This window comes from Gymnoscopelus braueri, assembly GCF_963280865.1.
Source record: "Gymnoscopelus braueri genome assembly, chromosome: 8".
Lineage (NCBI taxonomy): Eukaryota > Metazoa > Chordata > Actinopteri > Myctophiformes > Myctophidae > Gymnoscopelus > Gymnoscopelus braueri.
Window position 1 is genome coordinate 33,345,749 of NC_137609.1, and position 144,179 is coordinate 33,489,927.

At 40.4% G+C, this 144,179-nt stretch overlaps 7 protein-coding genes across 12 annotated transcripts in view; 4 read left to right on the forward strand and 3 right to left on the reverse strand.

Moving 5' to 3' along the window:
- Window positions 1-827, forward strand: part of LOC308090989 (teneurin-2-like) — a 133,741-nt gene extending 132,914 nt beyond the window's left edge. Inside the window, exon 43 of the mRNA XM_080436264.1 lies at window positions 1-827. This exon is cut by the window's left edge and continues 2,209 nt beyond it. The gene's annotated coding sequence lies outside the window, so the exon portion shown is untranslated.
- A 16,218-nt stretch (window positions 828-17,045) lies between these two features.
- On the forward strand, window positions 17,046-47,039 carry mat2b (methionine adenosyltransferase 2 non-catalytic beta subunit methionine). Of its 2 annotated transcripts, none has more exons than XM_080435757.1 (7): window positions 17,046-17,138; window positions 39,195-39,389; window positions 40,881-40,995; window positions 41,138-41,293; window positions 42,346-42,542; window positions 44,364-44,477; window positions 44,815-47,039. In XM_080435757.1, exons 1-7 carry the CDS (start codon window positions 17,109-17,111, stop codon window positions 44,989-44,991), a joined length of 984 nt encoding a protein of 327 aa, XP_080291883.1. In that variant the 5' UTR covers window positions 17,046-17,108; the 3' UTR covers window positions 44,992-47,039. The 2 variants fall into 2 exon arrangements, with proteins under 2 accessions (XP_080291883.1, XP_080291882.1); XM_080435756.1 differs by lacking the exon at window positions 17,046-17,138 and adding an exon at window positions 18,418-18,557.
- A 6,689-nt stretch (window positions 47,040-53,728) lies between these two features.
- Window positions 53,729-56,610, forward strand: medag (mesenteric estrogen dependent adipogenesis). The gene is made up of 5 exons (XM_080435553.1): window positions 53,729-53,984; window positions 54,155-54,288; window positions 54,640-54,755; window positions 55,210-55,377; window positions 55,498-56,610. Exons 1-5 carry the CDS (start codon window positions 53,788-53,790, stop codon window positions 55,510-55,512), a joined length of 630 nt encoding a protein of 209 aa, XP_080291679.1. The 5' UTR covers window positions 53,729-53,787; the 3' UTR covers window positions 55,513-56,610.
- A 1,393-nt stretch (window positions 56,611-58,003) lies between these two features.
- Window positions 58,004-61,339, reverse strand: alox5ap (arachidonate 5-lipoxygenase-activating protein). Its single transcript, XM_080435509.1, has 5 exons — window positions 61,198-61,339; window positions 60,954-61,035; window positions 59,453-59,523; window positions 58,759-58,840; window positions 58,004-58,403 (listed from the first exon to the last, which is right to left on the reverse strand). The coding sequence occupies exons 1-5, from the start codon at window positions 61,265-61,267 to the stop codon at window positions 58,241-58,243; spliced, it is 468 nt and encodes a 155-aa protein (XP_080291635.1). The 5' UTR covers window positions 61,268-61,339; the 3' UTR covers window positions 58,004-58,240.
- A 4,497-nt stretch (window positions 61,340-65,836) lies between these two features.
- On the reverse strand, window positions 65,837-83,963 carry uspl1 (ubiquitin specific peptidase like 1). Of its 4 annotated transcripts, XM_080435175.1 has the most exons (10): window positions 83,842-83,963; window positions 81,979-82,143; window positions 80,222-80,344; window positions 79,078-80,032; window positions 73,917-74,024; window positions 73,061-73,111; window positions 72,578-72,707; window positions 70,999-71,124; window positions 69,064-69,224; window positions 65,837-68,394 (listed from the first exon to the last, which is right to left on the reverse strand). In XM_080435175.1, exons 2-10 carry the CDS (start codon window positions 82,105-82,107, stop codon window positions 66,593-66,595), a joined length of 3,585 nt encoding a protein of 1,194 aa, XP_080291301.1. In that variant the 5' UTR covers window positions 82,108-82,143; window positions 83,842-83,963; the 3' UTR covers window positions 65,837-66,592. The 4 variants fall into 4 exon arrangements, with proteins under 4 accessions (XP_080291301.1, XP_080291304.1, XP_080291302.1 ...); XM_080435178.1 differs by lacking the exon at window positions 73,061-73,111; XM_080435176.1 differs by lacking the exon at window positions 83,842-83,963 and having other exon boundaries at window positions 81,979-82,272.
- A 4,398-nt stretch (window positions 83,964-88,361) lies between these two features.
- hmgb1a (high mobility group box 1a) lies at window positions 88,362-92,840 on the forward strand. 2 transcript variants are annotated; one of them, XM_080435623.1, is made up of 5 exons: window positions 88,362-88,456; window positions 90,758-90,925; window positions 91,348-91,493; window positions 91,809-91,983; window positions 92,159-92,840. In XM_080435623.1, the coding sequence occupies exons 2-5, from the start codon at window positions 90,773-90,775 to the stop codon at window positions 92,306-92,308; spliced, it is 624 nt and encodes a 207-aa protein (XP_080291749.1). In that variant the 5' UTR covers window positions 88,362-88,456; window positions 90,758-90,772; the 3' UTR covers window positions 92,309-92,840. The 2 variants fall into 2 exon arrangements, with proteins under 2 accessions (XP_080291749.1, XP_080291748.1); XM_080435622.1 differs by lacking the exon at window positions 88,362-88,456 and adding an exon at window positions 89,456-89,473.
- An 11,606-nt stretch (window positions 92,841-104,446) lies between these two features.
- Window positions 104,447-144,179, reverse strand: part of ubl3a (ubiquitin-like 3a) — a 45,017-nt gene continuing 5,284 nt past the window's right edge. The window contains exons 2-5 of the mRNA XM_080436294.1: window positions 115,297-115,405; window positions 111,677-111,763; window positions 108,884-108,961; window positions 104,447-107,191 (exon numbers count right to left, since the gene is read on the reverse strand). Of these exons, the coding sequence (XP_080292420.1) occupies window positions 107,139-107,191; window positions 108,884-108,961; window positions 111,677-111,763; window positions 115,297-115,405 (327 nt within the window). The 3' untranslated portion in view covers window positions 104,447-107,138. The remainder of the gene's footprint in view (window positions 107,192-108,883; window positions 108,962-111,676; window positions 111,764-115,296; window positions 115,406-144,179) is intronic.

Sequence of the window (144,179 nt, forward strand, 5' to 3'; positions counted from 1 at the left end):
GCAATCTCACACAAACAGACACACAGACAGACACACAGACAGACAGGGGTGAAAACAAAATCGTCCGGCCCTGATTTGTGAATGGCCTGCATTGATTAAAATAAAATAAAGATAAAATCAATTATAAATAATCAATTATAATGCTGTTTTCTTATTATTATGCATCCTTAGTGCAGGATAAGAAAGAAGTGGATGGAACCTTTAGTTTTACTTTCAACACAGCTTGGCAGTCAGAGGCCTACTGGATCCCTAGAAAAGACGATAGCTGGGAAATGTAATATTTCTGAAACAAAGAAACCTCAGTCTCTGTCTCTTTACCTCTATTGCTGTCTGTCTTTCTGTCTGTCTTGCTGTCTCTATATACACAGTAGCTCGCTGTTGCAGATAAAGTGTTCAGAACGTTCTGATACTATGTAAATTAATTTCATTTTTCCTCTTGAGTTCTTTATATTGCACTAAAACGACAATCATGAGGAACGTGTGCTTAGAACAATTTGTATAGAATTTTGACTTAGACAAAACATTATCATTTCTTCTCTGTTTTTGTAAAGATTCAAATATGTTCTTAATGTTTGTTGATATTTCACTTTGGCAGAAGAAAATGTTTCAGTCAATGTGTCTAAAGGAACCATTTAATGACCATAGGCAGAAGGCAGTCATTGTACTGGTTAGCTCACAAGTGTGAATGTGTACTGTATGACTGTGACTTTTTTCAAACTGAAAACCAGTATTGGTGCTCAACCATTCATGAATTTCTATGGAGGTGTGTGTACTAATATAATCGCTGTCGGGCGGAAACCTTATGTGTCGTTACTTTTCAGAAAATGAAAAAAAAAAAAAGAATCTGTGTTCCAATGGAATCCAATGTAGTAACTATTTAGTCACAAGCTCTTGTAACTACATACATTTAATATTTATAGAGTAACTTGGTAAAAGAGAATGTGAGCACTCATCAGTTAATAGTTCCCTTATCAGGTGCGTGGCTCTGAAAAAATCAAGTAGCTTGAAAAGATCAGCAGCACTCTCTTTTAGGATCTCTTATTTATTCATGATGCTGAGTGCAGGTGATCTGTTTAAGCTAAATATTTATAAAACACCACAGACAGACTTTTTTTAATACAGTTTTTATTTAGAGTAGCCAATTAGTTGTTTACCCCTTTTTCTTCCCAATGTAGTCGTTATGCCAATTCATTCCTCCCCACACACATTTCTGTATGTTGTCACTGCTGTCGTATCCTACTGACTCCACCTGCCAGTGAGGAGCCCCCACCGGGAGGACGTAGAGCCTTCGTGCTACTCCTCCCGCTTGACACTCCCCGCTGACAGGTGCCGACCCAGCCCGTAGGAGTACATGCAATGACCGATATCACCCTCCCCGCCCGGCTTCCCTCCCCCAAACACGGGGCCAATTGTGTTCGTTTAGACGCTCAACAAAAAGATTAATTTGAAAAGATGAAATATGGACATACAATGTTTCTGCCCAACAGCGATGATATGTAAAATTGTATGTTAAGAAGGCACGATCTGCAGTTAGCCAGATGACTGGGAAAGGGGGGAAAAAGAAGAAGAAGTAGGCCTACTACTGTATTTATTGCTGGGTGTTGCTTTTTTTTCTTTGCTTTTTTTTGTATACTGATGTCTGGTTGCCATGCAAATGTGAGCTTCCATTATGAACAGCACTTGAAAAGTACAAAAGTTTCACTGTTTATTTCGAAAATGAGATATTTGCCATTTGGAAAAAAAGAAAGAAAATAGAAAAAAATACTTCAAATTGCACATGTTCTTCTTTTGACAAAATAATCCAACAATTTTTAAGAATAATGAATAACATTCAATCCTTCCTCAATATGTAGATATTGAATGTTGTAGTTAAAAGGTATTTTCTCTTTCCAAAATGCTTATAGGCCTATGGCGGTATGGTTTTAAATAACCCATCACTTTAATTTTTCATGTATTTTCACAATGTTCTCTGCCTAAATGAGTAATTATGTTTATTTTGTTGTGTATAGTAATGGCAAAGATTGTGTAAATGGTAACATTATTTACAATCAGTGTTGGTTAGTAAATGTAATAGTAATCCTTGGATTACATAGTCACATTACAAAAAAAGAAACTACCTGTGCAGTCTGATTCCAGTGCTTCTGAGGGATCACATTATCAAATTAGGTGTATTGGGAAATTACAATTTGAAAGATGAAGACATTGTAAATGTCTCAGCTTCCTTAAGATTCATAATTGTTATATAGCACTTTAAATAGTTACAAGATTTTGTAAAAAAAAAAAAATCAAGCATATTACTATTATAGTCCTGTAACTGTAAGTCTTGAGAAAGTTATGTTGCTTAATTAGATTACATGCAGTCAGAAGTAATCTATTGGGTAATTCATTATTAATTGTTGTACCATATGATGCAATCAGAAATGATCTGTAACTGATTACATTTTCACAGCCAGGTAATCATGCACATCATACTTCTGCAATTAACTCCAAAGGGGTGTTCAATAAAAACTCTTTTTAATAAGTATTTCTAGTGACATAAATGATTGTCCAATCATTCTTTTGAGTGAGCAAAGTGTCAATAAATTGTTGACTTTTTGAGTACTGACCAGGATTTTCACATTCAGCTCCATTTGTTCACTTAGCGATTTAGGTTTTCAAACCATTATTCTCAATCAGAACATAAAGTGAGTGAGCAAAGGGACACTCAGGAGCCTAAAGTTCCTGCTCATCACCGTGGAGACTAGGGATTCAGATCCTCCGCAGTGCCACCGGCTTGGCCGGGCGTTCCAAGCAAGCACAATGGCCATGTTTGCACAGAGGGGGGTGGGGGTATTTCCTGTCACTACACTAGTGACTCTGGGTTGGATGTTTTAGTGGGGTGTGGAACTAGGAGGAATAGCATGTACCTCTGTATGTCCATGGAGAATTGGGAATTGGCGTAACGACTCAGTTGGGCAAAAAAAGAAAGAATGGAAAAAGGAATTGTCTTGAGTGAGCAGAAAGAATAATCTGGGACTTTATGGTTCAGTATATGGCTCTGAAGCTCGTAGAAGTTTGTTTCTCTAGGTTATGTTTTTTTTTGTCTTTGCTCACCTCACATATCTAATCGACCCTTGTTTCTAAAGCAGGTTGCTGTACTGAGACAGCTGCTATTGGAAATTGGAGATAACCGAAAACATCTTTCAAATTCTGTTGACTTAAATTTGATGTAATGTTATTCTGAATTCTGCTCTCTAGGTTTTGATATCCTTTCAGTTGGGGAAGATAATGTAATGGCCGGTGGGTTTCTGATCTGAAAGAATAGTCATGACAACAACTTTTCAGAGGAGCACTTTTATGTATAACCACCGTTATAACACTGGCACACAAAGCACCAAACCAACTCACAAAGCACAAAAGGGAGGGGAATGATAACACATAATCCCGCAACAACAATACACAACAATATACAAACGCGTGTGCGTCCGAGGCATGCTGGGAAGTTTACTAGGCCACCAACTGTCTGGGTCGACATAGACCTTACCTGAGGGGTTCTACTGACCCCAGTAACCCGCTCACCCAACACAAAGTGTTGGGATGCTGAGTTGTGCACTTCCCTCCTCAGTATGATAGTTGTGTGGTGTGGAGGATCTATCTGTCTCCACCCAGTTCTCTTTTTCTCAGACTGCCCCAAGGCAAAGGCCCTCAAAGCAAAGTCCTCACACAGGCCTGTTTCTGCCGCGATTGTCGGGGGCCGTGTACACGCCAGGTCGGACCCTTCTGGTTAGAGCAGTGCATGTCCCTTAGGAAGTTCAGCCAGTAAACCCGGCACAATGTTATTATGTAGTCAGGGGCTGGTTGGGGCTGGTCAGTTAGACGCCACAAGTCATGGTTCTCTGCATCGACAATCTGGGAACTCATTCGGTAAAATGGGTAAATGTTTTTGCCTAGGAACTCGGTTTGGCCTCTCCCCTTTCTTAGTCCACTTCCTGCGTGCTTCTGCGTTTATTCCTACTAACAACAACACTACATGTTTAGGGCAGTGTTGCTGACACATTCTGTTGTTAGCAGAATCTGAGAGATTGCTGCATCAATAACAGCCATACTGACCCCTCTGCTTCATTGGCTTCATCCTATCCTATATTACAGTGGTTCTCAACCAGTGGTCCTTGAGGGGGTTCTAGGTGGTCCCCAGCTAAATGATGGAGAGTTGGTAACCAAATTTTACGCTCTCAATAGTTAAATTATTGTTAAACATCTGCATTACTTAATTAAAGAATTGTTATTTTGATCAACGTTTGCCTGTTATCTCTCCTATGGTACCAACATCAATACAGCATGGAATTGTGGACAAAACCATATGCAACGATAACAAAATATTCTAAGTCTTGGGTCTGAGAGGCTAAATCTCATCAAATGGTGGTCCGTGGCTCAAATGCCAAATAATTAATGGCCTTGATGTGAAAAGGATTGAAAACCACTGCTATATTACAATTGCCTAGACAGGGTGGGTGGTCGGGCAGGTGGACTGACGGTGGACGTCACAAACGTAACATGCAGGACCGATCCGCACCAAACTTGGCACAAACACTGGTCAGGGGTCTGCCATCAGAATAGCCACACCATGGGGCAGGGAACCTGGGTGCCACAGGGCGCACGGTTGCTCCAATCCTCACCAAACTTGGCACAAACACTGTTCAGGGGTCTGCCATGACAATAGCCACACCATGGGGCAGGGAACCTGGGTGCCACAGGGCGCACGGTTGCTCCAATCCTCACCAAACTTGGCACAAACACTGTTCAGGGGTCTGCCATGACAATAGTCACACCAGGGGCCACGGGTGCTTCCGTGAGTCTTATTCCATCCCTGAACATAACACATGAAATCCCCCAGTGCATTCCAATTGCAAACAACACAATAACATAAAGTCTTTGTGCCCAGAGGCATGGATCGAAGGAAAGTCAGAGCCACAAACCACCCACTGGACACTACAATAAAATATATGTAGGCCCGTATACAAATTCAGTGGGTTGAACTTGCAAAGGTTAAGAGCTGGATGTCTTTTTCTACCTGTTTAAAAACAGCTCTATTTTTTACTATGAAATTAGTCAAAAAATGGGACAATATTGCCATCAAGCGGCCAAATAGGTAAACTGAAGGCATCAATAAAAAAAGCTAATCTTTTTTATTCTTCTTTACATATTTATTGACTGTGTACATGTACTCAAAGTACTGTAATTAAGCAAAACATTTGAGTACTTTTTCCACCACTGCAAAAATGGAATAAAGACAAAAATAAGAATATAACAGGTATTTAGTTGAAGCAGAACATATTTTAAAGCAAAAGAAAATAATAATAATATGGTCCAAACTCCCTTGTGGTATTTGTCACTGTATATTTGCATATACAGTGACATATATATATAAATATATATATAAATATACATATATATATAAATATATATATATTATAACAGTTATATGTTCTCTGCATTTAACCCATCCTAAGTAACGGGAGCAGTGGACGCTACAGAGCCTCAGGGAGCAGTGGGCTCAGGGTCAAGGGGTCAAGCAGTGGACTCAGGGTCAAGTGTCTTGCTCAAGGACACTTTGACACATGGCTGAGGCCTGGACTCAAACCTGGGACCTCTGACTTCCCAGGCAGGCTCTATAACCAGGGAACATGGAATAGATTTATGTATATACGAGTACTGCACATGCTGTTTTTCTACAACTGTTGTCCTGTACCTCCATCAAATAAAATGAAATGTAATAAAATAAACTGGTGTTAAATAGCTGGTGGAAAAGAGAAGTAAACGGGCACTGATAAACACATCACAGTTGAGGTGAAGAAATCGTGAACTTATGAGGAAGAGAATCAAACTGATGGTGGAGGTTGAATGAACAAAAGTCAAATAGCCAGTTTGTCAAGAGAGAGAACTCTGTGTAAATCATGCTGTACAGAATGTCCATGTTGCAAGTGTGAAGCGTGTGAGGTTGCGTGACAAGGAAACAAATACATTTTCCAAAGGTTTCCCCTCTCTCTCTCTGTATCTTGTTCCATCTGTGAACATCAAGTTGAATATCTAGTTTTGGATAGACAATGGTCTAATTGTACAGTACAGTACTCAAGTTCTGTACTTAAGTACACTTTTTAGGTATTTTTACTTTAATGGAGTATTTCATTTTGACCAAGAAGTCTGTGCCCAATATATTACGGTCCCTTGCCTGCTTTTGGGTGCCGACCCACTGGTTGAGAAACAGTGCGGTAGAGCAAGGGTCTTCAATGTTTTTTTGTTTTGTTTTTGTTTGTTTTTTGGTGACCTTTTTCATCCCGCCGGGGAACTTGTTTTCAGCTTCACCCAGCTGAGTGCTGCCCACAGAGGAGCGCAGAGGATGAAGCAGTTCAAATCAAATCAAACTTTATTTATAGACTAGAAAAGTGCTCCTTGGAGCCAGGTCAGGTAGGTTATTGTTACCTCCTGGTGGCGCTATAATAGGCCAATGTGAAAAGGGTTGCTTCTTAGGCCATTCACGGCAATCGGACACTGCATTCATGATTTGAGGCATTTTGTTCCAAAAATGTGTTTTGCTAAATTAGACCTGCTGGTGGAGCTATAACAGGCCAATGTGAAAAGGGTGGCATTTCTTCCTTGGCCTGGTGGGAATATGCGTGCAAAATGTCACTGAAATTGCATGCTGCGTTCATGATTTGAGGCATTTTGTTCAAAACGAACCAATCCTGCAAACTTTGGAAGCCAATCTTAGGCAATCAGGTTGGAATATGGAAAATCGGACAGATCCGTGTTGATAACATGACTATAGAGATACTGTGTACCGATTTGTGTGATGTTTGGATAAATTCTGTAGGAGTACTATCAACATTTTTTGTTGTTGCACAAATCGGCCTCTGGTGGCGCTATAACAGGCCAATCTGAGGCCAGAGGTTCTGAATTGGCATCCAGAGAGTGTGTGTGCACAGTTTCGCAGTGACCGGGCCAACGGTGCTGGAGATCAGCTGCTTACAGGACACTTACGGGTCCATTTGTCAGCTACAATCAGCTTACATTTTGTCAGCTACAGTCAACACCACAGATTCATATGTTTTTATTTCGCTACATCAGCCTGTGTTTGTCCTTGGACTGTGTTCAAACTGTCAAGCTTTTGTTCAAGAGACTGGGGAGTGTGTGGGGGAGTATCTGTCTGCTCTCTCCCAATCATCTGCATGCGAGTAGGAGGCTGGAGCAGAGCTGGACGCTGGCTGCGTCCTGCTTACAGTCTGTAGGTCCTGCTCTGTGGGTCTAGGTCGGTTTGCGGAGTCGTGTACGAATAATTCTTATTATTAACTCATTAAGTCGTTCATTACCATACTGAACTTGATAAAATGTTAAGTACATTCAGATCCCAGCTGAAACCCTGCCTGAAATATCAACTATCCAAATGGACTGAAGATTAACTATTTAGGGTTTTCAGAAGAAAGATGGCCTCCAAAAGCTTTTCAACAGTGTCAGAAGAGGAACAGCAACAGATCTACCATGGACGCAGGCTGCTCGAAGCAATGCTGATGCCCAAAATGATGTTACACAGAACAGTGTTGCTTTTATGTCACTTTCAAGTCTCCCATCATCTTCAATAGGCTACAACCAACAGATACAGAACTGTTATATTAACACTGGACAGAGTAGCGGAGTATGCTTCCTTCCAGCAGCAAATCAACTGTAGATAAGAGCTGCAGACCACAGAATTAAAGTTAAGGTTTGTTTATTCATGCTCAAATAGCAGTTTACAAAAGGGAATATTTGCAGTGTCTATGATTAAAATGAAAAGATGATAAAAACACGCTGAATCACTACACTGTGTGAGAAAACTTAAAGCAGAAGCTAAATGTCCTCCCATCTCACCAGAGAATTTATATACAGGAGAGAAGGAATGTGAAGGGAGTATTATTGTGTGTGTGTGTGTGTGTGTGTGTGTGTGTGTGTGTGTGTGTGTGTGTGTGTGTGTGTGTGTGTGTGTGTGTGTGTGTGTGTGTGTGTGTGTGTGTGTGTGTGTGTGTGTGTATGTGTGTGTGTGTGTGTGTGTGTGTGTGTGTGTGTGTGTGTGTGTGTGTGTGTGTGTGTGCAGGGATGAGCTGTAGGGGGTGCTATGGGGGGTCCCTTAGTTCTGGCGCTGGCTGGGGGGCTGGGTGCTCCACATGCACGCGCGAGCACGCACAGACAAGACAAAGACAAGTTGTCTGATTATTTTAAGTACTTATGTGTGGGTGAGTCTATGTAAAGGGCTTTTATATAAAACTAAAAGGAAAATAAAATAATTAATTAATTGAAACAAAAATAAAAACAACAAATTAACAATGCAACTAAATAATAAGATATCATTACATTAAAAATCACATGTTGAATACAGTATTTCAACTAGCACTGAGCTGATTGGCTATGTGCACATGCGTGCACGTGCACGTGAAGTCAGAAAATATAGCCCCCCTAGTTCAAAAATCCACAGCTCATCACTGTGTGTGTGTGTGTGTGTGTGTGTTGTGTGTGTGTGTGTGTGTGTGTGTGTGTGTGTGTGTGTGTGTGTGTGTGTGTGTGTGTGTGTGTGTGTGTGTGTGTGTGTGTGTGTGTGTGTGTGTGTGTGTGTGTGTGTGTGTGTGTGTGTGAGTGAGAGAGGAGTTTAGTCTGTGTGTGTTTGATTAGCATAGTACCGGTACTATATAAGAGCATCATTTCATGGCAGTGGTGGAAAGTAACTAAGTACATTTACTTGGGACGGCAGTGGCTCAGGAGGTAGAGCGGCCGCTGGGAACCGGAAGGTAACTCCCCCAGAGATACTGTCGAAGTGTCCTTGACCTTGAGCAAGACACTCCCCAACCGTCAGTGAATGTGTGTGTGTGAATGGGTGAATGTAATGCACATTGTAAAGCGCTATATAAATGAACCATTCACAATTTCCTTGAGTACTAAGTGCAATCTTGAGGTACTTTTACTTTACTACTGTATGTTTTACTCCACTACAATTATTTGAAAACTTTAGTTCAAGTTACTTTGTAGATTTTTTTTATTTTGATAAAACATACATTAACCGATTACACCCAATTTTATACTTTGGCTATTCAAAAATAGCCCATCTAATAGCTCAAAACGTGAGTTGTGAGCTTGTAGATCGGCTGTTTTCGAAAAAGTTGGACACATTTAGAAAAATCTGAATACTTTGACGTTGGTACTCTAAAGCATCGTTTGTTGACAACATTTTTGTACTTTTACTCAAGTCAGATTTTAAATGCAGGCCTTATACTTGTATCAGAGTATTTTTTTTTCATGTGGTATTGCTACTTTTACTCCTTTTACTAGGGGTGCGTTTGGAAATACAGCACTGAGCGCACTGGCCAATACAAACTAATAGGCGAGTGCGCTCCGGTGCGCAATTTCCAAACGCACCCTATGTAAAACATGTGTGCACTTCTTCCACCACTGTTTCCTTGCATTTTAATGGGCTGCAGGACAGATCAGTCACCAGGCTAATCTGGGCCTGGCAGTTCCTATATAACAAATATTGTTGCCATCAGGCAGAAATCTCAAAACTCCATATTTCAACTTTTATTTCTTTTTGGAAATGAATGCCCTACTTTGGCATACAAGTTTTGGCAACAGTGAGTTACACACAAAAGGATCTGCTAGGGTATGCTCAAATAACTACATTGGATCTATTGGAACACAGGTTCTTTTTTCCATTTTCTGAAAAGTAACAGTTTTGGACATACAAGGTTCCCACCCGACAGTGATGGTATATGTATTAACTGGTTAAATGGTGCATATGAAACAGCCTACTGTATCACCTACTGTATCAGTTTGAAGAAGGAAGTAGTGCCAGATGCTTTTACAATTAGAACACTATCAGTTGGTAATACAACAGCTTCCATGTTATTTCTATTCATTTTATGGTTTATTTATCTCCCCTCATTCTCCATTCCAGAGGTCTTTCCTGCCCAACTACCAGTGAAGAAACAATTCTGCTGTGACCAGTGTGGGAATAACTTCTTCAGCAACAGTCATCTCAAACGTCACCAGAAAATTCATACAGGAGAGAAGCCCTACCGCTGTGACCAGTGTGGGGAAAAGTTCAGCCTAAGTAGTAATCTCAAACGTCACCAGAGAATTCATACAGGAGAGAAGCCCTACCACTGTGACCAGTGTGGTGGAAAGTTCAGCCAAAGTAGAAGTCTCAAACGTCACCAGAGAATTCATACAGGAGAGAAGCCCTACCCCTGGGCCCTGTGACCACTGTGGGGAAAAGTTCAGCAAAAGTAGTAGTCTCAAAATTCACCTGAGAATTCATACAGGAGAGAAGCCCTACCACTGTGACCACTGTGGGGAAAAGTTCAGCCAAAGTAGTATTCTCAAACAACACCAGAGAATTCATACAGGAGAGAAGCCCTACCACTGTGACCACTGTGGGGAAAAGTTCAGCCTAAGTAATAGTCTCAAACAACACGTGACCAGTGTGATAAATGGTTCAGCACTGACCATGGCCTCAGATCTCACCAGATAATTCATTCAGAAAACTACTACTTCTGTGACCAGTGTAAGAAATGGTTCAAACGCCACCGCTCCTTAAAGAAACACATTCAAGCAAGTCACACTTGAATGAACCGTGTAAGAAGGGTTTTAACCAACCAATATGATGCTTTAAAGCAGTGGTTCTCAAACCTTTTCACGTCAAGGACCCCCAAAATGATATGTATTTGGCGGACCCCCATCTCAAAATATTTTGTTCCAGGGACCCTCAGAAGCAAAGATTTGAGTTACAAATGTTTGCTTTAAAAAATAAATATTCAAAGATTTGCACACATTTTCAAAATTTTTCAAAAATGGCAGATCTACAAGCTCATAGCACGGCACTCTGTGCTGAGCTTGAATATCTGCTATTTTTGAATAGCCAAAGCATAAAATATGGATAAAGGGGCTCAAATGATTGTGACACTTTATTAACTAATTTTGCTGGGGACCCCCTGGTACCCCCTCACGGACCCCTTGGGGTCCCAGGACCCCACTTAGAGAACCAACGCTTTAAAGAACCATCAGAGAATTCACCCTGGAGAGAAGCCCTTCTGGGCTATTGTGAATAATGTGGGAACAGTTTTCAATGGAGGAAAAAATGTAAGTCTCTCCATGTGCATTGAGCTACACCGATTGGCTGATATATCATACAGTATATCTGCCGGTGAATTAAAAAAATTGTTTTATTTTGTATCTATCAAAAAGTTACTATTATTAACTATTATTTTGCTCACAGGTTAAATGTTCTCAAATAGCAACTTCAATTCAATTCAATCAGCTTTTTTATGATTAGAAAATGTTGCACATTTTGACCAAAGTATTGATTAAAACATCAGTAATTGGTGGTCTGGGACTCTACAAAATCGGGATCGGCATCAGACCCAAACATCTGGCATCGGTCGGGCTCTAGAGTGCATCTATACAGAAGGAACTGTGAGCCACGTTGAGGGAAAAGCTTCTCTGTAAATTCTCACCTCAAACAACGCCACACTGTAAACTACTTTGAGCAACGGACACACTCACTGATGCATCCTAACACCAGTGGTGTGTAAAGTAACATTTACTCAAGTACTGTACTTAAGAACACTTTTGAGGTGTTTTTACTTTACTGGAGTATTTCCCATTTTCAATCATTTTACTTCTACTCCACTACATCTCTGCTATTTTGCTCTCACCGCGTCGTCGTCTGTGTTGTTGATGGGACTGGGCAGCATGGCTCCCTCCATGGTGGTGCTCTTGAACACCCCTTTGATTTTACCCCCAATCCTGCTGATCCCGAACGTCTCGCCTCGTTTGGACGGGTTCCTGTGTGAGTCAACAATGGAGTCATGCTACTGTACGAGTCCAGCTTCAAACATCTACTATGAGTCCATTGCATTTGCATTGGAGACCATTCTTTCTTCAGCGGTATTTATAAGCAGTGGTTCTCAAACTTTCTCATTTCAAGGACCCCCAGTTTGGTGTGTATAAGGCCACGGACCCCCATAACTCTGACAGTGTGCAAATGGAACCAAATGGACCCGTAACAGGTTCATTTGGTTCCATTTGCACACTGTCAAGAGTTACAGACTCATAAGGGTCCATTTGGTTCCTAATTATCAGTCATTTTGATTGGGAACCCGTGGAACCCCCCCCCCCAAAGGACCCCTGGGGGTCCCCGACTCCCCGGACCCCATTTTGAGAACCACTGATTTAGTACAACCAAATGAGTATATTTCAAAGAAAGAAGCAAATCATTCCTTAGTTACATCTTCTGAAAGTTAACCCATTTTCAACCGTATCTTCATATATTTGGTCCCGATCACTCACTAATGCTCGTTATAACTTAAGGTGGCACCATTCCCGTCTACTCGCCAAGTCTCAGAATTGGGCTCTGGACAGGGCTCTGGACCAATGACATCGTCAACGGAGATTCCAAGCTAATAGAAACTGCAGCCTTACTGGTATAAGCACGCGGCAATAGAAGTCCTTAAATAAAACATTGTTTGAAATGACCAAACCTGCCTACCGGTGATGTCACTGGTAGGCAGCTTTCTGAACTGTCCACAGCCCTCCTCTGAGACACAGAGTGAGTAGACAGAAACGGTGCCATCTCATAACGAGCATTAGTAATGAGGTAAAACATCCAAACTGCTCCAATGTATACCTTGCTAGGTCATGCTGCAAAACCCATCCAACCATGTGTGTTCCTACCCGTTCCTCACCATGGTGCAGCAACAATGCATCAGTTGTGCAGCATGCATAAAGTAAAACAGTGCTATGATAGATAAAGATGGCCTTGTGATTTCAACTGTTATCGACTGTTCTTGCATGCAGAGTAAGACCGAATAATTATAAAGTACTTGTTACACCAAACAGACAAACTTGTGTGTGATCATTATGGGGTTCACTTTTTATTTTATTTTGACAACAACGGTGACATCGGTCTTCCTATTAAAAGGAAGCGTAAGTGATATTATTTATTATTTTGTTAAAAAGTAAAAGCTCCATATTCTGATGGTAATCATACTGTAGCTACAGAGTGTTTGTTCAGTAACAGGGGTCTCGCCCTCTCTCCAGCAGAAAATGCATTTTCAGGTCAGGATACCAATTGTATTCAATCAGTAGAGGAAACTCACACAGGATACAGGATAAACAAGTGAAATTGGGAGTGATGACAAAGAAATGAGCAGACAAAATTGGGACTGGAACACCATACAATTTAAGCTGATGATGAATGGGTACTCTCTCCTGACTGGCAGAAAATGGCAACCCACCTGAAAATGTATGTTCTGTTTACTAAAGAGTTGGAGAGACAAACTGAACAAACACTCCATACTGTCTGTAGCAAATAATTACTATCAGAATATATCACTTACAGCACTCAGTATTCAGTATTGTGTATGTCCAACTAGTTGACTGGAAATAACTCAAAGTTTAAACAGAGTTTATAGTTTATAGTTATAGTTTAGCGATGATGAGTCTTTTTTAGCATAACTGTGCTTTCTTCTAGCGTAACAGCCAACATCTTATGAAAGCTTTCTCAAGACATCTCAGGTTTCACTCTGCTTCATTTCTCAAGCAAACACTTGGTGTTCCAATACAGATATATGCATATTTTGCATGCAGCAAACCAAAGTCCAGTCAGGCAGGTGACGTGGTGTCACATCATGCTGTAACCTACTCACCTCACGTCATCCATACTGAAGCTATTCCTGGAACAACACGCACAAGGACATGAATGCGGAGCTCACCGCAAAAATGCTGCACATTAGGGCTTGGGCGATATGACTTAAAGTCAATATCACCGTTATTTCAAACTTTTGCCTCGATATTGATTAATTAAAGATGATTTTATACACTTTTTTTAACACTTTTTACTTTGGGCTATCAGGAGTTTGTATGTTTAGTGGATATTTGGTTTTAATAATGAAATGACAGCTTGTTGGGTAATAGGTTCCACGATCGGTCAAGTACGTGAAGAGTGATGTGTGCATAAAAGGTTATGGGTATGACAGCAGGGAACACCCACCGGTTAATTCTGGAGTTCCTTATTGGAGATTCAACTCCTCTTAGCAGGTGTCTGAAATACTGCACAAACACAGACAAAGTAATACAGAAGTAAGACAGAGGTAGCTAACTTGTAGTTCAGCTATTTTGGCCGAATGTTCGCCCGAGAATAGGGTCATAGAATAGGGATTTTAAGAGCATGCCTGATACCAGTCTCACCTCGTCACTTCGACAGAACATGGGTGTGAACACTCTCTCCAGCAGGGACAGGACGTAGGCCTGGAACAGACAGGGCACGGTCTGCAGCTTGACCACCTCGCTGTATGGACCCTCAGCAACTGACAACACAGAGATGCTCCGCTTATATCTGACAAACATAAGCTCAGAACTTTACGTCATGGTTCATTATAAATGATTATAATACACATACATTTTAAATTGGAACTCAAATTAAAAAGAATATCATACAAAAACATTTGTGTAAGTGAGTGGCTGACATTATTAGTTTGTTCTACATTTCTGTCTGCTAATGTTTGACAAATGGTTAGTTAATGGAAAGTGTGGAGCTACCAAAACAGCATTGTTTTTCAATTTCTCCTCACAACTTCACACATTCCCTGCCATTGACGTAAAATTTTTAGGTACTTTTACTTCACTGGAATATTTTCTATACTTTTACTTCTACTCCACTACAGCTCAGAGGCAAATATTATACTTTTACTCCACTACAGTTATTTGAAAACTTTAGTTACTAGTTACGTATATTTTGATTATTATTACGAAACATACATTACCCACTTCAGCCCGTATACATTTCGGCCATTTGAAAATAGACAATTTACAAGCTCACTGCGTCGCATCATGACGTATATTGTGAGCTTGTAGATCTGCTATTTTCAAAAGACTTTTATACAATTTATACATTTGAAAACTTGTGAAATGGGACATTCTGCATTATGAGTAGTTAATACTTTTGGTACTTTAAGTCCATTTTTATACCAATACTTTTGTACTTTTACTCAAGTTAATTTTGAATTCCGGACTTTTACGTAACAGAGTATTTCTACATTGATACTTTTATTTAAGTAAAAAATGTGAGTACTTTTTCCACCACTGTTTATTGACAATACAAAACAGAGATAGCCTACGAACAAATAAGAGAAGTCATTATTACACAGACAGTAGTCTACCAGTAGTCCATGAGCCAGAGCCCCAAAATTGAGCAATTATTATCGAAAGAGTGGGCAAAACCAAACCTATATTAAATTGTTCGGAGGGTCAATACGAGTAAATAAATGTATGATAACCTCACCACAGGAGCAGCTTTTTCATGGTTATCACACATTTTGTAATTTTCCCCATACGTACACGACAGGTCAAAAAATGACAAAATTTTAAAAAGAGTTATCATAATGAAACTTTCTGAGTTGATTACTTACATGAAGACGATGATTTATCGTATTACAAGTTTTGTCAAATTGTATATTTAAATATGCAAATTAGGCATTTAGTCCATGAGCCAGAGCCCCAAAATTGAGCCAGATATTGAATATTCCCTCGTTAAAAACCATTGACTCCAACATCTTAACAAAATGAAATAAGTATGTTGACTCTGGCTTTGTCCAATGTTGATTCTGGAAAGTTATGCAAATTTGGGCATATTTTCCTTGCCTAATTTGCATATTTAAATATACAATTTGAGAAAACTTGTAATACGATAAATCATCGTCTTCATGTAAGTAATCAACTCAGAAAGTTTCATTATGATAACTCTTTTTAAAATGTTGTCATTTTTTGACCTGTCGTGTACGTATGGGGAAAATTACAAAATGTGTGATAACCATGAAAAAGCTGCTCCTGTGGTGAGGTTATCATACATTTATTTACTCGTATTGACCCTCCGAACAATTTAATATAGGTTTGGTTTTGCCCACTCTTTCGATAATAATTGCTCAATTTTGGGGCTCTGGCTCATGGACTACAGGGGGAATCTTCTAAGAGAAAACATTAAACGAGCACAAATGGACAGTTTGTTGCAACTTATTTTTTTGAGTTACAAATGCTTTTAATGTGCTGTTTTATTTCATCAAAAACTATAATTAATTAATAACTGGCTGCATTTGGGTTGTATGTGACATTTTGTTAAAATAATTATCCTTTCAGGTTCAGCAAATCAACATCCACGTCAACTTTCCAGTATGGCATTCAAACTAAAGGCATAGAAATTGACGCGTATGTATCTGCTAAATATAAAATGACTAGTCTAGCAGCAAAGATTAACTGATATTTTAGGTTTCTTTTTTTTTCTTTGGAAAATGGGACACCAAGTTATTGAAAGTGTGATATATTTCATGGATAGGTAGCGTAGTAGGATATTAATCATAGACTGATATTAATACATTTTATTTTGAAAAACCAAGCCCGTCAGTGTATCGTTGCTGCTGGCTGCCTGTGTTGCCATGTCCGTTTATTATAAGGGACCTTTGGCTTGATTTTGTTTTTTGCTTGTAAATTTGGTTAGTTCCAGTTTTTTTTTGGCTTGTTTCTAAAGTGTAGTTGCTTATTTGGGCTTGTGTCCTAATGTTGTTAAAACCTATTTTCTCAGACATTTTCAAGTTAAAGTATTTTTCCGCGGACCCCCATCTGAAAAGATGTTATGCCAGGGACTCCCCATACAAGATTTGTGTTGTTAAAATGTGTAAAAAAAATATTATAATTTTTTTCACATTTTCTTCAAGAACAAACAAAAGAATAGCAGATGCAAAGCATTGTGAGCTTGTAGATCTGCTATTTTCAAATAGTCAATGTATATGTTTAATAATAATAATGATAAACTTTATTTGTATAGCACCTTTCATGACATCAAATGCAGCCCAAAGTGCTTTACATAAAAAAGATGGGAAAAAAATAGATCGATAAAAGAAAAATAACACAATATTAAACAATTAAAGGACGAAGGTCTCGCTTCTTTTGGGCTTGATTTCATAGCTTGTTTCTCTCGCAACATCTGGCAACACTGCCTGTGCTCTGCTAGCATCTTGGTCTGTTCTGTCCTGTCATCATCTCATCGGACAACTACCAGAATGCCTGGATTTGAATATGGCGATTGTGAGGTGAATTCAGTTCACGTTATTTTTTCATAAACTAAAGCAAAAAATAAAAACAGGATCAACGAGGTTGCATTCTGTGGAAATAATTAACACGATTTAGTATTAGCTAACCCTGAAACATGACTGGAGTCATCAGTCATGACGAAACTTCAACCTGGTGTTTGCACTTTCTCCATTTACAGCCCGTACATCTACTAAACGTTCAGATGTCAAATATAAAGTGCTTAACCCATGGCCACGGATGTTACAATTAACTTACGGTGGGTATAAATACCCGTATCTTCCGTATTGTTCAATAAGAAGCATTTTAATCCGATCGGTGGACATTTCCTCATAGTTGTAATGGATCAGTGTACAATACACATCCCAACCGATAGGGTTGCGTGCTTGAAAGTATATCGAGAAAATTCGGAGAAAATGGCCACCGACCGGATTAAAATGCTTGTTATAGAACAATATGGAGGATACGGATACTTCGGAGGGCCCGTGCATAATTGTAACATCCGTGGCCATGGGTTATGCACTTTTATATTTGAAATATGAACGTTAATGTAAATGTGCGGGCTGTAAATGGAGGAAGTGCAAACACCAGGTTGAAGTTCAGCCGTGACGGACGAGCGTCGTGTGATCCATGGCTAAGCGTTATCCAATGTTGTGCAACCTAAGCTATATAACTCTTAACTATTTGTAGAGTGGTTAAAGCAAGCCTTTGTTTGGTGCTTTTATGTCTTTAATAATGTCACTCTGTGCCTGTGGGATTTGATTTATGTTGCTAATCAGCTAGCCGGGGGGTGGCTATAGAGGCTTCTCTTCGCGACACTTGTGCACGCTTAGCGGCAAACAGCTGATACCGCAGGGTTGCCATGTCCGCTTATTATAAGTGACTTTTCTGTGAAGTTGTTTGTACATTATTGGTGGTTGCGTTTTTTTGGGCTTGTTTCACAATTTTGTAATTATTTGAACCAGTGGTTCTTAAATATTTTCATGTAATTGAGCCCCAAATTAACATGTAGTTGTCCCTATAACCCACATCTGAAAATGTTTTGTGCCAGGGAGCCCCGCATACCAGATTTGTGTTGTGTTGTCCAAATATTCCATATTTTATTTCAAGATTTCTTTTGAAAATAGCAGATCTACAATTAAACTCACAACGCGTTGGCTATTTTCAATAAAGGCCTAAGGCCTTAGTCGCTTCTTTTGGGCTTGTTTTCCTAGACCTGGTTGCTTATTTCTCTCGCAGAATCTGGCAAAACTGGCTGATCCGCTGTGGGCGGAAGCAGAGAGATAAGCAACAACCACTAGCGCATCGTCCTAGAATTAAATGAGAATACTTATTTGATGGTTAATAATCGTTAAGAAATGAGCCGTAAAGACAAAAGACTGAGGATCGATTTCAGCCCCGGACACGTGGAGGTGGTGGAGGTAATGTAGACATGATGATGAAGATGATGATGATGAGGAAGAGAAACCATGTCCTTAAAACACCGATTCGCAAGATAGATAACAAGCAGTGGTGGTGGTGGTAAAAGTACTCACATTTCTTACTTAAATAAAAGCATCAATACTGCAATGCAGAAATACTCTGTTACAAGTAAAAGTCCAGTATTTAAAATTGACTTGAGTAAAAGTACAAAAGTATTGGTATCAAAATATACTCCAAAAGTAGAAAGCACTCATTCATTATGCAGAATATGTCCCGTTTTACAAGTTTTCAAATGGAAAATACCAGATCTTCAAGCTCAGCTCATCGCAAGACACGGAACCAGTATATTATCAACACAGTGTTATGGTTCTGGGAGAGTGTGTTATATTATTACTGTTGTTTTATGGTTGTTTAATTCATTAATTAAAACATTTGCCCGCACAGCATCGGCCAGGCCCAGTCAAAATTAGTTAAGTAAAGATAGAACGAGATTCACGGATTCGCCGGATTCGCAACAGATTCACTCTTACGGCCTCAATAGCTATTGAACAAACCCATCCTAAATCACAAAAAACGTATTGTTCTTATCCTGATTTGATAAAAAACTAACTACAACATGCTATGAACCCCAGAAGGCTAACCTCCGAGTGTATGAGATTATAATAGCTTTGCGGGCAGCAGACGGCAAGCGGAGCGGTTAGGGACCGTCTCCAAAGTGCAACACCCAAAGTGAAAATATTCAATAACTTTACTTATATGCAAAGTATCATCACCAAATTTACACCACATATCAATGGTGCACACATGATTGCACTACAACATTTATTTACTAAAATAAATAATTTAATTAATTTTGGTGAATTTTAAAGAGGAACTTTGCTCAATAGCGTACCACTTATGAAGTGTAGGACCATGAAAATCCCTATTAATACTAAGGGGCTCCCCCATGTCATACTACAGCAATTAGTTTGTTACATTTTCAATTTGTTTAATTTTGGTGAATTTCTATGTGCAAATTTGGTCGATAGCTTAACACTTATGAGGTGTAGGACCATGAAATTCTATTTTCACCTCTAGGGGGGTCCACCAGGTCAAACTACAGCAATTAGTTTGGTAGAATTTCATTACGTTTACCGAGATGCACAGAAATACACAGTAGTATGCTGAAAAACAGACATACAGTCAGCCCCGAAGGCCCCCTCCCCTCTTTACCCCCCCACTACCCCCCCCACCCCCCCATGCCCAGAAATATAAGGAAACATGTACAAACACAGACACCTCCTTCCCTCCTCCTATCTCTCCTATCCACCCTTCTCCCCCTCTCATCCTCAACCCCCCCATCCACATACACACAGGCACGCGCACGCACACACACGTAGGCACACACACACGTGCACGCACGCACGCAGGCACGCACACACACACACACACACACACACACACACACACACACACACACACACACACACACACACACACACACACACACACACACACACACACACACACACACACACACACACACACACACACAGACTGTGGCCCCAAATGACCCCTCATACAGAAATTATACATTGTATCACCTGTGCCCACCCAATGCTCCAGCTATCCAATCACAATAGATCTGGTACACTTTCTCGCATACTCCATATCCAATCAGAATAGCTAGGGTACACTTTCTCGCACTCTCTCTCCCACCTACTCATCACATGGGCATAGAATAAGTCAAAGTAAAGAAATCCACCAGAATTTATATCATTTCAGCCTTCAACATGCAGAAGAGATTTAGTGTTGTAGTGGCTCTCCAGCTAGAACAATATGAAGAGCGTCAAAAATGAAATAAAGATCATAAAAACCTTGTCTGATTATCATTTGAATCAAATATACCCAAAATTAAATAAACTGGTTTATTTATGAATTTAAACTAAATCAGTAAAAACGCCTAGCTCTCTCAGTGTTTAATGTGATATAGTAACGCATAAATGCAAGTATTTGCCATATATATGATATGAATTGTTTGGGATTGAGATAAAGTCAATGTATGATGATCATTTGTTAAGTTAAAATTCATATTAGTATTGTTTTTTAAAACAAATATCCCCCGGGTCAAAATGACCCGCGAACAGAACCAGTGTTCGAACCAGAGTTGAATCCGAACAGAACTTGAGGGTTAACACTTATGGGATGTAGGACCATGAAACTCCTTATCACCACTAGGGGACTCCCCAGAGTAATACTACAGCAATTAGTTTGATAAAATTTCATTTAGTTTAATTTGGGTGAATTTGTACGTGGAATTTTGCTCAATAGTTTACCACTTATGGGATGTAGGACCATGAAACTCCTTATCACCACTAGGGGACTCCCCAGAGTCATACTACAGCGATTAGTTTGGTAAAATGTACTTTCGTTTAATTTTGGTGAATTTCTATGTGGAACTTTACTCAATAGCTCAACACTCATGAGATGTAGGACCATGAAACTCCTTATAACAACTAGAGGACTCCCCAGAGTCATACTACAGCAATTAGTTTGGTAAAATTTACTTTCGTTTAATTTTGACTAATTTTTACATGGTATTTTGCTCAATAGCTCACCACTTATGGGATGTAGGACCATGAAACTCCTTATCACCATTAGGGGACTCCCCAGAGTCATACTACAGCAATTAGTTTGGTAACATTTCAATTCGTTTAATTTTGGTGAATTCTTATGTAATCTAGTGATTTTTATGTGGAACTTTGCTCAATAGCTTAACAATAATGAGATGTAGGACCATGAAACTCCTTATCACCACTAGGGGACTCCCCAGAGTCATACTACAGCAATTAGTTCGGTCAAATTTCATTTCGTTTAATTTTGGTGAATTTTTATGTAATCTAGTGATTTTTATGTGGAACTTTGCTCAATAGCTTAACACTTATGAGATGTAGGACCATGAAACTCCTTATCACCACTAGGGGACTCCCCAGAGTCATACTACAGCAATTAGTTTGGTAAAATTTCATTTCGTTTAATTTTGGTGAATTTTCAAGTGCAATTTTGCTCAATAGCTTAAAACCTATAGGATGTAGGACCATGAAACTCCTTATCACCACTAGGGGACTCCCCAGAGTCATACTACAGCAATTAGTTCGGTCAAATTTCATTTCGTTTAATTTTGGTGAATTTTCAAGTGCAATTTTGCTCAATAGCTTAAAACCTATAGGATGTAGGACCATGAAACTCCATATCACCTTCTAGGGGGCTCCCCAGAGTCATACTACAGCAATTAGTTCGGTCAAATTTCATTTCGTTTAATTTTGGTGAATTTTTATGTAATCTAGTGATTTTTATGTGGAACTTTGCTCAATAGCTTAACACTTATGAGATGTAGGACCATGAAACTCCTTATCACCACTAGGGGACTCCCCAGAGTCATACTACAGCAATTAGTTTGGTCAAATTTCATTTCGTTTAATTTTGGTGAATTTTTATGTACTCTAGTGATTTTTATGTGGAACTTTGCTCAATAGCTTAACACTTATGAGATGTAGGACCATGAAACTCCTTATCACCACTAGGGGACTCCCCAGAGTCATACTACAGCAATTAGTTTGGTAAAATTTCATTTCGTTTAATTTTGGTGAATTTTCAAGTGCAATTTTGCTCAATAGCTTAAAACCTATAGGATGTAGGACCATGAAACTCCTTATCACCACTAGGGGACTCCCCAGAGTCATACTACAGCAATTAGTTCGGTCAAATTTCATTTCGTTTAATTTTGGTGAATTTTCAAGTGCAATTTTGCTCAATAGCTCACCACTTATGGGATGTAGGACCATGAAACTCCATATCACCTCTAGGGGACTCCCCAGAGTCATACTACAGCAATTAGTTCGGTCAAATTTCATTTCGTTTAATTTTGGTGAATTCTTATGTAATCTAGTGATTTTTATGTGGAACTTTGCTCAATAGCTTAACAATAATGAGATGTAGGACCATGAAACTCCTTATCACCACTAGGGGACTCCCCAGAGTCATACTACAGCAATTAGTTTGGTCAAATTTCATTTCGTTTAATTTTGGTGAATTTTTATGTAATCTAGTGATTTTTATGTGGAACTTTGCTCAATAGCTTAACACTTATGAGATGTAGGACCATGAAACTCCTTATCACCACTAGGGGACTCCCCAGAGTCATACTACAGCAATTAGTTTGGTAAATTTTCATTTCGTTTAATTTTGGTGAATTTTCAAGTGCAATTTTGCTCAATAGCTTAAAACCTATAGGATGTAGGACCATGAAACTCCATATCACCTTCTAGGGGGCTCCCCAGAGTCATACTACAGCAATTAGTTCGGTCAAATTTCATTTCGTTTAATTTTGGTGAATTTTTATGTAATCTAGTGATTTTTATGTGGAACTTTGCTCAATAGCTTAACACTTATGAGATGTAGGACCATGAAACTCCTTATCACCACTAGGGGACTCCCCAGAGTCATACTACAGCAATTAGTTTGGTAAAATTTCATTTCGTTTAATTTTGGTGAATTTTCAAGTGCAATTTTGCTCAATAGCTTAAAACCTATAGGATGTAGGACCATGAAACTCCTTATCACCACTAAGGGACTCCCCAGAGTCATACTACAGCAATTAGTTCGGTCAAATTTCATTTCGTTTAATTTTGGTGAATTTTCAAGTGCAATTTTGCTCAATAGCTTAAAACCTATAGGATGTAGGACCATGAAACTCCATATCATCTCTAGGGGGTTCCCCAGAGTCATACTACAGCAATTAGTTCGGTCAAATTTCATTTTGTTTAATTTTGGTGAATTTTTATGTAATCTAGTGATTTTTATGTGGAACTTTGCTCAATAGCTTAACACTTATGAGATGTAGGACCATGAAACTCCTTATCACCACTAGGGGACTCCCCAGAGTCATACTACAGCAATCAGTTTGGTAAAATTTCATTTCGTTTAATTTTGGTGAATTTTCAAGTGCAATTTTGCTCAATAGCTTAAAACCTATAGGATGTAGGACCATGAAACTCCTTATCACCACTAGGGGACTCCCCAGAGTCATACTACAGCAATTAGTTTGGTCAAATTTCATTTCGTTTAATTTTGGTGAATTTTTATGTAATCTAGTGATTTTTATGTGGAACTTTGCTCAATAGCTTAACACTTATGAGATGTAGGACCATGAAACTCCTTATCACCACTAGGGGACTCCCCAGAGTCATACTACAGCAATTAGTTCGGTCAAATTTCATTTTGTTTAATTTTGGTGAATTTTTATGTAATCTAGTGATTTTTATGTGGAACTTTGCTCAATAATACTTATGAGATGTAGGACCATGAAACTCCTTATCACCACTAGGGGACTCCCCAGAGTCATACTACAGCAATTAGTTTGGTAAAATTTCATTTCGTTTAATTTTGGTGAATTTTCAAGTGCAATTTTGCTCAATAGCTTAAAACCTATAGGATGTAGGACCATGAAACTCCTTATCACCACTAGGGGACTCCCCAGAGTCATACTACAGCAATTAGTTCGGTCAAATTTCATTTCGTTTAATTTTGGTGAATTTTCAAGTGCAATTTTGCTCAATAGCTTAAAACCTATAGGATGTAGGACCATGAAACTCCATATCACCTCTAGGGGGCTCCCCAGAGTCATACTACAGCAATTAGTTCGGTCAAATTTCATTTCGTTTAATTTTGGTGAATTTTTATGTAATCTAGTGATTTTTATGTGGAACTTTGCTCAATAGCTTAACACTTATGAGATGTAGGACCATGAAACTCCTTATCACCACTAGGGGACTCCCCAGAGTCATACTACAGCAATTAGTTCGGTCAAATTTCATTTCGTTTAATTTTGGTGAATTTTTATGTAATCTAGTGATTTTTATGTGGAACTTTGCTCAATAGCTTAACACTTATGAGATGTAGGATCATGACACTCCTTATCACCACTAGGGGACTCCCCAGAGTCATACTACAGCAATTAGTTCGGTCAAATTTCATTTTGTTTAATTTTGGTGAATTTTTATGTAATCTAGTGATTTTTATGTGGAACTTTGCTCAATAGCTTAACACTTATGAGATGTAGGACCATGAAACTCCTTATCACCACTAGGGGACTCCCCAGAGTCATACTACAGCAATTAGTTCGGTCAAATTTCATTTCGTTTAATTTTGGTGAATTTTCAAGTGCAATTTTGCTCAATAGCTTAAAACCTATAGGATGTAGGACCATGAAACTCCTTATCACCACTAGGGGACTCCCCAGAGTCATACTACAGCAATTAGTTCGGTCAAATTTCATTTCGTTTAATTTTGGTGAATTTTCAAGTGCAATTTTGCTCAATAGCTTAAAACCTATAGGATGTAGGACCATGAAACTCCATATCACCTCTAGGGGGCTCCCCAGAGTCATACTACAGCAATTAGTTCGGTCAAATTTCATTTCGTTTAATTTTGGTGAATTTTTATGTAATCTAGTGATTTTTATGTGGAACTTTGCTCAATAGCTTAACACTTATGAGATGTAGGACCATGAAACTCCTTATCACCACTAGGGGACTCCCCAGAGTCATACTACAGCAATTAGTTCGGTCAAATTTCATTTCGTTTAATTTTGGTGAATTTTCAAGTGCAATTTTGCTCAATAGCTTAAAACCTATAGGATGTAGGACCATGAAACTCCTTATCACCACTAGGGGACTCCCCAGAGTCATACTACAGCAATTAGTTCGGTCAAATTTCATTTCGTTTAATTTTGGTGAATTTTCAAGTGCAATTTTGCTCAATAGCTTAAAACCTATAGGATGTAGGACCATGAAACTCCATATCACCTCTAGGGGGCTCCCCAGAGTCATACTACAGCAATTAGTTCGGTCAAATTTCATTTCGTTTAAATTTGGTGAATTTTTATGTAATCTAGTGATTTTTATGTGGAACTTTGCTCAATAGCTTAACACTTATGAGATGTAGGACCATGAAACTCCTTATCACCACTAGGGGACTCCCCAGAGTCATACTACAGCAATTAGTTCGGTCAAATTTCATTTCGTTTAATTTTGGTGAATTTTTATGTAATCTAGTGATTTTTATGTGGAACTTTGCTCAATAGCTTAACACTTATGAGATGTAGGACCATGAAACTCCTTATCACCACTAGGGGACTCCCCAGAGTCATACTACAGCAATTAGTTCGGTCAAATTTCATTTTGTTTAATTTTGGTGAATTTTTATGTAATCTAGTGATTTTTATGTGGAACTTTGCTCAATAGCTTAACACTTATGAGATGTAGGACCATGAAACTCCTTATCACCACTAGGGGACTCCCCAGAGTCATACTACAGCAATTAGTTTGGTAAATTTTCATTTCGTTTAATTTTGGTGAATTTTCAAGTGCAATTTTGCTCAATAGCTTAAAACCTATAGGATGTAGGACCATGAAACTCCTTATCACCACTAGGGGACTCCCCAGAGTCATACTACAGCAATTAGTTCGGTAAAATTTCATTTCGTTTAATTTTGGTGAATTTTCAAGTGCAATTTTGCTCAATAGCTTAAAACCTACCGCCCTAATCTGAGTTCCCAGAAGCTCCGCTCAACCCCTTCTGACCTGCTACCTGAGGTGATCAGAAGGATTATGAGATCAGACTTCAGCAGCATCTCTTGCAGAAGGTATATTAATATAACAGGTTTAACACGCATGCATGTACGCACTCCTATACTGTTTTTACGATGCTGGAGGTTCTTTCCATGACAATGTTTAAGGCCGTTTATGGAGCAATCTATGCTTGCTGAACCAAAGAGTTGTACTTTGACCCTGGATTTGAGTAATAAAGTTGGTAGGCATGAAAGAAATGTTGTCATGTTGATTGTTGTTGATTATGAAATTGCTTGACAGAGCAGGTTAACACATTTTGGTTTGACGTTATAAAAAGTCTTTGCTTACTGCTTACATAGCAGTCTTGTAAATGTATGTAAATAGTTGATCTACAGGATACTATATAAAAGCTCACAGTGCATACCTGGAAATTATGTGTTTTTCCTTGTTTAAGCCTTGTGGGCTGTTTACATTCATTCACTTTAATACGTTAGGGAACCGTGCTTTAGATTACTGGGTCCTAATAGGATCCCATCTAATGCATTTAGATTAATAACGCTAATCTAGTCAATGTTATACTAATTTCATAATAAAATTGTAAACATAGTGTAATGTTGCATAGTCATATTAAGAAAATTGCTAACCCGCTCATAAGGTAAGTTCATATTGGAAAGAAAATGTCATCAGTATCTAAGTCAGGGTTATGTTGGTATCATATATCATGGTGAGTAGCATGTCATGATACTGACCCATATTAAGTACTGTCGCCATTGGGCATCCATACCATATTCATAAATAACATGTAGTACCATACACAGACATAAAAGGTTAGCAGGGCCAGCCAGGCAGTACCTTATATGTATGGCATTACACCAGGAGCCTGATCAGAGGTGGGGGTCACCCAAAGTAACAAAATCTGTATGGTAACGGAGGGTCAATATACGTACTTTGAAACATGAAAGCCTTTTCAGATGAGAAAGATGATCTAAGAGACTAAGTCCATGTTTATGATGTCTACAAATGCATCTGTTACCATGGCACAATCATGTCACCTGTTTTAATTTACACAAAGTATCAAAGACATTTGTTCTAAATAAAGGTCATGTTTAGTCAATATTGGCCTTGGGTCTATTACTCTCTGAATCTGTCCTGAAGTTCTTATCTTGCCATAATTCAATTATTCAACCTAAATGAATGTGCACCACACTATATAAACCAAATCAGATGTATTAGAGTTGTGCTGTAATATTAGTAATGAAAAGGTATAGGGTGAGTAATGATAAAAAATAAGTTACAGTAAGGTGTAATAATCATGTAACAACAGGTTTCGTGTAATAAGACAATACCGACATCACTCTGACTCATATGGCAACGGGTTTTGTTGCCTTGACAGATGGAGGGACGGACGGACAGACAGACAGACAAGATCTAGAGGTTTTCATAATAAACAAGGACCCTTCCCCTTAATCTCTCTTCTCCTCCTCATCCCTTGGTGTTGGTCTGTGTCACATCAGTGCAATTGTAACTAACACTGGGCTGACTCAGGTGCACGTCCCCAGTAAGGCCTGCAACTAACTCCACTTCCAGGGACCCGTTCCCCAGAGTTTCTGTGTGTATGTTCAGAAGATGTTGACCATTATCAAGAGGTGGAAAAAGAATAGCAGGCCATGTTAGCACAAGACAGTCAGTAATCCTCATGTCCCTATATGACATGGGGAACTTCGCCTGTCTTCTCTCAATGTGCTATGCAAGCACTCTTTTACTCATGACAAGCAGATGTATGGATGGATGTATAAATGAAGGCACTGCAGGCCAAAAATACATATACAAGTAATTCTACATTGGACATTTAAGTTTAAATAAGACTTAGATGCCATTCGATGCCATTGGGTAGATAATGCACTTGGGGATAACCATACATCACTGAGGCCTTGTGGACATTAGCTACTCAGAGAGAGCAAGGTCTTGATACCACAAAAGATGTTCGACAAGAAGAGGACTAGGGATATAGAGGACTTGGGATATAGAACAGAATGACCCTGTTAGTGAATAACAATAATGCTTAGAAACAAATCATAACATAACATAGTCATTTATGTTGCCATGGTAATATTTATAAGCTCTTATATGACATTAATGGTTAGTGCAGACCGCAAATGCGCACATGAAATTTTACCAAACTAATTGCTGTAGTATGACTCTGGGGAGTCCCCTAGTGGTGATAAGGAGTTTCATGGTCCTACATCTCATAAGTGTTAAGCTATTGAGCAAAGTTCCACATAAAAATCACTAGATTACATAAAAATTCACCAAAATTAAACGAAATGAAATTTGACCGAACTAATTGCTGTAGTATGACTCTGGGGAGCCCCCTAGTGGTGATAAGGAGTTTCATGGTCCTACATCTCATAAGTGTTAAGCTATTGAGCAAAGTTCCACATAAAAATCACTAGATTACATAACAATTCACCAAAATTAAACTAAATGAAATTTGACCGAACTAATTGCTGTAGTATGACTCTGGGGAGTCCCCTAGTGGTGATAAGGAGTTTCATGGTCCTACATCTCATAAGTGTTAAGCTATTGAGCAAAGTTCCACATAAAAATCACTAGATTACATAAAAATTCACCAAAATTAAACGAAATGAAATTTGACCGAACTAATTGCTGTAGTATGACTCTGGGGAGCCCCCTAGAGGTGATATGGAGTTTCATGGTCCTACATCCTATAGGTTTTAAGCTATTGAGCAAAATTGCACTTGAAAATTCACCAAAATTAAACGAAATGAAATTTGGCCGAACTAATTGCTGTAGTATGACTCTGGGGAGTCCCCTAGTGGTGATAAGGAGTTTCATGGTCCTACATCCTATAGGTTTTAAGCTATTGAGCAAAATTGCACTTGAAAATTCACCAAAATTAAACAAAATGAAATTTTACCAAACTAATTGCTATAGTATGACTCTGGGGAGTCCCCTAGTGGTGATAAGGAGTTTCATGGTCCTACATCTCATAAGTGTTAAGCTATTGAGCAAAGTTCCACATAAAAATCACTAGATTACATAAAAATTCACCAAAATTAAACGAAATGAAATTTGACCGAACTAATTGCTGTAGTATGACTCTGGGGAGTCCCCTAGTGGTGATAAGGAGTTTCATGGTCCTACATCTCATAAGTGTTAAGCTATTGAGCAAAGTTCCACATAAAAATCACTAGATTACATAAAAATTCACCAAAATTAAACGAAATGAAATTTGACCGAACTAATTGCTGTAGTATGACTCTGGGGAGTCCCCTAGTGGTGATAAGGAGTTTCATGGTCCTACATCTCATAAGTGTTAAGCTATTGAGCAAAGTTCCACATAAAAATCACTAGATTACATAAAAATTCACCAAAATTAAACAAAATGAAATTTGACCGAACTAATTGCTGTAGTATGACTCTGGGGAGCCCCCTAGAAGGTGATATGGAGTTTCATGGTCCTACATCCTATAGGTTTTAAGCTATTGAGCAAAATTGCACTTGAAAATTCACCAAAATTAAACTAAATGAAATTTGACCGAACTAATTGCTGTAGTATGACTCTGGGGAGTCCCCTAGTGGTGATAAGGAGTTTCATGGTCCTACATCCTATAGGTTTTAAGCTATTGAGCAAAATTGCACTTGAAAATTCACCAAAATTAAACGAAATGAAATTTTACCAAACTAATTGCTGTAGTATGACTCTGGGGAGTCCCCTAGTGGTGATAAGGAGTTTCATGGTCCTACATCTCATAAGTGTTAAGCTATTGAGCAAAGTTCCACATAAAAATCACTAGATTACATAAAAATTCACCAAAATTAAACGAAATGAAATTTGACCGAACTAATTGCTGTAGTATGACTCTGGGGAGTCCCCTAGTGGTGATAAGGAGTTTCATGGTCCTACATCTCATAAGTGTTAAGCTATTGAGCAAAGTTCCACATAAAAATCACTAGATTACATAAAAATTCACCAAAATTAAACGAAATGAAATTTGACCGAACTAATTGCTGTAGTATGACTCTGGGGAGCCCCCTAGTGGTGATAAGGAGTTTCATGGTCCTACATCTCATAAGTGTTTAGCTATTGAGCAAAGTTCCACATAAAAATCAATAGATTACATAAAAATTCACCAAAATTAAACAAATTGAAATTTTACCAAACTAATTGCTGTAGTATGACTCTGGGGAGCCCCCTAGTGGTGATAAGGAGTTTCATGGTCCTACATCTCATAAGTGTTAAGCTATTGAGCAAAGTTCCACATAAAAATCACTAGATTACATAAAAATTCACCAAAATTAAACGAAATGAAATTTGACCGAACTAATTGCTGTAGTATGACTCTGGGGAGCCCCCTAGTGGTGATAAGGAGTTTCATGGTCCTACATCTCATAAGTGTTTAGCTATTGAGCAAAGTTCCACATAAAAATCACTAGATTACATAAAAATTCACCAAAATTAAACGAAATGAAATTTGACCGAACTAATTGCTGTAGTATGACTCTGGGGAGTCCCCTAGTGGTGATAAGGAGTTTCATGGTCCTACATCCTATAGGTTTTAAGCTATTGAGCAAAATTGCACTTGAAAATTCACCAAAATTAAACGAAATGAAATTTTACCAAACTAATTGCTGTAGTATGACTCTGGGGAGTCCCCTAGTGGTGATAAGGAGTTTCATGGTCCTACATCTCATAAGTGTTAAGCTATTGAGCAAAGTTCCACATAAAAATCACTAGATTACATAACAATTCACCAAAATTAAACGAAATGAAATTTGACCGAACTAATTGCTGTAGTATGACTCTGGGGAGTCCCCTAGTGGTGATAAGGAGTTTCATGGTCCTACATCTCATAAGTGTTAAGCTATTGAGCAAAGTTCCACATAAAAATCACTAGATTACATAAAAATTCACCAAAATTAAACGAAATGAAATTTGACCGAACTAATTGCTGTAGTATGACTCTGGGGAGCCCCCTAGAGGTGATATGGAGTTTCATGGTCCTACATCCTATAGGTTTTAAGCTATTGAGCAAAATTGCACTTGAAAATTCACCAAAATTAAACGAAATGAAATTTGACCGAACTAATTGCTGTAGTATGACTCTGGGGAGTCCCCTAGTGGTGATAAGGAGTTTCATGGTCCTACATCCTATAGGTTTTAAGCTATTGAGCAAAATTGCACTTGAAAATTCACCAAAATTAAACGAAATGAAATTTTACCAAACTAATTGCTGTAGTATGACTCTGGGGAGTCCCCTAGTGGTGATAAGGAGTTTCATGGTCCTACATCTCATAAGTGTTAAGCTATTGAGCAAAGTTCCACATAAAAATCACTAGATTACATAAAAATTCACCAAAATTAAACGAAATGAAATTTGACCGAACTAATTACTGTAGTATGACTCTGGGGAGTCCCCTAGTGGTGATAAGGAGTTTCATGGTCCTACATCTCATAAGTGTTAAGCTATTGAGCAAAGTTCCACATAAAAATCACTAGATTACATAAAAATTCACCAAAATTAAACGAAATGAAATTTGACCGAACTAATTGCTGTAGTATGACTCTGGGGAGCCCCCTAGTGGTGATAAGGAGTTTCATGGTCCTACATCTCATAAGTGTTTAGCTATTGAGCAAAGTTCCACATAAAAATCAATAGATTACATAAAAATTCACCAAAATTAAACAAATTGAAATTTTACCAAACTAATTGCTGTAGTATGACTCTGGGGAGCCCCCTAGTGGTGATAAGGAGTTTCATGGTCCTACACCTCATAAGAGTTGAGCCATTGAGCAAAATTCCACATAAAAATTCACCAAAATTAAACGAAATGAAATTTGACCGAACTAATTGCTGTAGTATGACTCTGGGGAGTCCCCTAGTGGTGATAAGGAGTTTCATGGTCCTACATCCTATAGGTTTTAAGCTATTGAGCAAAATTGCACTTGAAAATTCACCAAAATTAAACGAAATGAAATTTGACCGAACTAATTGCTGTAGTATGACTCTGGGGAGTCCCCTAGTGGTGATAAGGAGTTTCATGGTCCTACATCCTATAGGTTTTAAGCTATTGAGCAAAATTGCACTTGAAAATTCACCAAAATTAAACGAAATGAAATTTTACCAAACTAATTGCTGTAGTATGACTCTGGGGAGTCCCCTAGTGGTGATAAGGAGTTTCATGGTCCTACATCTCATAAGTGTTAAGCTATTGAGCAAAGTTCCACATAAAAATCACTAGATTACATAAAAATTCACCAAAATTAAACGAAATGAAATTTGACCGAACTAATTGCTGTAGTATGACTCTGGGGAGTCCCCTAGTGGTGATAAGGAGTTTCATGGTCCTACATCTCATAAGTGTTAAGCTATTGAGCAAAGTTCCACATAAAAATCACTAGATTACATAAAAATTCACCAAAATTAAACGAAATGAAATTTGACCGAACTAATTGCTGTAGTATGACTCTGGGGAGCCCCCTAGTGGTGATAAGGAGTTTCATGGTCCTACATCTCATAAGTGTTTAGCTATTGAGCAAAGTTCCACATAAAAATCACTAGATTACATAAAAATTCACCAAAATTAAACGAAATGAAATTTGACCGAACTAATTGCTGTAGTATGACTCTGGGGAGTCCCCTAGTGGTGATAAGGAGTTTCATGGTCCTACATCCTATAGGTTTTAAGCTATTGAGCAAAATTGCACTTGAAAATTCACCAAAATTAAACGAAATGAAATTTTACCAAACTAATTGCTGTAGTATGACTCTGGGGAGTCCCCTAGTGGTGATAAGGAGTTTCATGGTCCTACATCTCATAAGTGTTAAGCTATTGAGCAAAGTTCCACATAAAAATCACTAGATTACATAACAATTCACCAAAATTAAACGAAATGAAATTTGACCGAACTAATTGCTGTAGTATGACTCTGGGGAGTCCCCTAGTGGTGATAAGGAGTTTCATGGTCCTACATCTCATAAGTGTTAAGCTATTGAGCAAAGTTCCACATAAAAATCACTAGATTACATAAAAATTCACCAAAATTAAACGAAATGAAATTTGACCGAACTAATTGCTGTAGTATGACTCTGGGGAGCCCCCTAGAGGTGATATGGAGTTTCATGGTCCTACATCCTATAGGTTTTAAGCTATTGAGCAAAATTGCACTTGAAAATTCACCAAAATTAAACGAAATGAAATTTGACCGAACTAATTGCTGTAGTATGACTCTGGGGAGTCCCCTAGTGGTGATAAGGAGTTTCATGGTCCTACATCCTATAGGTTTTAAGCTATTGAGCAAAATTGCACTTGAAAATTCACCAAAATTAAACGAAATGAAATTTTACCAAACTAATTGCTGTAGTATGACTCTGGGGAGTCCCCTAGTGGTGATAAGGAGTTTCATGGTCCTACATCTCATAAGTGTTAAGCTATTGAGCAAAGTTCCACATAAAAATCACTAGATTACATAAAAATTCACCAAAATTAAACGAAATGAAATTTGACCGAACTAATTACTGTAGTATGACTCTGGGGAGTCCCCTAGTGGTGATAAGGAGTTTCATGGTCCTACATCTCATAAGTGTTAAGCTATTGAGCAAAGTTCCACATAAAAATCACTAGATTACATAAAAATTCACCAAAATTAAACGAAATGAAATTTGACCGAACTAATTGCTGTAGTATGACTCTGGGGAGTCCCCTAGTGGTGATAAGGAGTTTCATGGTCCTACATCTCATAAGTGTTAAGCTATTGAGCAAAGTTCCACATAAAAATCACTAGATTACATAAAAATTCACCAAAATTAAACGAAATGAAATTTGACCGAACTAATTGCTGTAGTATGACTCTGGGGAGCCCCCTAGTGGTGATAAGGAGTTTCATGGTCCTACATCTCATAAGTGTTTAGCTATTGAGCAAAGTTCCACATAAAAATCAATAGATTACATAAAAATTCACCAAAATTAAACAAATTGAAATTTTACCAAACTAATTGCTGTAGTATGACTCTGGGGAGCCCCCTAGTGGTGATAAGGAGTTTCATGGTCCTACATCTCATAAGTGTTAAGCTATTGAGCAAAGTTCCACATAAAAATCACTAGATTACATAAAAATTCACCAAAATTAAACGAAATGAAATTTGACCGAACTAATTGCTGTAGTATGACTCTGGGGAGCCCCCTAGTGGTGATAAGGAGTTTCATGGTCCTACATCTCATAAGTGTTTAGCTATTGAGCAAAGTTCCACATAAAAATCACTAGATTACATAAAAATTCACCAAAATTAAACGAAATGAAATTTGACCGAACTAATTGCTGTAGTATGACTCTGGGGAGTCCCCTAGTGGTGATAAGGAGTTTCATGGTCCTACATCCTATAGGTTTTAAGCTATTGAGCAAAATTGCACTTGAAAATTCACCAAAATTAAACGAAATGAAATTTTACCAAACTAATTGCTGTAGTATGACTCTGGGGAGTCCCCTAGTGGTGATAAGGAGTTTCATGGTCCTACATCTCATAAGTGTTAAGCTATTGAGCAAAGTTCCATATAAAAATCACTAGATTACATAACAATTCACCAAAATTAAACGAAATGAAATTTGACCGAACTAATTGCTGTAGTATGACTCTGGGGAGTCCCCTAGTGGTGATAAGGAGTTTCATGGTCCTACATCTCATAAGTGTTAAGCTATTGAGCAAAGTTCCACATAAAAATCACTAGATTACATAAAAATTCACCAAAATTAAACGAAATGAAATTTGACCGAACTGATTGCTGTAGTATGACTCTGGGGAGCCCCCTAGAGGTGATATGGAGTTTCATGGTCCTACATCCTATAGGTTTTAAGCTATTGAGCAAAATTGCACTTGAAAATTCACCAAAATTAAACGAAATGAAATTTGACCGAACTAATTGCTGTAGTATGACTCTGGGGAGTCCCCTAGTGGTGATAAGGAGTTTCATGGTCCTACATCCTATAGGTTTTAAGCTATTGAGCAAAATTGCACTTGAAAATTCACCAAAATTAAACGAAATGAAATTTGACCGAACTAATTACTGTAGTATGACTCTGGGGAGTCCCCTAGTGGTGATAAGGAGTTTCATGGTCCTACATCTCATAAGTGTTAAGCTATTGAGCAAAGTTCCACATAAAAATCACTAGATTACATAAAAATTCACCAAAATTAAACGAAATGAAATTTGACCGAACTAATTGCTGTAGTATGACTCTGGGGAGTCCCCTAGTGGTGATAAGGAGTTTCATGGTCCTACATCTCATAAGTGTTAAGCTATTGAGCAAAGTTCCACATAAAAATCACTAGATTACATAAAAATTCACCAAAATTAAACGAAATGAAATTTGACCGAACTAATTGCTGTAGTATGACTCTGGGGAGCCCCCTAGTGGTGATAAGGAGTTTCATGGTCCTACATCTCATAAGTGTTTAGCTATTGAGCAAAGTTCCACATAAAAATCAATAGATTACATAAAAATTCACCAAAATTAAACAAATTGAAATTTTACCAAACTAATTGCTGTAGTATGACTCTGGGGAGCCCCCTAGTGGTGATAAGGAGTTTCATGGTCCTACACCTCATAAGAGTTGAGCCATTGAGCAAAATTCCACATAAAAATTCACCAAAATTAAACGAAATGAAATTTGACCGAACTAATTGCTGTAGTATGACTCTGGGGAGTCCCCTAGTGGTGATAAGGAGTTTCATGGTCCTACATCCTATAGGTTTTAAGCTATTGAGCAAAATTGCACTTGAAAATTCACCAAAATTAAACAAAATGAAATTTTACCAAACTAATTGCTGTAGTATGACTCTGGGGAGTCCCCTAGTGGTGATAAGGAGTTTCATGGTCCTACATCTCATAAGTGTTAAGCTATTGAGCAAAGTTCCACATAAAAATCACTAGAGTACATAAAAATTCACCAAAATTAAACGAAATGAAATTTGACCGAACTAATTGCTGTAGTATGACTCTGGGGAGCCCCCTAGTGGTGATAAGGAGTTTCATGGTCCTACATCTCATAAGTGTTTAGCTATTGAGCAAAGTTCCACATAAAAATCACTAGATTACATAAAAAATCACCAAAATTAAACGAAATGAAATTTGACCGAACTAATTGCTGTAGTATGACTCTGGGGAGCCCCCTAGTGGTGATAAGGAGTTTCATGGTCCTACATCTCATAAGTGTTTAGCTATTGAGCAAAGTTCCACATAAAAATCAATAGATTACATAAAGATTCACCAAAATTAAACAAATTGAAATTTTACCAAACTAATTGCTGTAGTATGACTCTGGGGAGCCCCCTAGTGGTGATAAGGAGTTTCATGGTCCTACATCTCATAAGTGTTTAGCTATTGAGCAAAGTTCCACATAAAAATCAATAGATTACATAAAGATTCACCAAAATTAAACAAATTGAAATTTTACCAAACTAATTGCTGTAGTATGACTCTGGGGAGCCCCCTAGTGGTGATAAGGAGTTTCATGGTCCTACATCTCATAAGTGTTTAGCTATTGAGCAAAGTTCCACATAAAAATCAATAGATTACATAAAGATTCACCAAAATTAAACAAATTGAAATTTTACCAAACTAATTGCTGTAGTATGACCTGGGAGAGCCCCCTAGTGGTGATATGGATTTTCATGGTCCTACATCTCATAAGTGTTTAGCTATTGAGCAAAGTTCCACATAAAAATCAATAGATTACATAAAGATTCACCAAAATTAAACAAATTGAAATTTTACCAAACTAATTGCTGTAGTATGACTCTGAGGAGCCCCCTAGAGGTGATATGGAGTTATATGGTCCTACATCCTATAGGTTTTAAGCTATTGAGCAAAATTGCACTATAAAATTCACCAAAATTAAACGAAATGAAATTTGACCGAACTAATTGCTGTAGTATGACTCTGGGGAGCCCCCTAGTGGTGATATGGAGTTTCAGGGTTCTACATCCCATAAGTGTTAAGCTATTGAGCAAAATTCCTCATAAAAATCACTAAATTACATAAGAATTCACCAAAATTAAAAAATAAAAAAAAACGTACCAAACTAATTGCTGTAGTATGACTCTGTGGAGCCCCCTAGTGGTGGAATAGAATTTCATGGTCCTACTTCTCATAAGTGTTAAGCTATTGACCAAAATTGCACATAAAAATTCACCAAAATTGAACAAATTGAAAATGTAACAAACTAATTGCTGTAGTATGACATCGGGGAGCCCCTTAGTATTCATAGGGATTTTCATGATCCTACACTTCATAAATGGTAAGCTATTGAGCAAAATTCCTCTTAAAAATTCACCAAAAGTAATTAAATCATTTATTTTATTAAATAAATGTTGTAGTACAACCATAAGTGTGCCATCGATGTGTGGTGTAAATTTGGTGATGATACTTTGCCTATAAATAAAGTTATTGATTTTTTTCACTTTGGGTGTTGCACTTTGTAGACGGTCCCTAGCGAATCTGTTGCGAATCCGTGAATCTCGTTCTATCTTTACTCAACCGTCAAAATTGTATTCCAGCCGTACGCTGCTGGCTAAAGACCTGCCACAATTAAAATGGACAAAAAGCCAATAAAAAAAGAGAATACAATTATAAGCGTTCTGGCTAGGGCTGGTAGCACGTTATCTTTTGTGAGATCATCAATAAATGTCTTCTTGCATAACGTCGATGCAATGCCAGTAATTAATTACTTTGTTGATTTGGTGCTGAAATGTTGAAACATGCTGAAAAGTCATGAGTGAGTCATGTGTGTCAACAGTGTCACTAAAAGCCGAACCGAAGGACATTTATTGTAAAATAGTACCACTATTGGAAAACTGTTAATAAAGTAGGCCTACTCAATGAAAAAAAAATAATACATATATATATATATGCTTTAAACCACTGGTTATTATGAGCTACTTTCTGTTAATAAAATCCGTGCAGGTGATTATTTTTCTATGCAAGTGGGCCTGAGCTTATTAGCTTAATGTTTCTCATTGCTTAATTTGTTATTGTTTTTAAATGTGCAAATGAACATAAAAATAAAATAAAATCTTAACTTATATCTGACCGATTTGTCAAGTAAAATAAACTGGTCAAACCCATTTGTGTTTTACACCTCAGGGGCTGTAGTGTTTCAACCTTTTCTGTACAATCTTCAATTAAATGCAGTTCAAAATAGATAATCATATGAAAAAGGTGTGTACTTGGGCTACTTAAAACAATAAAAAAAGAAATGAGCCAGAGTACCAGCCCTGTGGAAGCAAGAGGTTTTGTTGGATCAGACAGGTGTTATCCTTTCTGCACGTCTGTTATATTAGTAACGTCAGCCACAGTGTTGGACAAAGAGGTATTTTGAGTCCAGTCTTAACCAATCATGTTCAAATACAGCTTGGGACTTTGGCTAGATAGTGTTATTGTTATGCTATGTTGAGGAATTGAATACAGGACTTTGTGTGTTATCCTTTTAGCCCAAATGTCTTGACTCTACCTCGTGCTGTTTACATTTCTGTCTAATAAAGTATTCAATCAGTCAACAGTGGTAAAAGTACACAGAAAAATCCTCACTGATAGTTTAACTCTGAGAGTGTACACAACCAAAAGACCCGTAGACTGGAGTTACAACAGGTCTCCGTTTTTATGAATGTTACACAGACGGACATCTTATCATGTCTATTGTCTACCCATATGGCCGTTCAGGATGCATTATCCCCCAGTCTATACATTCTGTCTGTCTGCCTTAGAGCCTAGAGGCAATGAATGGCTCACACAGAGTCACAAGACTGATTGGGCAAATGTGATTGAGTTAGACCGTGAGTGTGTGCTGCATCATTCTCTGTCCTGTTTTTCAATTGTTTGCTTGTAATGTTGATCACTTACAGAATTCAACGCTCACGATTCTACCAGTTGCCTTAGATTAGAATGTCATTGTAATGTCCGCAATTTAATTGTAAATCCACGTGTTTGTGTGGCGTGTCTCTCTCCAGGAGGATGTATCCATCCCGTGTCAAAGGGTTCTGGTGACTGGTGCCACGGGCCTGCTAGGCCGGGCCGTCTACAAGGAGTTCCACAACAACAACTGGCATACTCTCGGGACGGGCTACCAGCGTGCCCGACCCAGGTTTCTCCGCTGTAACTTGTTGGACGAGGATGCAGTCAAAGCTGTCATACAGGACTTCCAGGTAGGGTGTCTGTCTATGCCGTAACGTACTGGATAAAGATATCGTTAGGGGTGTCAAACAGGACACGTACGTGTGTGTGTGTGTTATTGCTGAACGATATTGCATTGTAAAAGATCGACATTGCGGTAGTTAATTTTTTTGCAATATGTTTTGCAAAAAAGCAGAAGTTACGTAATTTCACCAAACATATGCAGATCTGCATATCTAAACTTTATCATCTCCATTTGGATATAATTCATCACTAGCAATCATTATGGTGAGAGGGGAAATGCGTAAAGCGGTTATTTAATACTCTAGACACCTCTGACATACATGTTTGTTGACATACAGGACACCTCTATGAACAAAGAAGGTGCATGCAAGACCAATTACCAAAAGTCATTAAGTGTTATTTATCAGATATAATGTAATGTTTTTCTTTCAGATTAGTCATGAAAAATTTGAACCTTGCTCTTTTTCTTTCCCGTCAAGAGGTAAAAGTGTTTCAGTACAATGTGACTGATTGGACCAATCTGTGTTAGCTACATTGCATCCTTATTGCCCCTGTTGCATATGAGCATGTTGCAATGTCGATGTTGAAACAATATATTGTGCAGCCTGTGTATGTGTGTGTGCATGCGCACTTGCAAATGCCCATCTCTGAAACAAACTGGCCATTGCTACACCGATGCTGTAATGCCCGATTTATATTTGGTTGCACACCGGGTCACGCACCAAAAAAAAGGAATAATATAATAATATTTTCTGTCTCCATTTGTTTATCTCATTACCAGCAATTTACTTTATGACAGATGACCAGAATTCATCCTATGAATTCTATGCCAAATATGTAATGGGATTAGAAATGTTATTGCCTCCACCAAGGACATACAGTTTTTGCTACAGTGTCTGTCTGTTAGTAGGATATCTCAAACAATGAGCACATTTTCACAAAACATGGTCCTGGGCCCACGCTGGGCAAGGCCTAGCCGGTTGAGTGTCTAAACGGAAGTACCGGAATTTTTGCGGAAGTACCTCCCAAGGAAATGACGTTGACGCTTTACAAATCTGTTTACATTCTCTGTGAATGAAACGAGTGTTTTGATTGGTCGAAAAAGATAGTTTCCGGGGGAAATGCGTACGAAGGAAGTTCCGCCCCTATAGACACTCTCTGCTTTAGGTCGTGACCAGGCTTTTCTCTTCGCAGATGAGTAAGGCTGGGAACGAGGCTATCCTGGGCCAAGGAAGACGTGATGAACTTTTCATGCCGATTGGCCGAAAGGGACATGACCTTTTCACAAAAATGCATATAAGTTCTGAATAAATTAACCTAACAGCTTTGCTTTGAAAAAAGGTTTATTGTGGACCCAGGAAGAATTAATTAACTGGTCACACAGTTTCGTTGTCAACCTCCAGAGGCTAACCCCCTCTGCCATCTGTGCTCTTCTGGTTTTGATAAGTCATTTACAAAAAGGTATCTCTCGCTTTCTATTTCCATTGTAAATCTATCAGCCAGATGTGATTGTCCACTGTGCTGCAGAGAGGAGACCAGACGTGGTTGAACGACACACTGAGGCAGCTGTCAACCTTAACGTCCACGCCACGGGCACGCTTGCCAAGGAGGCAGGTGGGTAAAGCTCTTTCATGATCCCTCTCTCCCTTTTATTGCGTCTGTCTTGTTTTTGTAATTATCCTCTCTGAACATGGAATTAACCACTTCATACTTTGATAACTGGACTAAAATATATATTTTGTGTGTACGCACATAGCATCAAACCCTGGAATATTCCTGATCTACATCAGTACTGACTATGTGTTTGATGGCCGTAACCCCCCTTATGGAGAGGATGATGCACCAAACCCACTCAATATCTATGGCAAAAGCAAACTGGAGGGTGAGAGGGAGACACTCCGACACTGCCCAGGTAAATGTCTGCATATCTCTGCATTCCAAACAATGCTCTGTATCTAAACCATGTTGGTTCACCTGACTGTCAGTTTGTGTTCTACCGTGTATAGTACTACAGAATCAACATGGTATGGGGAAAAGCTAGTTAACCTGCTTACATCGACCAAGTAAAAATGTTGCCCCTTGTTTTGGAAATAACCAGGGTGTAAGTTCTAGAATTAGTTATTTAAATTTGTGGTTAATCAGTCCTAAGTGACTTATTTCCAAACATATAAACATCTACCCGCTAAGAGGAAACGTGCAAAAACACGCACATCCCAGACCTACTAGGCAGGGTGCTGGATCAAAAAAGGATTCACCTTGTAAGAACAATACAATCTGCACACCAAGTTAGCTCCATTTTGCAAAGATTTATTTGTAGAGTGAGTGAAGTTTCGAGCACCAAGCTCTTCCTCAGACTTCTGAGTTGAGTACAGAGTCGTCAGCTTACTTACATGCACTGTGACCCAGCACACCTGTTATCATTTATCATCAATTCAAAATTATATCTTACATTGACATACATATACACACATTTTTGCATTTACCAAAAAAAGATCACAAATGGAGTGTATACATAAAACACACTATTGCCTGACATTTCTTTTACAAATATCAATCACAGGGCCCTGAGCGCAGACGCTGATTGGCTTTTCCACTTTTTGATTTCTGCAAAACGCCCTCCCAGCGCTTGGGGCCAGACCTGTCTGCAGAAGACACATGATAATGTGAATTTACGCGACGGGGATGGTTTACCAGGCTAACATTCACATCCTGCTGCTATTATTCATTCTGTTTAAGGGTGCATTCTAGGGTTGAGATGATCACCAGTTACGACATCTCTGCCAATGTCAAGGTGATTGAGTGTACATGGCAGTCTCAGAGAAGTCTCTCTTTCTGATAGACAGCTTGTAGAGCTTGTAGCCAATTGTAGAAACACCTGCCAATAGGAAATAACATGGCATGTTAAAACGACTGGCGATTGATTTCGATGTCTTCATTTGTATGTGTGTGTGCGTGCGTGTGTAGGTGCAGCCATCCTTCGTGTACCTATCCTCTATGGAGAGGTGGAGCGTGTGTCAGAGAGTGCTGTGACGGTGTTGTGGGAGCGAGTCCAGGAGGGGGCAGCAGAGAGCTGCACACTGGACCACTGCCAGCAGAGGTTTCCAACTGATGTCAGAGATGTGGCTGCAGTCTGTAGGAAGCTAGCGGAGAGGCGGCTACAGGTGGCTGTTTGTCATTCGTCTGTGTCTCTGCCTGTTTCCCTGTCTTTAGCAAACTAGCCGAGGGAAGATTGCATGAACCTGTATTATCTGTCAGCATGTTCCTGCCTGTCTTAACACATTGGCTGCCAATTATTTCAGATTTTTAGCTGTTGCCTGCCAGAGATTTTTCATTGAAAAAAAAAAGTACTCAGGAGCCGAGATACAGAATTTTTTAGTTTTAAGTTAACAAGGAAGTGGATAGGAGTTTAAATCTTCGATAAATCATATCTCCTTGGTCTTTGGGTAAAAAAACAAGAAAAGAACAAAAAAAAAAGAACGCAGATCTGCGTCTTTGGCAGCCAGGCGAGAAATTAATTGGAACGCAGATATGCGTCTTTGGCAGCCAATGTGTTAAGTATATGATGCAACCAGCTGCAAATAAGTAAATAAAGATAAACAAGTGCCACCAACACAAATGCTCACAAATAGAAATAGCGACTGTCCATCACCGAGAAGCATAATAAGCATGCAGAAAATAAGTAAATAAAGATTTGCCTTCCTTTGATGCGAACTGTGAAGAACAATGTTTCAAACATTGCATCCTCCAAAAGTAAATATGTATTTAACTATGTAAGCCATACATGTATTGTATGGGCCTCATTAGCCTCGGACTTTGCCCCTCACGTTTTTTATGCGAGAGCTTCTGGGAACTCAGATTAGCCTCGGACAAGACTGACAGATTTTCTTCATCGATTTTGACATTTATATAATCTCTGTCGTTCTCGATCGACCACCTCCAATATACACAGAGCTCTGTGTTTAATGGCCTTACCTCTCCATTATGTACAAATATAAAGTGCTTACCCTCAAGCCACAGATGTTGCCCATCAAATTGGATCTTCATTTCAATTGTATTTATTTAAAGCCAAATCATAACAAAAGCCATCTCATGACACTTTACATATCTAGCTGGTCAAGAAGACCATACTCCTACCCAACAATTCCCCCATGAGCAAGCACTTGACGATGGCAGCAAGGAAAAACTCCTGGCTGCCGTCGAGGGACCGAGAGAGAACAATAATAAGCAGTTAAAGGTGTGTGTGAAGTCATCAGGAGATGGGCTCATGGTCCCAGGATAACCTGTGAAGAGCTAGTCAGATATTTTCTTGAGCTAGGTAGGAAATATTCAAGAATCAGCTGGAGCCAATGCACCCTGCTGCACATAAATATAGCGTGTATACTTAACATTAGTTGGCCACCAGTCTGTAAAACCCTGGTATCTAGCGAGTATCAAACCCTTTGTCATCAGTATGATGAAGCAACCGGATCTCACACAACTTAGTATACATTGCACGGACTGTCATTCTGTGCATAGCCGCCTCGCATCTCCTCCATTGACTAAACCATTTCGGAGGCGCGCAGTCTCAAGCGAACTGGAGCCATGTGAGGGACCACCGAGTGAGCTAAAGCGAACGAGTTGTCGTCCCGAATGTTGCAACGTTCGCTTGAGCCTGCTCAATTTGAGTTGTATACCGATAGGCACAGAATCGTAAATCATGTTGTGGGGACTGCTCTGCTTCCGGGTTGCAACCGGTTACGCCCACCGTGGGACTCGCTGTACATATGCATGGATTTTCTGGTTTTCTAGGCAGCTATGCACAGAATGACGTGCACTGTGTCCGTGCAATGTATACAAAGTTGTGTGAGATCAGGCTGGATAAAGAGACAGATTTTAAGACGAAGCTATCTGGGGAATGATACCACTGGTCCTTTGTTTCCTGGGTGACTTCCTGAAAGGGACATGGGTCTTTGTCGTATTCTTATCTCTCTCTCTCTCTCTAGGATCCATCTATCCGTGGAATTTTCCACTACTCGGCTAAAGAACAGATGACCAAATATGAGATGACCGTTGCCATTGCCCAGGCTTTCAACTTACCCAGTAATCATCTTATACCGGTAAGTGCACACCCCCTTACAGACTGCACACTATACTAATATACTGCACTGTATAAACAGTACACACTAGACAAACACCATTGCACACGCATTATTCATCATGCTACACACCGCTCTCCTCTGTTCAGTGCATGGTGTCTTATACAGTACCAGTGGTTCTAATCCATGAAGAGAACCTTATTAAACATATTATTTGTCTTGGCTTTTAAATAAAAAATGGTATGATAAACTGTTTTGATGATTCCTTGTATTTCTACCCCCTTGTGTCTTGCCTTGATCCCTGCCTCTTCAACGTTTCTCGTCTCTCCTCTCCATCCCCCACCTCTCCCCTCTCTAGCTGACGGAGCAGCCAGCAGGTGCAGGGGCCCAGCGGCCGCAAAACGCCCAGTTGGAGTGCTCCCGACTTGAGCTGCTAGGACTTAGTGTGCAGCCTCGACCCTTCCGGGCCGCCATCACTGACTGCCTCTGGCCTTTCCTCTCCGACAAACGCTGGAGACAGACGGTCTTTCATTGAGGGGGCGATAGCGAGAGGTGTGGGGAGAAGGAGAAGGGAACGTGGTAGGAGTGGATATTGCCATGGGAGGGTGTGATACCTGGTTTATACTTAGTCGCGTGCCAGTGTCGTGCAACGGAAATAGACGATCTGCTATTTCTGGTGCGCGACGCCTGCACACAACTATGTATAACTTACATTAGCCTTTATGTTGAGAGAGAGAGAGAGAGAGATATCGTTGTTACATTTTTCAAGAAAGAGATGTAGCCTGCAGAAAGTAGATGACCCACCATCTTCCATCTTCCACGGACCTAAGCCAATTGGTTTTGACCAATTGACTTCCCTTCACTTTCCTGGTCCTGTATCCACTGTGGACCTGGACCTGCTTTGTATCTGTTGTTAAGGTGCCCACACACTGTACGATATCGGCCGTCTCGGTGTCATAGCAGATGAAGTTTCCACATGGTAGCATAAACTTGGTCAAATCGTTCGTTGTAAGCATCTTGGGTCATTCAATGTGACCGGGTCGAAGGCGGCTGTCTACGAGCCATTGTAGGCTACAACGGACAGCCACCAACATTAAAGTAATAAAAGTAAAAGAAAGTTTGTATGTGTTGGAAACTGCTACCGTGTCTAACTGCTGGTAATAATAATATCAACAACAATAATAATAAAACTCCTTTGGGAGTATTTTTGTCACTATACATTTGCATTTACCTATAATTAATACAGCATCATGTGTCATGCTCAGGGACACATAGACTGGGCAGACCAGAGGGCGAACCGGTGGAACCCATGGCTGCCTCGTCTATGCAGATTCATGAAAAATGGCTGTAGATATTATCAGCTCCCTTTGGAGAATTGCCAACCCCATGTTGTCCTCTCCTGCCAAGTCGAGACCAAATATTCATCCTTTCTTTTTTTTTTCTCGAAATAAAACATTGCCCATGGTCAATTGGTCACATAATGTGACGGGTAGACTCAGTTCAACTCATGCATTCCGACAAGGTGGATAATCACAATGTTACCTTTTTCCCATGTGTGGAATGACCGTATAAGATGGCCAAAATCATGCAGTGTGAAAGCACCAGTTATTTTTTTGTGTTTGTACTTTGTTGGAGGTGAGCCTTTGCCTTGCAAAAGTATTCAGACAGCTTGAGTGTGATCATTTACTTGCACTTATTAGCATGAAACTTGCTGAGCATGTTCATGCTCCCTGGAGGTTGTACCCTACTGATTACACTGACTCCATGGCTTTAAACCAAAAGGCATTTTGTAGCCTTTTTTGTGGTACTTTACTTGAAAGCTTGATTCCGTTTTTTTCAATATGTGCTAATCCTTGAGAGAATATGAACATATGGTACCCCCCCATCCTGATGCAATGTTATGAGAGCTCCTGTTTCAAGGGGAGATAAGGAGACCAAGGGCTCTACATTGCGTTTATTTTAGAACCCTAGTCTCCTAAGTGATGGACAGGAAGTTTACACCTGTGCCACCTGAGCGATGCAGGATGGTGTTATTTGAGGTACAGAAGTGAAGATTTGGGGAATTGGTCAAGGTCTGAATACTATCGCAAGGCACTGCATTGCTTTTGATCGTATTCCCTTCTGTCGTTCTACTGTAGCACAGACACTGGATCATTGTATTGTCTAGCTGTCAGTATGTCTGCACTTGGCTCAAGTCGGCGCCTCCGGCGAAAACAAGCGCTCCCTTAACGCCTCGCCTCCTACGAAAACAATAATAGCCATCTGTACATAGAGACCGATGTTATTTTTACCCGCTTAGCGAAAGCTGCGGGTCTATGAAGAGGCAGACCTACGACTCATCATTCGACAAATTTGCATTCGACAGATTTGTTCAACAGATTTGCGTCATTGGCTGTCGTTTAAGCCAATGGGATACTTTCCCATACTCTGAACGGGCGGCCTCGTCCTCCCAAGCTATGGGACTATGCAGTCCTCCGAGCGCTAGCCGAATTTGGCTAATAGTTAGCTTGTATGATGTTACTAACTAACTGTTTTTAGCCAAGCGCGCTAATGTCCGCTCCCCATTAGTTATCGACGCAATTCGCGTTATTACTCTCGTAATTTTCATGTATTGTACATCCCAAAATAAAATGTATTAACCATGTTATGGTGCTGTAATGACTTTATATTTTCTCAACATAATACTGTCTTTCACACGGGCCTTGGAAAAGAGGATCACTTCCGCCATTTTCTTCTTCGTTGGTCTAAACAATGACACGGTTGCCAGATTTTGAGAGAAAAATAAGCAACCAGGTCAATGAAAACAAGCCCAAAGACTTAAGTGACTACATGAGCACTTTAAACCTATATGCATCGGCTATTTGATAATAGACGACTTGGCAATAGCCGATCTACAAGCTCACAACAAAATAATAACAAATAACAAGCAACTACCTACATTTACAAGCAACTTCACAGAAAACAAGGTCGCTTGTAATTAGTATACATGGCAACACTAGTACGAGTACTTTTCCCACCACTGTTGCTGTTTTTAACATGACTGCCCTGTTTACAAATGAATGAATACACACTACAACCAAGGTTACTGTAGCAACATTTTTCATGTAAGGTATGACGCTAAAATCAGCTGCATTTTATCAGAAAAAAGCAGATCTACAAGCTCACAACGCATCGCCGCCTTGTGAGCTTGTAGATCTGCTATTTTTTATTATGACGTTTTATTGAATACTTCATTTACAAAAGACATTAATGAAACCAAATGGACCCATTTGGGTTTTTCTTTCATGTAAGCCAGTAGTGAAAAGGGCAAACTTGCAGTTATGCATTACAACTCAAGCCTAGCTGTTTCAAACAGTGAAATCAAGTTGTGAGCTTCACTTTTATAAAGGGTTAGGGTTACATTGCAGTATTGATACTTTTACTTAAGTAAAACATTACAGTACTTTTTCCACCACTGTTGATGTTTTTAACATGACTGCCCTTACGCTACCTGTATTCTATGGACTCACTTCGTTTATTGTGAAAATAGTTTCTTTCTTTCATACATAAATGAATACTAACTGGTCACCACCGGTCTTTTGTCCAGGAACAATGCATACAACACTATCAACCAGTCCTCCTGGGTGTGTGTGTGTGTGTGTGTCTTCATTTTTGTTGTTCATACATTTCTAAGTGAAACACTGTAGTTTTGACTTGGGTAAGGGTAGGCTACATTATGAAGTAACTATATCAGCTGGTGAAAATAGCAGATCTGTGAGATTGTAGATCAATTATTTTCACTATCATTGATATTGTACACACACACACACACACACACACACACACACACACACACACTTTATATTGGTAGCCAACCAATGAACCTCTGTGGAGTTATTTTTGTTGCATTCGAATGGCTGAGATTTTATTTTAATGACAACTTTTACATTTTGTGCTGCACATTGGGGCAAAAATAGCCTGCCGCAAGCGGGTATATTATGACTTTGTCATTTCTTGTTCCAATATGGCAGTGAGACACCAATGGTCTTCTCAGCTGATCTCATCCCTCTTCAGTAGTGACAGTGATGTTACCAAACCAGGATGTGAATAAGTGAGAATGCTCTCAATGGTGCCCCCTGTAGAACGTGATCATAGCCGGGATGGGGAGCTGCACCTTCTTTAATCGGCGTAGGAAGTGAAGGTGCTGTTGGGCCTTCTTCATAACAGCCGTGGTGGTGTCTCTGGTGGGGTCAGCTCATCTGTCAGATCAATCCCCAGGAACTGGGTGCTGTGGACTGGACTCTCTCCACCTCAGAGCCATTGATGGTCAGTGGGAGATGGTGCTGGTAGTCTCGTGTAGCCAGACAACTATTCCACCATCTCTGAATGCTATATATATAAACCCATTAAGACCTGGAACGCATCTGTGTCTTTTTAGATTTCCTTGGCTATTCAAAAATAGCAGATATACAAGCTCATAGCGCGGCACTTGTGCCGCGCTATGAGCTTGTAGATCTGCTATTTTTGAAAAATCTTTAAACATTCTTTTTTAGAGAATTTTCAAAAAACTGTTAAGATTTAGAAAACCTTTTTAAGAATCGCCTCAGGTATTAATGGGTTAACAGCCCTGTTAAAACTGGTAACGCCCACCTATAGAACAAACATGGGTACAGTCTCCTTCTACAGCACTGCCCCCAACTGTGGAATGCCCCGACGCCATCCCTGACCCATTGACTGTACACGTGCGGTTTTACATTTCTGTCTAATCAAATATTCAATCAATCAATGTAGTATGACAGAAGCATTTGAAAATTGTGGGAGGCAATAGTCTGGCTCGTGAGACTACGGTGCCAGTGACCAGACCTCCTAAAGTCTATTACCATCTCCTTAGTCTTGTCGGTGTTGAAGGCAAGATTGTGTGTTGCGCACCATGATGCCAATTGCTCCACCTCTTTCCTGTACGCCGACTCATTGTTGCTGGTATTAAGGCCAACAAAGGTGGTATCATCCGCGAACTTGACATGGTTGGTGTTAAAACTGGCAGAGCAGTCATGTGTCAGTTGTATGAACAGGCTCAGTGCGCGCACGCTTGTGGTGATCCTGTGCTCGTTATGATCGTGTCAGATGTTATTTTGCCTACTCTTGACAGCGTGCCGACACTCTGTCGGAAAGTCCCAAGATCCACCTGCACATCCCTGCATCCACCCAGCAGCAACAGCTTTTCAATTAGCTGTTTTGGCAAGATTGTGTTAAATGCCGAGCTTAAGTCAATCAACAAGATCCTGGCGTAGGTGTTCTTTTTCTCCAGGTGTGAGAGTGTGAGGTAGCGCAGAGTGGAGATGGCATCCTCCGTGGACCACTTCTCCCTATAAGTGAACTGCAACGGGTCCAGATCAATCAAGAGGCATGATTTGATGTGTGTCAACACCATCTGCTCAAAACACACACATAGCTATGGGTGTCAGGGCTACTGGGCGCTAATGATTCATGGTGGATGGATTTGGCTTCTTGGGCAAAGGTATAATGGTGCATGCACTTTTTAGACAGGTGGGCACTCTGGCTTGACAGAGCGAGATGTTTGTTTGTGTGAAGACCTCTTTCAATTGCTCAGCACAGCCCTTCAGCACACAACCTGGGATAAGATCTGGACCAGCAGCCTTCTGTGGGTTACTCACTGATTATTTGTTATGTTTTGGTTATTTGAACCAACAACCCTGTGTTTATGAAACAGCAATTCATCTCCTGCATCACAGATACATGGACGATGTTTGTGACAATTAATTACATAGCTCCATAGGATACATCTTTGGATACATCTTTAAATAAAGTGGAACGTAAGTGTAACGATACATTTTTTAAGTGGAACACAAAATAATGACATTTTTGAAGTGGAACGACACATCTTTGAAGTGGAACGTGACATGTCTGAAGTGGAACTCAGCATGTTTGAACTGTAACGATACTGACATGACATTATAGGCAACTCTCCTATCAGGAGAAGGCACGCTCAACTCAAGGGGAAGTCTTGAGGTGTGGTCTCTTGCAGTTTAAGTGAGTGCAGGTATTCATAGTCACTATATATAGTCACTTGACTGATATGATACTGACATGCTGAGAGAAAGTGGGGCGGGTGTGCGTGCACACTTTCTGCATGGTGAAAAATCATTGTTTAATCAAAACATGCATTAATGTTCCTAACTGTTTATACTTTAATACGTAGTATATACTTTAATACTCCTTTATATGGACTTCCTGACAGAGAGGTGGCAGGCAGTCAGAGTAGGCAAAAAAACATCTGACACGATCATAATGAGTACAGGATCGCCACAGGGGTGCGTACTGAGCCTGAGTGAGAAAGTAAGTTCCAAAAGCTGGATTTGAACCAACAACCTGTGCTCAAATTGAAAGGTGCAATGAAATAGCAAACGTTTTGGTCAACAACCTTCGTCAGTGCTACATGAGTGGATCACAGACAGAAACGTTGCTATCAGCTCAGCTCAGGTGCTGAGGATCAGGGTCATCAAGGCCACTACTCATGACATCACCATGGCAATGGTGGGGCGTGGACATAACATTACAAATCAAAAAGGACCTTTTCAGAAAACTTGGGTCAGGATTTAGAAGGCGTTTTTAGAATCGGCCTCAGGTCTAAATCGGTTAAGGTGTGCCCTGGTTGTAAGTTGTTTGCATTGAAATTAATCATGTGTAAACTTTGGAATGTGTTAAGTCACGTGTGCAAGACTAATTGATTACATTGTGCACGTGTATGCAGTGGAACGTATAGCCCCTGACCCAGTGATAGCTGGGAAGTAAACTAAAATTGACGTTAAGCTTTTTCTTTCTCCTTTTTTTTTACTATGTTTTTTATGTGCAATATATTAAACTAATATAAATTGTAAGCAGAACTTCTGTAATAAACTCTTCACTCCTTGATTGTCATTCCATATGTTAGTAACCTGTAGTGGAGATATATTCAGTATACTGTGTGGTGTGGTGTGCACGCAGGCACGCACACACTGACACACACACACACAGTATCATACCCTCTCAGTATCATGGTGAGTATCAGGTCATTATCATGGATAGTATATGGTCAGTATCATGGATAGTATCAGGTCAGTATCATGGTGAGTATCAGGTCAGTATCATGGTCTGTATCATGGTGAGTATCAGGTCAGTATCATGGTGAGTATCAGTTCAGTATCATGGTGAGTATCAGGTCGGTATCATGTCAGTATCATGGTCAGTATTATGTCAGTATCCTTATTATAAAATGAAGAAACCTCTGTCTGTCTGGAACCGAGTTTTCTCCTCAGCCTGTCCTCTCTGGGAAGCCAGGTTTGCAGGCCTTGCTATGTCCAGGATGTGCATGCTGTGTCTGTACAATACATTGTTAAGATTTGTCGGTCAAATACTCTGCCAAGGTGTACTGTCTATTTAGAGCCAGAGAGCATTCAAGTTTACTATGTGCTTTTATTGTTTTGATCAAATGGGTTTCATAATTTTGTTTTTGTTGGGTTGGATTTATCAAGAAATTATGTCAATGTCCTGATTATTAGTAGGAGGGTCTAATGCTACTGTAGTCTTTGTGGTGTTCTCCTGATTGGGTAAAATTGGTGTCCCGGACTGAAAATGTATTTTCTGTTTACTAAAAAGCTGGAGAGATGGGGACTCCTTACTCAACCTTTTCTCAACATTTTCTGAGCACTGAACCCTATCTTATAAATCGAGGGAACAAAAGGAATACATGTTTTAATTGCAGTTAAAAGGGTACATATTTCTTGTTTTTCATACCAGTAACCTGTAAGCTGATTGTATGACGTTCTGCATAGTAGTGTATATTTGTATGTCCTCTTAAATGTCATCATGATTTGAGTGCACAGGGATCTCATATTAAACTAGAAAAAGTGCTCCTCGGAGCACAGGTCTCCGCCAGGTCAGGTACGTTATTGTGGCCTCCTGGTGGCGCTATAATAGGCCAATGTGAAAAGGGTGCCATTTATTCTTAGGCCTTTCACGGCAATCGAACACTGCATTCATGATTTGATGCATTTTGTTCCAAAAATGTGTTTTGCTAAATTAGACCTGCTGGTGGCGCTATAACAGGCCAATGTGAAAAGGGTGGCATTTCTTCCTCGGCCTAGTGGGAATGTGCGTGTGAAATTTCACGGAAATCGCAAGCTGCGAGTGTGTGCATAGTTTGAGGCATTTTGTTCAAAACGGACCAATCCTGCAAACTTTGGAAGCCAACCTTAGCCAATCAGGATGGAATATGGGAAATCTGACAGATCCGTGTTGATCACATGACTATAGAGATACTGTGTACCGATTTGCATGACGCTTGGATAAAATCTGTAGGAGTAATATAAAAAAATCACACCCAGTGTGAAGTGGGTGGTGTGGTCATCACAGTGGTCATCATAGTGATGGAAGCTCACTTCCAAAAAGCTGATTTTTGGAAGTGCATAATCCTATTTATAGGTTATTAATGTCATCATGTGTCTCGCTAGCCAATCACAGTGCTGAATAGAGTCAGCCAATCACAGTACAGGAAAGTGGGCCAATCACAGTGCAGGAAACTAATACTAATGAAGTGTCCCAACCCCACTTATAGGGGCGGCTACACCGCCCAAAAATGGGTTTTGCACAAATTGGCCTCCTGGTGGCGCTATAACAGGCCCATGTGAAAATTGAATTGGCATCCAGAGAGTGTGTGTGTGCTCAGTTTCGCAGCGACCGGGCAGAGGGTGCCTGAGATTAGCTGGTCGCACACGGACAGGACACACGGACAGGACACACGGACGGACGGACAGGGGGTAAAACATACTCTCTCGACATGCCTTTTGGGAGGCAGGACCTTGTATTGTGAATTGTACTTCCATGTACTTTTACCATGTCTTTCTAAATAAAGTATTCAATCAATCAATCAAAGGCTGCACATGGTCTATAGCATTTAAATATCTGAATATAGAGCTTAACTTTTTAACAAAATGTTATTTTGTATTTATTATTATTTTGTACAAAAACTTCACACACCATTTAACGGCATATGCTGTGTTATGAAGCACAACTTCTTGCTCTTAACAATATGCTCGTGTTGGCACACACAAAGCAAACAGTCTAGCTATTATTCCCATGTCAAGTTGAGCCACAATAAGTCATACAGTGACTCTTTGTTCCTTCGCAGTGTTGTTTACTTGCTCTTATTTCCAGTAAGTAGGCCAACTTCCTTGTCACGTGGTGGTTTCAACATCTGGATGTATAAAAGATCTGGAGTCAGTCCGCTGAGCTGACACACACACTGAGCTACAACCCCCCGAACACAGAGACAAGTTCTATCAGGCTAGAAATCATGACCATAGACGTAGTTCCCAACGGGAGGATAAACATAGTAGAACTGGAGCATTTCCTTAGAAACCCCCCATCTGACTTTGTGGTGGAGACGCACACGGACTGCTCTTATGTCGGAAGCAGTGAGAACTGCTTGGTGCTCATCGATGACTTCCAGTGCTGCAGAGGAAAAGTGGTTTTCCACAACTCCCTGGGACGGTAAGGACACAGTAAAATACTCAGTGTTCATTTAAATCAGAGTAAAATAGACCTAAATGGACCAATGCTTACAAACTAAGGATTTTGCATGCTGAGTAAGGTTTATTACAATATAGACTAGGCTGTTACTAACTTTCTGAGTCCGTCTGTCTTTTTGTTTTCCAACATAGAACAATTAAAATGCACAATTTGTGGGACTACACACGTGTCAGAAAGAGCCTGCTATCAAAGAGGATCTACATGCTGGTGTCTGCGTGTGAACAAACCCCTTTGACAAACAAAAAGGCGCCCAAAGCACCAAAAGGTAGGCAAATGTCTCCATTTCTTAACCTACAGCAATGGTTCCAAATGAGCACTCCGTGTGCAAATGTGCTGTTGCTCATTGTGTGCATCATAAAGTTTCTGTGGGTTGCTGACATTGTTAGATTGCTAGGTTCAAATGAAATATAACGGCACCCAATTATTATTACATTTTGTGTGTGTGTGTATTCCTCTGCATAGTGAGCACTTGCACTATTTTTGGGCCGGTTACAGGCAGTAGAAGCCAGTGAAGGCTGACTCACTGTCGTCGGTTTCCAAACATTTTTGCACTGGGTGGAGGAGGAAAAAACACGAAGGGCAGCACACAGACTCATCTTCTCTTCCATTCTGTCAGTACTGAAGCAGTTTGTGTTGTCCGTGGACGGGAGCGACCCCTTCATCAAGTGGGAGCTGGAGAGAGGACTCAACTGGACCATCTCTTCTGTTGCTGGGGAGAGCTACAGGGTCCATGTAAGCAGATGCAGACACTGTAAAATCGTAACTGTTCAAATGAAAGTGTTCGAATGAAACCAAATGGACCCTTACGGGTGTAAACACTGTCAGAGTTAAAGGTCTCTGTGGCCGCTCCATCAAATTCCATCATTCCATCATTCCGGTCAAGTCCATCACACAACATTTACAGTGGGTGACATCAGTGAGTGACTCACTCACTGATGTCATGCTCATTAAGTTGTACACCCAAACAATTACTTATTTTCTATCAAATACACACCCCATGAAGCCTTGAATTCATGGAGACTTTTTAGTTTTTGTCGCATTCCTAAGCCAATAATTTGATGACCGGCGGAGGTAGACTTGCATAAAAGCATCAAATTATTGGCTTAGGAATGTGACAAAAACAAAAACAAATCTCTTTGGTTGATCTACTCGTTTATAGTGTCCAACCCACTTATTTTTTTACCAGATGGATTTCGGGGAGGCATTGCAGACCTGGGCAAGAAGTCTCCATGTGCTAACAGACCGAGGGATTGTCAAACCAGTATTGAGAGACACAAGTTTCACCCTCAAATACTATTCCGATGCTCTTTTTGACTTCCCACACTGGTTCGGCTTTAGTAAACGGCAATTCAAGGTAAACATAGTCTAGCCTATATCCCAATTATTATAGCCTACTATTTCAAAGTAATTGTCTTATTATTAACTGTGGTGTACTGTGCGCCTAACCATATGTTTCTATACCCCACCCTGAAAGATGAGGCTGTCCTGAACTCTCATCAATGACTTCAGAGCAAGATGAAGCTATTTTGGAGTGGACTGTGTCTGCTTCCATAAGATTCCACCATTGAGGGGATCTTCTTGATAAACAGGACCTGGGGGCTGGTACCCTAGGCCTACAGAACAATGTCTCATCTGACCTCATTCCACTGTGAGGTCCATTTTATACTTGGCTTGGGATCCTACATTTCTTCAGTTTGGTGCATGGAGGCATTACTGAAGAATGGACAGTAGAATTAGATTCATATTCTGAATTTGAACATCGTCACTCTTTTATAACTGTTGTATGATGATTTGTATGGGATGTATTCATTTGTATTAATGTGTGGGACAGGACAGTTTAACACAATTTAACACAATTAATTAGAATTAGATTAATTATGGTCTTTATTGTGTCAAACTAAACTAAATGTTTTTATACAAAAATGAATGCCTTTTTTGCTTAATATTCAGAGATAACGGAGATATTCACAGATTCACATCCACCTAGTATCTTAGATGCAGGTTGGAAAGTTGCACTCCTGTCTTGAGAAAGGAAGATCCCGCACTACTCTTTGATTTGTTACAGTAGCACCACAATTTATTGACATTAATATTTCAATCCCTCTGGAATTTTCTCAAAAGTATTTTAAGCGATTCTTACTAACACGATCTTCAATAAATACTACTCTGTGCACAGGTGTGGGACAGTTATTATTCTGTAGGAGTGTCTATCAATAATTGACAATTGTGTAATACGATGTATTAATTCATTAGATATGACATTTCTGTTTACAAGTATTATTGTAAAGAGACATACTGATAAGTATGTGTCGTGGAGTCTCACATAGTCCTGTTTTTTCTTTTTCTTATGTGTGGACTAATGTGACAGACTGTACATATCCTGGTAGATTATTGAGAACCACTCCCACAGTAGAATAACTGTGACCCACACTTGTAAGAATTGTTTAACCACTTGGTGCTGTAAGTGATTAAAATAAAGTTTTTTGTTAAAAGGTTAAAGCTCAACATTCTGAAAGTAATCATTGCTTTAGTGTGTTCAGTAACAGGGGTCTCACTGTATCTTTTTTGTAAACAGAACACTGACTTTCAGCTCAGGAGACCAATTTAATCCAATCAGGAGAGAGAACCCCACAAAGGTGATTTATCAGCTGAAATTGGAAGTGATGAAACCAAAAGAAGTGCACACAAAATTGGAACTGAAACACTATAAAATTGAAGCTTGTGAATTGTTTCTCTGTCCTGATGGGATAACATTGGTGTACCACCTGAAATTGTATGTTCTGTTTACTTAAAGAGTATGATCAATAAAATGTGATGCTTTAGCTCAATAATAAATCATATAGCGGTCAATGGCAATTTAGTGGTTAAAAGACGTGGGAAATATAGTTGCTTATATTAAGCACAATTTATGTACTTTGTCTTACGCTTGCCAAAAAGTCACAGCGCAACACAGTCATACGGCAAAATATAAATAGCCATTCTATGCATGCACAGGACTAAGGCAGTGGTTTTCAACTTTTTTCATATCAAGGACCATTATTTATTCGGCATTTGAGCCACGGACCACCATTTGATGAGATTTAGCCTCTCTAAACTTAAATTGTGGAGGATTGATCGTCTAGTCAGTAAGAATACTCTGAAGATTCAAGGCCTTAAAAACAAGGCTCCAAACATCCCAAAACAAACTTGTAAGGCTACTTCTTGGCCTCAATCACAAAACCCATCTAACCCCTGCTCATTTTGCTAGGATTGGATGGCTTAGGGTTGAGGACAGAGTACAGCAACTTGCTATGGGCCTGGTCTTCAAGATACACCACAACATTGGGATCCCCCTGTATTTGTCAAAATACTTCCAAAATGTTAATGAAGTCCATGATCATAACGCCAGAGGCAGCTCCACAAATCATGTTCAACCCAGATTTGGCTCAACTAAGGGAATGAACTCATTCTCATGCTATTCATCAAAAATGTGGAATGCCCTACCAAAAGGAGTAAAGGAGTGTAAAACCCTACTCACTTTCAAAACTGCCCTAAAGATACACCTTCAGGAGGCTGCAATTTGAAAATGGCCCCTGTCTAAGTCTTAACCTACCCCCCCTACCCCCCCCCCTTCATTTTCTTCTTTTGTATATATTTTTGTCACTCTTCATACCAGTAACCTGAAAGCTGATTGTATGACATTCTGTATAGTAGTGTGTATATCTGTCTGCCTCTTATATGTCATCATGATTTGTGTGCATGGGGTTCTCATCTTAAACAAGCTCAATGCTTAATGAGTCTCCCAGTTTAGTAGACCTTGTATTGTGAATTTGTACTTCCATGTACTGTGATTCTCATGTCTTACTAAATAAAAGTACATCAATCAATCAATCAATCATATATTTTAAAAGATATTTTTGCTATTGTTGGATACGATTTTGTCCACAATTCCATGCTGTATTGATGTTGGTACCTTAGGACAGATAACAGGCAAACGTTGATCAAAATAACAATTCTTTAATTAAGTAATGTAGATGCTTAACAATAATTGAAGTCTTGACAGAGTAAAATTAAACCAAATGGACCCGTAAAGGGTCTATTTGGTTCCATTTTACACTCTCAAGAGTTAAAGATTTATAAGGTTCCAACTCTCCATCATTTAGCTGGGGACCCCCTGGAAGCCCCTCAAGGACCACTGCACTGGTGGTCCCCGGGACCACTGGTTGAGAACCACAGGACTAAGGGATGAGAAGGAGAGCAGATGATGCACTGGTGATGGTCTCCACAATCTCCTTGTAGTTGTCTCCATAGAAGCGTGCCAGCAGGTAGTTGAAGATACCCACCAAGCACATGACGATCAGGAAGATGATGACACGTTTCCCGAACATAAAGCCTGGAGTGCTGTGATAGAAATGAGTGATAGGAATAAGTGAGACAACACCCGCGTGCACGCTCACACGCTCACACACACGCTCTCTCACACACACACACACACACACACACACACACACACACACACACACACGCGTGCACGTCACTTGAGCATTATATACTTTGTCGTATGACGAATAGAGAAAATAGCCGATCTACGAGCTCATATAGCTTGTCACGATGTGAGCTTGTAGATTGGCTATGTTTGCTAATTTGTCCACTGTTTTGGATAATTATGGACAATTTTGGCCTGTAACATGCCTAAAACATGGTTGCCAGGTTAAACAATTTGAACTAAATTAGGTTGCCAGGTTAAATAATTTACCTTTGACATGTTTGCCCCAAGTAACCAATAAAGTACTTCTGCCTGACCATGAGGTACAGGAGCCCGGCGAACGCAGCAGGAGCTGTGAGAAGAAGCCAGAGACAAAGTTCCCTTAGTGAAACAAGTCCAATAAAGATGCCTATTGTCTTCAGTGCAGTGATTCTCAGCCCACCCATCTGACCACTTAACACAGATGGGTGGGCCGTTAAGACTTCGGCGGGTCTCCCACGCTCTCAAAATGTCTACAGCTGAGACAGTTTAGAGCAGGTGAGATATTAGTATGCCCTGAGCTGCATGCATTACCTCTTGTCAACCAGTAGGTGTCCTACCTGACCACAAGATCTAAATATTTCGATAGACGAGAAGGGAGACCACCTCCAACCACTGTAGTGTTGTTATATATTGTAGGCCTACAAAAAACGTTTTAAAAAAATAAAGCTTTATTCACTAAAACAAAGTTTTGGATTGCAGCTCTAACTCTGAGAGTGTATAATGTAACATTTTACACGCTCAGAGTTAAATTAACAGAGGATATTACTGTGTTACTCATTTTACTGGGTGCAGTTTTTATCTGTGGTATTACTGAAAAACGGTTATAAGCTTCCATAACCAGGTGACCTATTGAATGAATGTATTTACTTGTAGTTAAGTCATTAACATGTAACTAGCGGTTAAACTGGATCAAGTTCATTACCTTGGTTGAGACACAAACCAGCACACCACATCACTGCCAAGAAGGTGGGATAGGCATCCATACAGTTACGACTGCAGAGAAGAAGAACAACCAATCACTGTGATTACTGTTGAAACCATATTTCCAGAGGAAGCGGTCTTGTATTGCGATCAGCAACGATAACCAGATATTAAGAAATCACAAATATGTTCTACCTCTTTTAAACAACTTAGTAAAGACTTGTAATGTTGGGCCCATCTAATGTTTTAATCTTTTTGTAGATCCAAACAAAACTGAGGCCAGCCAGCCTGTGACAGCATTTGTCTATGACACATTTATGACGTATGTTTAAATGTAATTTCCTAAAAGATGGAGATAAAGGATAAAGATGGAGATTTAAAAAAGAAAAAGTGACTCACTGCCTGCCTGAGAGGGGACATGTAGTGTGATTTATATTGACTGACATTTTAAATATATCATCATTACAAACTGAATGTGCATTACAAACTGAATGTGCCAGAAGCACTTCCTTTTTTACAAACCAGGAAGGACCTTGCAATACATGGGCAGAGATGAAGTGCGCCAAGAAAAAACAGTCAAAATTTGCTCAACGTGGTCAGCCAATGTATCATCACTGGTACAGTGTTAAACCAGTGGACAAAGCACATCTAATAAAAGATGCGTTGTTATACAACAATTGGCAATTTTAACTACACAACCCCTATATACTTTGTTGACTAGGGTCCCCCAGGGGTATACACTTGGTCCTTTAGTCTCTACACCAAATCTCTTTGCCGAAAATAGCCAATCTACAAGTTCACAACGTTTCCCGTTGTGAGCTTGTAGATCTGCTATTTTTTACAGAATGTGTGCCTATTATATGACATGCCCAGAATGGAGATGCTACCTACGGTCCTATTTCACCTTGAGTTGTTGAACATTTAAGATTTAAGTTAAATATTTATATAAAACATATGGTGAACCTATACAAGCCAAGGATAGTTGGGTGTTATAGGCTACTCTAAGGGACACTTAAGACTCTTCTGTTTCCATGCATGGCAATAGATAAATAAATACATGATTTAATTAACAATTAATTAACTTGACCTTTGAAATTCACAAATTACTTTCATTATCTTAGCAGCAAATATTATGAATAAAACAGAAGACCTAAAAATGTACACCGGCCACCTTCATAAGCTTTAGTGAGCTCTGAACACAATCTCATTACAGTAACTATCTGTGTTGTAATCAGGAAGCTGAACTATCTTCTACATCGAGAGAACTGATATGCATGCGAATGCAAAACCAAATGTAAAGTTTACACGAGTCACATGCAAATCTAATCTAGGTAGCAAAGACACACACTATCAACTAAAACAAAGGCCATGACAGCAGAAGAATATTGTGTTATTGAATATATTGGGTCCTCACATAATGGTCTGCAATAACATATTTATTGTTAAAAAGTGTGAAACCAGTTAAGAATACATGTGTTAGACAATGTGGTAACATTACTTACTTGGCACTTAATACTCGTTCAAAGGCAGCCGGATGGGTAGTGGACGCCTTGCCCTCCCTCTCTACCTTCCTGGCGAAGAATGCTATAAATCCAGAAGCAAATGTAAAATTAATTCAACTTCTGCGTCACACTTTTACAGAGTTTTACACAGTTGCTTGATGTAGCAGGAAAAAACATAAGAAAGAATACATTGATTTGACATGAATAATCATAATCATCCAAAAAAAGAAATTCTCTCTCTCACCATTCTGAAGGACACTGATGATGGTAACAATGACAAGCAGGTAGATGTGTTCCACTACAATTGAGTCCATGTTAGTTAGGTCTGAAGGAGATGCTTTCAGAGACGAGACGGACAGAGTACGTTTCAGTCAGGCCTTAACGAGTGTGCAGCTTTATAAATTACACTTGTCCTTCCTATATGCGTATCCGTGAACAGTTCACGCCCCCCACACAACATCTTGTGGTTTCCTCTGTGAACTCAACTGTGGTGTACCATAAATCTATGGAGGGTAAGACCCATCGTTTGCTCAATTTGTGCCTTTAATTATTAACGAATATACAGAGTGAGTAGGCCTACTACTGACTTTTAAGACCTTTTTAATACCTAAAAAAAGGAGAAATCAAATGAAAAAATACCATCATCAAAAGTAATCAACAAACTATTCCATTAAAAAAATGTCAAATAATCTAAGAAAGATGCAAACATTACATTCGACCGCATGGCTCATTTGTAGCCATGGTTCACATGACGCTTATGACAGTCATGTTTCAGAGCTAGGCTCATTTGCATAAGACGTTACCATATTGATTTTATCCCACTGTTGAGGGTTAGGGTTATGTTTTATATATTTTGTGTAAGACTTACAGTAGGCTGCCTTGCCCCACTGGGATACAGTGACTGATATGAATTAATAATATACTGGACCATACGTAAAATGAAGAATACCTTGTGATGTCAGTGACATTTTATTACAAATGAAAATAAAAATAAGTAACAGTGCAGTAACAATACATTTTCGTATAGCAGCAATTCTGCATGTATAATATAAATATAAATTGTCTGTCGGCGGAAACCTCATTGTGGCCAAAACTGTTACTTTTCAGCATAAACATTCTAAAATAGCAAAAACAGCAGATCGACAAAAAAAAACAAGACTCGCGCAAAGTTTGTACTTTTTTCCCTTTAAATGCCCATTGCCATTGACAATGCATTGGGCGCTTAAAGTTAAATATTTCAAAAAATACAAATTATTGAAACCCCATTCAAACTTTAAAATGTTCATCTTACTGTGGACATGTTTGCCTGAACATGAATATTTTAAATGTTTTATAGTTTTAGAAATATACTCCTTTAAAAGTTCAGAAATGTATAATGGAGGTCAATGGAAGATTTTGGCACCTCAAAAAAACACTTTCACCTAGAAACTCCATTCACACTTTTTATAATTCATCTTACTGTGGACACAAATGCTTGAACTTTTTACTTTGAAATGTTTTGTAGTTTTTGAGATATTTAACTTTTAAAACGTACATCTGAAAACCTTGGCACCTCGCTATTCCTTCATACTTTAACCTATAAACTTGATTCACAATTGAAAAATTCCACCTTACTGTGGACATGTATGCTTGAGATTTTGACTTTGAAATAATTTGTAGTTCTTGAAATATTTAACTTTAAGTGCCCAATGCATTGTCAATGGCAATGGCCATTTAAAGGCGGAAAAAGTTAATACACCCATGGGAGCCAGATTGACTTCAGACCACAAGGTCATGGGATCAAATCCCAGCACAGGAACCTCGGCATTTGAGCAATCTGGAAAAAAATCTCCTGTTATCTGACGGTCTGAGGTTGGCAGGTATGTCCTACACACGCCACGCTGCCCACGCAGTAAATAATAATTGTCTGAGGTGTTGCTCAGACCTGACAGTTGGCAATCTTGGAACCCATTCGATAAAACAAAACAAAATGAACAGTCTGTCTTGAGAAATTAGACGACTAGTGACGTCATGTTTGGCGAGCTACCAACTTAAAAGATATATACCATATTTTCACATCGTCCGGTATGGCTCCCATATGGTCTAGCGGTTAGGATTCCTGGTTTTCACCCAGGCGGCCCGGGTTCGACTCCCGGTATGGGAACACACACTTTTGCTTACATCGTATAACTTCCGTGTTTAATCCGCACACCACACACACTTTCTGTCGTTTACCAGTTTAGAAGTAGCCTAAAATAACAATAATTATAACAATATTTTTTGTTGCAGAGCGGTACTTTGGAGGCATTAGGTTAAAGCTAAACATTGCATAGTTCCAGAAAATTAACACTAGGTGGCGTATTAACATTACATAGCAATCTACGGAAACGGGTCACTTCCAGTTCACTTTTGAGCAAGGTTAAGGTTTGTTCATTTTGATGCGCGTATCGTTGGTACCACAAACATCATGCATAGTATGGGTTAACATTTTGTTAACAATAACTACATGGAGTAGGCTAGCCTAAGCCTAATACACACCAACCTGGCAGATTTTATTTTACTGTTCTGGGCATAAAACCCATTGCCACGTTCGTATATTAAACACAATATTAAGTAATGTAGATACTCATTCCATAACTGCACAGATGAATTAAGGGAGGGGGGTTCTCTTCAGCTAGATGGCGCAAAATCAAAAAATTGAATGGCCACCATCGCGTCGAAAGTTGTTTAAAAGCAGTGGTGGAAAAAGTACTCCATTCTTTTACTTATGTTAAAGTATCAATACTGCAATAGAGAAATACTCTGTTGCAATAAAAGTCCGGAATTCAAAATGTACTTGAATAAAAGCACAAAAGTATTGGTATCAAAATGATCTAGTACTTGAGTACATGTACTTTGTTACTTTACACCACTGTTTAAAAGCACATCAGTCCGTTTCTGTTGTAGAAATGTGATCATGTCATGTTTTCCCAAGCTGTTCTTATATTATGCAAGTTGTCCTGTTACTTGATCTATGATTGTGTAGTCATTACTCATTAGTCAAGCACATCAGTGAACTGAAATCCTGTATGTAATGTATGCACCGGTATTTGCACTATAGGCTACTCTGCAGCACCATATGTAGCCTGCCCTATAGTCTCAATTATGTTGCTTTTTGGTTCGTATACATACATGGCATACTATTTTAGAGCTAATCCGTTTACCGTTTCATTGCGTAGGACTACTAGTTAGGCTACTTACCACAGCTACTTACCCTCTATTAGTTTAAGCCTATATCCTTTTAACAGGCAGATTGAAGTGGCAATCTTCTGTACTTCGACGAACTTACATCACTAGTGCAGCAGTCCTTAAGCATTAGGCCTACGTCTGACACAAACAAGTCCTCTGACGCAGATGTTTACTTAAAACAATCAAATCAGACTCGTTTCTTATACATGTTAAACATAAACAAAAAAAAACGTGCATTTCTGATCTCTCTCTGCTCACGCTGAACTGCTATTATTGGACATAGGCGACATAGGAGCAGTGGTGGAAAGTAACTAAGTACATACTCAAGTACAATTTGTAGGTCTTTTGTTTTACTTTACTGGAGTATTTCCCATTTTCAATACTTTTACTTCTACTCTACTACATCTCAGAGGAAAATATAGTACTTTTAACTCCACTACAATTATCTGAAAAGCTTAGTTATAGATTTCGAGTATTATATTTAAAACATTCATGTTCATACATGAACCACTTGTGAGCTTGTACATCTGCTATTTTCAAAGGATTTTATACATAGAACTTGTGTGAAATGGGACATTGTGCATAATGAGTACTTTTAGTCCTTTAGTATATTTTGATGCCAATACTTTTGTATTTTTACTCAAGTGCATTTTGAATACTGGTCTACATTGTGGTATTGCTACTTTTACTTAAGTACAAAATGTGAGTACTTCTTCCACCACTACATAGGAGCACTATTGGCTGTGGTGTTAACTGCCAAATAACTGTCCATCAACAAAAGAACGACTGTTGTAAGTAACTCAACATTTTTCTTGCATCCAATCAATTTGGTAATTATAAAACTAATCTCTCCAAAAAGTAACAAAGTAATTTGCATATGTGCCTGGTTATTACATTACACAGCAGACCTGTACCGTGTCTTATTTGACTTATGATCAGTGCATGGGTTGGGTGAGTTGTTCAAGGCCACTTGGAAAATGTTCAAGCTTTGATCAAGCAATTGTTTCAAATCTCAGAATTATAAATTATTTGAGATAAATTATACCAACACTTGGTAATAAGACTATTGCATAATAGTTATTGCCACTGCACTAGTAATCTATCGCATCTGGGGACAAAGCACATGGTTAGAGCTCATCTTCTTATTTGTATTGTTTAATACAATGCTGCCAGTAAGTACTCAAATCTGGCTGCCATCAGGAAGCAGACTTCATGATGTATGCTCAACACCCACCAATGCAAATGAGCTGGTGGTAAACATATTTTCATTTGAACTGGTAAAAAAATATGCAGAATCCTGGTATAATCACATTAAGGTAGTCTGGTGGTTAGACTGTTTTGAAACTTGGAAATCAAAGGTTTGATCACTGCAGTAGCCAAAGTTCCCTGTCAAAGTGTTCTATGCAAGAAATGTATCTCTACCAGCTGTTTGATAGTACTGTAGTGCTTTCATGTACAACACATTTCTTTAACTTAGTTTAAAGACATAAGCTCCTCTGCTTTGTCAGTCCATGGCTATGTCAATGTTCAATGCCCATGTGCAATTTCCGATTGGTTGTGAAATACATTGAGATAACACTGTCCATTCTTCTCCAATTTCATAGGATTGGTAAGGGAAGAAAAGTAGGTAGTGTAGGAATTTGCACAAAATATACAATATGACATTCATCAGAATCTTTGCAAAAGTTTATGTTCTATTGTGGCAACTACAGTATTATTTACATCCATTTAAACACATGAAAATATGCGTTTTAACATATTTACAATAACAAATTTATTCTTCAGAATTTCAGACAAAAATAGTCCAATTTCTATAAACAGAGGAAACAAACACAATTCAACAAACATAAAATGCCTTTTCATAAAATAAATCCATGATTGGCATATGCAAAGTGCATACGTACATTAGTCCTCAGATTGTCCAAACAAATAAATACAGTAATTCACCTAGGGAAACTGTGCTCCCCTCCAGTAGTCTACTGTTCAGTGCTCAGTAATACGTAATATGCCATATCTAACAATGATGATGGCTACCTTCTATTCTGCTGGATTTAATCAGTCCAACTAAACACTAGCACCAACATGATGAAGACCATTCCTCCAAAATGATTTTGAGGCTGTAGGGACAAGTAAAGAATTCCACTTGAAGAGCATTTCTAAGAGGTAGCGCAAGGTCAGACTTTACCCACATGAACCGTAGGGGTGAATATTCAGCAAAAATATCCAATCTACAAGCTCAACGTGTCGTGATATGTTGTGGGCTTATAGATCGCCTATTTTCGGCGGAGAAATTTGGTGGGGGGGGGGGGACTCTAGTCAATTAAGTAAATATGGTTTAAGTGGTTACGTGAGTGTGACTGAGTAGTGTAATGTTTGTTACATAGTACTGTAGGCGTAGGTTTGACAAAGAAAGAAACAGCTTCCCTCTGGGCCTAAAAGTTAAAAAGGTCCAGCTCGCTAAGCACTTCTGTCTCAAGTTCAGCCTGCTGCTGAGTGGCCGCCCCGGAAATAAACTCTTCAAGTTCAAGTTCTTCGTTTGTTGGCATGTAGCCATCCAGAGCAGGCAGCTCCGTTAGGCCAATGTTTCGTTTTTGAGTCGCCATGTTTACCTGGGATACTGCACCACCAGTGCTCCTCCCAGGTTCCAAGTAATCACCTCCTTCCTGTGCACCGGTTAGTAGGAAGTCGGTGCTGTCTGGCGACAGGTTGCTAGCTGTTGTGGCTGGTGATAAGAGGTCTGCGAAGAATTCATCATAAGTGGAGCCTTCGTAGGTACTTGACGTGACGGTCTGTGGGGAGCTTAGGTCTGTACTGTCTGGTCTAGGAACTGCCCCTTGGTTGCCCAACATCTGGTTCAACTTCGCCAGCTTCTTCTTCTTTGCTTTTAACTTCTTTAGGAGCTTGTACCGGAGGTTGTCCGCGTCTCCGATGCTAGAAGGGGAATTTACTGAGCGGCTATTGAGTTTCTCAGGGGATATTTTAGGGACTTCCATTGCTACTGGGGGAGGTGATGCCTTAGACACCATCAGTGTGTTCAAGACAGGGGAGGAAGGGGGTTGAAGGGCAGACGTGCCATTCTTAGGAGGCGTGAAAGAGTGTGTCTGGGGGAAATGTGGGGTGTGAGGGGTACGGACAGCGGAATCAGTACCCTTCGTGCGGAACGAACCGTACATTGCAGCAGCCTTCAATGGTAGGTCCTCCATGTCCTCTCTCCTGAGTTGGCATCTAGGGGGTCCCACCGGGGCCTGTTGCTTTCTCACTGTGTTGGGCGTGGAGTGTTTGGGGACAGGTACAGGGGATCGTTTTGGCTTAGCTGCAGGTTTCGGAGATGGGGCTGGTTTATTAAAGGGAGGGTGCACAGTGGCGAGTGGGTGCCTGCTAAGCAGGTATGACCAGCGGGCATTATGGTCAAGTGGGGGAGGCAGCTCAGGATTTTTTTGTGGGGAGGACTGTGGTGATAACACAGGAGAGGCTTGGTCATTTGTTTCAACAGGTGGTGTGGCTTCTGCGAGAGCAGCTGGGGTTACTTTTTTCGACACAACCTTTTTGGCTGTACGTCTAGGCTGGATTCTGCCTTTACCTCTGCCCCGACCGCTCCTGCTCTTGGATGCAGTCGTTAATGTAGGATCAATGGATAAGTTATCATCCGGCTTGGGTTCAGTTTCCTCTGGGTCGGGCAGGAGCTCACTGGCAGAGACCGGAGGCATCGCAGAGTAGGAGGTGTCTGGCGATGGGGAAACTTCTTCATCCTTATTCCCAGCAGCACGACTGGCATCGGGTAGCAGGTCATCATCCAGAGGTTTCCCATTCACGTCTACTTTGACCTCCGACAGCGTGAGCGTGATAATGTCGTTGTGGGTGAGGCCTTCGAAAGCGTCGAGCAGAGTCGTGGAACCTATAGTTGCATCTGCTGCAACTGTAGTGTCCATAGCGTCGTCAGCAGGTATCGTTAGAGCGTTGACGATTTCAGTGTCATTGTGTGATGCAAAGATGGACTGGTCTGGTGACTGGGTCAGTTCTTCATCTGCCCCCAAGTCGTCGTCACTCAGACTGAGGCCGATCTCCTTTCTCGACAGAGGGGGTTCCGCAGTGGTTGATGGAGAGCAAATGGGGAGAGTATCTGTGTCGGTTTCACTCTCCCAGAAGAGTATGTGGATGTCCTGAGGGGGGACAGGCAGCATTGCATGGGCAGCACAGTGCGGATGCTTCAAGTCATCAAATTCAAGCCATGATCCTGTGTAGAGCAGATATACAACATTAAATTGTTACACAAATTGCACAGTAAGTGAAACATTTTCAACATGCACCAGATCCAGAGGGAGATCAACAGATCAGAAGACACAAATAATTACACCCTGGTTGTCAAGGCTAAAGTTGCGGTTTGTGTTCAGAACATAGATTAACAATGAACTAGATCTAATGCACCAGAAGTTGTACAAAGTGTTACAGTGCATACATTGTCTGTGTAAAACCAGGAAATGTCAACTTGTGACAGTAATGGCATTGTGGTTGATAATATATGCATCATGTTTTTTCATGTTTATCAAGATGACTATATATCAATTTAGAGACAAGCCTAACATTAATGTCAACGTCTGTGTAAATACCTACACAGTAAGCTGCTTCACAAGAACAATATAGTCTCCCAATTTGTCTGCACCCTTCATTGGCTTCCGCTTGCTGAAAGTTCAAGCTTTAACAGATTTTTAAAGCCTAATTTAAGTTAATTGTGATTACATTTTTTTTTAAACACAACCAGCACTTTCCTTCCCCACAGTCAAAGATGATTCTAATGGTGTCTTATTCTCAGCCTTACAAAAAAAAAGACAACAAAAAACTAGAGGGTAGTGGGATAAAAACAATTTAAAAAGTATAAAAGAAAAAAAGATTGTTTTATACCAACCATCAGATTGACGGATCCAGGTGACAAAATGCTTGAGCTCCTGATCATACTGTATGACAGTGGTGACTGCATAACGTTTCTCCTGGTAGTTGAAGGAGTAGATTCCAACGTTGTTGTCAGGCAGCCCCTCCACAAAGTGCAGTGCAAATACTGGAGGCACACTGGAGAGAGACCACACACACACAGGCACACAAGTATGATTCATCTATTTGTAGAGATGTGCGATACATTTATAAATTGCCGTTCTGAAAAATCCCTGGCCTGCAAACTAACTTGCATGTAAAGAGAAATAGGCATGGTCGGTATCAAGGCATTATGGTATACCAGGGTATTTATATACATCCCGAAGGTATGATTTTCAATACTGTCAAAAATACAGACGGTCCTGTTTCTATTAAACTGATACGGAGATGCTGTATTGAGGTGACGCATGTAATTATGAACTTAGCAAACAGAAGAAAATTTGGAGGTAGAAAATAGATCATTGGCTGCTCATTTCTACTCTAGATGTATGCCTCGCTAATCAATTTAATATGACTTGATGCCACCATTGCCACGCACATCATCCCCACCCAACCTACTGATGTGTTGGCCGCCATGGCAACAACAAGCGTCATTGGGACCTCCAGTAAGGTATGCTGAATCTATGGAAGAATGGAGCTCATTTCCTATCTATTCATTATTCTATTCCATTATTCAAAAGTATTTAGCAAGCCCATCAAGACTTGTCTAAATAGGCTAACTAAATAATAGACACAGCATTGCAGGCCAGACAATTTCATACATGCTGCAATTACTTCTATCTCCACCAGCTCAGCATTTACGCTTTATTTCACACAAATACTGTCATACACCATATACCCCGGTGAAATGTCAGGAAGCACAAGCCTAACGGTGATGTTCACAAACGAGCTGTGAGAACAGCGCAAGGGCTTCAGGCACCAGCCCTGTTGATGCTCAGCTGGCATACTGTATGTCTTCTGCTTTTGATGCTCAATTTACCAAATATTTAACAGTATAAAAGTTATTGCCAAGAGAAATTGTTGCAACAGAGAACTAATCTACCAAACACGAATGTCTTTACTTTTAGTGCCATGTCATATTATATGTAGGTTCCTAGGGCGTTGTGGGCATCACTTCCTGTTGATTTGATATGCTGATACCTGATCAAATTGACAGGAAGTGATGCCCACAACGCCCTAGGAAAATAAAATGTTGTGATTGGCTCTATGCAAATAAGTTCCCAATCCACATAGATAGATAACCAATGGCATGCCTGAGAACAATAGTATTGTCCTTCCTTTTGGGTACCTTACTTTGTGTACCATAGGCTTTTAACCCTAAAGCATTAAGCCAAATATGTCTTAAATTTGTCCTACAGAGACAACGAAACCATCTGTCCTAAAGAAGTAATCTTAATTTGAAGTTGTTAAGGTCCTTCCTTACACATCAGGAGCGTTCATTTCGTGCGATTAATTAGCATCAATTTAAACTGCTGTTTGCATTATGAGTACATCCACACAGAATGCAAAAATAACAAGGCAAATTATTTTTCAAAACGAGGTTGATTATTCTATGAATAAAATCATCAACTTGTATGAATGAGGCATCAACAAATGAATAGTATGTGAAATATTCTGTATGCATTTTCACACCGGGGTTTACACTTGGTCCCCTTCTTTTTCCCCCATTCTACACCAAACCGTCGCAGAAAATAGCCAATCTACATGCACACAACGCATTGCAATGAGACAGGTTGTGAGCTTGTAGTTGGGATCATTTCGGTGAACGTTCACCTATTGTGGCTGAATAGTCGCCCATTATGACATGGCCAGAACAGAGATGCTGTGGTTAAAGGCCAGTGTAAAATAACAGCTTCATCTTTGTATGCCTCCCCCACCTCCACACACATAAAGGAAATATTGTGCAACTCACCCCTCCAGCATCATAACCCTCTTTTGACTACTTTTTGAGCACGTGTTGCATGGGGCCAGATGAGCAGCGTTCAGTGGGTGCCAATCAGGGACAACATTTGTGAAGGTTGGAAGAGACATTGTAACCCTGAAAGGAGAGCAGGAAATATATGAAAGTTGGAAGAGGCATTGTAAACCTGAAAGGAGAGCAGGAAATATATTGTTGCTGTCGGGCAGAAACCTCTCATCTCCATATTTTAACTTTGCGGAAAATGAAAAAAAAAGAAATACAATAAAAAATTAAATAAAAAAGTAATCGAAAAAAACGTATTAGGAGGGCAGGAGGAGTCACCAGAACCAAGGACGGGTGTTTATGATGAATCCAATATGTTAAAAATGGAGTTTGAAGTTATAATGGGTTTGTATAGGAAGGGGGCGTGATACAATGGATATCAAATATCTAAATACTGAATCAAGCAACTTAAAAACTGTCTGGGGGGCTCACAAAAGCCTGAGTAGACAATAAAATAAACCAATTTTTGTGAAATATCCCTTTAATTATAACAAGAGGATTAACTATGATCTTGTTTTCTTGTGGCATATTAAAGTAAAGTAAAAACGGCAACAAGCTGGTTCTAGCTGTCCTGGCAACTGATTAACGAGTAAAAATTGTTCCAGGTGACCTGGAACAACACAACAGAGCTGACAGGCACTTACTATGTCGATAATATATATTACATTTGAAAAGAGTGCTGTAAAACTCCTCAACAATTTGTCTCAACCGTCTGCCAGACACAGTCAGCGCTTGTAAAGGCAACAACACTTGGAGGAAGTGTTTCTTTTTTTTCCTCTCCAAAACAAGTGGGTGGTGGGTTGCAGACTACTCTACGATCCATGTACACAATCTGGCCTCAGCTAAGAGGACCAAAACAAACCATTTCCGAGTTCCTAATAGTATGGGATAGCGGAGCAACTAATTGAACACCATATGTTCTTTATTTGAGATTTGTGTGATTAATGGAGTGAGCTTGTGCTGTGCGCTTTTGTGTCAAGAGGTATTTAGTGTATTGTTATTCTGACAGTATATTTCAAAATTAAAAGAGTCACTCAAGTAAGTAAGAGATTACAAATATGACCAGATCTTATATCTATAAATTCCACAAATATCTGGATGTCTATAAGTTTGTCCTTTGGATATCTCACAAACTGCTCATCCGATCGACTTCACACTTGATCTATTGGATGAGCTATTCTCCAGAGCTGATAATAGAATTCAATGTTGTATAAATGTGGACATCAAGCAGGCGTGTGCATGAAAATGTGGGTTTTGTGTGCAGCAGGCCTTGCATGCAACTTCGCAAAACAACTATGACCCACTGCACAATTAGTTTGTTTCTGGTTGTTACGGTTCTTTAACATTAGCCACTTAAAGGCCTATAAACTTTGTCATAGGATGAATAGTCAATCTACAAAATCACATGCCTATAATGACATTCCCAGAATAGTGACACCAGGTTGAAAGTGACAGCGAAGCTTGTGAAACCTCTAAACAAAATGGAGCATGCAAATTAGAGGAGTGGTTCAACTTTGGTGTTACTTACTTTTGCGATGTGGACATTTTACAATCACTGCATTCAAACTCCCAGCGAAAGGCCACCTGGAAAAGAGGCTCTGCCCAAGAGTCGGCTGTGAGAAGGAGGGGAAGGGCAAACAGTGGCATTTCCAGGTCACCTGAAAAATACATTGTTATGGAGTTAAGAGGCATGATTGGATAAAGCAATAACATTCAATGCTCAGTATAACCTTTACGACTTAGTATATGGTTTAAGTCGTAAACCCTATATACTTTGTTGTCGAAGTACATTTGTCCATACTTGGTACTTCCCTTTTTTCTCTACACACAAAATCTCTTAAACTACAAGCTCATGGCATTTACATTCACCGATTTTCAATGACTGTTCGTTCGTTGTTCACCTATTATGAATGAGCCCAGAATAGGGACGCTATGGTTCATGCAATTAGACATCTCAATCACATCTCTGATGAACACATCTTGAATATGGTTTAAGCCAGTGTTTCCTAACCTTTTCTCTGCCAGGGCACACCTTTCATAGCCAAAAGATCCCAGGGCACACCTAGATATACGGTGTATATATATATGTATATATTTTTAACACCGTGAGTGAGTGAGTGAGTGAGTGAGTGTGTGTGTGTGTGAGAGTGAGAGAGAGTGAGTGTGTGAGAGAGAGTGAGTGTGTGAGAGAGACAGACAGAGACAGAGAGAGGGAGATATAAATAAAAACTTCTTTGGTACTTAACCCAATATACTTCTATACCCATTTATTTTTAGAAACGTACAACTTAACCTCAACAGTTACTTTTCTTTGAAAATACGAATTAAACTACACAGAAACTGTATATTTAAACATATTTTAACCAGGTCATTTGTAAGAGTTAGGATTGTCTTATTCAAGAATAAGGCCGTTTTACTGAAGATATTACATATTAGATGCGTGTCGCAAATATGTGTTGATTTGAGATACTCAGTGTATCTTTTTTATAATGATACTGTCCAAATGGAGGAGTATTTACCTGCCGCTTCCCCCGTCTCTCCATTCTTACTGCTTTTTTCTATCTATTTCTTGGCTGTCTTCTCAGAATATCTGCATCTACATCACTTGACTCCAGTTCTGCTTCTGAATCCAATTATCTTTCCCTCTTATTTCTGTAAATCTTCAATCAGCTGCCCTTCATGAACCTTCTCCATCTCTCTCACAAGTCTCCTTCCTTCCTTCTCTCATCTCTTCCTCCGCTCTCTGTAATTAGTTTATTATATTTCAGAGCTTCTAATATTTTTTAAGGCCTTAATGGGGGTCAAACTGAAATAATATTTTTCAAGGCTTCTTAACCCCGGTTTGCAGTTTAATTGAATTAGCTTACCCAGTTGACAATGTAGCTTGGGCTGCAGCAGTTTGAACATGGACATCCTGAGACTTTGCAAGTCTGAGTTAGCCTTTTGAAGTACCCTATTTGGCACCCTCACAACATCTAAAACACAGAAATTGGTTAATATGAGAATCTCACAACGTTTCACACATGACCTAGCCTAAAATATATATAGTTGTTTTTCATAAAATGTTTGCACAATATGTATACATAGTACAATGGTGAAGTAAAACAATTAATAAATACTTCTGCACACAGGCTTAGAAGCAGGCGTCGTAAACAAACTCTAAGGGAACAGAGAAGAGGATCCAGCACAGACAACATTCTGATCTGCCAGGAACCTTCCTCAGAAATCGAAATGACTGGAAAAGTGTGTAGCCTTATTAAATTGTAATGATCGTAAACTTGACAGTGTGCAGGATCTTCTTCTCCGTTACAAAACTTAAATTAAAGTTTTTCTCCGATATACAAATGGTCTTAGAATCTACAAAACATTAACATTAATTTGGGGCAGAGGTTCTGCTCTGGCCTCCAGGGGGTGTGTGTGTGCACAGTTTCACGCCGATCGGTTCAACAATTAGCTGCTTGCACACAAGCATACACACACACAAAAAAAACTGTCACGGCCACGCCTTCGGCCTGGCGGAGACAATTACCTAAATGTAATCAAACATACAGTATATTCTCCTAGCAAGTATCAAACCAAGAACGCTTTTAGGGCTTTTCCATGGCACCATAGAATGGTTCTGAGAATAGTTTGCCCAATATCCATCTCAGTTGCACAGTTAGGAACAATTTGCGTTGCATGATTTTAAGCATTGAAAAAAACAATAAAAAGTGTTATAGATAAGATGGACAGCAGAGCAGGACTTTCATGAATGTTTTACCACACTGTGAGGTTATGATAATCTCCACAAACACCTTTTAATAGACTGACAACATTTTAATGATTTTAACATGCCCATTACTGGATTTTCTGCACGGTTTCCAAACCATGTTCAATCATGGCCAAAGCGTGCCTGTGGGAGGATACCTACATCATGTAGGTTTTCATTGATTGGTTTTAGGTCTTGCAGTAGGAAAGCAGCATCTGTGAGTCAACACAAAAGGCTGCTCCAAACGCATGTCTGAATATTTACCTAACCCTGTCACAGACAGTTGAGGAGAGACGACAATAGAATTATAAATCCAAAACTCTACAGTTGGCACCTATAGACACTCGGTTGCATTTTGTCATTCAATCACACAGCTGAATATAAGCTATTCAGGTAAAAGGCTCACGTTCTCACCAGACAAATGGTTTTGTGTTAAATACAGACGGCGGATCAGTCCTCAGCAAGGAATCTCAATTCCAAAGTTAAACTACATTAGGGAGCTGGTCAGGGCATATTTAAATTTTAAATCGTTAATGCTAGATCAAGCCAGAGTTAGGCCAATTCCTGACCCCACTGTGCTCCGTCTTTTGACACTTGTTTACCGTTTAGCAGTGGCTAAAATGTTGGACATGGACTTCATTCTCTATCTTTCTACCAAACTCTAATCAAGTGTTTCAATGTATAGTGCCAAATGACACAATGACACTCGTGCCAAACTAGGGCTATCACGATTATGACATTTTACTCGACGATTGTCATACAAATGCTTTTGGCATTGAACCTCGGAACATATGAATTAGAATTACATATATTAAATTTACATATTTAATAACTTCATATTAAAAAACTTGTAAATAAAAAAATAAAAAATAGTGTAAATAGCTGATCTACAAGCTCACAGTGCACGTTGGTAGCTTGTAGATCTGCAATATCGGCTACTTAAAGAAAACGTTTTTCAACATGAAAATTACGCAAATTAATTGTGATCATCTCAAATAATGCGCACCATCTTGAAATGACAGACGTGTAGAGCTGCCAAATAAATAAGCATGCTAGATTTGAAAATAACATAACACGCCTGACCATGTCGGCGTCGCTTGACACAAATGAAGAAAAAAAAAAACTTGAAAGTGTTAGAGGAATGGACACTTCAGACTGGACACTTTTTGCCAAGGTATGAACTGAGACAAATCTCGCTCTCCATTTCTTGGGGATTTTCACACGCAGGTCTCTTTTCCCGGGGCTACTTTTGCCATTCCAAAAGCCCAAGTTTAACCCATTAAGACCTGCTATATCAGTGGTTCTCAAACTTTTTCATGTCAAGGACCCCCAAAAAGATGATATGTATTTGGCCACAGAACTCCCCCCCCCCCCCCTCAAAATATTTTGTTCCAGGTAACCCCAGAAGCAAAGATTTGAGTTACAAATGTTCGCTTTAAAAACATATATATAAATTCAAAGATCTGCACCCATTTTCACGATTTTTCCAAAAATAGCAGATCTACAAGCGCCGCGCTATGAACTTGTAGATCTGCTATTTTTGAACATCCAAAGAAATCAAAAAATGACACAGATGAGTTCCCTTCCCGGTCTTAATGGGTTAAAAAAAGAAGTCAGCATGATGATCTACCTCCAGTCCACTCCTTTCAGATATAAAAAGGAATAAATAATATCCTACAGGATGGCGCTCGGGTGGTGCAGTGGTAGAGTCCACTCCACCACGGAGGCTGTGGGTTCGAATCCACCGTGGTGCATCTGGCTTTGTCGGGCATCTACTGTATGCAAACGCAATTGCCCCGTCTTTGTGGGGAGGGAAGCCGGGCGGGGAGGGGTGATATTTGTCACTGTACGTACTCCTACGGGCTGGGGCGGCACCCGTCAGCGGGGAGTGTTGAGCAGGAGGAGTAGGACGACGAAAGATTCACGTTCTCCCGGTGGGGGCTCCTCACTGGCAGGTGAGTCAGTAGGATATGACAGCAGTGACAACACAGAAATTTGTGTGGGGAGGAATTAATTGGGATAACTACTAAATTGGGGAGAAAACGGGCAAAGAAATAATTGGCTACTCTAAATTATACATATATACATGTTTTTTTAAATAACATCCTACAGCATATGCTATTCATTTTCAGATTGATGTACAACTGACTTAAAGCTGCACTCTGTAACTTTCATGTCCTATCAGGGTCCCCCGTGCGAGTGCTGAACTTTTGAGCACTGAGCCAATAGAGCATGTCTACTTGCTGAGGGGAGATGTTGAATTGTGACCTTCAGGCAGTACCACTATTCAACCAGTAGTTGTCCTCCCAGACCGCAGGATCAAACGTTCTCAATAGAAGAGTAGTGAGACCAAATACAACCACTGCATATAGGGCTGTCACGACCATGCAAGCTTACTTGACTATTAATTGCGATTAAAGATTACATTTTAAAAACATTGTAACACATAAATACACACATTTCTGTTTCTTGTTTTAGGCTTTGTAAAGAAAACAAATCAAATCTAAATGAATAATGTACAATGTCCAAAACAAGTAAATCAAGAATAAAATTATTAAATATGGCCTGATCTACAAGCTTACAACGCGCGTGGTAAGCTTGTAGATCAGCTATTTCTGCTATTTTTACATGTATAAAATTATTAAATATGTCAATAATTTCTTTGTATATTTCAGTTATTTGTCATATCTGCACTGTGCAATTTTTGATCACGAAGCTTAAAAGGCTTCACATGTTCACAATTAAATTGTTAATCGCAATTATTTGAGTGACAATTAACAGTCAACTTAAATGTGTAATCGTGACAGCCCTATCACCAAGAGGCCTAAGCATTCAGCAGCCAACATCATGTCTAAATGGAATCAGTGTTGAGCTATTATTAGCCATAACTACAAAGTCCAAACTGCTGCTAGGTATGGTGAGCCATGAGAGCAAGAAAACTAGGCATTGGCTATGAGGAGAGGAGACTGTGTATTTTATTTATGAGGTGAACCACATTTTCAGTTAACAATTTGAGGACATTATTCCTAGATAGTGGATTACACAAACCCTATGATTAAAAAATGGGGGGGGGGGGGGTAGAGACATATGTACATGTGCAGAGACATACATTTTAAGATAGAAAGAAAGCTTGACCTGACTTGACCTGACCTGACAATGATCAAAACATTGTCAGTCTATTAAAAAGGCGTTTGTGAAGATTATCATAAACCTCACAGTGTGCTCTGCTGTCCATCTAAAACACTTTGGAATTGGACCAAATGTAGAGAGAAGTTTGTGCAGGAAAATATATTCCTGCATTGATTTGTATCTATTTTGTAAAGGCTGGAGGCTCACTGAAACGAGCCTGAAGCTAAAGTACAACAAAAACCCCTGAGAGTTCAATTAACATTATCAGGGGATCTTTAGTCTTCACAATATTATAGTAATTCATCATTTTTTTTACTCTACATTTTCTACAGACAAGAGATTTGCATTGGAACAACATTACAAACAAGGTCTGTGGTTATTACAGATTACTCAACGTCCCCACATACGGTAGAATTGGTCCACTACAATCACGGATCAATACATAATTCCTTCTAGCACAAATTGCAACCTCTTCTGAAATGGATAGCCAGTACTGTGATTAGTTGCTGTGCATTTCAGTTATCCAGTGGGGGCTCCTCACAGGGAACTGAGCCAGTAGGGGCAGCAGTGACAAGACTACACAGAAGAATGTGTGGACAGGACAAATTTGAGAATTGGCATAACGACTAAATTGGGAGAAAACAGGGGGCCGGGGGGGGGGTTACATTATTTCCAAGACAAAATATTGTCTTGAAAATATTGTACTTTGACTACACTACATTTCTAGGAATGGAGAAAGCACATTGTGAATCGACCACTTAAGCCCCATTTCAAATACAGTGAAAATAGCTGATCTACAAGCTCACAACGCGTTGCATCGTGAGGAGTTGTGAGCTTGTAGATTGCCATTTTTGTAATTAATAATATTTGTTGAACATTTCGGGAAAGTCTTTGATTTTTTGGGGGGGGGAAATGTCTACATTTCAATACAGCAATGCATTGAAAACAAAATGGACTTTGTATAATCTGTACTTTTGAATACGTTTTTAAAAGCAAGTAATCCTGTACTTTAACTCAAGTATACATTTGACTGAGCAACTTCCACTTGTAGAGGAGTAATCTTTGAGTATCTATACTTTGCTCTAGTACTGGGGGTGAGTACTTAAATTGTCCACCATAACCATAGGTTACAACACAAACACAAAACTCACCTGCACAAGTCTGCTGTTGGGCTTGGATCATTGCACAAGCCTGATCATATGTCTCCATCAGCTGCCAGATAGGCGACTGCTGAGGGTCTTCTTTAGGCTTGGACTTCCTCAGTGTCTTACTGTTTACCAGAGCAACCAGCAGCGTGTCCAGCCAACACAGGTTGTCCGCATTCTTCCAAAAAAGCTGGGGTGGGACAGGTACCAGCGGAAATACAGTGCGTGTGTGTTTCTGTGGGCGAACCCTGCTCTTGCCTTGGGACAAATCGTCTGGGTAAGCCTTCACGTTCACGTCCCCCTTCAGTGCAGACATGTCATCACTCTCCATAGAATTTACGTCCTGCTCAGTCTTAACAGGCTGCTTCTCGTACTGTGGTGATGAACCCATCATCGTTCCCACCTCTGTCGACAAACCACGCAGGCTGGGGTCCAGATCGCCGGGCACGCATGCTGCCCTAGGTGGGCTCATTATGTCACTCATTTCTCCATCCTCCGGCCCTGGGGCATCCAGTGGCTTTAAGGGAGACGTAAGGGGCATGCCCTTCTCTGTGGTTAAGGAGTTGCCCGAGTGCTGAGGCTGATCTATCGCTAGCATATCCACCAGCACAGCAGAACTAGAATCCAAGTGTGTCGGCACTTGGATATCACTTCTCTCACCTTCCTTGGTGAGACCCAAGGTCTTCAGTGGGGTAAGATCGCCATCATCTTCTTCAACCTCTGTCTTGGACGCAGGGTGCTGGCCATTACGAAGTGCAAGCTCTGAGCATTCAGCTTTGCTGACATGTGGGTCAGCAATGCTTTGTGGCACAGGATCGTCATCTGTGCTCGATCGCAGACGTTTCAGCTCATTCGTTTCCGGTGCTTTGGTTTGTTTTCTTTTGAGTACAGACTGGGGTTCTGCAGGTACCAGGCTGGCCAAGATATCCTCTAAAGGCCGGCTGACGAGAGGGAAGAGGCACTGCAATACCCATGAAAGGAAAAACTGAAGTTACAAAGGATACACGTGAATGAAAACTAGTATTTCAAGATACGTGTGTGTGTGTGTGTGTGTGTGTGTGTGTGTGTGTGTGTGTGTGTGTGTGTGTGTGTGTGTGTGTGTGTGTGTGTGTGTGTGTGTGTGTGTGTGTCAGTCATCACAACAACTCACCTGTGCATTTGTACAGAGGGTGATAGTGTCTTGTAAGTTGATGTGGTATGAGCGCAAAGGATAGTTCAAGCCTTTGGCAGCACACCAAGGACACTGCTCTAATGAAGCAGCCCTTTCCTGAACCTTTATAAACAAAACGAAAATACGTATATAAGGTTATTATTCAAAGTATGTTTTATAGAGGATTTGGCCTGAACACTTCTGAAGTAACACATTTGAGAGTCACAAGGACCTAGGGGTCTGTCTGGCATTCATGGACATTGCATTTTATTACTACAAACTTTGTTCATTAGTTTAAAGATATTATCGTATTCTACAAACAGAGTTCCCACGGTCATGAAATTCCTGGAAATATTTAGAAATTAGAAGAACTGTTTTCCAGGTCTGGAAAAGGTTTGGAATTAATCAAATGCTTTGGAAAATGTTTGGATATACATTGTTTTTGGCTATTGATTTTGTTCATAAAAAGCATGTCCCAAAACACGTTCAACATTATGTGAAATACCTGTGGCCTAATGTGTACAGGACGTCATGTGACAAAAGGAATAGATCTACAAGCTAACAATATGTTGCATCGTGATTCGTTGTTAACTTGTAAATCTGTTCTTTTTGTCACGTGACACGAGTCACTCTTGTGCCATTGATAGCATACAGGTGTAAGAGCCTCATTATTGCACTGTATGATATTGCTATATAGGCCTGGAAATGGGGTAAAATACTTTGGAAAATGTATGTAAAGTTTTGAAAATGAATTGTTACAAATGTGTGGGAACCCTGTACAAAATTAAGACATTTTACTACATAATCGAATTTCTTCATTAGTCCCATTGGTGTGACTTTTAACTGCAGGTAATGCAAAGATAGAGGCACAGTAACATTTTGAGTATAAATGATAAAACCTTTGCAGAGGGCCTCATACAACTCCTAGAGCCACCCCAAAAGGAGGGAACGGTGCTTCCATCCTCTTCTTTTTCTGTTACAATTGCCATTTCTCCACACATTAAAAAAGTGTTCAAAGGTATTCAGACATTTAAGTGAACAAACTATGTAAGATATCATCAATTAAAAGATTGTATGGCTTTTTTTTCTTTTAGATTCCTTTTTGGGGCTTTTATGCCTTTATCTATAGGACAGTAGACTGACAGGAAATGGGGAGAGAGATGGGGGAGTGACACGCAGCAAAGGTCGTCGGGATCGGGACTCGAACCCGCGACACGCTGTCAGGCTGGCATTGCAGCCTAGCGTGCCTGGACCACCACGCTGCGGCCCAGGCCTATATGGCTTTTTACAGACAGCAAATTATGCGATAATCTCACATAGAGAAAAGGCATAAAGCAGCGGCAAAAACCTGGTTAAAATGCTGCCAATATCAATCTCTTATGGAGACACAGGCAGCTATAGGCAGTGGTACACATTTTGCAGAGGCGTTTCAGCCAAACTGATCACCATGCAGTGGCATACCAGAGAATCAGTGAATATCAATTATTATGCATATTATGCACAACATTAACTGTCCATGTGACAGCTTTAGTACACTTTTTTCTTCCAGTTAAGTATCAACACATGCTGCTCAGTGCATGTTCAGCATCACAGTAAGGTCCAACCTACAATTAAACCTTTCGCCTTTTGAAACCAAAGATTTCCGTTGTTGTTCAATTTGGGTACATACTGTTAATTTAACAGTAGTTTTTTTCCCCCAAACCTAAACAAGCTTTGCACAGAGGACAGCAAGGAGAGGAGCAATGAGTTCAACTGACTTTTCCCAAATACCCTGCCAGGGGTTGGGCCAAACCAGCCCCCAAACCAGTGTCTTCATCAGTCATTGGCAAAACGCAGCTTATCTTCTGGTCTGAGACAGTCCGATGCCATTCACTAAACATTACCATGTCACTGCAACCTGTCTCATCTCATCTCCAAAACAGCTGAGAAGAGAATAAAACACCAGGAATGTGTTACTCACTGCATTAAAATATATACACAACAGAAAAATAGTAGACCTACCTACAAATAATGAGTTTATTCATTGACCGGAGTAATCAGTCCCTCTGTCCTTTTCCCCCTCAACACTAAATCTCTCCCGCCGGAAATTGGCAATCTACAAGCTCACAATGTGTCATGTTGCGATGCGGACCAGCTTGTAGATCTGCTATTTTGGCCAAAAGTTTCCCCCAGAACAAGGACACTTGGCTTCATGTGGTTAAAGGAAGACAAATAGCAAAAATAGCTGACCTACAAGCTCACAATGTGATGGGGGTGCTTTTTTATACAGTGTGTGTGGGGGTGCTTTTTTATACAGTGTGTGTGTGTGTGTGTGTGTGTGTGTGTGTGTGTGTGTGTGTGTGTGTGTGTGTGTGTGTGTGTGTGTGTGTGTGTATATTTCTTTATTTTTGCCCATAATGACATACCCCAAATAGGGATGCCAGGTTTAAAGTGGTTAATATAGAACCTTAGTACTGACTGAGTGTAATATGCACAAATCCACATTCCCTGCCCCGTCCTGTCCTATAAGCCAGTGGTTCTCAAAGTGGGGTCCAGGGACCCGCAGGGGTCCTTGGGGAGGGGGTTCCAGGGGGTTCCCAGCTAAATTTGTTAATACAGCATCACAATTATTTTAACCACTTTATCCATGTTTTATACATTGGCTATTAAAAAATAGCATATACTTCATGTGCCACTCTGCAAACTTGTACATATACTATTTTTGATTTTTTTTTTAAATCTTCTCTTCTACAAAACTATTTTAGATGGGAGTCTGAGGCCAAATACATTTTGGGGGTCCTTGACATGAAAAGGTTTGATAACTACTGCTATAAACTAATAGACAAACTTGAAGCAGCAATGCTTCCTAGTTCCACTGCTGGGTGACATGGACAAAATCAAAAATCAAAATTTTTTTGAGAATATCTCGCTATCAATATTGTGAATATATTTTTTAAATAGCAAAAATAGCCAATATCGGTATCAAAATGTACTTAAAGTACCAAAAGTATAAAGTACTCATTGTGCAGAATGTCCCATTTCACAAGTTTTCAAATGTATAAAAAAAAATAGCTGATTTTGAAAATAGCAGATCTACAAGCTCACAATGCATCCCATGCATTGTGAGCTTATAGATCGGCTATTTTCAAATGGCCGAAATGTTGGGCTGAAGTGGTTAATGTATGTTTTGTAATGATAATCAAAAAAGTAAGTAGTAACTGTAGCAGTAAGTTTTCAAATAATTGTAGTGGCGTAAAAGTACAATATTTGCCTCTGAGATGTAGTGGAGTAGAAGTAGAAGTACTGAAAATGTGAAATACTCCAGTAAAGTAAAAAGAAATACCTCAAAATTGTACTGAAGTACAGTACTTGAGTAAATGTACTTAGTTACTTGACACCACCACTGATTGCAAGATGCAACACATTTTAACAAGGAACTTTTAAAAGTGAACTTTCAAGCTAATGTTGTTAACATGATTATGCCAAGTTCAACCATCAACTAGTTCAGCAGTCGTTAGCAGGTTTGGTTAAGTTAGCTACTAGCTAGCTTGGCCACTGACAACCTGACATTTAAGCGTTCACCCAAGCACGTGCCCTTAAGACCCCAGCGTGTTCACTAAACAATGAAAAGGAATACATACCAACATCATATTAATGTCAACGATGTCGTTTATAGAGGTGGATAGGTTCAATAATCCTCAGTTTATTCTCCAGACGAGCTGACAGACCAGCGTGTTTCCATGTGCGCCTTTTTACTCTGTCGTTATTGAAACGCTCGGTTTCCGGTTAACCGGCACGTGTGCGTCAGTCATTTCCTGCCCCCCTTTGTTGCCAAACATGTGTTCCGTTAAGGGTTGCCATGTCCGCTTATTATAAGCGAGTTTGCCCTTATTTTTCTGCAACGTTGCTTGTAAATTATAGGTAGTTGAGGGTTGCAGTTTTTGGGGCTTGTTTCTAGTTGTTACTTATTTGGGCTTGTTTCCTAATGTTGTTTAAACCAGTGATTCTCAAACATTTTCATGTCAAGGACCCCCAGATTAATATGTATTTTGCAAGATTTTTTGGATTTGATAATATTCCTAAATTTTTACTTTTCCCCCAAAATTTGTCTTTGAAAATAGCAGATCTGGGTCAGAGACTTAGAGTCATGTGGCTTCTTTTGGGCTCGTTTTCATAGACCTGGTTGCTTATTTCTCTCGCACAATCTGGCAACGCTGCTACACACTCCGATTGTTTCGCTCTTGTAAATATGTTGTAAATATGTATGTTCAAAAACTACTGTTAATGCTTTAAAACGTTGTCGAGTTTGGCGGAAAATCATGTTTAATTGTCAGATGTCTGATGGTTAGTTAGTAGCCCATAGATTTGTATATGAGGAATTAATTATGCAATCAATCAATGAAAAATAAGCACAAAGGGGGAAATATCCCCATTTTACATTTTGTTGTGTAATGGATGTTATATACTGTAATCACTTAATTAAATATTACACAATCTGCTGCTCCTATTCTAATATCTGACTGGTTTTGCGTAAAAGAACTGAGTGTTCTAGATGTTAATTATTGAACTTGAATGTAGAGGAGAAGTGAAGCGTAGACTGCATCACTGGTTCACAAACTTTTTAGCTTGAGACCCAAAAAAGAAATGGACCCTGGACCCAAGCTAGTGAATATAGCAGATCTACAAGCTCACAACAAGTCTATGCTACGGTTTGCTACCATTGTGAGCTTGTAGATCGTCTATTTGCACTACTTCTTAAACATGTGTTTTCTAATTTATGCAATTTCTTTGATTTTCTTTTCATTTATTCATGAAGCTCTATTGAAAAATCACTGAATTTGTTTTTGATTCATGAAAATATATTTTTTTATTTTATTTATCTAAAGTTTTTTTGGAAAATGTTTTGACACAATGATAATTTAAAAAAAAAATGTAGCAAAGAAAAAATAAAGGTATGTTTACTCACGACCCATAAAAATGTGTCCGCGACCCACAAATGGGTCCCGACCCAGTGTTTGAGAAACAGTGCTGTAGTGTAGACTGTAGAGAACAGCCTCTCCCCCACTCTGAAATACAATCCCCCCCTGCTTCTCTTGTGTAATGTGTGCATGTGTGCGTGCGTGTGTGTGCGTGCGTGCGTGCGTGCATTTGTGTGTATCCCGTCTCCCATCCCATTTCCTTTATGTATCCCTCCTCCTTTATCTGGCCCCCCTCCTCCCCCCCCAAGCCCCTCCTGTATCTCTGCTGCTCTCCTGTCCTCCGTTTCCCTCATGATGATGATGATGACAAAATGAATTTGCATATGTTTTTCCCGGAGAACACTCATTAGAATGCATACACTGGTAGCCTTCAAGTCTCCTGAGCAGGCTGGCGTTCTGTCATTAATACCTCTTCTTGATGCAGAATGGGGCAGGGACAGTCACGGCATCACAGACAGCATGTGGTTGTGATTGGCATTCGAAATCAGTGTGTCTGTCCCATGCTTAATCCAGGCATAAAGGAATAAATGATGCGTCAGCCATTTCCTTTGTTTCTAGTTACGAGCATAATAGGAATAGGCCTATATTATATATTTATCTGGAAAATATGTAATTTAGGCCTACTCGATATTTCCCAAATAAATATGTATAAATTCCATGGATAAACAACTTGTGCGGTATATTTAAGTTCCACCATGAAACAGAAAGGAACGCCACCACACGCGAGCGTGCACGCGCGCACGCACGCCCACACGCCATTAAACGTAATACATTTTAGAAAGCATTATGTCATTTATTTTTGCTGGCAGTCACTGTCATTGCTCCCATATTAAATTCGCTACGATTATTTGTCATTGAGTTGGAGTGTAAAACTTATATTATTATCTCTGTCTGTCTGTCTGTCTTATTTGACAATTTATCAATTTTTTTGCCAATGTTTGACCAGTTTGTATAGTATAGTTTGCTGATTAGCCTACTTTTGATGCAATAATGGGGGTCCCGACCCACAGGTTGAGAACCCCTGGGCTAAACCAACCTGGCCATATAAGATGTGCTGAAATAAACATCCCTAAATTGTTTTTTTTTTCATATAAAAACGGACATATAGGCATAACTTAAAATATAGCCCATTCCATACAAAATCACAGAACATTTGAATAAACACATGCATAGATTATGAAAAATACCATTAATAGCATTCCTTGCAGACAAAGTGACAGTATTTGTGACAACAAGATAGAGAGAAAAAATATATGATAAATCCCTATGTTTTTAATCTTTATGGAAACTGGTGTAAAGCAATATAGATTAGATGCTAATTAGAGAGGACACAGCATTGATCAACCAAGTCTGAGTTGGCAGTCAAATGTTTAAAAAAAAATCCAATATGCTGCTTTTCCACTAGTAAGAAACATGCCTATAGGATTACTAGCAATGGCCTACTTAAACTTTATTGGAGAAAGAACTTTTTCCATTTCATTATTATTATTATGTTTTATGTCAGAGAAGTTTGAGTTCACAGTTTTATTTGAACCAAATATAACAACATCAAATTGGCTCTTGTTCATCGGTTGGAAGGGTTAGGCTTTATAACCTTCAAATTAAGAGCATATGCATACAGTGTGGATGGGCACTCATAGCCTACTCCCTAATAATCAACGATGATGATGACGACACATAGTTACAGTTGTCTAAATAGTCTCAATAAGCCATGAAAAGCTATCAGTGTGCTTAAAAGAAAAATAATACTATACTATCTATAGTCATTAACGTTATAAATGTGTTACACAATCCTCTATGCAAGCTGGTACAAGCTGGCCTATTCTCATTATAGCAGTGGAAAAACCTATTTGATGGATACAAACAAACAAACAAAGATACACATTTTGCTTGCTCATGGGCCATGGAATGTAAACCCAAGGCCAAAATTGTTTAACCACTTGAACCCCAGCATCGGTATTGTGGGGAAAGCTTTAGCTGAAAATAGCAGATCGACAGGCTCACAATGTAGGGCGTGGGTGGCATTGTGAGCTTGTCGATCGGCTATTTTCAGCGAAAGCTTTCCCCACAATAACAGAAAAGACACTAGTATTGAGTATTGAGGGACTCCGGTTACCCATATGGGGTTTAAGTGGTTAAAAACGAATGCAAGCTGTCTCTACATAGGCTATCACAATATTTTTGGGATTCAAATCATTGCCAAATTATGTAAACATTCACATTGGACAGGTCCCCAATGTGCTCAAATCAGATTTAGCATTCACTCTCCAGATTACATTTTCAAAAACACGATCTTCTTATTTTATGTAATCAAAGTACTAATTACAATGGCTGAGGTGAATGGACAATAGTGTTGGTTGATGGTATGGGGAAACGCCCACCAACACACTCCCATCACAGTCGTACAAGTGGTTTTGTCACCAGGCGCTCCACTCTACATGGTCTCATTCATGTACTCCTTGCCTACTGTACTACACTGGGGCTCTCCATAGCAGTGAATTCAATACTATGGCAAAACACTCACTACTACTAGCACCAACGTGCTGCTTTGGAGCGATTTGTTTTCGTATCCACGCGCCCCCGAAAAGCTAAATGACGTTTCACAAAGGCGAGCCAATGGCGCCTCGTGTTCTATTAGAACAATGAAAAGCGTCCGTCCAATCGCGCGGGCGCTACTGCGTGTTGCCATGTCCGCTTATTATAAGCGATTTTGGGCTTGTTTCAGAAGTGTAGTTGCTTATTTGGGCTTGTTTCCTAATGTTGTTTTTAAACCAGTGGTTCTCAAACATTTTCATGTTAAGAACCCCCAGATGAATATGTATTTGTCCAAGGACCCCCATCTGAAAATATTTCGTGCCAGGGAGTCAAGAGGATGGGACCCCCACACAAGATTTGGGTTGTTAAAGAATGTTTCAAAGAATATTCCCAAATTGCCTTTTTTTTCTCCTCAAGATTCTTTTTGAAAATAATGCAATTTTGTTGCTATTGAAAATAGCAGATCTACAAGCTCACAACGCGTCGCGTCTTGTGAGCTTGTAAATCGAGCCAAGTCTTCGCTTCTTTTGGGCTTGTTTTCATAGACATGGGTTGCTTCTTTCTCTCGCACAATCTGGCAAGTACTGGCGCTACTCGGGGCGCCGGCCAATGGGACGCGAGCCCCACCGGGAGTAACGTTAGAGAGTCTGGGGCTGAAGACACTGCGTACCGCTGCTGTTTGTTCTCTCACACAGCCATTGCAGAGCAGCATTGAGATACACACAGAACATTACACCTAGTGGTAAGTATATCCCATAAACCAGACAATCCAAATAAGTGTCGCGATCAGGATGAAAACGGCGATAACATTCTTGAAAAATCTTAGTCACGCGTTTATCTAACTCAAACGTAATGGCTTTTGCAGTTTCGATTTTTTTCGTTTTGACGAAACGTCAAAAAAAAAGAGAGAAAATGATTAATTTCGCTAAGCAGATACATGACTCCGACTGACTGGGGAGTGTGGACGAGGGAGCTTTGTTAAAATGGCAACTATTCAACGGCTCTGGTCAAAATGTCGCTTTTTGTAAATAAGAATTATTTTTAATATTGTGGTCATATGTTTTGCACAGTATCGTGGCGAATCGCGTGGTAGTTATCGTGTAAAAAATAAGGGAATTTCGAGCGGACAACTGGGTACAGCGCTCAACACGGTTAGCTAACTTACAATGCTAGCCATTGGCATTGCAGTGTATATTGCGAGGCTGAACGCCTGTATAATGGTGAACACTGGGGAAAAGCATGGGAATTTAGATAAATGTGAAACGTGGGGAAAAAGACACAACATCTCCGAATAAATACATAGGTTGAGTTGTTTGAGCTAAATGACAAGTAAAAACGATGGAGAAAAAAAATCCCCGTGAATCTGCGCTTTACTGTAATGGCTGACTGTATTCGCATAGGAAACAAGACAGTCGAGGCGAACGGCAGAGGCGCAGTTGCGGTCCAACTTTTTCTAACCGGGTTTTCTAACGAAACGAATGACAAACTATGAAATGTAATAACAGAGAAAAAAAGTTCAATCTTTCATCATCGCAACGATGCCATCGTGTTATTTTTCCGATGATTTTAAAGTGTCGAAATCGCAGTTTGAAAAGAGGTGGGTCCGCCGCAGGTCGCTCTGCCCTCTATTGCAGTGAGCCGCTGACACAAAGACAAGGAGCCATATTCTCCATGTTAGTGGATGAAGACAAGCGGCCATTCCGCGCTCATAGGAACCAACTCACTACAACACAAGCCCAATGTATTACTATACAACACGGTCAGTGCAATGGGATTCTACCGGGGAAATTTGTTGTCAGCGTCGCGGGCGTTTTGGACGTGTTTGTCGATTTAAAAACCGAACATGAAGGCGGAAGGAGACATTTGAGGGGGACTTTCTTTCACGAAGAAGCCTTTCTCCCAAAATGGAAGAAGAAATATTGCCGTCGTGTTTGACCTCCTTTTTCCTCAACGAGAAGCCTATGCGCCATTGCTATAGTTCAGACTCCACACGTTACTTGCGAGTTGCAATAGCGGTTAACGGTGGATATGGAGTTATTATGAAATATGCCGAATTTTGATCGGATTTGAAAAAAAATATTGACTTTGTACTCTACTGAAAGGAAAGATGATTCGTCAAGATTTGCTGATCACGTAATAAGAAATTAAGAGTTTTATTGTTTTTTTTTAAATAAACACATTTGTAACGTCTCTTTGTAATTCTTTTTGCTTTATCAAACGTTTACTGAAGCAAAAGTTATGCACATTCACAATGCTGTTGCTTTATTTATAATACTTTGGGGTTTTTAAACATTATTGCCGAGAGAAGTCATCCCAAGTAATTTGTGCTCTACTCTTGAACTTAATAAACTTTTATAGTGTAGCGCAGTGAAAGTGACTTTAACGGCTCGCTTTATGTTCTAGTTATGAGGAAACTGTTACAATAGAAGTACTAGTAATTTTCCTAGTGAAAATGTGTCGTCATGTCTGAAACGATGATCTTAAGGGTTGACAGCCAGTGACCACTGAGGCTTATTAAGAAGGCATTCCACGTTATGATGATAGAAAAGGAAAACAACAATGACAAGATGGTCGTTTTCATAACATATTTTCCATCGGACCCTCCAGAACCGGATGTGTTTATTTAATGGTCTATGTTTAACTAACTGTAGTGGTTTGACAGTGGGGAGGGGAGATCAAATTGTAGGCCATAGTCCATTAATAGTGGATACTGGATACATGATCTACTTTGGTGCACATCTGAACATGTGCTGTAGGCTTTATGATAAATACATTTTACATGTGGGGGTAACAATGCTTCAATAAAAAAATAAACTTGAACCTGAAAGGGTCCTCTTATGTTGTAAATTAATAATAGTGAGGAGTACAGTATAGTTGGACACAAAAGCACATAACTCAAATAAAGTGTATATAAATGAGCAATCCAGTTCTATCTACATATTCAACCCTAAATAAGACTTAAGAATAATAAGAATAGGTATGATGATTGTAATTATATTACTTGATTGACATTTTATTAAAAATAGCCATATTTGTTTTTAAGGTACTGATTATCAAGATGGGTAAAGATAAAGATCCAACCAAGCCGAGGGGGAAGATGTCCTCTTATGCCTACTTTGTTCAGACCTGTCGGGGGGAACACAAGAAAAAGCACCCAGAAGCATCAGTCAACTTTGCAGAGTTTTCCAAGAAGTGCTCAGAGAGATGGAAGGTAGGAAGAGTGAGGAAGCCTGTCATGGGCTAGTTTGTACAGACGTGTCACCTTTTCCCTTGCTATCTAAATTGTAGACTACATAATATGGGATCATTGCAGCTACATATGCCAACATACAGTATGTTATGCAGTGAGAAGTTACACAAATTTGAATTTATTTTTGTTTGGATGTCACAGCTCCATATGCCGAAGGTAATTAATTGCATGAATCTTGTGCTTGGCAATCTGAATCATGCAATTCAGATTGTTATACTGTCCTTGTGGATTCTAGAAGCATATTTTTGTAGATATCCCAAATTGCATACTGTACAAGTAGATCATTGCACACCTGATGTAGCTAGTAGGATACATCTACTATTAGACTAAATCATGGGTATTCTGCATGGAGTGCCTTAATTGTCATGTTGTATGCCTTTCAGACCATGTCTCCCAAGGAGAAGGGCAAGTTTGAGGACCTTGCCAAACTGGACAAGGTGCGATATGAGAGGGAGATGACCGGTTGGATTCCACCCAAGGGAGAGAAGAAGAAGCGTTTCAAGGACCCCAATGCCCCCAAGAGACCCCCGTGAGTCCAGCTGTCAACATTTCCTTTTGACTGAGCCTCATCTACAATGCAAGAGGCTGTTTTAAACACTTAAAACCTAAATACTTTGAACCGGGTTCTATCCTTTTTTCCCCCCTCTACACCATATCGCTTTGCCTAAATAGTGGTGCTTTGCGAGCTTGATCTACTGTTCTCGTCAAAAGTTTATCTATTTTCACCAAATGTTTGCATATTGCGGCATGCCCAGAATGGGGACGCTAGGGTTCATGTTGTTAGGTTGTGACAAGTGACAGCTGCTGCTACAGCCCCGCTCACTATTCTTGCCCTTTTCTTCAGATCTGCCTTCTTCGTCTTCTGCGCGGAGTACCGCCCCAAGCTCAAACTGGAGACCCCTGGTCTGACCATTGGAGATGTTGCCAAGAGGATGGGAGAGATGTGGAACGGCACCTCATCAGAGGATAGGGTGCCCTTTGAGAAGAAGGCCGCTAAACTGAAGGAGAAGTATGAGAAGGTAAATAAATGGTTGACATGGTCTTGGATAGTGTCACTCTGCATTCAGTGTATTGATGCCAAGGAGCTGTAAAACATACACATGGTTTAAGTTGTTAAGACACACTTGTTTTTGGAAAGTAGGATAGTGGGCAGTGTTAGTATAGAATAACTTATATTTCATTCCCTCACCACAGGAGGTTGCAATTTACCGTGCCAAGGGCAAACCAGGCAGTGCACCAGCTGCGAAAGCCCCAGCCAAGGTGGTGGAGAAGAAGATGGATGATGATGACGACGATGAGGATGATGACGAAGATGAGGATGAAGACGACGATGATGACGAGTAGATACCGTTACATATTGTGCTCAGTTCCTTGTTTATAAAGCATTTAATCCACTTGTACACACTTCACTTAATGGATAAAAAAAAAAGAGTATGTTGGGGGAAAAAAAACATAAAATGAAAAGGCTGTGTATATCAGTTATTTTTAAGCTGTACAGTTGTTTTTTTCTCCGTTTTTGTATAGTTAACACTACAAAAGTAACGTGTCTGTATCTTTCTGCCAGTCTTATATTTTCCAGTGGTAGTTCCTAGACCACTATCCCACCTGGTACAGTTGAAGGGGTTTTAGAATGGCCCAGGGACAGGTGGGCTTACCGTATTTACCCTAGCTAGAGGTGCACAGCACAAAAAAACTTTTGAGTTCAGTCTGAGTGTGTCTTTTCCCTGTGTTCTTTTTTTCATGGCATATATCAAAATTGACGTATTCAACTTAATGTTCTTTTGAGTACCACTGTTATTTCAAAAAGAAAAAAAAATGCCTTGTTTATTGTTGGAATTTAAATTGCTTATGATGTCAATAAACATTTTGTAATAAATCTCTTTTTCATTTTGTTTTAAAGGCAGGACTAAATTAGTTTTGTTTTCCAAAGGTTTCACGATACATGTTTTTGATTAAATGGGTCTGCACAGTGAAAGACAAATGGAAGTTTCATGATAAAATCATGTTGGCGTGCGAATTGCAGCAACCATGAACTGTCACTTGATAGGGGTGTGTGGTGGTGGTGGTGGTGGGGGGGGGGTTTACTGTAGGCACCTAGCAGGGGTCTTCAATGTTTTTCAGGCCAAGGACCCCTTAGCTGAGAGAGAGATGAAGCAGGGACCCCCACTACATAATGGATTCATGTTGTGTTTCAGACATTTAACAACTTAGAACCTCAATACTTTGTAAACTTGACCTTTTGGCCTGGTACTTGGTCCACTGTTTTTTTCCCCTGTAGACTAAACCTCTTTGCCGAAAATAGCCGATCAAGCTCTGAGCTTGTAGATCTGCAATTTTACGGCTAATGTCCCCCCCCCAGAATAGGGATGCTAGGGCTCAAGTGGTTAATGTAGAAAATATAGAAAATATATAAAAGTCCCTATCACACAAAGATTTAGATACCCCCTGCAGTATCTCTGAGGACCTCCTAGGGGTCCCGGACCCTCTATTGAAGACTCACGAAATAATTGTAGAAATCTTGCAATGACGATATGTTTCAAAACATGTTGGGTGTAGGGCATCGTTCTGGCAAAGAATGTTCTTATTTGTTTTTTATGTCTGCAATAAGAGGTGAAATGTCTGGGAGATGTTATTACTGTTTTGCCCGAATACCAAAACACTCGCCCTAAAACAGTCGCCCTGTGGCAAATTCGGCGGTATTCACCTGGTATTCCTAAACCAACGTAACCTCAGTAAAGTAAACTGTCTAAACCCAACCTTATTCCTAAAAGTAACCTCAGTAAAACTAGCTAAACCTAACCTTATTCCTAACCTTATCCTTAGTAAAACAAATACAAGAATACAAGAACCGCTGGTCCGCGAAAGAAATGGGGGCGAGCGTGTTTTGGGGCGAGTCCTCCTGTTACCCTTTTGCCCACCATGTCCCGTGAAGGTGTTCTGAGTGAACACAGCCCAAATTGTACTTCGCCGTATGACTGTCGCTTGCGCGAAACCGACGCACGCTCACAACCATGGACGTATTGTTCACAACGCGCCGTGAGCTTGTAGATCAGCTATTTTCGGCCAGCGACACCGTCGTACGATGGAGTGGAAATGGGGGTGAGCCCGGGGGTGGGCGGGGCTGTGTAATGTTCATCAAAACAGTCTATCAAGAGCGGCAAACAGCGTTGCCATGTCGGCTTATTATAAGCGACTTTGGGCTTCTTTTTCTGTAAAGTTGCTTGTAAATATTGGTAGTTGCAGTTTTTTTGGGCTTGTTTGTGTTGTTTAAACCAGTGGTTCTCAAACATTTTCATTCATATTAATATGTATTTGTCCGCAGACCCTCCATCTGAAAATATTTCCGATATTGTGAGCTTGTCGGCTACCTATTTTCAAAAAGCCGTGTCGCTTCTTTTGGGCTTGTTTTCTTAGACCACCTGGCTGCTTATTTCTCTCGCGGAATATGGCAACGCTGGCGAGGGATGGCAGGTAATGATAACGACGACAACATTAATAGGCTATCGTGGTTATTTCTTTTGCATGTAATTGACATTACTGATTTGTGGAGTCTGATGCTGGTCCAGAAACCAAAGCGTGACACTACCTTCTCGGCTCTCTCAGTCTCAGGATTGAGAAGATTGCAGATTTGATAGATTTTTGCGTTTAATGACATAATATCCACAAAAAAAAGTTATGTCAACCGTAGGCCTACTAACGGTAGGTTATATTTTTGTTGCCATTGCATGAGACGTTAACGTAGTATTAGGTATTTTACCACAGGATAAAGAAATGTCATTTCAGCATATAGCCTCGGTCCCTCGGCTTATTCATTCATAAATCATACAGTAGAGCTGAACGGTCAGTCCCGCCGGTCAGGTCAGCGCTCTGCAACTTTTTCTAAGGAACTGACAACCAGACCAGTGATGGCAGATGTCATGTAGCCTACTCACATTTTTTACTTGAGTAAAAGTATCAATACCGCCATAGAAATACTCCGTTACAAGTAAAAGTCTGGTATTCAGAATTTACTTTAGTAAAAGTACAAAAATAGTTGGCATCAAAATATACGTAGCCTAAAGTAGCCTACCAAAAGTAAACGTAGGCCTACTGATTATGCAGAAGGTCAAGTTTTCAAAATGTATAACAATCTTTTGAAAATAGCAGATCTACAAGCTCACAACAGTAGCAATGTGACGCGCTGCGAGCTTGTAGGTCACAGCGCTAGGTCACAGGAAATATATTATAGAGCATAAAGTGGTTAATAATATGAATGTTTAGTAATAAAACTCTACATTTACGAAGTCACTTTAGAAACTAAAGTTTTCAAATAATTGTAGTGGAGTAAAAGTAAAAGTAGCCTACAATATTTTCCTCAGAGATGTAGTGGAGTAGAAGTAAAAGTATAGAAAATTGGAAATAGGCTACTCCAGTAAAGTAAAAGTACCTGAAAGTTGTACTTAAATACAGTACTTGAGTAAATGTACTTAGTTACTTTCCACCACTGAAAATAGACTATTATTATTTTTTTCCACGTTAAGTAAATGAACACGTGGCCTTACAGAGCAGCAGAGTGCATATAGGAATCTACTCTTCTGTAAACAGTCTTGTCAAATGATGTCTATATATAGCCTATCTCTCATGACGAAATCACTGGTCATTCTGGATTTCTGTCCCAGGGTAGCGTTCTAGAGCTAGAGCACTGTTTCCCAATCAGTGGGTCGGGACTCATGTTAGACCAGTTTGTATGGGTCACGAGTAAATGTCCCCCTTTTTAATTTAGTACATTAAAAAATAATAATGTATATATATATTATCCCAAAAAATCACAACTTTTCATCAATTAAAAACAATTCCATTAGATGAAATCAAAAAATCTAATAATTTCCATTAAAAAAAAAAAAAAAAAACGTTTTCGCGCCACGTTGTGAGCTTGTAGATCTGCTGTTTTCACTAGTTTGGGTCCCGGGCAAACGTTTAATTTCTCTTTTGGGTCTCGAGCAAAAACGTTTAGGAAGCACTGAGCTAGAGGGATCATACAGTAGTCTACAAGTCATGTTACATGACCATTTTGAAGACACACTGATGGGCAATTTATTTTAACAATAGGGCCTACCTTCACTCATCATGTAGGCTATTGATTTAGGTATAGGCCATGTTTTAAAAATAGCTCACCTCTAAGCTATAAGGTCAAGAGGTTAAGGACCTAGTTTGACATCTGCCTAACAGTCAGCATTTGCATTTGACTTTGTAGAGAAACGTCCAGAATGTAGAACCTGTCAAAGTAGCCTACAGTGTATTTGAACAATAAGTGGATGAGTTTTTGAGTTATGTACTTTTAGGCTGAGTAAATGAGCAGCAAATGACCATGGTGCTATTTCCCACCCTTTCTTCAGAAATGCCTGGCCCTGGTCAATTTCAAATGTGAGAGCCCAGGCCTATCCATTACAGATGTTGCTAGAAAACTGAAAGAGATGAGAAGAAGACTGCTGAACCTAAAGAGAAATACGAGATGGTGCATTAATATTAAAATGTTGTTTTATCATTTTTGTTGGTGTGTGAGTGCGTGTGTGTGCGTGTGCGTGTGCGTGTGCGTGTGCGTGTGCGTGTGCGTGTGCGTGTGTGTGTGTGTGTGTGTGTGTGTGAGTCGATATGTACTCCCTGTATTGATGCTAGAATGCTTTGGAACAGTTGGGTGAGTATTAGTGTCAGCGACATATTTTGGGGTGATTTTATTATTTGTGTTTATCTGAATAAGAAAATGATCAACATAAACCTGTTTCTATCTTTAACTGTTCCTGAGCTGTAATCAATTTTCTTTTACCCTGACCCCCAACCTTTTGAAAGGTACAGTCTAGACCACACTTTCACTACAGTTTTTGAGTTTGTAAAGTGTTTAGTTTCTTATGATAATGTTAGTGGTTAGGCAGGGGTTGATTTGTTAAAAGCAGATCAGTTGTCAGCTGATATAACAGTTGTCCAAACTCCAATAACCACAGGAACCCTCGCGTCACCGTCACCATTCTGGGCATGTCATAACAGGCGAACATTTGGTTCAAATAACAGATCTACAATCTCACAATGTGTCACAACGCGGTGCGTTGTGAGCTTGTAGATTGGAATTGAGATTTGGTGTAGAGGGACAAAAGGTGAGGACCAAGTACAGACCCTGTTCAACGAAGTATATAGGGTTTAACTACTTAAACCCCAGCATCGGTATTGTGGGGAAAGCATTCGCTGAAAATAGCAGATCGACAAGCTCACAATGCAACGCGTTGCGTCGCCTTGCGAGCTTGTCGATCTGCTATTTTCAGCAAAAGCTTTCCCCACAATAACAGAAAACAGGAAATACACTAGTATTGAGCGCTGCAGGACTCCCGTTACACCCATATGGGGTTTAAGTGGTTAAGTTGTTAAATTTGACAACCACTGCAGGATGAAGGATTAGATCAGTGGTTCTCAACATGGGGTCCAGGGACCCTGTGGTTTCCTTGAGGGGTCTCCAAATGGAACCCTACAGGTCTGTGTAGCTGGTCTGTTACACATGCTGACAATTTTACCATTGAGCTAATAGAGAGCCTGCCTGCTTGAATCTTGTGTCAGATCCTGTGTCTAGGTGAGATATGACCTTTGACACGATCTAAATGTCTCAATAGAAGAGCAGGGAGACAAAATACAATCACCCCTATTGTATACGTTATATTGTGTTAACATACTCTACCATACAGATTGGACAAAATTACATTTTATCAATTAAAAAAGATACATAGTGCCGCTTTAAATGAGCAGTAGCAGTAATGCTCTGCAGACATCATTTTTGATCATCTATTCCTTCCACTATGCAGTGGTAAACAAAAACGTACAAAACACCTTACTTTAGTGTGACACTGTCATACAACAAGTTATAAAATAGGGCATTCATTTATGAAAAAAAAACGTTGAAGGTGAAATATGGAGCTGCAAGGTTTCTGCCTGACTTTTGAATTTTTCATATTCTTTCTTTCATTCTCTAATTGCAAATGTATCTTCTGGTCCTGGTTAAAATGCTGTTGATGATGTGTCTTATTCAGTTCAGATGACCAAGCTTGATGAGCTGAGCTAATGATGTAACATACAGTATGACTCATTTGTATGTGTTTATGCATGTCTGCTTTTGCCGGAATGCAAACAAGATGTGCGTTCAGTCTTCTTGCCTAGTAGAGGTGCATTAAGTTGTAATTTCACGTCCTCTCCATGTCAATGCACATTGCTGACTTCCTGTTTTATTTAGATACAGCTTCCTCTCTCTCCCCCCCTCTCTCTCTCTCCCCCCCTCTCTCTCTCTACCCAACTCTCTCTCTCTCTCTCTCCTCTCTCTCTCTCCTCTCTCTCTCTCTGTCCCATTCAGGATGAAAAGAGTCCATTTATATAAGAAGGATTATAAAACCCAGTGACATAAGGATATACTGGGTATATAAATACACTCAACTACTGTATACATACAGTGCTGTAAATCAGTGGTTCTCAAACATTTTCATGTCAAGGACCCTTACATTTATATGTATTTGGCTGCACACCCCCATTTGAAAAGATTTTATGCCAGGTTTTTGTCAAGTTTTGTCAATATTCATCAATATTTGTCAACATTGTTCAAAAGTTGCAGATCTACAAGCTCACAGCGTGGTACATCGTGATTCGTTGTGAGCTTGTAGATGGGCTATTGAGTATAAAATAGGGTCAACGTGGTTAAACTGTTCCTCCTTTAGCTGGGGACCTTCTGAAACCCCCTCAAAGACCCATGGGGCCACTTTGAGAATCACTGCTATAAATCACCAGAGCTCAAACCAAAATAATGTACATGATGCTCTGACTACATACAACAGTGGAGCTTACCACCTCTTAAGCCTGATTCTTCTTTGATACAGTGTGTGTGCGTGCGTGCGTGTGCGCACGCGCGCGTGTGTGTGTGTGATATTTCTAACTTACGTAGCCTCTGTCTGCATACGGCTGCAGTACTATCTGCTTAGCCTTGGACTGCTGAATACTCCTTGATATCAAATTGTCTGTGGGGGAAAGCAGGCACTGGGCTACTGCTGACCTCTGCACTGCTTTGATAAAAAGAAGCCAGTCAGTCACTGGAGGTTTAATTGGACACTGCTGTTCCCCGTGACTTCTTTTCACTCCTGATTATGTCATTGTGCTTAGTGGTGGATAATTGCATTTTCTATTTAGAGCAATGGTTCTCAACCTTTTCAGGCCAACACCCCCCAAAAGAATCATATTTGAACTGGGGACCCCCCCACTCTGACAAGCACTTGGAACTGTGGGAGTTGAGGCATTACATTTAGTTTGACTCGGTTCCACAGATAAATATTGTGAAAATAGCAGATCTACAAGCTCACAAGGCGTTGTGAGCTTGTGGATGGCTATTCTTTTTTTTTGCCTCTTTCTTATATTATTTGACAATTTGGCTAATGTTTGACCAGTTTTAATAGTATAGTTTGTTGATTACTTCATTTCTATTTACTTTATCATTATTATAATTTGTTAAGGGTATTAAAAAGCTTAGAATCCTTAAACTATCACTTTACTGTCATCTGGGGACCCCCCAACATCATGTGGGGACCCCCCTGGGGGTCCCGACCCACAGGTTGAGAAGCACTGATTTCGAGGGTTGACACTATTTTCAGCTATTCTTTGTACATGTCATCCAGGATAGAAATGATTGAATACTAAATGTAAACAAATGTTGTTGTGCTGAGTGCACATTAACAGATAAAATGAAGGGTAAGCTCTCTGTTCACCTCTACTGTTACTGCTTTCTCATTTGGCAAGTAGAAATGCTACTGAGGAAAGGGATCATGGCTGTGGCCGCAGGCAAAGAGATAAATAGACTGTTTGCTGTGTAGTAGTGGCTGCCGTCATCTGTTGATAACTAACTGTATAGACTTGTATAGAACAGGCAGTGCAAGAGAGCGGACAAATACAGCAGGCTTAGTTGCACAGCAACTCTCAAAGCCTTGTTAATCCTGGCCACCTGGTATACGTAGTACTGCAGTTACTGGTGTCAGATTGACATCTAGTGGTGACATTGCTGCAACTACACGAGTTGATGAGCAAAATGGTCATCATCACACAGAAGGGGTCTTGCACCTGGGCTGTCATAAAGCAATGACAAAGCAGTGGTTGGAAAAAGTATTCACATTTTTTACTTAAAGACGGGGTGCCGTGATTTTCAGTGATCCCCCCCCCCCTCAAACATAATCATCAGGTATTATGGTTATACTAGGAGGAATATGTTTTCAAAAAAGTGTACAGAAAGTGTTACAATTATGTTTTTATGTGGACACGCCTCCAGTTCATTAAGTATACCTGGTTCTCACCTTAGCACCTCCTCCACCACCTTAGCACCACCCACCTGTCCTAGTCCCTCCTCCTCCTCATGCCCACACCTGTTGTGTTATGATAATGAGGGGGAGGGTACATTTTTACTATGTCACTAAAGCGCTGTTCTACGTTTGACCCTCAAGGTTTCAGCCTCCAGGAAGAAACTCAAAATAGTCAGAGAAGACATAAAACACCATAAAAACACCACCAGGGGGCTTAATGAAGTTCTATCAACCTCATAGACACATGAAAAACAGAAAAAGTGCAAAACCATGGCACCACCTCTTTAAGTAAAAGTCCGGAATTCAAAATTTACTTTAGTAAAAGTACAAAAGTATTGGTATCAAAATGTACTTAAAGTACCAAAAGTAGAAAGTACTTATGCAGAATGTCCCGTTTCACGAGTTTTCAAATGTATGAAATGTATAAAGTCTTTTGAAAATAGCAGATCTACAAGGTCACAATGCGTCGCATTGCGACGCATTATGAGCTTGTAGATCGGCTATTTTCAAATGGTCAAAATGTATAAAGGGCTGAAGTGGCTAATGTATGTTTTGTAAAATCTACAAAGTATCTAGTAAATAAAGTTTTCAAATAATTGTAGTGTAGGCCTAGTATAATATATTTCTCTGAGATGTAGTGGAGTATGAGTAGAAGTACTGAATATTGGAAATACTCCAGTAAAGTAAAACATTTCTCATAATTTTACTTAAATACGGTACTTGCGTAAATGTACTTAGTTACTTTACGCCACTGATGAAAAGTGATAATGATTCATTGGGGCCCAGAGCTATTATATGGGGGCCCATGGTGACTGGATACCAGCTCAGTGGCCTTGTGGTTTAGAGTGTTCGCCCTGAGATTGGGAGGTTAAATGTTCAATCCATGGCCGGCCGGGTCATACCAAAAACTGTACAAATGGGACCCGATGCCTCCCTGCTTGGCACTCAGCATCAGGGGTTAGATTGGGAGTGAGTCTCTGCGACATACTAGCGTCGTGTCCAGGGGGTGCACTTGTACAAGTATCAAGCTGCCTCACGCTATAGAAACAGGAGATGGGCCACATGGCTCGGCGAGGCTTACTTATTGTGACTGGACAACTGAGGTGTTTGTCCTTTACCCAAAGTCTTTTTTATAAAATATAAATTTCATGGGTTCCGGGATTCAGAATTCACATCCCCACATCTACAGAATACAGAGTCATACAGTACATTAGGAGTTGTTTGTATATCTGGGGTTTAGTATCTCATGTTTTTAATACAGAAATACACAACCATCTCCTTTTTGTCATTATTTACTAGATGTTTCCGCAGTTTCTCACCACCTTAAGGATTGACTGAGAATATATTGTATAACTCTCTTATTTTATCTTTGTTTAAAGTCCTTCTAAAGGAATTTCATTAAATAGTTAATAACACATTATTGTACTGTGGTGTGAAAGTTTTTTCTGTTTAGAATGTACTGCCAAAATGCATGAGATCAACACACACACACACACACACACACACACACACACACACACACACACACACACACACACACACACACACACACACACACACACACACACACACACACACACACACACACACACACACACACACAGGACGTTCAAATTGTAATGATTGTGTTCTGAGACTCTCCACAGTCCAGTTTGTTTGACTAACCTCTTATACCACTTGGTGGTGCTGTTTTCAAATAGATACTCTGTGGGAGATTACCCATGGATGCAGACCAGCACCCCAATGAAACAACCTGGATTTGAAGTGAACCAGGGTCTCCCATGTGGAACCGCTCATCCAAAGTTCCTTGGGCTTCAGGCACGTGTACCCTGCTACACTTGCAGTATACACTGATTGGCTTCATTTCACCCTATTAGAGAGTGACAAGTGGCTGTTAATAGTCCATCTACTTTATGCCTAATCTACAGTATGTTCTGCCACACGACGGCTGTCGCCTGCCGAAAATAGCAGATCTACAAGCTCACAATACATGCATTGTGCTTGTGGATCATCTATTTTCGGTGTCCAACATCATCGTATGACGAGGTATAAGCCAGGCTTTAGTCAGAGATACCCATGCCATGTTTAGTGAATGACAAACCATAATCATGTTTGAGCCTGAATGATCCACCCATACACCTCCACAGAGAGATTAAATGTAGCAAAACATGACACTGTGATACTTATGTGTAATGATTTAGTCGACGGAAAACACCCGTAGTTCCTCTTATTATAGAGGGATGAGTGTCAGCCATATGCAATCACCATCTCAGTGGCCTTGTGGTTAGTGTCCTGCCCTGAGACTGGGAGGTCGAGGGTTCAATCGCTGGCCGACTCGTACAAAGACTATGAAAATGAGACCCAATGCCTCCCTTCTTGGCACTCAGCATCAAGGGTTGGAGGGGGGATTCTTGAATATTAAGCTGCCTCACACTAAGGAAACAGGAGATACGCCCCTGAACTATGGCCACATGGCTCTGGAACCATTGGCTCCCAAGGCTACTTATATGAAATCACAGATGTTTGATCTCAATGCATTTATTTTTTATCGTTGATGCCTAATTTTAACATGTTCAAAATAAAGATTTCATTCATTCATTCATGTTTGAGTGACTATTTCAGGAGAAATATGCCCTTTTGGTTGCTATATTGGGTATTATATGGTCATATGATTACAAGGCATCTGTTATACTTGGAACAGCAGTCATAGTCTTATCTTATCCTCAAATATCAAAATCTGATATTAATGACACAAGTCATGAGACAAGATAACTCTCATTGTACCAGAGCCTGAGGCCATCTTTAAAACAGTAATCCATCTGTACTCACAGATGGCTCTATTGTCCAGAGCTCTGTAACAGCCAAGGGAGAATGGTTTAATGTCATACACGCCCGCACACGCATGCACACGCGCACACACACACACACACACACACACACACACACACACACACACACACACACACACACACACACACACACACACACACACACAGAATGAGCTGTCCCGGGACTTGAGTGGTACAGTAAAAGAAAAAGAACAGTCCAACGTTTTTGCTCACACGCTCAGTGTGTGTGTGTGTGTGTGTGTGTGTGTGTGTGTGTGTGTGTGTGTGTGTGCGCGCGTGCGAGCATGAGCAGCAGAAAAAGAATAGTTGCATTCATGAATAACCCAGCCCACACTACGTCCATTGTGTGTACAGAGTAAGACTGGGCAGGCAGGGAAGGGGAGGAGAGAGAGAGGGATGAGAGAACGGCAAGGGGGAGAAGAGAAACACCAACCAGAATTTCAATCAAGGCTAAAGGCTGCGTCGACACTTTCTGTTGGACACATCGTTCGAATGTAGTGTGTTTAGTATGCACAATGTACTGTAGAAACGAGTGTGTTATTTTAATAACATAGGCTAGCTCTGCTAAGGACTGAGCTGTAACCACATGAAGTATATACTGTACTTTGTCATCATAAGACAAATAAATATGACAAATAAATAAAATAGCCGATAGCCGATTCACAACCTCACAGTGTATCCTTTTAGCATCATTGTATAATCGTACCGCTGTACTTTTTGCAAACTGTTAATAAAGTACTCAATCAATCGGTTGTGAATCATTTTAAAGGTGCTGTAAGTGTTATTTTGTCGTTGGTATAGTGTTGGTTCAGTAACCAGAGTCTCCCTGTCTCTCCAGCTTTTTAATAAATATAAAATACTATTTCTGGTTGGTCACCAATTTCACCCAATCAGGAGAGAACCCATTTTTTAATCCAATTTTGTCTGCTCATTTCCTGTTTCATCGCTTCCATCTTCACTTGTTTATCCTGTATGAGTTCTCTGTGCTGATTGGATGAAATTGATATCCATGACCTGAACATATATTTTCAGTTTACTTAACAGCTGGAGAGATGGGGAGACCCGTTACTTAACAAACACTATATAGAAATGATTCATATGGGATTATAGAGATATTTAACACTTTTAACCAAAAAACATCTCTTACAATTCCAAAATAACTGTGGGTGCCAGAAAAATGAGACTTCATTCCAAAACGTGGTTTACATCTAATAACTGAGATATAAAGCTTGATGCTATATGTAGTACCTCTATATATGTAACGCAATCAATTGTGACAAAGGCAACGCACTTCAATAATCTTTATTTAAGTTTAGAGATGTAATCCATTTGAAGTTCTTTAGAGGGAAAAGGGGAGGCATTAGTGCTATTTACAATTGGCTTGAAAACTTTTATTTCTGTACAGATTTGAAACCCTGATCAATATAAACAATATTCTTAAGACCTAGTGCTGTTACAAAGTGATTCTTTAAAGCAAAAATAAAATAAAATACAAATTACATTAAATTATAAACAGCTGAAAAAACAAGACCAAAAACAGCACAGAAGAGAAAATAAAAAAATACAGTCTGTCAATGATTAGGGGGGTTTTTGCTGCTGTTAAGTACAAGACATTGTCAGCGAATGAGAGTAAGAACTGGCTAGAGGCTAACCATATACACATTTGTAGACTAAACATCGATATACTGTATCTCAACAAGATCTAGAGTCATCATGTTTCTATATATAAGATTCATATTAAATATATTCTACATTATGTTACCTTAGTCTGGAACATTATTCCCCCATTGGAAAAATATAAAATAAAATAATATTTTTTTATGTACTGTATATATTTTTTATTCAATGAAGGAGCACATGCTTCGGTTGTGCAAAGAAAAAAAAAAATCATTAACGTGGGCGGGAGAGAGAGAGAGAGAGAGAGAGAGAGAGAGAGAGGGGGAGAGAGCGAGAGAGAGCGAGAGAGAGAGAGGGGAGAGATTTGTAAGAGTAAAAGTAAGAGTAAGATAAGATGAATTTAATAATAAAAATAATAAGGAACATTTCATTCCAAGTTCATTTCCCTGCTTGGATTGCAAATGTCAGCAAGATCCATCAACAACACTGTGTTAAAATGAGAAAATAATAATAATAATAATAGTAATGGAGAGAGCTGTGTGTTCCCTTTCTTCCTACTGGGGAAGACAGGGATAGATGGATGGACAACGGTGTGAGGGTAGAAGGCCCAATTATACTCGGCGGATAAAGATCAGGACGGAGATAATCCGTCCTCACTCTGTGTTCATTTCATGTTGCATGTTGTCTGAAAGCTTACGTAGGCGAAATATACCCGTAAGGTGCAATACCGCAAGAAACCATGGGGACAGTGGTGATCCCCTGCCAGACGGACACATCAAACAGTACACAGCGAAGACGGAATAAGGTAGAAGGAATATTAAGAGTTATATATTTTATGGTCTGCTATCTGTGTTGGCGCCGATTACACAATTTCCGCTTTGTGTCTCTTTCTCAGACGATACATCCACATCACCTCCTCTACAGTCCCCATGTTTGTGTCAATATGGACGTACATGGATTCTATAAGGGGATGTAGCATTGCGGAGGGACTGTGTAGGTCGTTAGAAAACGTTGCCCCTTCCTTCCCTCTACTGTATGAAATGGTTGAAGTATGGAGCAAAGAATGTGAGGAACACTGCGTTTTGAACGCATACATAGATGGGATCCATTCTGAACAGGAGTATAAATGGGCCAACAGAGGGATGGAGAAAGGGGGCGAGGGCTGGAAGCTGGGTCAGGCATGAAAGAGGACTGACAAGAGCTTTCCCCAACTCAACACTGGTCGGTCAGTGATCTGCGTGGACTGCGAAAAGCAACGGCGCAGACCAGTCAAAACAATGACAGCAACACTGGTTGTTTGTCTCGTATGTTTGTCGAGTCTGTGTTACACTTTGTCGTGTGACCGCGTTGAGTGCTGAAAATAGCAGGTCTACAAGCTCACAACACGTCGCCATGCGACGCATTGTGAGCTTGTACAGTACATATGCTATTTTCATTGCACGACACCGCCGACAGTCGCAACACTGCTGACAGTGTTATGGCGACAGCATTATGCATGGCTGAGTAGAATCTGCTTGTTCCGCTTCAAGCGAAAATCTATCTTTACTCTCGTGTGCACGTTAAGGGCACATGCAGAGGAGGGCAGTAGAAAAGGACACGTGTATAAGTGTGTGTGTGTGTGTGTGTGTGTGTGGTGTGTGCATGCCTATGAGTGTCGTTGTTGTCCGAGTTGTCTGATCAGGCACATCATCGCATTATCTGTTACACCAAGCACATAAGGTGGACAGCTTCTGAATATCTGTTTGTGTGCATGGATGGATGTGCGTGTGCTTGTGTGGGTGTGTTTTGGAAGAACTGTTCGTTGGTCAAACAAAGTCCTGATGGTCAATATAAGAGAACAAGACCATGCACGCAAATGTGGGCAAGCTAACGGCGAGCTAAAACACCCAGACAGGACTGTTACTACAACAGACCGGCTGGGGTTAGCTAAAACAAATATATGAGTATGTGCGTGTGTATGTCTGTTGGTGTGTTTTTTAGAAGGCTTAAAAACGTGTGCACATGAAACATAACACAACATGCGAAAACTCTACTGATCCAGTTCTTCCATTCCTGTTCTGATAATCAATGGAGTAGGTACAACAAAGGAATCAATTCCATCATCAATGAATGCCCCATTCCTAAATCTGTGTCCTGGTGTCAGCCTGAGCCTGCCTTGTATGCGTTGTGTGCTGTGTGTGTGCTGTGTGCGTGTGTGTGTGTGTGTGTGTGTGTGTGTGTGTGTGTGTGTGTGTGTGTGTGTGTGTGTGTCCGTGTACGTCAGCATTGTGGTCAGGCTGCAGAGCAGGGGCGAGCTTGCTAGGTGTCCAGGACTGCGAGGAAGAGGAGGAGGAAGGTGGTGTTGATGGCGGAGGTGTGTATTTACAGAATGACACAGCAGTTGCTCTCCCCGGTCTTTTCTCGATTCCTCTGACCTGAGAACACACACGCACGCACACACACACAGATCTTAGATAAGATCAATAGACCAGTGACATAGGGTCGCGACCCATTGCCTACAAACAACAACTTTTATATACAGTATATTACATATTTCTTCCCTCAAATTTATTTTCAGAAATAATATCTAACATTTCAAAATGTTTGCAACTTGATAATAGTGAAAATAGCCAATCTACAAGTTCACAGTGACCTTGTACATCAGCTATTTTCCCAATTTCTGAAATAGAGCTTAAGTGGTTAATTAATAATTAAATTGATTGATTGATTAATTGATTTTTGATTGATTGATTGATTGATTGATTGATTGAACACACATACAACTACTACCAAAGCATTGCCTCCCTCCATCAGTCCAAGTCTGAACCCAGTAATGTTTATCTGGACTGCAAAGCATTTCCCATAAATTATTGTAAAATGATGTTTTGTGCTTCCCAGCATGCATTTCAGCCAATCAATACGATTTTGTACAGTGCATGAGAGGAGACATTCGTAGTCAGGGAGAAAGAAGCCAAAGTGGAAGATGACAGAATGGCATGCTCAAAAATCTGCAAGGTTTAGACAGAAAAATCTTTCAAAGTTGAGTGGACAGACAAATATGTCTTCAACGTTCAGTGGATGGACAAATATGTTGTGTTCTATGACTGTGGCAATTATAAAAAGCAACAGTGTCAAACTTCACTACAGTACAAGACAAGACAAGACAGAGATACCTGAACAAGGGAGATGAAAATGACCCAAGGGACATTAACCAATGAATCCCTACATACTGCATCACATGATGAATAGCAAAAATAGACGATCTACAAGCTCACAATGCGCCGCGGTGGGATGCCTTGTGAGCTTGCAGATCACCTATTTTCAGTATTTGTTATATTTTTGGTTACATTAGCACAGCCTTAACCACTTTCAACCTGGCATCCCAATTTTGGGCATGTCATTATAGGCAAACACAAAATTAAAATCTTTTTATATTTTTGTTTTCATTCCTATTTTTCTTATTTATTTTGTGTCTGCCCATAATGACATGCCCAAAATTAGGATGCCAGGGTGAAAGGCTGTGCTAATGTAAAATTCAAATTTGTTCAAGATAAGACATTTGTTTAGTCATAACTCAGCCCGTCTTTTCTAAAGAGGGTTGAAGTGAGCAGTACCGGTATATTTCTTTATTTTTCTTCACATCTTGATACTTTTTATCTTTGAGCAGCCACTTTTACAATTTCTGCACGGAAGGGGGGGGGGGGGGCGGCATACATTAACATTTACAATGAATATTTACTGTACTTTGATAGACAAATAACAACTACATAATGTATACTGTAAGCCCCTCCATCACAGTGCTGCTACTGTAGATATTATGATTGGTTCAGACCTTTGCTCAATTGAATACCCCCCCCCCGGCCTGTAGCAATTGCCATACAATTACCCAGCATGGTGACTTTACACAACATTATGAATTCTAGACACCATGCTATGTCCCGCGGATACATTTGGAGAAACTTGGTTATTTGCAGCAATGACTGTTGAGGAAACAAAAGCCATGTGTAGAGAGAGAAATCATGGCGGAGAATAGAGTGCTCAGAGTTGTTTGGCGTGTGAAAGGCCTGCTGAAAAGAGAGGGGGCGGTGGGGGGGGGGGGGGGTTAGCGGTGGTGGAAAGCCGGTTACCTTGGGAATTTGGCTCAGGCAAGGTCTCTCTGGCGACTAAGTGCATCACTGTGGTCTTCCCCAAGGGCAGTTTGAGAGCTGGCAGAGAGAGAGAGAGAGAGAGAGAGAGAGAGAGAGAGAGAGAGAGAGAGAGAGAGAGAGAGGGAGAGGGAGACAGAGAGAGGGAGAGAGACAGACATGTGATGGAGATTTGAGCCACATCCGTGATTATAAAGTCATACATCCTCACTATCATCAGCTGACCCACTCATAATAATAACGCCAGTGACGCATGTGTGAGTGTTTATGTGTGCCAATGTGTCCAGCACAATCAGCTGCCATTGTTGGACTTTGCATCTCAAAAAGATCCCAACAGCGTGATATACAGCCTTTTATGGCGGACATCTAGGACATAGTTTGTCTGTAGGTACTGTCTTGTCTGTCTGTCTGTACGTCTGTTCCCTAAGGAGTAGAGTAGACCAAACACAGCTCATGCTGCTACCTGCATGACGACACAAAACAGATGCCCCTATAGACGGCTATACATGACGGCTGGGAATGCTCTGTGAAGTGAAACACATCGACATGCAAGCAAAAATGTTTATAAAAATAAGTCAATTTGTCAGTGAATCTCTTAAGTTACACCAACTTATTTTCTTTTGAACCACTTTTGTACTTTGTTAAGTATTTATACAGAGGACATGCAGAGAAGCAGCCAGCCTGTGTAGTGTGCCTTCACCACTGAACACAACGTTGTGAGTTTAACCCATTCAATCCGGGAACGCATCTCTGTCATTTTAGATTTCTTTGGCTATGCCGCGCTATGAGTTTGTATATCTGCTATTTTTGAATAATCCTGAAAATGTGTGCAAATCTTTGAATATATGAGTCTATTGTAACAGGGTTGGGGACTAGCCAGTGACTCAGGAGGAGGTAGAGTGGCCGTCTTGGAATCCGAAAGGTTCCTGGTTCGATCCCCGGCTCTTCCTGGCCACGTGTCGAAGTGTCCTTGAGCAAGACACTGAACCCCTAATTGCTCCTGGTGAGCAGGCTGGTGCCTTGCATGGTTTCCTCCACCATCAGTGTGTGAATGTGTGTGTGAATGGGTGAATGTGAAACACATTGTAAAGTGCTTTGGAGAAAAGCGCTAACTGTATAAATGCAGTCCATTTTCCATTTACATCCTTGTTTGCTGTATTCTTACTGTGGGGGGGAAAAACCCCAGAATAAGAAGTAAACAAAAGGGATATTTACTTGCGACCCACTGTTTGGGAACCACTGCATTAACCGTCAACTGGAAGCAACCATTACACAGTAAAAAACCTTGTGTTATTCTATGCATTTGTAGAGAGTGTAACCAAATGGATCCTTACGGGTCCATTTGGTTACATTTGTACACTCTCTGAGTTAAATTAACACTGACGTGTATAGAAGTGTAGAAGTGAGGCCCGGCTGCTTCAAAAGAAATGGTAAACGGTCTGCATTTCTATAGCGGCCTTTCTCCAAAATGCTTCACAAAGTGCATTACACATTCACCCATTCACACACTGATGGCGGAGGAAACCATGCAAGGCAACAACCTGCTCACTGGGAGCAGTTAGGGGTTCAGTGTTTTGCGTACACTTTGACACACAGCCAGGAGGAGCCAGGGAATCGAACCGGGAATCGAACCGGGAACCTTCTGATTCCAAGACGGCTAGAGTTGTTCTGATATTGATACCAGTATCGGAAAAGCTGCCAATACTGCCTAAAATGCTGGAATCGGTATCAGCGATATCAGTCTGTGCCAATGCAATACCACGTCATTTAGCACATGATATTTCATTTACAGTCATATTTGTTTACGCTTCAGTTGATGTTGCACGACTGTTTCATACGCTTACTGAACTATTTACATTATTTTACTAACTTTAACAATTATTAATGGCATTTGTATTTATTCCTAGATCAGTGGTTCTCAAACCTTTAAATTTTAAGGACCCCCATGAATCTGAGAGTGTACAAATGCGACCAGATGTCCATTTGTACACTCTCAGAGTTACAGACCCACCTGTAAGGGTCCATTTGGAACCCCCTCATGGAACCCAGATGGTCCCTGGACCCCAGTTTGAGAACCACTGTCCTGTTTTAAAATTACCCAATCTGGTATCGGAACGGTACTCGGTATCGACCGATACACAAGTTGTGGGTATCGGAATCAGTATCGGGAAGGAAAAACTGGTATCGGTACATCTCTAAAGACGTCCGCTCTACCTCCTGAGCAACTGCTGCCCCGAAAGGAGCACAGCGCTCATTTCTGTGCACCACCCAATTTTGTTATTCTTTTACTCCACTCTTCTTTGGTGGGGGTTGGGGGGCAAAAGTCAATCGAGCTAATCTTGTTCAAAAATCGACGTGTCACGATCAATTTGTTGATATACAATTATTATTCATTTAATCGATTATTTGATGAATGAAAAAAGTTATCAATATAATAATCACTAAGAAAACAATTGATAGAAGCAGGCAGCCCTAGTCTCCTTCCTCTCTCTTTCTCTCTCTCTCCTCTGGCTCCGTGGCCTGCAGCCTGACGCCTAAAAACCCTGCTCTTCCCCCTTTCCTGACCAGCCTCCTTCCTCTCTCTTTTTCTGGATTTCCTCTCTGCTCTCTGTCTCTCTGTCAAAGCAGGCCTGTCTACAGCACTAAGGTGCCTCTGTTCTAGGGACCAGGAAGAGACGGGGAACTTTACAGAAATGCACTGCTGTGTGTGCGTGCAAGTGTGTGCGTATGCGCGTGCGTGCGTGTGTGTGTGTGGGTGTGTGTGTAATTTCTCACCTCCTAGCGTTACATTGCCATGTAGAAAACGACCCTGGTAGATGAGTCTCAGGATGTTAGGACTGCTGACTTGTTCCTCCTCCCAGTCTGAGAGAGAGAGAGAGAGAGAGAGAGAGAGAGAGAGAGAGAGAGAGAGAGGATGAGTGCTTCTCTCCGTCACGTCACATACACACTGATTTTAGTTTTTCCTTATGATGTTCTTATCATGAAACAACACCTGCATCAAGGGCACTTTAATATAGTAACAGCAAAAGTATCAGATCGACAAGCTCAAAATGCGTCGATTCGCTGTAGTGACGCAGTAGCATGATCAAGTAAGTCATTCATTTAACATTTGTTACGTTTAATTAAACACAAAAAACACCACAAAAAGTATGGAGATAAGAGGCTTCTGCCTGACAGCAACGATAAGCTAGACCGGGAACGCATCTGTGTAACCACACAGATATACATCTCATTAGCTTGTAGATCTGCTATTTTTGAAAAATCATATATATATTTTTAACTCAAATCTTTGCTTCTGGGGGTCCCTGGAACAACACATTTTGAGATGGGGGGTCCTTGACATGAAATAGTCTGAGAATCACTGATATTATGGAAACATACGTTTTTTCAGAAAACTGTTAGGATTTAGAAGACATTTTGTAGAATGGGAACCTCCGGTCTAAACAGGTTAAAAGAGACAGATTGTGACAGAGAGAAGGGGAGGATCAATAGCTCCTCTTTCCTGTGTTATGCTGCACTCGGGCCACATCCTCCCTGTTTGCTTGTCTGTCTCATTTCACTTCCTGTGTGACATCCTCACACTGGTCTGACTCCACGGATTATCCTCTTTATCTAACTATCCATCTCCCATCCTCTCCTTCTCATCATCATCCTCATTATCACCAGAATCATTATAATCACCAAATCCCATTCGACCTGAGGCCCATTCTACAAAATGTCTTCTAAAGCCTAACAGTTTTCTGAAACACTTATGTTGCTATAATATCAGTGGTTCTCAAACTTTTTCATGTCAAGGACCACCCAAAATCATATGTATTTGGCCGCGGACCCCCATCTCAAAATATTTAGGTCCAGGGACCCCCCGAAGCAAAGATTTGAGTTACAAATGTTCGCTTCAAAATAAATATCTTCAAAAGATTTGCAAAAATAGCAGATATACAAGCTATGAGTTTGTATATCTGCTATTTCTGAATAACTAAAGTATAAAATAATGGTTAAAGTGGTTAAAATCTAAAATGACAGATGCTTTCCCGGTCTTAATGGGTTAAGAAGACATCTTGGGTGGGACCAAAATGTGTGATGGATGTATACTGACATTGCCATCTTCATGGTGTATTCACACCGGAAGTAAAGCGAATTATCGCCTCGCTTTGCGAGGGAAGTCAAAGTCAAGTCGTTCGCGCCCCGGTGTTGAATTTGCAACTATTCACATCTTCGTGTTCAGATGTGTGATTTTTGAATAATATTGACATTTTTAAACAAAGGGGGTCCCTGGCAACAAAACGTTTTCAGACGGGGGTCCGCGGCCACATACATATCAATGTGGCGGTCCCCTTGTACATGAAAACGTTTGGGAACCACTGCATTATGAGATGCATGAAAGACTGAGTGACAAAACATCCAACAGAAGGAGAAAGAATGGGCAAGAAAGGTCACATGGAAAGAGACGGAGGAGAGAGCCTAAAGACAAAAGAGTAGGATTTAAAAGCAGAGGGAGAAGGAACGGGGGAGGGAGCAGGGGGGGGGGGTCTGGCCACCAGATGTGGACTCTCTCCAGAACCCAGTACAAGGTGTTAGTGTTTCACCACAGGCTCTGAGTCAGCGTTGAAGATCCCAACTCTAGGCAAAACACAGGGCTACACTGTGGAATTCTGAGTGTCAATATGACTCTGAAGAGTTACTAATGGATATATTAACACAGAGGATTCTACAGTGCACTTCCCACAACTGACTGGCGGCGCATCGGAAAGGGAATTGACCCCGAGCTCCGATGCAAAAGCGCAGAGGGCAAACGCTAATCTTATTGCGGCCGCGACGCTTCCTCACTGGCTGCGGGCAATCGAGTTTATCCTGTTTTCTAAGCGTAAGCTGCCTAAGCCTAATTCAATGTGCTGTCATATTCCGACTACCTGCTACTCATCCGCCACTGAACATGTCTTCTAACAGCCGATTGAGCATGAGATAAACATGTTTTAATTTGGTCGTTACAAGCTCGCATGCGGTCAGTTGCACAGGAGTGTGAAGGGGAGTAGTAGCGTATTAAGTATAGAGATGCATAGTATATACTGTGGTGACCCCACCATCTTGTATATCTTTGTAACAATCTCTACTACACAGCCAAACAGTAGTAAAAGTAAAATAAAGGCTCTATAGTTAATTTCCTGTACAAGCAAATTAACCACTTAAACCCTATATACTTTGTTGACCGGGGGCCCCCCAGGGCTCTATACTAGGTACACTAGTATTTATTTCCCTCTACATCAAATCTCTTCGACCAAAAATAGACCCATCTACAAGCACACAACACGTCGAATTGCGGTTGTAGGTTGTAAATCTGCTATTTTCACAGAATGTTCTCCCCAGAATAGGGAAGCTAGGGTTCTTGTGGTTATGGCTGTTTTGAGACAGAAGTGGGCAGAACATTTTTTGTCACATTTATGGGTGTAATTTGTATTGGCATAATAACATAAATATTATTCTTGATGTGACCACTGAGACGTGCTTAGGAGACGGAGTGTACTTGACATTCATATATCATTGACTACACCAGTGTTTCCCAAACAATGGGTCGGGAGTCTCAGGACGCAGTTTTGCGTCACAGACACATTTTTTATGGTTTGTGAATAAATATCCACTTTTCTTTTTACGTTTCCGACAAAACATTTTAAAATTATTTTTCCAAAGAAAAAAAGAACAAAAAGATTGTTCAGAACTTAAAAGTGAAAATAGCAGCTATTTTCACCATTTTTGAAATCGGGCTTAAATGACTAATCGTCTCTGTCGGGTGGAAACCTCATATGTCCAAAACTGTTACTTTTCAGGATTCAGATTAAAAAATAGTATACTTTTGTGTGATGCCGTAGTATGATCAAGTAGGGCATTCATTTATGAAAAAACACAAAACGTTAGAACAGAGGTTTCTGGCCGACAGCAACGTAATCCATAATGTACTTTTGTTAAGTTTGGGTCCCGGGGAGATCACCAAATGTATCTTTTGGGTCTTGAGATGAAAGGTCTGGGAACCATTGCACTGCACCACTGGAACAAAATATTTTGAGATGGGAGGGTCAGCAGACAAATACATATAATTTTGGGGGTCCTTGACATGAAAAAAGTTTGAGAACCAATGATATTATAGTAACATAAGTTTTATAAAAAAAACTACTAGGATGTAGAAGACATGTAGAATCCCTAGAAGCAAAGATTTGAGTTCAAAATATTTGCTTAAAAATATATATATATTCAAAGATTTTCACAGATTTTCATGAAAAAAAATAATAGCAGATCTACAAGCTCATAGCGCGTCACTCAGTGCCGCGCTATGACACAGATGTGACACAGATGTGTTCCTGGATTGAATGGGTTAAACGTCTAATGCCCCTTCAGCTACTCACCCATTGGCCAGTTGTCATAAACATGTTTGGCGATGTCTGCCGCCGAGTCGTTCGGAGAGAAAAGGAACTCTTTTGTCTTCCCACTGACCAAAATGAGCCGTAGATTGATCTGTAAAGTTAGACAACACAGACATTATTAATAGAGTACATGTACAATGTGTGTGTGTTTATACAGTAATCTGGAAGTTATTAGGGTTTATGGTTATTATGGTTCACCACATTCAATCTGGCGTCCCTATTGTGGGCATGTCATAAAAAATAAATAAAAAAGCAAATACTTGCATGACAGCACTAAACAGAAGCCCTACCCTCCAGCCATGAACGACAGCTGGGAATGCAGATCTACAAGCTCACATCGTGTCGCATCGAGATGCGTTGTGAGCTTGTAGATCGGCTAGTTTCACTATTTCATCATTTTACGGGTTACTGGAACAGAGTTAAATCAGTGTTCCTGTCAGGCAAACAGCAGACAAATCTTACAAAATGTTTCAAAACATCCTCTGAACCTTGGCTGGAATGAAGTGCAAAGAAATACTCATTCGAGATTATTGACAGTTATTCGCAAGGATGAGTCATGCTATTAGCCTTGCCAGCAGGCCTAGATGACTAATAATTGATATTTACTGGGCATTGAGTTGACAAGCGAGAGATAACAGTTTACTTCACATGTACCATTCAGTGCATCTCAAAATGTGTTTACTGGTCAAGTATGATCAAATACGAGGACTTTGACTTGGTACATTGAGCTGACATCGAAGAAAGAAGAAGCAGATGAGAGAAGAAAGTATAATATATAATAAGAGTTGGGTATAAATGTAGGTTAGAATATTAAGTAAAAATAAAAGTAGAAAAGTAAATACAGCGATTATTCTATCTATCGATTACTTTTTTCGATGAATCAAATAATTAAGAAGTGTGTTTTGTTTTTTAAATATATGTTTTCTAAAATGTATACATCAACAAATCCATTAACCACTTGAGCATTATTTTATACTTCTGCGCACAGCGGTGGCACACAATAATAGTTACAATAGTTGATCTACAAGCTCACAACACACACAGCAGTGTGTGATCAGTATTGGACATGTATTATGTGGTAAGAGTGTGTTGCAGCAGTTGTGTGTCATCATCTCTCACAAACTGTTACAGAGTTACAACACCAGCGAGGAAGAGAACTTATTTATAAGCTGTATGTGGAGTGTAATGTATACAGTATACAGTACATATATATATAGCTTTATTGACTGTTGGCCTGTGTTTAAAATAACGCTGTGCCTTTAAGCGCAAAGGTCTGACTGTAGTGCGTGCATGTGTGTTGTGTGTGTGTGTGTGTCTAGCTTGCTCTGTGTGCATGGCACAGGCACGTGTCATTGTTCCAAGCATTCCCATGTGCCTAGTCCCTGTTAGTCCACTACATCACTACCACCCCCCATCCCCCCCATCCCCCCATCCCTCTGGGCCACGCACACACACACACGCACACGCACACACACACGCACACGCACGCACACAGCCGGCTGCAGTGATGTAACAAAGCTAACACCGACGGATTGAAAATTAGATCTTTCTAAGCACGTTATCAAATCAGCTTATGTGTCTACGCATTGGACAGCCCTACACACACACACACACACACGACAATACAGAAATAAAGACTAACCTCAACCTTGCCCCTATGTGCCTGCTCATGTACAGTACACATACAGTATACATAAGACATAATCAATACAGCTTTTTCCAGAACTGTCTTCTACAACCACATGCTGTTAGCACAAACAATGTGCAAACATGCACGGAGACACACAAACAATACTGATCGCACAATGCGAAAACACACTAAACAGCGACTTTTACTGACTTTGCAGTGTTTTAACTGACAGGGGTGATAAATTACATCACACCTTGCCTGTGGCTCTACTACCTGGTGTACTTGTCGCAGATCTGTTGCTAACTGTCTGCGTGAGAAGCCTGCCTTGTGGCACCAACAGCTAACCTGTCAGTTTGCATTGACTTGCACTATGCCTGCAGACTGCACCAGACTGAGTTTAATGGATCGCTTGAGCTCGAGTTTTGTATTATTAGGGGTTCAAGCCCCCCAGGGCTGACACCCTGTTGTTTTTGTGCTTATGTTTTCTCCTTCTGCAGCGGTTTTGCAAATCCCCATGAAGTGACAATATGACATTTTCACCAATGATTGGAAGTTGTGTGCATTACTTGCACAACAAATATGACACCAATCGACCTGATGGGGAAGCTATAATTACAGCTGAAAGTCATTAAAAGTCATGACTCTTATGCCGCAGGTCTGATTGACATGAAACTTGCTACAGAGTCAGACATCCATCTATCATTCCCTCAACAAGTTGCATCAAGATTTACTAAAGTCTGTGTCACTATAAATTTCTATTGCTACAACATTTTCTGTCGGGAAGAAAAGTGGAGCGTTTGGATAGTGGCTCGCCTATATAGATAAATAGAAAAACTATTCTTCAAGCAAGGACTCTCTTCCTGGTGCAACGCATGATGGTTGCCATGGTGTCACCATGACAACAGCCAGTGGTGGGTTGCTAACCTGATAGCACCTACAAGATGACACACACACACACACACACACACACACACACACACACACAGTCTGTTCGTGTTCACGTTGTTTCTGACTCACTCTTTCTCATTATTTGTCTATTCAATACATCTCTCGATTGAATATCTCAATCTCTCACTCACTCATCCATCCATCCAGTACATCCATCTCTCTCTCTCTCTCTCTCTCTCTCTCTCTCTCTCTCTCTCTCTCTCTCTCTCTCTCTCTCTCTCTCTCTCTCTCTCTCTCTCTCTCTCTCTCTCTCTCTCTCTCTCTCTCTCTCTCTCTCTCTCTCTCTCTCTCTCTCTCTCTCTCTCTCTCTCTCTCTCTCTCTCTCTCCTCTCCCTCCTCCATCGGTCTTCAGCTCTGCACAGTATGCTGCTTTGTGAGGGAAGTTTGAGATGATTTAGAAAGCTGGTAAACCAACATATCCCCTCTCCCATGTCGTACTTTAGTGATGAGTTGTCGCAAGATCTGACCACGCGTCACCTATTTGACGCAAGGAATCCACTGTCGCGTAATTGTTCAACAGCCCCCGGTCGTACCGCCCACAGGAATGCAGAAGTGACGTTCTCACTCGTAATAGGCTGACGCATCCGCTAACTTTCAAACAAGTCGGAGCAGACTGGAGCCCCGGGAGGCAACCCTGAGCGAGGCACAGCAGAGTGAGTGGCCGTGCCAAGCGGTACAAAGTTGTGCGCAGGTCCCTTATCAGCCTGCATGGCACAGACACAGCCTCAGATAAGGCCCTCCTGGTTGTCCCTAAAACTCGCCTCAAAACCCGATCAGGCTTTTGCTGTCCGGGCACCTAGGCTGTGGAACTGCGTATTATTATTAGCCTGAGGAGCTAAGGTTAGCAAAATCAGTGTCTTCGTTTAAGTCGCTTCTGAAAATGTATCTCTATGACAAGTGCTTTTCTATGTTCAGTTCTAACTTTGTTTTGAAAAGCGCTAAACAAATAAATTCATGATCATTATGTGTGTGAGTTGAACTGAATATTGCAAACGTACAGCTTCACTCCAGACAGACAACCATAGCCTGGAATCAACTATTTATCTGCTAGTCTACTAGTTAGTTAGTTAACTTCATCAGTCAGTGACATATACTAAAGAGCTGGTCCTCCCTTGCCGGTCCAGCCAAAAATGATGTTCACTGTCTTTACTGTGAATGTCCTGACAGGCCACTCTATCCCACTCCCTCGTCCTCCTATCCTAAGGGTGCAGTCTTGCCAATTATTCTTCTCATTCCTTTATATTATCCTCCATTCTGCTTTTTTTTTGCCTTTTCACCCCGAGGATGTGTCTGAGCGCTAGTTCTCTTGCTACTCCCCTCGTCCCCGTCCCCCCCGTCCCCGTCTCCCTCAGGGAAACTACCTTCTCCCTGCTCTCTCTTCCACAGTGGGACCCGTAATGAGGTTTCACAGCCAGTGCAGGGAAGTCTATTCAATTAAAATATGTTCTCTCTTAACAAATAGTTCAGCCACAGGGAACGAACGGGACAGGGCCCGGGCGGATGCATGCACCGTCACGACTCACGCGTACCCATGCCCACGCTCGCACACACACACACACACACACACACACACACACACACACACACACACACACACACACACACACACACACACACACACACACACACACACACACACACACACACACACATCTCATCCATTCCATGCACGCAAACAAAACATAACACGCTACACCCAGCCTCACATAAACACGTACACGCAAGTGCACACACTCATGCAAAAACCCACATGCACGCACACAGACACAGACACAAACACATGCACAGCTTGTTTGAGCTTCCACAGGCTCATGCACGGAGTGGACCTGAAGCAGAAACATGGTGTCACTATGCAAATGAGCTCCTTCGTTCGCATCTGTTTATTCAAGGACAGGTTATTCATTAACAACTGAAACCCTACAGTATATACTTAGTTTACAGTTGTCCCCCAGGGGTCTATATTTGGCCCCCTTCTTTTTTCACTCTATATCTTTCTCTCTTCACCAACGCGCTGTGAGCTTGTACAACGGTTATTTTCGCTGAATGTTCGCCTATTTTCGCCAAATGTTCGCCTATCATAACATACCAAGAGTAGGGATAGGGAGTGTGGTTAAGCATTTGCATGAGGGTGTTGTTCGCCATGAAGAACAGATTTACAAGCTAACAACGTGTCGTGACTCGTGATGTGTGGCGATGTTTAGCTTGCTTGCCATGCCGCAAACAAAAACGTGATGTGAGCAAGTGCTGCCTGGATGGATGGATGGGGTTTGTAGACGTGGAGAGCACTAGTAGGCCAGTACCATGTATGTATAATTATTCAACACGTCCTGAGGCAATGCAAAGCAATGTTTGTGTGTACGTGTGTGTGTGTGTGTGTGTGTGTGTGTGTGTGTGTGTGTGTGTGTGTGTGTGTGTGTGTGTGTGTGTGTGTGTGCGTATTAAGTAGTGTGTGACAGACAGCACTTTAGACCTCTAGCAGTCAACAAATTACAGAACGTGGGAAGGCTTCCTGTGGGAACTAGTAAGCTGCCTCATACATTCTACATACAGTAGTTAAATTATCCACCGCTGTGAATGTGGAGCTCTGGGACCTGAACATGAGGAGAGGAGGTGGATACTGCATGGATGATGATGCTATAAAACCATTTAAAAGAGGTCACAAGCCTAATAGCCTATTGGCTAAGAGGTGCACATTGACTAAATAGACGCCCAACAGTGATTTGTGGGGGGCCTTCTTTTGAATAATGCCTTCTGGCCGTCGACATCCACGCATGTCTGTACTGTATTCTTTTTATTCTTACAGAACAAAATACCACATGTTTAAATGCTCACTTCAATTAATTCACAAAAAGATAACAATAAAAAAAAAACAACATCAAACAACACAGACATAGGTATTTCTTTAGGCATATTGTTAAAAAATCTCAGCAGGCTTACTCAGCAAGTGATAGAAATGCACAGAAAATCCTTAGAATTAATTTCACTCAGAAGAGTGTAGGTATCTCTGACTACACTGAGCCACCCAAGGAGAGGGTGGAGGGCATGCTGGGCATGCAGGGAAAGTACTTATATAAGCAGCTGATTGATGAAAAGTGTGATATTGAAACAATGCCCTAGGCAGGGTTCTGGGAGTGTAAGCTCTCTGATTTCCTCTGGGGAAAAGAGTGTGTGTGTGCGTGCGTGCGTGCGTGCGTGCGTGCGTGCGTGCGTGCGTGCGTGTGTGTGTGTGCGTGCGTGCGTATGCTTTTGCTTTCTTTTTTCTTTTTTTCTTAATTGCAAGTGAGATTGCATTTATTTTGATCAATACCAAAAGTCCTCATGATAAAGACGGAAGACGGTTTGTCCCGGACCAAATAAAACTTGGTAACCTTATCCGTTCAGTCATCATGTGTTGTCCTATTAAAGCTAATGCACCGGCAGCTTGGAGTGCAGCACCTATCGTCATGGAACGGACTTCTCCACATTTAGAAAGTGAGTATGACTCACCGACTTTTAACCACTTAAACCCTCTGGACCAGTTAGTTCTCAAACTTTTTTCGTGCCAAGGACCACCAATTTGATATATATTTGTCCGCAGACCCCCATCTGATTTTTTTTTTGTGCCAGGGACCCCCAGAAGAGAAGTTGTGATTTTTTAAATTTTTATACTTTCAAGATTTTAATTTTTCTTTTTTTTAATAGCAGATGTACAAGCTCGCAGCGTGGCGTGCCCTAAACATTTAATGGCTTATGTTCCCCCAGAATAATGGGGTTCAAGTGGTTAACTAATCATGGACTTATCATCTTGACTAGGAATGCAAATTATCGATCAATTAATTAATTGACAGTTGATAACCTTATCGATCGATTAATCGATTAATTGATAAGCGCTGTTTTTTAGGACCAAAAGGATATTTTTTTTTGAATGAGTGCAGAAACATAATTGCCTTGATATATATAACATTAACGAGCGTCAACGAGCATCAGCTGGACACAGACACACACACCTCCCCTCTACAGTCCTCTACTCTGGAGTCTGTCTCATGTCTCTCCAAAAGCCCTTGACTATGATGGAATATGATTAAGGATTACTGTGATTATGCTAAGCTCGCATTTGATATCACACACATACAAAAAATAAATCAAGTAAATTCTTAACTCCAATTAATCAATTAATGATTAATTGTTAACATCCCTAATCTTGACAGGTCCCTTATTGATCAGGCTTATGCAGCTTTGACCCACACTCACCAAAGGCACATCACGAAGCGCGCATGTTTGCAAAGTGAGTGCACATGATGTTGACATAATAATCAAGAAAGACAAGATAGGTGATACGACGGGGATAAGATTCATATCACTAGGCGCCTGTGAAAGCTAAGCCCCAGATGTCCCTATCTGAACGGAGGTATTTCAATTATCAAAATGTGCTTAGTTTGATGTTGCAATGAAACTCCATACAATTGTCTGGTACTGGTGCAGTGAAAATATTGGTCATATATACGCACATAGGCCTATGAGCAAAGCTGATGATTTTACTGGATAACTTGACCCATTCAATCTGTGTCATTTTAGATTTTGGCTATAACCATTTTTTTATTATTTTGGCTATTAAAAAATAGCAGAGCTAATGGCGTGGCACCGGGTGCCGCTCTATGAGCTTGTAGATCTGCTATTTTTTGAAAAATCTTGAAAATGTGTGCAAATCTTTGAATATATATATTTTTAAAGCGAACATTCTTGGGGTCCCTGAAACAAAATATTTTCCTGTTAGGATTTAGAAGACATTTGTAGATGCGTTCCCGGATTGAATGGGTTAACACATAGTTCAAAACAGTGGGTAGCGCACATCCAGTTTGTTGCTGGTGCTGGACACAAAGTGACTGTTTAAAAGAGTAAAAGTCTGCACAATAGCCTTCACCTTGGTGACGGCCTGATGAAGGCCAACTGTGGCCAAAACGTTGTACCATGTACTTTTTTCTGTGTTTTAAAGTAAACGAAACACTTATGAGCAATGCTGTTGTGCAGCCTTTTAACTCAACATAGTCCCATGACAGGGATGTGACATGAAGAATGAGGAAGTCTCGGATCAATTTCCAGGTACACACCCACCAGGTGGGGAGGGAGTCATGCTTAAATTATAATTCATTGTTCATTGCCGAACATAGCAGATAGATATCGGTTGTTTTTGCCGAGTGACACTGTCGTACGATGAAATATAAATCTGGCTTCACTGCCAACTCAGCACCTGACCTCAAAAAGATAACACAAAGGAGAGGAGCATGCATTCTGGTTAGGCTAAATTAGCTTAATCACGCATTTGTCTGCTGGACCCAATGCAGTTCAGACACAACTGTCTTCGATTCCAGCTCACTCAGACAGAACTCAAGGAGATCATTAACTAAGAACGGATGACTTAAATAAAACTAGGTGACACATTGTACTTGGCTCCAGATTTATAGAGGAAAGTTCACAAATACATGTTTTGATCCTTCTCATCATCGCTTTCTCTGCCCCTCTCTCTTTTCATCAACAGTTTATTCTACAGACATGCATCATGTCATGAATGCATGCATTCAGAGGGACAGCCAGTGGTGGAAAATGTACTCCAATGTTTTACTCAAGTTAAAGTATCAATAGTGCAATGTAGAAATACTCCGTTACAAGTAAAAGTCCTTAATTCAAAATTCACTTGAGTAAAAGTACAAAGGTATTGGTATCAAAATGTACTTAAAGTACCAAAAGTAAAATTTGAAAATAGCAGATCTACAAGCTCACAACGCGTCGTGATGCGATGTGAGCTTGTAGAGTGGCTTTTTTCAAATATCCTTGGTATAAAATAGAGCTAAAGTGGTTAATGTATGTTTTAAAATGTAATCATTTATATCTGCAAAGTAACTAGTAACTTAAGTTTTCAAATATTTTTTGTGGAGTAAAAGCACAATATTTGTCTCTGAGATGTAATGGAGTAGACGTAAAAGTATTGACAATTGGAAATAAAGTAAGTAAAGTAAAAAATACCTCAAAATTGTACTTAAGTACAGTACTTGAGTAAATGTACTTAGTTACTTTACACCACTGGGGACAGCATGAGGAAGCACATGGCAGGGAGAGATAGGACACTATCATAGATAAAAGTGTGTCTATGTTTAAAGGATTTGTATTCATTTTTTTATTCTACACTAGGATCATGTCAAGAATGTAAAGACTGTCTCCTCTACACATCTCAAGTATTTATGCCACACTTATTTCCTCAGTGCTTCATTATAACATGCTTCTTCACGGTTTTCATCCGTTTAAGTTATCTCTCTCTTCCTCTTCCTGTCAGGGGTTCCGATCTCTCTCTGCCTCACTCCTCACTCCCGTTTACACGATGGCCCCCATTCATCTATAAATCGCTCCTCCTCCACTCTCCACTTCTTAACCTATCATCTCTCCTGTCTGACAACTCAGATCACTCTCTCTCTCTCTCTCTCTGCGAACACTGACTCGCCTGACAGATGCCAGGTTAAATGCCTTCGATCATGCGTTCTCCTGCATCCCTCTCTTTCGCCCATTGCCATGACACCAACCGTCTCCGCTGTCACAGCCTACAGTAGTGTGTAAGAAAAGGAAGAATGACAATGACAGCCATGAACGGGCCAGAGCGCTGAGAGCTGGTCACATTGACGGGCTGTGCTCCAAGCGTTCAGTGCCAGGTGAAGTGGAGGTACAGTATGAAAGAGAGAGAGTGTTCAGCTGTCCAATAAAGAAGCCGTCTTTGGCAGAGGAATAGAATCATATATAAGAAAAAGAGGTTGCGCATCAACAATGGGTTTTCTCAGTGGAGTGCTAGACCCAAAATCCAGTATACATATGAAAAATAGCAATTCAAAAAATCATCAAAAGGGTAGCACATCCGAGATTTCAAATCAATGGAGGACATTATTTTTTTTATCGGCACACACCAATAAATGAACGCTTATCGCTTATCGGCTATGAGCCTTCCACAGAGCATTGCTCTTGTGTTGTACTACAGAAGGCATACTCAACAACACCAAGGGATTCATAGTCCTAGAAACTACAACAGCCTTATACACCTTATACCTTATACTTATGATGATGCTCTTTCTATTCTCTTTTTGCACTCTCTTTCTTTTCTTTAAATCTTGTTACGATTTCTATTCTCTCTTTTGTTATTCTTACCTACAGTATGCTGCTGCATTGTCTGAAGGAAGCCAAACCAAAATAAGTTTTACTCTTATGTACCTGTACACAAGATATAACAATAAAGTACAAACTTGAACTACACCTTATAAGTGTCTACTGAGACAGGAAACAACACCAATAAAACTCTCAGTTGAATTAACACTGAGGGTTACAGTCTAGTAGTATACACTTCAAATGACTGCTCAACACTCCTAGGGAAAACAAATTAACACACTAAGTGTAGGCCATGCCCAGCTGCACTGAAAAATGCATTGCCCGAAGGTAATTCACCGTACAACCACGGCTGTTGGAAGAGTGGAATGGCGTGTGAGAAAGCACAAGTGAAGGCAGGGACCGTTTCACGGTGAGAAACTCATTGGCTTTCATCTGTCTGTGCGGCTTACGCAGTAGATTGCTCTCCAGGCTTGTCCTGATTGGCGATAGAGTCGATAATGTGTCACAGATTGATTGAAGGGAAGATCACAACAGTTTTTTTCCTACACCGATATTAACCCATTAACACCGGGAACGCATCCGGGTCATTTTAGATTTCTTTGGTCATTCAAAAATAGCAGATATAGAAGCTCATAGCGCGGCAACGAGTGTGCTTTAAAGCGAACATTTGTAACCCAAATCTTTGCTTCTGCGGGTCCCTGGACCAAAACAATTTACAAATGTTCGCTTTAAAAATATATATATTCAAAGATTTGCACACATTTTCATGATTTTTCAAAAATCGAGCTTGTAGATCTGCTGTGTGACCCAGCACAAACACAGACTTTTAAAAGACGACGGAGGCTTTTTTACTCCAATAACGGTCTTTTATTCAATTCTCTCAGTAAGAGGTTAACTTCAAGTCTCAAATAAAGCTCACCATCTCTGTAAGCAGGCCACGGGTCCATCTCTGTTTCAAAACCAAAACACATGCAATACCTTCCACAACCCATTCCTCTAACACTCATGCATGGATAAATATTTACCTACACGTATATGACAGCTACTACCACCCCTCCTACTCCAGCAATGTTATCGTGTATCAGCCATATTTAATGGCCACCAATCACAATATGAAAACAGAAAGGATCGCCCAAGCCTATATGCTCTCCCTTGTGTTTTCAGCAAGGTATTTGCAATGCCATACAAGCCATTTCTTTTACTTTGCAAGTTGTTTTTGACATTTTACCACAGGATACCACCAGTCTTCTCCACTTCCAGGCTAGGGCAGGAAACTACTTGGCATGGTCATGTGGTGGAAAAGTACTCAAATGTTTTACTTAAGTAAAAGTATCAATACTGCAATGTAGAAATAAGTAACTTAGTTAAGAAAGAGTTTAACTGCACAAATGCCACAAAGAGTGTGAATCTGACAGTGTATAAAATTGAACCAAATGCACCCGTAGGGCGCGGTCCCACCACACTTTTATTTTACCTCTGGAGCGGAATCTGACAATGCTTTGTCAATGTAAATGCGTGGATTCACGCAAGAGCGCATCTTTCCGCTTGTCGTGCACATCTTGCATTTATGCTCTCTATGCTGCTTTTCCCCCTCTGTCCAATCGGGTGAGTGGAAGGCGGACCGTCCCAAGACTCAGGAAGCAACATGGTGCTTGAGATAGAGCAACTGGTTGTAGCTGTTGCATGGGAGGGTCCTGAAAGTGAGTGACAGGTGGGTCACTCCGTTTATTTAGAATGCGCTGGCTGCAAAAAACGTTTAACATGTTTTGGTGGGACCGCGCCCTTACGGCCATTTGGTTCCATTTGTACACTGCCGGAGTTAAAAGAACACTGAATATTTGACAGTGTAGGTGTAGTGTGCTAACCCATTAAAACCGGGAAAGCATCTGTGTCATTTTAGATTTTAGCTATATATGTGTATATATATATACATAGCAACATAGGTTTTTCAAAAAACTCTTTTAGAGGTTTAGAACAGTGGTTTTAAAAAATAGCAGATATGCAAGCTCACAACGTGGCACAAAGTGACGTGCTGTGAGCTCGTACATCTGCTATTTTTGAACATTTTCAAAAAATCTTGGAAGTGTTTGTTTAATGTTTTTTGGGGGCCCTTGGCACAAAAAAGTTTGAGAACTACTGATTTAGAAGGCATTTGTAGAATCGGCCTCAGGTCTTAATGGGCTAAAAGAACAGTTTGACAGTCTAGGACTTAACGACGACAGCAGGTGTCGGTGGGGCCTGAGAGCCAGTGGACCAGTGCAGTAACAGGTGTACACTCTGCAGTGATTAAACCGTTGCCAAGCGTGAACGTCATAAACTTAGCAGTGCCCTTGACTCCTGAGGACAAAGAAAGCACGTCTCCCATCACGCGTGTTCTTTATCTCGCCGTTGACTTTGAACGCAGAACACTTCTTTGTAGGAAATATTAACCACTTAAACCCTATATATGTACTTGTTTCCCTCTACACACCAGCCAATCTCTGCCAAATGTAGCCAATCTACAAGCTTGTAGGTCGACTATTTTCACAGAATGTTGGCCTATTTTCCCCAAATGTTCGCCTGTTAGTACATGCCCAGAATAACAGACGCTACGGTTCATGTGGTTATCAAAACTCACAAACACATGCGACAAACAAAAGAGAGAGAGGGAGAGAGAGATAGAGAGTCAAAGTAATCAGCAAGTCTAGACAAAAAGAAAATGTTGCTGCGATGTAGCCCAAATAAATGAATGTCCCATGATTTACTGAGCCCGCAGTGACGTCATCTCATATGACATGAATGCCCAGTGTGTGTGCCCTACTGGCTCAGTTAGCGCACGCACATACTGTACTATAATCACGTTATTATGTGTTCAAGTCCAGCACATGACCCGTATTGCATGTCATTCATTCCCCCTCTCTCACACATTTATTGTCACTCTCCACTGAGCTGTGCAATAAAACAGAAATAACCAACATCTTCACAATTCCCAACAGTGTTGTTGTACTGTACTCACTCTGGACTGTGTAAGAGAGAGACAGAAAAGCTGACTTAAACGATACCATAAATATGCAAAAAGTACTGATAGAAAGAAATAAGAAGTGCTAGAGGATGAGGTGGAGTCTGAAGAGGTGACTTGGCACTGAGAGACTCTGCAGTCATCGAAATGTGGTTACGCAAAAAACGTACAAACAAGACAAACGACGTGGACGTATAGACCGTTCCCTTGTTCCCCACTCGCCACTATGGCAGGTTCCACAGTTCAGCGAATACATGCTGTGGCCTGCTACTGGTCTGACAACAAGGAAATCTGTTTATGTCTGTTTCAATGCAATGCAATACTTGTCTTTTTAGCTGCCTGGAAGCAAGATTAAGATCAGGTAAGACCTTTATAGAACCCTGTCAGGGGAAATTCAGTAACCAGAGGCAGCACTGCAGTTCAGATACAGTTAGAGGGCAAGGGAAAGTACTGTAGATATATAGAAGGGTAAAACATCACACAAAAAGCAACCAGTGGTGGATAGAGTACTCAAACGTTTTAGTTAAGTACCATTATCAATACTGCAATGTAGAAATACTCTGTTACAAGCAAAAGTCCGGAATAAAAAATGTACTTACTTACTCAAAATGTACTTAAAGTACCAAAAGTAAAAGTACTAATCATGCAGAATGTCCCATTTCAAGTTTTCAAATGTATACAAATCATTTGAAAATAGCAGATCTACAAGCTCACAATGCGTTGCATCGCAACGCATTGCATCGCAACGCATTGCAACAGCTCTGAGATGTAGTGGAGTAGAAGTAAAAGTACAGAAAATTGGAAATACTCCAGTAAAGTAAAAAAATACCTCAAAATTGTACTTAAGTACAGCACTTGAGTACATTTACTTAGTTACTTTACACCACTGATATACAAAAGGGTAAAACATCACCCAAAAAGTGACGCAGGGCATCCATGTCACCGGCCTTTGGGACACACAAGGGTGTTTTTGTGCCTGGCTGTGTCAATATAGCATTTTGAAAGATTTCAAAGATCCTTTTTGCCGCAAGAGTATATAAATCAAGATGTAAGCGGTTAAAGGGAGTCGAACACAGGAAGGAAAGATAATGACATTATGAGACATGAGATCTGCCAAACAGATGACACTTTATACAGGACAGGGAGGAAATGTGGAAACGTGTGTGTGTGTGTGTGTGTGTGTGTGTGTGTGGGGGTGTGTGTGTGTGTGTGTGTGTGTGTGTGTGTGTGTGCGCGACGCGTGTGTGTACACTGAGGAAGCCATGAAGCATGTGAGACTTAGAAGGGAGGGAGAGAGAAGCGAGTGTCATTTTAATATTTCCATGGGTTCCTCTGACAGAGCCTTCCCGAGGTCTGACTGCGAGTGTCGGCCATCTGTAAGAGTTTAAGGAAACGAGGACACTCTGTGCTTTCCACATCACAATACCGCTCTGTCAGGGGAACCTCCTTACAATCCAACGCCATTACAGAGCAGTTGAAGGAAGAACGAATGTGTACGTGTGTGTGTGTGTGTGTGTGTGTGTGTGTGTGTGTGCGTGTGCGCGTGTGTGCGCGTGTGTGTGTGTGTGTGGGAGGTGGGGTGGGTCCGTGAGGAGAGAGGGTCAATCACGCCAAAAGACGGAACAGGAATGAAAAAAGGACAGCGAGAATTAAAGAATGAAAGCGAGCGAGGAAGATTGGTGCAACCTGTAAAGAGAGAGGGATTCAAACGGAACAAACCTACACAGTCAAATCCTGGGTGTTCATTTGAACTCTTGCAGTGTAGTGAAAAAAACACCGCTCATCTGCCAGTACCTTCCGAGTTCCGTACACTCAAAACTGTGCAAAATCAGATTTTTTAATAAAATATATAGCAAGCTTTCGGTCAAAAGCCTGAAGAAGGTCTATGACCGAAAGCTTGCTACAGTATATATATATATATATAAATAAATAAATAAAAATCTGATTTTGCACAGTTTTGAGTGTGCAGAGGCTCCCTTTAATTGTAACTCTTACAGGGTACAAATGGAACCAAATTGTGTCCATTTGGTTCCATGCGTACACACTGACTACACTACACTCCCAGGTTTCCAAATGGATAAAATGAGCACTGAGGATTTGACAGTGTGAGAGGGGAAGAGGGAGACAGCCCATCAGACAGCACTGGAGTGCAGCTCAGATGCAGGATGAAGGTGAGATGCCAGAGTGATGATGACGAGGACAGAACCTATAGGAGACTGCAGGGCAGAATGCTGACACTTCCAGAACAACGTTCCGAGGATGGATGGAGAGAAAGTGAAAGGAGAGAGAGAGAGAGAGAGAGACAGACAGACAGACAGACAGACAGACAGACAGACAGACAGAAATAGAGAATAAGCAAATACTTAACAGTAGGGCATGACGAGAAGAGAGGGTAAGCACGAAGAGAAACGAAAATTCAATTTGATCCTTTTGGCCATCAAACAACTGCATGGCATTGTTACCAGCCGTCCATCACAAACAGACACGCACGTGCGACACACGCACGCACGCACGCACGCACGCACGCACGCACGCACGCACGCACGCACGCACGCACGCACGCACGCACGCACGCACACACACACACACACACACACACACACACACACACACACACACACACACACACACACACACACACACACACACACACACACACACACACACACACACACACACACACTTGCTCTCGTATGCTTCAATCGATTCTCTTCTCTCGTCCCTCGCTAAGCGTCTAGACTCTTTGTCCCTCCCTACCAGTGAATGACAGACAGGAGAGGTGACGGAGAATCGGGTGGCGCAGTGTCACAGAGCCAAACCCAAATGTATCTTTTTTGTAACAGTACTAGTGCTGCAACAATAACATAAGGCCTAAATGGAACAGCTCTAGGGCTGAAATTGTGGTCTTTTTTCCTGTTGATATAAAAGTAACTGCTGAGTGGTATCTTTGTGTATAATTGCTGTAATCCTAGCCACCAAAATGGTCTCCTTAGCCCTGTGTGTAGGTGTCATGGGCCTGATTTAACAAAGCATCTGGAATGGGAGGCACCCACTTGGGAACTCCAATTACTCACACAGCCAGCCACACTCGCCCGCTTGCATTTTGTCTAACTTACACAGCAGATTTTAAAGGGCCATACTGGTCGTCTGTTATGTTTAGCCATGGAGTACAGCTGCCGTAAATGCTTTTCACTGTGGATAAATTGCATATTCCTCTTTTTACTCACTGTATTACTGTCCCTATTTACTATGGCACTGTAGTACCCCACACACTAGTGGTAATAGATTGTTTATGTATACTTATATACATCCAACAACTTATATTACATTTATGCACAATTATATTTATTCCTGTAACTCCTGTTGTTGTTTTTTTGGTAAACTATTCCTAATTCCATATAACTGATCCTAATCTCCTAATAACATTACTGTTATTATTCTTTATTCTTAGTTGTATCTCTTATTTTTTTCATATCTGTGAGTACAACACATGTTATACTTGGCATTACTGACAACCATTTTCCAAAGTATACCGTCTGCAGTTCGTTTGATTTCTGAGGAAGACAGACATTGCATTCCATTCATCTCTGTATGGTATGAACATCTACTTGCAGAGACTTGAAACTTCCTTGAGATAGGTAATCCAATACAGGTAACTTTTCATGGCACCTTCATTTTTGTCAAAGTGTAGCTGAAACTAGTCTGTGGAGAAAATATTTATGTAGTTCAAGGTTTCTTTATTGTTAAATCTTGTGTACGGGTACATAATAGTAAAATTCTATTAGCATTAACGAATGAAATAAAAATGCCTTTTAACCAATGGTCTTTGTTTACGATACTTCTGCCACTATCCACTTTCAACTTTATGTCCCTATTTTGGGCATTATAATAGGCGAAAACTTGATTTTCAAAACAATATTTTGATAATGTAGTAGCAAACATAGCAGATCTACACACGCCACGCCGCAATGCAACACGTTGTGAGCTATCAGATTGGCTATATTCCTGCGACACCATCTTATGACAAAGTATAAACTAGGGCAGGTTCTCAAAGTGAGGTCTTTGGGGGGGGGGGGTTCCAGGGGGTCCCCAGCAAAAGTATTTAATACAGCATCACAATCATTTTAACCACTGTATCCATTTATATGTTTCTACAAGCTCACAACGCGTCCCTTCGTGCCGCGCTGCAAGCTTGTACATCTGCTATTTTTGAATGTTTTGAAATATCGAAAGTATTTGGAAAATGTTGAATAATTTTGAATTTTTCTTGACATAAATCTTCTCTTCTGGGGGTCCTTGGCACAAAACCTTTTCCAAATACATATGAATTTGGGGGTCCTTGAGTAGAAAAAGTTTGACAACCACCAACCAAGGGCTTAAGTAGTTAAAGTGCAGGTAAAGAAAATAGAAGCATAATATGTGGGCAATAATATAACTGCATAACTGCATAACTGCATAACTGCATAACTACATAACTACAGAGCAAAACCCTGAGAGTTCATTTAGCTGGGAGAGTTAAAGCAACAGTCAGAAGCTACACAGCAAACATAAAGGGTAACATGTCAGGGATCAGATGGTGTTGTGGTGAGAAGGGACCACACAGCGTGAGGATGATGATGGTGATGACAGGACCTTCTCCCCCCCCACCCCACCCCGCTCTCCTCTCTTCCTCCTACCCCTTCCTGAATCCATTTCCTTTGAAGCCCCTCTCTCTCTCTCTCTCTCGCTCTCTTTTCTCTGCTTCACAGGGCGTCTAACCTCATGCTATTCTAATTGTTTCCCCAAACAGTGTTTGGGTCGCATACCCAATTTCTATAGGTTGTGAGTAAATATAAAAAAAATTTCTTCATTTCCTAATCTTTAAAAAAAAAACTATTTTGTGCTTTCAAAATGTTCATAAAAGAAATCACACTTTTTCATGAATAAATAAATAACTATAAGAAATACCACAAATGTAATTAAAACTACTTTTAGTTGTATTTGTAATATTATAATATTTTCACTAGTTTGGGTCCCGGGGAGACATCAAATTTCTCATTAGGGTCTCGAACTAAAATGTTTGGGAACCACTGTGCTGTTCCATACCTCCCCCTTCACATGTTTTCTTGACCCCCTGCTGAGTGAAACCCCTTGAGTCAAGTCAAGCCCCCTCCCCCTGCATCCCCACCACAGAGAGAACAACATACTGTGTGGTGACCTCTGACTCCCCACCACACACACACACACACACACACACACACACACACACACACACACACACACACACACACACACACACACACACACACACACACACACACACACACACACACACACACATCTCTATCCCAGGTGGTCTCTGCAGTCAGGATTAGCAGGATCTCCAGCCTTTCAGATAATCTATATCAACACGACCTTTTCAGTGTATGAAAACATCTACTAATGAGTATCTATTATTCATTTCATTTTAGCTTTTCTTTTCTCGTAAAAAATAGAAAAGGCCCACTTTAAACGGCTGTTGTGCCATAAAAAAGACTGACAATCTGTAGCTATGTATAGCAAGCTACTACAGTAGGTCTGCAGATTTGTGAATGAACGTCAACATACTCATACATAATACAGTACAGACATACTAACATACATAAATATATTCACATATAAATGCTGATCGACCCTGTTCTAGATGGCTAGCCCCTTTGGTGCCACGCTGTAAAAACCTTTGAACTCTGATATTTTCTAGTAGAAATGAATGCCTACTCTATCCACTATTTGTAGGGAGCTGAATGGGTAGAGAGGACGCCTGGGAAATACAAGGTCCCCCAGCTCGCCCCCACACCCCCCCAGCCCCGGCCCAGGTCTTTATGTCCCAGAGCAAGACACTTAACCCCTAACTGCTCCCCGGGTGCTGTATTAAATAATAGCACTCACTGTTCCTAATAGTGAGGATATGTGAATGCAGAGGACAATTTCACCATGTGCAAACGTGCAGTGGCAAAAATGCCCCAGAGGAGTGTGGACCATATTATATCATTATCTATGGTTGGTAGGCAACTAGCTTCTTGCGAAGACGTAACCAAACATTTCTTCACCTGAGATCCCTGTAAAAACATTCTATCAACCTGCTTTTTGGGTTGCAAACCCCAGGTTGCGAAAAGCTGCTCTATGAATTGAGAAAGGTTTGCTGTCCCCTGGGCTTATCAAAGTATATATAAAATAATATATAAATGTTGATCTATAAACAAACACAAAAGACGAGACCTTTTCTTCATTCATAAACATTTCACATTTCTGAAGCAGAGCTGTTTCAAGCAGCAGCGGCAGAGATGTATTTGAACATTCTTTACCATTCCCTGAATTACTGCTGAGGCTGCTGGAATTCTACAGAAGAGAATTATTACATAATACATGAGGCTGAAGAATGGAAGAATGGAACCAGGAGATGAGAGATGGAATGGATGGTAGATATGTTCACTACAGTGCATTCTCTCTCTGTGTGTGTGTGTGTGTGTGTGTGTGTGTTGACTGTGTTCATCGCCCAGGCCCCTTCCCTCTCTGTTTCCTTGTCCCTTTCAGGACGGTGTCACCCTGCAGTCACAACCCACGTGATGCTGTGTGTACAACAGTCAGAGAGAGAGAGAGAGAGAGAGAGAGAGAGAGAGAGAGAGAGAGAGAGCTGGCAATCTGAAATGCCCTCTGCACTGGAATTTACCAGATGGCATTACACAGAAACAACCTGGGGGTTTATGAGCGTGCATGAATGCGCGCACAGCCATGCACACGCGCACGCACGCACACACGCACACACACACACACACACACACACACACACACACACACACACACACACACACACACACACACAGACTCTCCATTAACAAAATGCTGCAGTCTACTTCAAAATAGACCTAGCCAAAATAAGTTAATTTCCTGGATTGTTCCAATGACTGTCACACCCTCTATGATATAGTATCCCATCCCCCCATGTCACACATACAGCACATTTACAGCCAATGATGTCTGTTCAGTTGTCCCATGCTGGTAAATTGGCCTCGACAATCTAATAAGGAGCAAATACTTCCCTTTCTTTTCATTATTAGTCTTGTTGCATCTGCACTTCATTAAGCACATAAAGCCGGCCTATATACTTTGTCGTACGACAAACACCGAAAATAGCCCATCTACATTCTACAAGCTTACAGCGCTACATTGTGACGTTACTTTTCAGGATTAAAATTAAAAAATAGCAAAAGTAGATCTGCAACTTTTGATGCTTTTGTGTGACGCTGTAGTATGAACAAGTGGGGCATTAAGTTACGGGGGGAAAAAATAAAGTTATATGGAGATTATATGGAGGTTTCTGCCCGACAGCAAAACATACATATCTTTAGAATGTTTTTTATTTTAAACATTTGCCCCAAATTTGGACGTCAGGGTTAATTACTGGTTAATTAGTCATGGTACACGTTGGACGCATGGGAAAGGAGACAGGATGCTATGCATCACATTTTGGATTAGCGCCGCTGGGGCTGCAGGAACTCGGCACACACGGCAGGCAGGCAGGCAGCCTGCTGAGTCTCCAGGATGCCCCACCCCGCCACCCCCCGGCTCTGGGACATTCTCTGCAAGCATGGCTCACCTTTCTCCCAAACAGAGACACACAACCCAACCACACAAGGCTCTCTCACTCTTAACCCATTAAGTCTCCTAAAATCCTAATGCTGCGTTCACACGGGAAGATACAAAGATAGTCTACCATTCATTTTCAGTGGAAGCCAGCGACATGAAGATTACGAAGCTACATCCGACGTTTGTAGCTCCTACGAAAGATACAAAGCCACAAATTCAAGTTGAGCTGGGTTCAGCTTCCAGATACAAAGATACACAACTGCAACTGTAGCTCCGATGACGTCAACGACCGTGTTGAGCAACACAGGATACAAAGCGACAAATATGCTGTGTACTTTTGTATCTTTGTATCTTTGTATCTTTGTATCTTTGTATCTTTTGTATCTTTGAATCTTCGTATCTTTTTATCTGCCCGTGTGAACGCAGCATAATAACACACTTTTCTGGAGAAAACACAACTGCTATATCAGCGGTGCTGTATTTGGCCCCAGAATTTGAGTTAACTTTGAAAAATTTAGATTTGCTAAACTTTTCACGATTTTTCAAAAATAGTAGATCTACAAGCTCATATCTGCTATTTTTGAATAGCCAAAGGAGAAAATAATAGTTTAAGTGGTTAAAATGATGTTGTACTATATGATGTGATGCTATATTAACTACTTTTACTACCCCCCCCCCCGCCTCAATGTACTATATATATATATAGCTAAAATCTAAAATGCCACAAATGCTTTCCCGCATTGAATGGGTTAAATTCAGACACTTCACTGTGTTTTCTGCCAAACAACGTCCACACTTTAAACACTACTTCAAACACTTTCCACCTGGCGTCCTTATTTTTGGGCGTTTCATTGCAGGCAAAAAGAAATTCGAAGCCGTCCTACGACAAAGTATAAAATAGGGCTTAACAAGCGGTTAGGTACCATACAGAGTGTTTGATAGCAGAAACTGCAGACAAAATGTGGAACTGTTTTAGAGGCACACACTGGATCCATTCCACTTTTTATAAACACTGGATGAAAAACATGCGGTAATGACCTTCTGGGTAATTGATATCTTGTGTCTTGGAATGAAACATCTTAAATATACTGTAGCAGGAATAGCGACTTGTGAGTCACTGAGTCAACTATGGTGGTATAGTTAGGGCTGTCACGGTTATGAAGTTTTACTTGTCATACAAATAATTGCGATAAACGATTTAATTGTGTGGCTTTTAGGCAAGATATGACAAAAAAAAAACGTAAATACACAAAGAAATGACTGACAATGAAAAATCTATAATGTCTCGTATTATGGCCAGAATACACCATATTTAATATTTGATATCCGAAATCTGTTACAAAATAGCGGAAATAGCTGATCTACAAGCTCACAACGCATCACGGTGCAATACTGGTTTAAAGCTCCCAAACAATTCTCTTAATGCAAAAATCATTGGCTAATGAAAATATATATTTATTTTAGAGTGGCCACTGTTGTTAACTGTGACAGTGCAGTGGTCTGTGCCAGGAGGCAAGAAAAATTAAAAGACCCGTGGTCAGGTTTGTTTGCTGTACACCGCAGTAGGAGGATAAGTAACTCTTGGTGAATTTCCATCAACTGGTTACAGATGTGAGCAGCTGGCTGTGTTTGTGCTCGCAAAGTGTTGTCTTGAATGAGGTAACAAGAAAATAATGTCTGCCTCGATAGGGGAGACATCAGCTTCAACTAATTACACAAGCAACAACAGGAAGGAATGGAGCCGAGGGGAAGAAGGCAGAGGAGAGGCTGGGGACCCAATCAGGATCTATCGCAAACATCTTCCCATGCCAAAGCCAGTGAGAAAGTATGCCCCGATGACGTAACGGACGGAGACATAAAGGCATAGCTGAGGGTTATCCCGCCAGGAGACGGAATGCGAAGCGGCAATATTTATAGCGACGGTATCACCAACAGTGTGTTGAAACAAGTTGTTTCATTGCGTATCCCTCGGGGAGGTTCACCCGAGATGGGCTAGGAGTACAGGGGCAACCAGGAGTGGGTTGCTAAAGAACACAGAGATAGAACCAAGAACCTTTTTAAGTGCCCTTTTGGTACTACTAACATTTTAACAACTAAAGCTTATGGACTTTGCTATACAAACTCACAGAACATAATGCTGCCTGTCAGATGAGAGGAGTAGTTCACCCAAAAAAATTACCTAGTTGTGTTAGTTAGTCAGTTAGCAGGAGCTAACCTGACGCTACCATTATCTACCTAAAACCCGCTTGTCCAGTATATTTTGTGGACCAACAGTGCTGTTTTGTGATATCACACATTTACCTGGCCTATTTTTGGAACGTTATTACAGGCGGACATTATAAAAAATTGCCTAGGCCTATATACTTCATTTATACACTTCATTTATACACCAGTGTCGCACAGCAAAACGGTGTCAGGCTTAAGTGGTTACATCTATTTAGTTAGATTTGGTTTGGTTTGGTCCATTTTGTAATGACATTTATTCCAACGACTCTTGGGGGGGTGGGGGTTCACTTGCTGAAAATATGTAATAAATCTGCGGGTCTATTTAGGATGACATGCACCATTCTCCTCTGTGCAAGGTGAGCTCCTGCAGCTTGCAGAGCCGCGGGCAAGGGCCTGCCACTCTCCTTGAGATCCAGCAAAACTTCCTCATTACATGAACCTGATCAAAATGGAATGAAACCCCGCAGTAATTCTCCTCCAACGCTTCATTAATGCTCACCCATTTAAAGAGGTGGTCTCACACACACACACACACACACACACACACACACACACACACACACACACACACACACACACACACACACACACACACACACACACACACACACACACACACACACACACACACACACACACACACGTACTGTACATACTTTCACATAGGCTTCATTAGGAATATTCCTAGTCTCATTTGTAGAATCCAGTGCACAATGGCAAATTTGTGCAAGACTGCATGAAGGCCAGCTCTACCTCTCTCTTTCACTCACGCACGTACGTAGTACTACACACACACGCACGCACGCGCACACACACACACACACACACACACACACACACACGCACACCCTTTCCTATTCCCCTCTCTGGCTGTCTTGTCTGTGAGCTTCATCTTTTAACTTGCCGGTGGCCTGAACTCTCTCTATCCCTCATCCTCTCTCTCTATCTCTCTCACTCCATCCTTAACGTTCACTCCTATTATCTTTGCCTCCAAGCTACACCGGATCTGTGTGCAATAAAGCAATGCCTCTGGAACAGCAATGTAGGACGACTGTCTTCTTGATATTCTACTACAGCATCTCTCCATCAAGGTTCACTCTGTTCTGATACTCTGAAGAGACCCAGGTTCGAATCCAGGATACAAAGTTAGTTACAGATTGTTAATGTAAACATTTTAATTGTCTTTTTCTTTATCACACAGTGTGATGTTTTGCACATAGAACTTGAATCATGTTCATCACTGCTCATTACACACTGTGATGATGTGATGAGCAAGTCATTCATAGAAACACCCTGCTCACAATCATATGACTACACATATTCACATCCAGGAGATTCCCAGTGGTACAATTATGATCTTCTAGTGTTGGTCACAGAGCATCTCTACTGGAACAAATTGGGATTATATTATGTGCCTTGCTCCAGGGCACTTCCGCAGTTGCTGAGGAGAGGGAGAGCATTTCTAACTCTTGTTTCCCCTGCCCAGTCCATTTGAGGATTCAAACTGCCAGCTATGCAATCAAGACAAGCTTCTCTTTCTCCTCCTTCTCCTTCTCAAATCTTTAGGAGGCTATATGGCCACCCCACTGACTGTCCTTGACCAGTGTAGACAGAGACTTACGGGATTGTGCATGAGGACTGGAGGCCCACGCTGATGCCACTGTTGACATCCAGCTGATCAGCCGTGACCTTTGGCTGACTGTTACTGTGGCTGCTGCCAAGCACTCTCTCTCGGTCTGGGACCCTCAGAGACTCAATCTGACCCTCTTAATTATGTCTGTGCTTACTGTCTGTCCGACCCACCAAGCACAATAACTATAAATATATAGTTTTGCAATTTTTTCTCTAACTCAAGTGGACGGTGGAGTCCACACCACAACTATAACGATGATGACAGTGGTGAACAATATAGATAGATATAGGTATAGTTATTGTAGTTATGGTGCTTGGTGTGGACAGCCCTTGATGCAGGAATAGATTTAATTCTTTTAATTACTTTAGCGATTTTGCGGCAGTCTGCCACAACATTTTACAATGTGTGGAGAGGTTTTCTATACTTGTCAGTGGCTGTCGCGGTGAGAGCGTGTGCATACACACAGAGACACTCAGTATGCTAGCATACAGTAGCTTTAATATAAACGTGTTCCTCTGTTGCAAATTGTTTCCAGCGCAGCTGAATGGCTTCTTTATGGAGCTGGTCTGTCTCCACCCACACCTCACTCCCCTCCACTGAGCACACAACATGTTCTTAAAGTCAAAAACGCTGATGCATTTCTTTTTGAGCACATTCCTTCAGTGTCAATCTATTTTACATGATCCCAAGACTGAGCTGTGATACATTAGTAGTTTATGATTACAGAGGTCTTGTAAAACACTGTTTCGCAAACACTGGGTGTCTGGGAAGTACGTAAATATCCCCTTTTTCTACATTAAAAAAATATTTCAAAAGTTGATTTCTTTTTAAACAAAAGAATTACAACTTTTCATCAATTAAAACAATTCCAATGTTTTTCAAAAGTATTTCATAAATAAAATGAAAATAACTAACTATTTCCCTGAATACATTTAAAAAAATATTTCAGAAGTAGTGAAAATAGCAGATCTACAAGCTCACAATGTGGCGTGAAGCTTGTAGATCGGCTGGAACCAGCATCACTGCTGTTGGTTCTGCTGATTGAGTCCATGTCCATGATTGAGTCCATGTGCTATGGAAATGGCTGTTGAGGAATCATGTTGAGGATTTTTTTTATTTACCATGTACAGTATGTATACATATTTGCATACAGTAGTTAAGTGCATGAAACGGACATTTCATGCACATTCATCACTTTAACGTGTTGCCCTCTGGCCTATACATTACAACTGTACTGTAAAAATGTTTTTAGGCCAAAAGTAAAATCAGTCAATCAATCAAGAAGACTTTGCAATGTGTTTGTTAGGTGATTTGGGGTCACTTTCTATGTAAGGTCGCTCAACCCCTTGACTCCGTCTCCTCATAACATATCACATTAGAATCATCTATAATTTTGCATGCATGGGTTATGACTTCTGATAATGGATGTTAGCAGAACATGAATCAAATAAAATCATAATCAACTAATTCAGTTATATCACGAAAATCGATAAACGTCTCGCTCCTACTGTAGCTGTCACTGTGCACATGATATGGATGAGCCTTTGCTTTGCCTTCCCCACAAACAATATGTGGCGTTTTTCCTGTGTGGCTTAACTGTTCTTTTAGCCCTCTAAGCAGCAGCACATGGGACAAGATGGAAAACACACCTGGAAACCAGTGGTGTAAAGTAACTAAGTACATTTACTCAAATACTGTACAATGTTGAGGTACTTTTACTTTACTGGAGTATTTCCAATGTTCAATACTTTTACTTCTACTCCACTACATTTCAGCGGCAAATATTGTACTTTTACTCCACAACAATTATTTGAGAACTTTAGTTACATTGCAGTATTGATACTTTTACTTAAGTAGAAAATGTGAGTACGTTTTCCAGTACTACTGGAAACTACGTGGCAGGGGTGATGCAATATTAACTACAACTGTGATGTCACAGGTTTGATCCCAGGGAGAGCCACGCAATTCTGTCAGAACGTCTGACTGAACATTGAGAACAGCTCTATATGTTATACAGGCCATCAGGTGGGCTATTTCTTCCGGTCATTGCTCACTAATAGTTTCTAGCCGTCTCTCAAGTCAACGCGTTTCACTCTACAGGCAGCCAACGGTGAAATATGGGGCACAAGATGGCACTGTGCCGAGAACAGTGGCACAATTCCACTGCATGCACACAATGGTCTTTTGACTCGATTCTAGTCTGTATTGTGTTCTAGTGTAAAGCAGAGTAAGAACACAGGGTGTTGTTTTGTTGTGACGTTGGCTAAGGCTAAGCACACAGCAACACAGAACAGCTAACAGGAAGAACAGGTTGGGGCATTGGTTGGTTGGTTGGTTTCTTTCATTTATATACAGTACATGTTCACACATACATAACATATGCCGGCACACAATGTACTACACCAGCGTTTGTGTTCATACATAATACACATAAAAAACAAGTCATTAACCCCAGGGCTTTATACTAGATCTGCTCCTTTTTCCCCCTGTGAGCTTGTAGATCTATTTTCATAGAATGTTCGCCACAGAACAGGGACACTAGAGTTCAAGTGGTTCAAGTCAAACATATCTAGATGATAGCTACTAGCTAAGAGAGCATCAGCTCTGAAGGCATTACTCACACTAACTATTAGCTTATTTCATATTCTATACTTAGCCTATGCAGTTATTACACGGGGCATAAAAGTAGAAGACTTGTCTTCACGGGGCATGTTAATGTCAGTAATTGAGCACACACCTTTACCCAGACAGACAGGCAGTGAATGAGCAGGCAGTGACTCACTGTCATTGTGATATCAACAGAACAGATTGCTGATTGTCTGTCATAGTTACAGGGATCAAACCTGTGGCTTTCCAATTACGGGGCGGTCTCTCTAACCACCCACTCCAAAAAGTTGTCAATAGTCAACATACATCTTATTATTGGCTCTGTCGGTGCACAAAATCACAGATCAACAATAAGCACTGAGTGTGTGATCTACATCAGGGTATACTGGTAAATATTAATTATTGTTGGGACTGATCCGACAATCAGTGCATGTAACATGTAGGCATTGGCCTCATTGTGGTGTCATGTGTTATATTCAGTTTCTTGACCTGTGTCACTTCATCCCATCTCTCTATGTCCACTATTTACCAGTCTTACTTAGACCATAATAACACTTAGCGGAAGTAGTGACCGGTTTGGCGCTAACCCGTTTGTCATTATAGAAGTGCCCACAAACCCCTTTAATTCCTTTTCAATAACATATGTTCCTAGACCCTGCCAGGCCTACCTGATAGGCCTACGTGTTTACAAGTTACCGGTACTAAAGAATCAGATGCGTTTTTCAGTTTTTGGGAGCGATGAACACCTTTTTCCAATGTATTCTTAATTCTAATGCTAAACTGAAAACTTCTATGTAGACTACTGTGCTAGTCATTTTGGTCTATGAAAAACCATCAAATACTCTTAAAGAGCATTTGTTTGAAGGAAAATTGTGAACTCTCATTACATCGTTTTATTAGTGTTATAAAGTCGTGTAAGAAATGAGAACATGACAAGTGCACAGCCTTTCCCTGTCAAAGAGACTGGGGGAGAAAATAAATATATGGCGTAGCACAAAGACACATGCAACGCATGCATAAACACACACACACAAAAATGCAAACATACACAACTGCACATACAGAGTTACATAAGCAATCGATGCATTAGAGAGGTCCTAATTCACAGAGATGTATCAATATCACCCCTCGGAGGACTGCTTCAACAGGACAATGACAATAGCTTCATTCAGACCCGCAATGGTCAATATCCATTCTGCAACACTCACAATCTTTGTTTCACACAGAGGGACAGCAGCATGCTCTCACTGAGCCTGTTACAGCTACAGATAGATTCTCTGATCAGGGCATTACAGCCGCGAGACATTTCGATCTTTTGCGACCGCCGTCGATTCAGTTTCCATTCAATTATCTCAACATGTGCTTTGGAAAGTAGACCTACCTCTTGTCACTAACGATGCCTACAATGCATTTCACTTACTTGACTTTCATTTCATCATTAGAGTTGAATGATAGCTTTCATGGGGCAAGAAAGACCAAACATCGACATGTGGACATTGTTAATAATAACAACCAGAGTTGCTTGACAATGAAGCCAAGTGAGCCACACCAGCCCTGTCTGCTTCCTGGCAACCTGAGCAGTGATGCCAATTCTGCTTATTATAAGCGACTTTGGGCTTGTTTTTCTGTAAAGTCGCTTGTAAATATTGGTAGTTGCGGGTTGTTTTTTTTTTTGCTTGTTTCTAAAGTATAGTTGCTTATTTGGGCTTCCTTATTGGTTGTCCAACATTTCATAATGTCCGCAAACCCCCATTTGAAAATATTTTTTGTCAGGGACAGGGACCTCCATACAAGATCTGTATTGTCAAAATGTTTAACAAATATTCCAAATATGTCACATTTTAAATAGCGGATCTAAAAGCTCGTAGTTGCAAGCTTGTAGATGTATTATAAAGGTTACGTCGGCGTTTAAGATTTTGATATATTAACTCATTTTGCTGGGGATCCCACCCCCTGTGTGTGTGTGTGTGATCAGATCATGCGGCCCAATCGCTTTTTTTTATAGCTTTGTTTTCGTAGACCTGGCCGCTTGTTTCTCTCGCAAAATCTGTCAACACTGAACCTGAGGCCTTGGTACATGTGACAGTGTCACAGTC

What these genes read in the sequence shown, in the direction of transcription:
- mat2b (XM_080435756.1), top strand. Translation starts at nt 18,495, where the DNA reads ATGAGCCGTAAAGACAAAAGACTGAGGATCGATTTCAGCCCCGGACAC. An exon ending in CTGTCATACAGGACTTCCAG is followed by an intron (nt 39,390 to 40,880) that starts GTAGGGTGTCTG and finishes TAAATCTATCAG; the next exon opens with CCAGATGTGATTGTCCACTG. An exon ending in CCAGTAATCATCTTATACCG is followed by an intron (nt 44,478 to 44,814) that starts GTAAGTGCACAC and finishes TCCCCTCTCTAG; the next exon opens with CTGACGGAGCAGCCAGCAGG.
- medag (XM_080435553.1), top strand. Translation starts at nt 53,788, where the DNA reads ATGACCATAGACGTAGTTCCCAACGGGAGGATAAACATAGTAGAACTG. An exon ending in TTCCACAACTCCCTGGGACG is followed by an intron (nt 53,985 to 54,154) that starts GTAAGGACACAG and finishes TTTCCAACATAG; the next exon opens with AACAATTAAAATGCACAATT. An exon ending in GGGAGAGCTACAGGGTCCAT is followed by an intron (nt 54,756 to 55,209) that starts GTAAGCAGATGC and finishes TTTTTTTACCAG; the next exon opens with ATGGATTTCGGGGAGGCATT.
- alox5ap (XM_080435509.1), bottom strand. Translation starts at nt 61,267, where the DNA reads ATGGACTCAATTGTAGTGGAACACATCTACCTGCTTGTCATTGTTACC. An exon ending in CATCAGTGTCCTTCAGAATG is followed by an intron (nt 61,036 to 61,197) that starts GTGAGAGAGAGA and finishes CTGGATTTATAG; the next exon opens with CATTCTTCGCCAGGAAGGTA. An exon ending in GAACGAGTATTAAGTGCCAA is followed by an intron (nt 59,524 to 60,953) that starts GTAAGTAATGTT and finishes TCTTCTCTGCAG; the next exon opens with TCGTAACTGTATGGATGCCT.
- uspl1 (XM_080435175.1), bottom strand. Translation starts at nt 82,107, where the DNA reads ATGGTAATGTTTAGTGAATGGCATCGGACTGTCTCAGACCAGAAGATA. An exon ending in TGTGCCCTGGCAGAGAAAAG is followed by an intron (nt 72,708 to 73,060) that starts GTTAGGAAACAC and finishes TGTATTTTTCAG; the next exon opens with GTGACCTGGAAATGCCACTG. An exon ending in AAAATGTCCACATCGCAAAA is followed by an intron (nt 71,125 to 72,577) that starts GTAAGTAACACC and finishes CTCTCCTTTCAG; the next exon opens with GGTTACAATGTCTCTTCCAA.
- hmgb1a (XM_080435623.1), top strand. Translation starts at nt 90,773, where the DNA reads ATGGGTAAAGATAAAGATCCAACCAAGCCGAGGGGGAAGATGTCCTCT. An exon ending in AATGCCCCCAAGAGACCCCC is followed by an intron (nt 91,494 to 91,808) that starts GTGAGTCCAGCT and finishes CCTTTTCTTCAG; the next exon opens with ATCTGCCTTCTTCGTCTTCT. An exon ending in TGAAGGAGAAGTATGAGAAG is followed by an intron (nt 91,984 to 92,158) that starts GTAAATAAATGG and finishes CCCTCACCACAG; the next exon opens with GAGGTTGCAATTTACCGTGC.